At 39.2% G+C, this 144,179-nt stretch overlaps 1 protein-coding gene and 1 long non-coding RNA gene across 2 annotated transcripts; one reads left to right on the top strand and one right to left on the bottom strand.

Annotated features, from left to right (window-relative positions):
- Positions 1–69,682: 69,682 nt before the first annotated feature.
- LOC124278746 lies at positions 69,683–71,112 on the bottom strand. Its single transcript, XR_006899171.1, has 3 exons — positions 71,042–71,112; positions 70,117–70,118; positions 69,683–69,939 (listed from the first exon to the last, which is right to left on the bottom strand). It is a non-coding gene; the product is annotated as an uncharacterized LOC124278746 (long non-coding RNA).
- Positions 71,113–82,229: 11,117 nt separating this feature from the next.
- On the top strand, positions 82,230–143,167 carry LOC124278735 (cell death abnormality protein 1-like). The gene is made up of 8 exons (XM_046714505.1): positions 82,230–82,475; positions 86,965–87,021; positions 87,294–87,803; positions 96,564–97,001; positions 98,978–99,077; positions 131,924–131,962; positions 140,413–140,487; positions 142,375–143,167. Exons 2-8 carry the CDS (start codon positions 86,991–86,993, stop codon positions 142,391–142,393), a joined length of 1,212 nt encoding a protein of 403 aa, XP_046570461.1. The 5' UTR covers positions 82,230–82,475; positions 86,965–86,990; the 3' UTR covers positions 142,394–143,167.
- Positions 143,168–144,179: the final 1,012 nt, after the last annotated feature.

Here is a 144,179-nt window from a genome sequence, read left to right as displayed (position 1 = left end):
ACCTCTAAGCCTTACAATGCATTGACACAAGTCAATTATAAAATTTCTAAAAGAATCATTGTTTCAATTATTTGATTTACAGATAATGTATTGTGGATCCACTGACTTTGACAAGAGGCTTGGCTTCTGGTAATCATTTATAGTTACACCATACCATGCTCTAATTTCATTAAAGGAAATCTTAAAACAATATTTTTTATTCATAAGCATTTAGTCAAAATCAAGTAAACACTAAATAGATACATAGAATAATTTTCTTTATCTCTGTGAAAAATATAATCACTCAAAATGTAACAGTGCATGGATTCCAGTGTAATAATAAGTTTATATGTTTTCAGGTCCAAGAAAAAGCCCCAGTTTTCTGTCCGCGACTTTTACCAGTCGTTTGTTTCAAAAACAAGTAATCCGGGTCTGGAATGGACGGCAGTTTCTCATCAGGTTAGTCGTCAAAGATACTTCACTTTAAAGGCTTCACTTAACGACTTCAGTTTGTTCTCTCCCTTTGCTATCCATCAAATGTCAATAATGAATATATTTAATTATTGTATATCAGATATGTAACTGTAACTGAAAGGGAATAAGTTGTATTACACATTTACAGTTTTTAAAGTAAAGGTAATATTAAAAAATAATATTTTATGTTATTATATTGCTGTGAATGTTTCCTTGAGGGTTGATAAAACTAAGACATACCCACGATTTCTCATTCATGGGAAATGTTAGGTTTTGTATGCTTTTCTCAGTTGAGTTGGTCATTTCAATTTGAAATGAATAAGATCACATATATAATCAGGTGTTACATTCAGTGTTTAAACATTATCCTATCTATTTAAAATATGTATGTACCGTTTTACCTATGCTTAGATTTCAATTGGCGATTTCGTAGTAGATGTTACCTTGAATATGAGTACAGTAACAGTAATTATTATTACCACAATTTGCTTCAGAATACTGGGTTGGCTACTATTCGCTGGTACCAATCAATCAATAATTGACATGTCAAATGGAAGATACAACATACATGTATACTACAGATCTTTCCTTTGTGATTGAAAAAAATCTTTGGTTACATGTACAAATTAGTCGTTCTAATTTTATAATTTCATTGTGATCAGATGTACCACTGTGCATGTTTTTGAATATGTATACATGAGTTACTTTGGCTGTTTTTGTAGTTTTACTAAGCATTGTATGTATTGTATTTGCAGGATGATGTGGAGTCTGTGTCAGAGCGATGAGGATGGCAGCGATGTTGTGCAGACATCAACCAGGACTCTTCATATTCACCCACAGATCTTAAGTAGAGCATACACAATCTGTTTGCGGTTGTGGACTGGTTCAAACCTTGTTGTAATCAACTTGGTTACATTTCCCATTTCTCTGTGTGGCAAAACAAATGTCTCAACTCAGGCTCTGCTTCATATGTACCAGATCAGAGGATTGCTGTCAGCAAGTTGCCAAGTCTTTACTATGTGAGATTGTTAGTGTGTATATGTTAAGATACATTGAGGCAGCTTCAAATGTACACTTCATGTATATGGGCCCATACAACAAACATTTGAATTTGAAATCTGTTTAATAAATACCACAGCAAGTATGTTATGCCTGCACTAGTAGACCTCATTTCATCATATGCATAAAATGTTGTAGTGTTTTGACATTTTGATTATTTGCATATTCATACAGAAGTTGTGTTTTCAAATGCTGAAGATTCCCTGTTAATGTGGCTTCTCACATACATACATACATACATACATACATACATACATACATACATACACACACACACACACACACACACACACACACACACACACACACACACACACACACACACACACACACACACACACACACACACACACACACACACAACATACATTGTTGCGTTCTATTGAAATGTGAGCTATTCACAATAATGAAACAGATGAATCATAACAGTGACTGTTACTGTGTTTGTTGTTTTTTCGCGTAAAATGTAATAAATGGTACATTCACAAGTTATGCAGAATGGTAGTGAGTGAGCTACAAAGTCACATTGGCAGCCATATCGTGACTATGAAAGTCGTAGTAAATTTAAATTTGTAAATGTGTACATGAAATAAAAAACAAACTTACCTGTCTTCGAAGGACAGTAAAATAACTAGTCTATCACAAATGTACACTAAAAACTAGCACGTAACCATAAACACTTTAACGGTACAGTATACAAATGGGCTATAGATTGCCAACACCTGACGGTTGATCAACATACTAGGGACTACGGGAACGTACAGTACTTTTGCTTCCTGCATGGACCCTAGCTAAGTTCTGTATATAGAAATTATCTTGCAAATGAAACAGTAAGTAAATATGGTCCCCCAATGGAACAGCACAAAGCTAAGTTTGCCATTTCATCTGAACTGAAACCTAGCGGAAACCTACATTTCCCAGTATCCAATAGGTTTAAACTAAGTCATTTTGCTATGAATGTTTCAGCGAACCGAAACTAAATGGAAACGCATAATGGTAGTTTCAGTTGTAGAAACTTGACGGAAACCTAGATTTGTTAGTTTCAGTTTTGTAAACTATGCGGAAACTCGCATTGTCTGTTTCCAGATACTGAAACCTAGCGGAAACCTACATTACCCAGTATCCATTAGGTTTCCGCAAGAACGGAAACTAAGTTATTTTTGCTGTGATATTTTCGATTTAAATGCTAGTTTTAAATGGATATCTGTGATACACTAGTAGTTTTACTGTTCTTCGTCAACAGGTTTTTTAATGTCCTACTTTATTGTTCTATAATATAATTATAAACTGTTCTCGTCACGGTATGGCTGAAATATTGCCGATGTGACGATAAATATTAACTCACTCACTCACTCACTTATTGATACAAAATTGTAAACCATCAGCATTATGTCTTCAAGAGACTTATCTAAAAAATACTGATAACTTTAATCTGAGACAGTAAACTGATTACCACTCCTTCTCCCCTCCGGGAGATAGAGCAACTGGAGGTGCTTCTATTTTAGTACGGCATGTTATTATTCATAGCTCAGTATCTCTTAATACCAATCTTCAGACCGTAGCTGTTCGTTTAACCCTGCACATTGCACTGACTCTGTGCAGCTTGTATATCCCTCCTTCTTCTGACATTCAACAGTCAGATCTTCAAAATTTATATGATCAACTTCCGAAGCTATGTCTCAGCATGGGTGATCTTAATGGACACAACCCGCTTTGGGGAAGTGCCCATACTAATACTAAAAGCAAAATACTTGAGGAATTCATTTCTGACAATAATTTATGTATTTTAACTGACGATTCAGCCACTTATTTACATCCAGCTACGGGAACATATTCTTCCCTGGATCTGTCACTTGCCGATTCCAACTTATATAATGAATTTGAATGGATGGTTCATGATTACCTATGTGGGAGTGATCACTTCCCCAATATTCTCAAACATTTCCCAACTTTCTGGCGTAATGCCATTGTAGTCCCTATTCCAAAACCTAGCCGGGATCATACTGATCCGTCTAATTATAGACCAATCTCTTTAACAAATTGTGTCTGTAAAACCAATAAACGAATGGTAAACAATAGGTTAACATGGTATCTTGAAACCAATAACCTTAAAACAAATATCAGGAAAAATCGTAGTACCATTGATCATTTGGTACGTTTAGAATCCGTTGTCAAAAATGCAGTAGTAAATAAACAACATGCAGTTTGGTTTAAGGGGTCGTTTACGTCTTTTTATATCACAGTTTTTAACAGACAGGCAATTTCAAGTCCGAGTGGGTTCAACCCTGTCTGACCATTATTATCAGGATCAGGGTGTCCCACAAGGCAGTATTCTGTCTGTAACATTGTTTAGTATTAAGATCAACAGTTTATCCAAGGTTTTAAATGGTTCAATCGATGGATCGCTTTTTGTGGATGGTTTTAATATTTCTTGTCGCGGTAACTACGATTGTGTTTAAACAAAATATATAAATGGTGTCTTGAAAACGGCTTTAAATTTTCTAAATCAAAAAGTAAGTGGTTACATTTCTGTAGAAAATATAAGCCGCATAAAGACCCTGAACTATCTTTAAATGGCACTCCCATCAAAGTTGTAAAAGAGGCCAAGTTCTTGGGCCTAACTTTGACTCCCATTTAACATTTCTTCCGCATATTAAATCCCTTAAAACTAAATACCTGAAGGCACTTGACTTATTGAAAGTCGTTTCCAGTTCTAAGTGGGGGGGGATCAAGCTACCTTCCTTAAACTTTATCGATCATTAGTCCGTTCAAAACTTGATTATGGCTCCATCGTATATGGTGGAGCCTGCAAAAGCAACCTAAAACGTTTAGTTTCTGTCCACCACCAAGGTCTAAGACTTTGTCTTGGCTCTGTTTGAACTTCACCTTCTGACAGCCTCTGTGTTGAGGCTGAGGAGCCATTTCTTAACCAACGTCATATAAAATTAACTTTACAGTATATAACAAAACTATATATTCCAATGAGTCAAACCCAGCATATATAACTACGCCTTTAATCCCCTCTATGAGGATCTGTATAACAAGAAGTCTTCTCTTGTTCCGCCTCTTGGTATAAGAGTGGAACCTTTCCTTTCTGCTGCTGGCATTGAGCTAGACCATATAGCCCCTTCCCGTCTGCTTTCTTCTCCTCCTTGGCAATTGCTGAGACCACACGTTGATCTTACACTGACAACATTTAAGAAATCAGAAACTAATGAATTACAATATAGACAAGAATTTAATCAATTAAAAAATAAATATAACACATACAAATCCTTATTTACAGATGGGTCCAAGGGTTGTGGGGCAGTCGCTTGTGCAACTGTCATTGGATCCAGAACAATATCTTCCCGATTACCAAATAACAGCTCTATTTTCACAGCAGAAGCTACCACCATATCAACAGCGCTTAAATATATTAAACAACACCCTAAATATATACAATATATAATATTTTCAGATTCTCTTTCTTGCCTTCAGGCGATTAAAACTCTTTTATGTAAACATCCACTTTTAATAGAAATTATAGAATTATATAATGAGCTTGCAACTGGCCAATGCGACATCGTCCTCTGTTGGTTCCCCAGCCTCGTTGGCATTTCTGGGAATACAATGGCCGATCTTGCTGCCAAGGCAGCACTCAACAAATCTGTGACACCACTTATTATTCTATACTCTGATTATAAGGCTGTTGTCATCCGAACTTATGTCCGTGATCTAATGCAGAAGAAGTGGGACGGCCCAAGTTGGTATAAATAAATTACATGAAATTAAACCTTATATTGGTTACACCTACTTGGGTTGTCAGTCCAGATTTGAAGAGGTCATCATACGATGATGTCGTGTTGGCCACACAAGATATACTCATGAGTACCTATTAAAAGGTGAGGATCCTCCGTTTTGTATCCCTTGTGATGAAAGAATCACAGTCAAGCATGTCTTGCTTGACTGTGTTGAATATTCCATCACAAGGGATAACTATTTCAAATCACGAACCATGAAGGATCTTTTTACTAATATAAGTTCTCATTTAATTATTGCATTTTTTAAAAGAATTAGACTTGTTAACTGATTTGTAAATAGATATATATTTTATTATTGGTACTTTAGATTAGTAACTGAGATTGTTAGTGGCTGTACCCTCAAAGGGGGTTGAAGTAGCGTAAAATTATTGTCCTCCTGAGAGGGTACATAAGTCCCGAAACCTTCAAAGGAAATTTAAATTTACCAGCTGTTTTAAATGTAGTATTTTTGTCATTTTAATTTTGGCTAAATTTGACATCAATCGCCAGCGACTGAAGGGATGATATAAATCCAACTAGGGTCCATGCAGGTAGCAAAGGTACTGTAAGTCCCCATGGACCCTAGTATGGTGATCTACCTTCAGTTGTTGGCGATCTATAGCCAGTTTTTATATTGTTTTGTCCAAATAGTGCTATTAGTTTTAATTTTCCACACTAGTTTTAGTTGTATATGTGATATACTAGTTGTTTACTGTCCTTCGTCGACAGGGTTTTATAGTATACATCTATTCCATTTCGGTGTCACACGTGTTCTCGTCACGATATGGCTGAAATATTGCCGATGTGACGTTAAATAACAACTCACTCACTCGAAGGGCATTTAGAAGTGGAATGCATAACAAAAGCAAGATTCATGGATGTAAACTTCTGTATTGTGACATGATTTTCACCTGATGAAGGGGCAAGCATACGCTCCGAAACGTCGTGTTATTCACAATAAATAAGTTGACATCCATAAATCTTGCTTTTCTAATTAAAAAGGTAAGTTATTTAAATCCGCTGAGCTGTAGGTTTGTTAAACATGTCGCGATGTGATTATCGCTCTAACACACCTGAGAGATTCGTCAACAGCGTGGTATGCACAGGCAGTGAAAGTTGTATTGTATTGAAGTTGGTTGGTTGCATATTGTTTTTTGTTGAGCTGTCAGTTTGTATGAATGTGTGAATGAGGAACCTCGCATAATTATGACATTGAAATCAGACTGAAATTAACATTATTCCATGGTCAATGTCGCAGTGTTGGTGATTTTTTATAATCCTTTCTTTTATGCAGATAAAACTATTTTAAAAATTAACGAATAATGCCATGCTTCTCCCAGAGTGAGGGAAGATAATTTATGTAGTGTTTCTTATCAAATTAGATATTTCTTTTTCGTCCGAACAGAATTCACAAATTACGTATGTTTTGTGTGAATGTGTGTGTGAATGTGTGTGCATACACTCATATATAACATCTAACTTGATAGGTACTAAAATCAGGCCGTCTGTAACCATAATGACTATACTGGTTGGAACACTTGAAGAACGAAACTAATTTCACACCTCAAAATGAACTGGAACAGTAACATTTTTCATGTTATCATATGAGCTTCAAGACATTGAATGAAATAAATGCTGTATGATTAAATGGATCAAAGAACATTATAATGGCATAAATGACGCTTTAATGACACATGTAATGACAATACATATATATAATCATTGTTAGTTAACAGATGACCAGACACATCAAACTGGTACCGATAGATTTATATCTAATATGTAAAAATTCAGTATTTCTTAGTACCTGAAATAGGATTACTCGAATTTGGAATGAGATGTTTTAATCTGAGATCAATTTGTTTACTAAAGTAGAACTTAAATCATCTTCAACAGTTTGGTCATTCGCAAACTGAAGTAGATCTCAATTATACTGCAGTAAACAGTATGGGGATGCATAACGAAACATACCACTTAAGTGATAACAACTCCCTGTTTATTGAATAGAGCGGCATTTCGATGTACATCGTTCAGGATAAACAAGCTGATTGAATGTTGATTGTTGATTGATTCCATCACATGGACAGTGGAGTGGATTTCGACTTTGTCGTACTGAAATTGATTTACAGCCAGAATCTGTCAATCAGCTGTTCAATTAGCATCAAATCAGCCTGTTTACAATTTGTTGATCTTACTCTTCTGCTGCCCCCATCCGTTACGATGTGCTACTTGCTAAATTATCTGTTAATATACTGATTGCCAGTATGCATATATACTTCAAGTCACCTGGTTGTAGTTACATATATCTTGATAACGGTTTGGGAATAAATATGAAAACTCCCCTCTATGCATCAACAAGAAATTGGCATTTGTAAAGTCGTACTTTAAGTGAGTGAGTGAGTGAGTCAATAATTAACGTCACATCGGCAATATTTCAGCCATATTGTGACGAGAACATTTGATAGTGAAGTGAAATATATGTATATTATAAAAACCTGCCGACGAAGGGCAGTAACACAACTAGAATATCACATATACAGATAAAACTAGTAATAGAGTCTAAAACATTTTAACCATAGGGGACAACACAATATAAAACTAGGCTATAGATCACCAACAACTGAAAGTAGGTCACCATACTAGGGTCCATGGGGACTTACAGTACCTTTGCTACCTGCATGGACCCTAGTTGGATTTACACTATCCCTTCAGTCGCTGGTGATTGTAGGATAATTTAGCCGAAATATAAATGAACAAAAATACTACGATTAAAAACTTAGTATGTGAAAATTCTACTTTGAAAGTTTTGGGACTTACGTACCCTCTCAGGAGGACAATAATTTTACACTACTTCAACCCCCTTTGAGGGTACAGCCACTAACAATCTCAGTTACTAATCTAAACTACCAATCATTAAAATACATCTATCTACAGAACATGTTAATCAGATTTCATCAATGAAGTCAATTTCTTTTAAAAAACCAATAATTAAATGAGAATTAATAGTAGTAAAAAGATCCTTAAGTGTTTGCACACTGAATATTTATCCCTTATGATGGAGAATTTCAACACAGTCAAGCAGGATATGCTTGACCGTAACTCTCTCATCACAAGGGATACAAAATGGAGGATCTTCACCTTTTAGCAAGTATTTATGAGTATAACGCGTATGGCCAATGCGACATCGTCGCATAATGACCTCTTGAAATCTGGACTGGCAACCCAAGTAAGTGTAACCGATGGTTGGTTTAATTGCATGTAATTTATTGATACCTACTTGGGTGTCCCACTTCTTCTGCATCAGATAGCGGATGTATGTTCTAATGCTAGCTTTATAATCAGAGTATGGAATTAGAAGTGGTGTCACAGATTTGTTGAGTGCTGCCTTGGCAGCAAGATCAGCCATGGTATTCCCAGAAATGCCAACGTGGCTGGGTAACCAACAAAAGACGATGTCGCACTGGCCAGTAGCAAGCTCATTATACAATTCAATAATTTCTAATAAAAGTGGATGTTTACAAGAAATATTTTTAATAGCCTGAAGACATGAAAGGGAATCGGAAAAGATGTTTAGGATGTCGTTGAATATATTTAAGAGCCGTTGATATGGCGTATGCTTCTGCTGTAAAAATGGAACTGTTATCTGGTATTCTAGAAGATATTGTTCGGGATCCAATGACAGTGGCACATGCCACTGCGCCACCATCCTTGGATCCATCTGTATATAAGGACTTATAGGTATTATATTTATTTCTTAATTGACTAAATTTTTGTTTATACTGTAAATCATTAGTTTCTGATTTTTTAAATGTGGTTAATGTTAAGTCAACGTCTGGCCTCACCAATTGCCAAGGAGGAGAAGAAAGAAGACGAGAAGGAGAAATATTCTCCAGCTCAATGCCAGCAGCAGAAAGGAATGGTTTAATTCTGTGCCCAAGAGGCGGAACAAGAGAAGGCTTTTTGTTATACAAATCCTCATAAAGAGGAGTGAAGACACAGTTAAATGCAGGGTTAGACTCGTTAGAAAATAGTTTGGTAATATATTGTAAAGATAAGTTAATGCAGTTGGGAAGAGAAGGCTCATCTGCCTCAACATAGAGACTATCAACTGGAGAAGTTCTAAATGATCCAAGACAGAGTCTTAGACCTTGGTGGTGAACAGAATCAAGTAGTTTAAGGTTGCTGTTACAGGCTCCGCCATATCTGATCGAACCATAATCAAGTTTAGATCGTACCAATGATCGGTATAAGTGAAGGAGGGTAGTTTGATCCCTCCCCACTTTGAGTTGGAGACAACTTTCAACAAATCGAGTGCCTTCAGGCATTTGGCTTTAAGGGATTTAATATCGCGGCAAAAGGTTAAATGGGAGTCGAAAATTAGACCTAAGAATTTGGCCTCCTTAACAACTTTGATGGGAGTGCCATTTAATGATAGTTCTGGATCTTTATGCGGCTTATATTTTCTACAAAAAGTGTAGACAATTAGTTTTGGACTTGGAAAATTTAAAGCCGTTTTTCAAGACACCATTTATGTATTTTATTTAAACACAACTGCAAGTGCCGTTCAATAGTATGCATATTTTACCACGACAAAGAAATATTAAAATCATCCACAAAAGTGATCCATCAATTGAATCGTTTAAAACCTTGGATAAACTGTTTATCTTGATACTAAACAAGGTGACAGACAAAATACTGCCTTGGCGGGACACCCTGATCCTGATTGTAATGGTCAGACAGGGTTGAACCCACTCGGACTTGAAATTGCCGGTCATTTAAAAGTTGGATATAAATTGAGGCAAAAGCGGCCTCGTAATCCAAAATCATGTAAGTCTTTTAAAATCCCATGTTTCCATGTCGTTGTCGTATGCTTTTTCTAGGTGAAAAAGATCGTCCACTGCATGTTGTTTATTAATTATGGCATTTTTTACAAAGACTCTAAGCGTACTAAATGATTGATGGTACTACGGTTTTCTGGAAACCACATTGTATATTAGTTATAAGGTTATTGGTTTCCAAGTACCAAACAAGTCGATTGTTGATCATATCGTTCCATGGTTTTGCAAACGCAGCTTGTCAGTGAAATTGGTCTATAATTAGAGGGATCTGTATGATCATCGCGTCAGGTTTAGGGATGGAGGCACAATTATAGCATCACGCCACGACGAAGGAAATTTCCAGATGTCCAAATGTCATCAAAATATGTAACAGTGTCTCTAAACATGACTCTGGCAAGTGCTTCAGGAGTTGATAATGTATGTTATCAGCTTCAGAAGCAGTATCGTGAAGCCTGATCAAGAGCAGTATGAAGCTCATGTATCGAAAAGGTTTCATTGTAGTCTTCCCGTTATCTGAATTGAAAATTAATAGCTTTCTTTTCCTGCTGTTTTGATATTTTTTGGAATTCAGGTACATAATTTGCTGAGGAAGAATGTTTGGCCAACGTCTCACCAAGTTTATTTGCAATATCTGATTTACTAGTCAATAATGTGTTCCCCATCTTTTAGATGGTGGTGGACGCTAGATTTAGAGCCTTTACCCTTGATTTTTCTGGATCATATTCCACACCTTTGATATAGGTGTCGCGAATTAATTTTTGATATATAGTTTAAGCCAAGATTGGCGTTTGCTTTGCTTGAAAGTGCGATGGAGTGCTTTGGCGTTTAAAATTTAAAATTTGTCCAAATTGTGGACCATAGGATGGCGACGGAAATAGTGCTCGGCTTTCTTCCGTGCCTTCCTAGCCTGTTTGCAGTCATTGGTAAACCATGGTTTTCGTACGTGAGGAATTGCAGAGGACTTTGGGATACACACGTCAGCTATGTTATTTATTTCATCTGAAAAACATTTTATGGCATCAGGAATGTCATTAAAAAGTTCAGGTTTCAGATTGTCAGCACAGAGAGCTTCATATAAAGGCCAGTTAGCCTTTTTAAAATTCCATCTTGACGATGGAGGAACATCAGATGGATTCACAGGTGTCAGTATTGTTGGGAAATGGTCACTTCCGAATTCACTCAGTAGGTTAGAGTCAGTAATAGACAAGTCAAGAGCTGAATATGTTCCTGTGCCAGGATGTAAATATGTCTGTGAACCGTCATTATAAATGCATAAATCATTATTTGAAATAAAATCCTCCAGTAATTTACCTTTGGTGTTTGTATTAATACCACCCCAGAGTGGGTTGTGGCCATTTAAATCCCCCATGATTAAACAGGGTTTAGGTAGTTGATCATAAATAGCTTGCAGATCGGTTTGTTGAACAGTTGATGAAGGTGGAATGTACAAAGAGCATAAAGTAAAAGCAACCTGTAATGTGAGTCGGACTGCAACGACTTGAAGATTTGTTTTAAGTGGAACTGAGCTATGGATAATATTGTTCTTCACCAGGATGGATGATCCACCAAAGCTCTATCACCGGGAGGAGAAAACAGTGATATGCATTGAATTGACGGAGGTCAAAAGTATCTGTCTGTTTCAGATGGGTTTCTTGAATACAGAACGCTGACGGCTTAAAATCTTGGACAAGTAACTGTAAATCGGCTAAATTATTCCTCAGTCCTCTACAATTCCATTGTATTATGTGTGAGGACATTATGTGTGAGGAGGATGGACTGGGGATCTACCCCTCACCTTCCTTGAAGCCGACAAGCTATGTGTCCTACCATGGTCTTGTTCGGACACATCCATGTTGTCAAGGGATCCAAACTTATTAAAGATTTGGATCGGGTTTTTGGCCCCTTTTGGGGCTCTGCCACTTTGATTCCTTCTGGACTGTTCAGTGTTTGGTTTGGACTTGTTTTTCACGGTTGTCTCTGGTTTAGATGATTGTTTCTGAGATGCTGATGTATCCATCTCAGAAGATGCTTTGGACTGAATGATACTTTGGAGGAAGACATGGTTTGGGGAACAGGGCGTCACTTGAGAAGGTTTCACCTGGATTTTAGTAGACAGCAACGTAGGGAGCAGACGTCAAGTCCAGGTATAATCTGTCTGGCATCCGACTGAAGTACATTCAACTTGTTTTAGGTTCGAGGCTTTAGAAGAAGCAGAGACGGTGGTAGCATAAGTCGGACCAGACTGTTCTTGTGCAAGAACAGTCTTTTTAAGCTTCTAAGAATGAAATATTATTTCGTGTTTCACCCAGCGAAAATTTTAGATTGCAATTTCCATGTAGGGCACTCTTTGGATGAAGGCGGTGGCAACCAGAACAGTTGACACAAACAGGAGGTTTGTCACACAGACTGCTGTCCTGGCATGTTCCAGCGCATCGTTGGCAAGCAGCTGGACTGTGGCAGGATTTGGATCCATGACCGTACTTTTGACAGTTAAAGCATCTCAAGGGGTTAGGAATAAATGTATCCACCCTCAAGTTGCAATAACCTGCTTTCAGAGATGTGGGATGAACTGGAAGACAAAAAGTGAATAAATAGGTTTTGTTTTGATAATCTCGTTATTCTTTTTGACCGTGAACCGTTTAACATCAGTAACTCCTTGTGACTGCAATTCTACGACGATGTCAACTTCATTCATATCAGCAAGACAACGCCCAATATCACGGACGATGCCTTTGCTTGTATTCAATGTCCTGTGAGGGGACACCTCAACAGGAACATTTGCCAACGATTTTGTGTTGAGCAGAAGTTTAGATTGTATCTGTTTCTTACACTCGATGAGCAAAGAACCAGATCGTAGCTTTTTAATCTCCTTCAGATCGTAGCTTTTTAATCTCCTTAACATCACCGGCTAAACCTTCAATGCCCTTTGCCACAGCAAAAGGGTTCAACTTGAGAGGGCCACCATCAGGAGCACACATGACGAGGAAATGAGGCCAATTGTCAGGGCTGGTGAGAGATGTAGGAAGCTCATCCTCTGAGGAAATCGAATCATCGGATTCGTAGGAACGTTTTTTGTGTGGGGGTGCCATGATTGAAATATATATGTTTCGTCCTCCTAGATCCTCACCCACCACGGAGTGTCAACAAGGACGATGTCACATGTCTATGGATCTCCAACAGACGACACCAAGGATACTAGGAGGGTATACTCAAGCAGGATAACATCTCGAAAGATATGACCTACCAGATTGGCCCATGAGCCATCGCCTTCTGGCACCAGCATCTAGGCAAATTTTTCATGTTTGAAAATTCATTTATCATATTATATACAACAAATAACAAGTCAATAATGTTTCTAAAATCCAAGCCAAATAATGATAGAGCAATGAAAGTTTTAGTGCTCAGGGCTCGGCTTGACCAGCCGATTGGTTGAACCGGGCCCATCCAACCACCCGTCTAGGTGAAGTCAGGGCCGAAGTGGTGTGTTGGGCAAAGGAACACTGTTCCTGGAACCAGTGCCCTCAACCACCAGGCTACCGTCCTCCACCGACACAGGGGGCGCAACCCACGGCAAACGGGTTGGTGGACCTAATATCCCCCCGGGTCCACAACGGGGGGTTGAAGGGCGCTTAGCGTTACCCAGCACCCACCACGAGGAGGTGGCCCTTCATGGGTGCCTCGTACTTTAAGAATGCGGTGTCCTCCCACTTTGCCAGTTTCACTGTCAAGCAATTAATTAAAGTTAATAGTGAAATAAAGGGGATAAGTAGGGGATTAAAATTAACGTCAGTTCACCACTTTGCCAATGTATTTCATTTTACAAAATTCACAAAAATATATACGATTCATGTTATAAATAAAGTTACAGATATACAAAAAATAAACAAACTGTACATACATAACTTACAGTCACATAATGTTTCTTTAACATTTTTATCATTTTATTCAGATGATTAGTGTTACAAGTGCAGTTACAGATAAATAAATGATACATATATAACTTATAATCATGTAATGTCATTACAAACACAATACACATATTTACAATCCCAGTACTAAGTGGGAGACAGCATAAGAAATTGATAATTGAAGCTACAAATTGTGAACACTTATTGATTAAAATTGTTTTGCATGTGGTGAACACTGCTCACCACGCTCTTCAAGAGTCTTCCTAAAACGTTACAGGTATGAGAACATCTCATCAGTAAAGAAGACCCATGTTAATTAGGATTAAGATTAAGCTGAGCTGCGGAATTTGATGCAGCAGTTACCACGAAGTGACGGCGACGGAGTCCCAACTGCTGAACAGTACGTTGATGAAGATACTGTCGCGGAAACTGTCCATGAGCTAACTGATGAAATCATCAACAGAGTGCAGCCACCGACGGACGACAAGTCAGATGACGATGAACAACAAGCAGTTGTTACACCAAGACTCTGTTGACCTTCTACGAATGTACTGGCGACGAAAGTTCAGTGAATTTATTGATGGACTTGGTGAAGAGATTTGAAGAAATAAAACCAAGGAAGCAGACACCTATCACGGATGTTTTGAGGAAATAATGTGCTACATGTGATATCGAGTCAAGTAAGATGTGCAATGTAAAATTATAACGTGAATCAACGTGCTGAAAGAAAGTTTATTGGTATCCATTTATGTGTTATGATTATATGTGTTTGACTATTGACGAATTGAGATACATACATGACTAAATTTTCAATATACATTGTCAATGCGTTTTGCGTGTTTGATCCAGTTATCCGGACGACTTCCAAGTGTAACCAAAATGTCCGGATAAACGGGGCTCCGCTGTATATCCCAAAACTTCCTCATCCCAATACTACCGCACACTGTTTAAACAAGAACTCCTCATCACCCCTTTTCAGGTAATAGGATAGCCCGGGAAGTGCACTGAACTGAACTGAAGTTTTGGGAGGATACCTTCCTAGAAAGGTCTTGTTAAGACAACATTGCTCTATGGCTAGGTGAGAGATGCGCGTCAGGTAATTAGCATTAGCCACTGAAGCGCGAGCCTTTCTTCTAGGGCTATAGAACTAATACATATCACAACAGTCCTTCAAAGATTAGATAATACAGAATCCATGTTGCTGCATCCCAGTCTAATACGACAATGAAAATTTGGTTATTTCTCAATCCATAGTTCTGCACAATTTCGTGTCCACTGGACTGTCCCACCACCCAGTGTCACTAGAGAATTGGTCCATACAGCAATAAATATGTGAGTGGAATTTGCAAGTGTAACAGTGAAAATGCAATCTTGTCGTACTCGTGTTGAGTGGCATTGGCACTGTTTATCACTGTTATAAAGTGGATGCTAACATACATAAATAGGCTTGACTTAAGAACTGGTTCTTAACAAGTAGCAAAAAAAGACTTTGGAACCGATTACTGACTGTGAATAGGCTAGGATTTAGAAGTGGTTACTAGCACGCAATGATTAGACTGGTATTCAGAAGTGGATACTTGCACTTAATAAATGTGGTGTCCATGTGTGTGTAATATTACAGCCAAAGAAGCATCATTTGTTAACATTTTCAGCCACCATTTCTCATAATTTTCCTAATACACAACATCTTTTACATCAAGCATATTTTCTATTTACATTTTTCTGTAAAATGTAAAGATATTCAAATAATACCATATCAATGCATCTCACTTCCCACTCTGACTATGTGAGAGACCTGTTTTGACAGAATCAGAAGTGAGAGACCACCTCAGAAACAGGCAATAACCAGCCCGACATGACCTTGCTAATGAGGGTGTTAATTATAATCTGATATTCGTTAACTGTAGTCGGATTAACTACTGGCAAAGTGGGAGTAAATCCAGAATGATGATCAAACAAGCTTTGGATTACGAATGACGTTGTGTTCTCAATAGAGGTTTTAAAATTTTCTAAACAAATATACGTTCCTTCGTCGCGGGTGCCATTACAAAGTCATATTTTATATCAATACATCAAAATGTTATCAGGAATGTTACTTGTTCTGTATTTCTCTCAGTTGATTGCATTCACATAATTACCCTTAAATGGTACAGCTAGTTATCCCAGTTTTGACAGCGAAAGTTCACGCCTTAATGGATCAGTGACCAAGACACTGTCAAAAATGGGACACTATCGTCATATTACATAATATTACGAAATGTTACAAAATATTACAAAATTTTAAATATACGTACACATTTATACAAGTACATTATAAATTTATTAAAGATGTATAAGAAGAGACGCTGAATCAGGAAACTGTCTAACAGATAATATTCCACTTTGAAACTGGTGTCTCAGTTCTTGAAGACAACGTTCCAGGTATCGGTATTTCTTCTTCTTCGTGGGTTGTCTTTGGCCTCTGGCATATTGCACCAACGAGATGTAAGAATAAACTTACGTTCAAGTTGAGCATAAGCCATTTCGAAATCGAATGTACACTTTCATGCTTCTCATAATATATCCCCATGTAGTTAAATATGTTCATCATTATGATTGTTTTGATCATGTTTTGACACGTTCGGCTTCCGTGTGCAATGTGTTCACTTCCATCAACCCCCAGCCTTGCAATAACACGTCACATGAGATAAGCCATGTGCTAAAATAACACCCAAACTTCAAAGCGTACCGCTTGTCGACGTCCTGAGCCTTATAAAAATCGAAAGGTCTTCTTCTTGAGCTGACACCTTCTCAAACTATTGTCATATAAGTGGTAATAATTCATGAGCCTTAGAGATCAGATTGGTTTGCTTATTTTGGAATTTAACGTTTTCCAGAAACTAGAAACTATTTTTTTCTGGAATCATCTGTGATATGAACATGTGTACTGATTGATGTACTGAAAGAAAATGTATGTTTTGTTTGTTGATTTGAAGAAAGCCTTTGATTCAATACAGAGAGAAAAACTTTGGGGGGGGGTAATGCGAAAACATGGTATTAGCTCTAAGATGAATAGATTGCTACAGAAGATATATGATAATGTGAAAGATTGCATCAGAAATAATCATGAAATATCAGATACCTTCAATTGCGATGTTGGGCTTAGACAAGTCTGTATTTCGAGTCCAGTGTTCATTAATGACTTTGCTTCGATAATACAACAGAATGGTACTCATGGTATCCAATTACATCCCTATTTGACACAGTTGTTTTTATTGTTGTTTGCTGATGATATGATTTTGTTTGCGATTACTGTTGTTGGATTACAAAGGCATATACATGAGTTGGAACATTATTGCAATGAGGCAGGATTAACTGTTAATATTGAGAAAACTAGAATAGTTGTGTTAAAAAATGGGGGCAAACTATCTAAAACGGAAAAATAGTATTATAAAGGAGAGCCGCCCCAAGTCACACAATCATATAAACTCCTTAGAGTCTACTTCACTAATCGTCTTGGCTTTTCAGCACATGCTAAATATTGTTCCACACAGGCCAAAAAGGTACTTATTGGGGTTCTCAAAAGCATTCACAAACTCGTAGATATTGATAAGTGTTAATTGGCAAGTTTCCAATGGCCGAAAGCTATGAAATACACAATGCCATTATCAGAGGGGTACACAAAGCCCACAGTCTAGACTTCCAGTTGTCCGACTTCCATGTTTGTGGAAGCTGCAGTGGTTGAGCGGTCTAGGCGTCTGACTTTGTGTGCTGGCGATTAGGTGCCTGACTCTGAGGGTGTGAGTTCGAATCCTGAATGGGACTCAACCCCAAAATAGTACTAGAATCTGTACTTTACTAAGAAATTGTAATCCCAAATATAACATATGTTACATCCATGGACTTTGATCGAACTTTAGCACTCTGTGTATTTTTTTTAGCTCCATCCCCAACGACAGACAGAGCTGTAGATTTTGATAATGCATGACGTACTTGGTCTTATGCATCAAATAAGGTACGAGTTTTTCCACCTGAACTGGTTTAGTCGTCCCCAACAATTCGCGCTGATAGCCTGACATCCATTCTCGATCGACCGTTAACCATTCGGGGGCCTGCGGGTAACTGTTGTGGTCGGCGCGGATTTCTGCAGGATATTCAAAATCAACTTCGAATATGTATCCTCTCTTAAAATGTTCGGGGATAGCGATGATGTTATCCTGTTTAATTTTTTTGTTATTAACCCACTCGAATCCCCCGGTGGGTAGATATTGACTCATGGCCCAGCCATACAGGTTGTTGGCATCGAGATAGAAGAGATGTTTGGCAGGGTTACTCGAATCGTAGCCTATTACGTATTTATTATTGGCTTTGGCATAGGGTTTGGAGACCTTCGCGACTCCACCTCGTAGGCCTTTTTCTATAAGCATATGCATATTGTAAACTGTTAATAATTCCAACGTCACACCGTTTTTTTAACAAGGCGTCGCACGACAGACCAGGACTGGTGTAATACCAGGCTGGATCTAAACCGTACTGTTTTAGACAGGTTTTTCTGAAAACCTCGAACACGTCGGCGAGCAGGAGCACATCCGTTCTTAAATACAGGTTGTGATAATCGCCTTAATTCTGACAGCCTACGTTAAGGGCGTGGGCGTAATCGTCTTCGGTGATATCGGATTTGGTTAAGCCGCTGTAAAAGCAGTCAGTGGGTGGTAATTTCGTTTCTGCGAATCGAGACCAATCGTCCATGTACTCGTAGGGGTACACACCCTTCCTCAACAGCAAAGACCGAGTCGCCCCGTCGGTGTATCGATCGGTTATGGGGAAGGTATCGTTGGCGAGAGACGATAGGAGAAACTGGATGCTATTGATGGATTTCAGCCTGTTTAACGAGAAGGAGATGTATTTTTCCATGTTGTTGGGGATACACTTGCTATCGCCCTCTAATTTCGAGATGGCCTGCATGATCAGGTGGGCATCGTAACCTCTTAAATTGTGGAACACCACGGGGATGGGTGTCTTTTGGGGATCGATTTTGAGCTTTAGGTTGCACACGTTGTGAGCGGCACCTCGACACCGACACATGATTTGGCAATGATCTCTTACGGAATCCCCGTTCAGCGGTTGGTTGCAGACGTGGCAATGAGTCGACATTTTGTGCCTGATTTTGTCATCCTCCGTGATACGCATGGGTATAATGTTGGATAAAATGTCCTTTATATGTCTGCCGGCACGAATCGCATTTTTACCGGCTCGGTTTCTTCCGACAAGGGGAGCAGTTGAGCTTTCCTCATGCGAGAATAACCCTTCAACCCACGTTCTTTAGCTCGAACTTCTTTGAGCTCTTTGACGGTGGGAGGCTTGTCATATTTCATGTCGAGCGAGGTTAGCAGTTGGGCTTTCCTCATACGAGAATAACCAGTCAATCCACGGCTTTTCACGAGAGCTTTGAGTTCTCTGACGGTAGTCATGGTTGCTATATCCACATGCAAAGTGAAATGTCTAATTGATTTGCTATATCCACATGTAAAGTCAAATGTCTAATTGATTTGCTTTTTAAAAAAAAATATTAATAAGTAGTCGCTTACGTTCGTTGACTTAATCTTTTTTCTTCTCATAAATAAGTTGGTTTCGGACCACGTCTGCTCCGTGGGCTTTGCACAAACCATAATGACATTTCACCCCAATACCACATACAGAGCACGTGTAATTCAAGAAACCTTTTCTGATAGACATCATGTGTATGCTGCAGTACTCCTCGGTCCTGCATTTCTTACTGCAAGTCTCGGCTTTTCCTAGAAGCACATATTGACAATGATACGGAGCGGGTCTCATCTTCGCTATATGCACTTAGATATACGTTAGTCTAATTGATGAACGATCAACACGGTAGCGGCTAAACCAAGCGTTACAAAGATCAGCTTCTGGTCTTTCTGTTCCGGGGAAGGCGTGTAATACTGAGATAGGGTGGGTTCCTCGCCGAGAGGTTCGAGTCATTTGCCGGAGAAGAGATAATACATGTGCATGGCTTCATCCACGTCCTTAAACCTTCGACCTTCTCGCTGGTGTTGGTCGTAGATAAAATCGATTCTCTGCATGCGTTTTTTTGCGTAGTAGGCTTGTGAGGCTTGTAATTTCTTGATGGCTAAATCATGACGTTTCCATTCCGCTTTGATTTCAGCCAAGTTCGACGGTCAAAGATAAGAACAAAGGTAATTGCTCCCCAAAAAAGCCAGGGCGTGGACTAATGCCCTACCGACCATCAATGCTACCATAGCCATTTATATATATATTGTATACGTTCCGGAATGATCCCTTGTTTAACAAGCATTTCTTTGGTGGCCATTGCCAGTCCCAAGTCAAACACGAGCATACCCATGTCTTGCAGGTTAAAATCGAGTTTGGGTGCTGGTTGTTTGGTGATCATTTTACTCAATCAGGCGTAGTCTATGGCCAGTCCGCTGATCACGGTGGCGTGATACGCGTCATTGACGAATGTTTTTCCGTCAGTGGTAGACATGATTATAACATAACGTGTGGATTTACCTCTAATTGTTTTGGTAATGGTTGGACCTTCGCCGGTGGTGGTGGTGTCGTTTTTTTGTTTTGTTGATATAACCATACACCTGCAGTGATACGTGTTTTCTGTTTCATTTTGGCTAACAATGTTCTAATGCGTTCTCGCTCAGGTTTGGTGGTAATCACGTCGTTTTCCCTTAAACATTCCTTGAACGAATCCCTGTCCTTGCAGTGAAATAAGGCCGCCTATCGCATCTGTTCCCTGAGGTCTTTCAGGACCGGTTGAATTTTTGCGTTAGCACCAAAACACTGTGCTTCATATGACGTCCTGAAAACGCCAAATACGATAACATATCTTTCTTTTTAGTCATCTCTTTATTCGCGCTGCAATCGTCTAGGATAAACAGCGTCTATTCTCCCTCGAACTTCTCGTGAAAGGCTCGCAATCAGTCCTGTAAACGTACTCCCGGGTTGATTTTATATACCTCCACGTCGTTCATCACCCACGCTCTTTCCGTGTACATTTTATTGACTCGTATAGTAGGGCAAAGAATCACGATATGATCGAACACCTCCTGATAATACCCCCTTCTAGCATATCGAACAGCATATCCAATACAAAAACGGTCTTCCCACATCCCATCTGACTGAACACGATGGTGCAATGTGGTTCTAGGGGTAGCTCAATATGAAACTTAATAGAGGACTTGTACGAATCTTCCATTGTCTATATTAACCTGCACATCCATAATCACGTACAAATATTGGTTTAACTTATCCGCGGTTTTAGCTTTTTTTATGCTGATTTGGATTGTAATTCCCTCTCTACCGTTGTTGATGCATCGTCCGGTCCCGTGCAGCTGATTGTTGTCCGTGGATCACATGTCCAGCCACAGTGCGTACTTGGTCGTTAGGTATTGTCCTAGCGTCACGTCGGCGAGACTGAGATCCTTAACAATCTCGTTAATTTCAGGTGGGCGCTTGATCGCCAGTACTTTTTGGATCTCGTCCCACTGTCGGTAAGCTCGCATGCCTTGGCTAAAGAGTTGATTGTGTACGCCCTCGATGGTCACTTCTACTTTGATAATCTTGGGGTTCCAATATATTTCGCTAATTCTTCCAAATGGTGAAAATTCTTCCACCGGCAGGATCAAAATGCCCTTCATCGATCGAGCGGGTAAGTTCACATTGATATTCCACAAGGTATAGCTATTATTCGCGACGATCTTCAGATGCCGCAGCACGTGATCGTACAAGATGGACAGTTTTCCCGAATACTGGTTGCGAATTTGTCAAGCCAATTCCCGATTCGTGACCTTGTTGAACTCAAAATATTGTCAATGGTATAGCTGCCCTCACCGTTCTCTACAAAAACAACCTGACTATAATCGTTAAGCATCAGTTCTTATGTCCCTTTCTGTTGACAACACATTGATTACCAGAGAGATATTTTGGTAAAAACATGGATTATTAGAAGTGTTGCCTCAACTGTCGTTGGTAGTACAAGTTCATAGTGACACAGGGAACACGTTCGGAGGACAATATGGTGTCGATTGATGTATACCGAGCGAATCGGCAATTTCTCCCAGCCGAAGGGGACATGGCAAGTGACGCTACACAAAGAGAGTGAGTACTCGCCACTCCTATCAAGCTCAGATGTCCAGTTCAGGATACTTATTTGTACATTGCTCATGTCTATACATCTGACTTCATCATACGCCGTGATTGGTTGGCTAGAAAATACTAACCTTGAACATTTTTTGCCCAAAGAGAATATTTACATGTGTCAAACATGTGACATCACTGCTGACCCAGTCTTGTCTATGTACATGCACCGTGCTCCATTTGCACATAGGATGTGGTTTCTCGATGGCGACGTGCCACCCGTGGGTGTTGTTACTCATATTCTATTGTGTGCAAATGATATCGAAGCCAACCCAGGACCTGTTTCTTTTGAGCAAGTGAGAGATGATATTTTAGCGGAAGCTCGTGACGTCAAGGCGGATTTGTCTGCTCAAATTAGTGCCTTGAAGACTCAAGTGAGCACAATCGGTTCTAGATGTGATCTACTAGAAAATTCTGCGACTAATATTAAATCAGATATCGACAGAACAAATCAAAATTGTGATATCATACACGATGATGTTGAAGCCACTATGGAGAGAGTTGATGTTATCGATGAACGCCTGGTAATGGTGAATGATGAGTTGGACAAGCTTGAATCCTTCAGTCGTCGTGATAACGTTGTTATCCATGGAGTTCCGGAAGCAGAAGGGGAGAAATCTATCACATGCAAGGATACTATTCTCTCTCTATTCTCTGTCCATTTGACATTTAAAACTTGGCAACAATCTGACGTTGTCCGTGCCCACCGCCTTGGACGTAAGCGTCCAGACTCTGCCAAATCACACCCGATCATTGTAAAACTGCACGTGTCTGACGATAAGGTCCGAGCACTGAAAGCCAGGCCTATTCTGAAGGAAAACGGATACGGTATATTCAGTGATTTGACCACAGCTGCAAGCTCTTAAGGGAACTGGCCAGTTTGGCTATTTCAAGAATGGAAAACTTGCAACGATCTGCAGTGTGAACGTCCATACGCCGTTACATCCCCAGACTAGATTGACGCAACCCAGACCAAATTCCGCGACTCATGCTAACCAGGATATCTCAAAAGTGCCGTCAAACAACGCCATTTCATAGGAACCCGGGCAAGCCCGGAACATTTACCACAGGGTCACTGTTTGACTGACACCGGTAGTAAACATAATCGTCATGCACTATCATTGACAATGAGAAACTCACTTTTCTGAGCTGGAACATTATTGGTCTGAGAGATAAGGTTGATGATATCGATTTCTCAAAATACCTGCGCAGTTTTAACATAATATGTTTATTTGAAACATTTGTGGAAAGCATGAATTATAATTGGCTTGAAGGTTATGAGATATTTTATAGCCCTGCAATCAAACTATTCGACTATGGCAGACATTCCGGTGGTGTTTGTATATGTATCCATAATGGTCTTAGAAACTTATGCAAACAAATAACAACTGATCTCAATACCTTTCTATGTCTCAAACTTGCTAAGGAATTGTTTTCTCTCGATAAAGATGTCAACCTGATATGTACATACATCCCTCCGACAGGATCAACTTACTATAAACATAAGACTTATAACTGTAATATTGAACAATTAGAACAATATCGTCTAGATAATCTTCAAGGCATGACTGAGTGTCATACTCTTATTTGTGGCGACTTCAACGCACGTACAGGTAAAGAAAATAACTTTACTTTGTCTAAAGATGATGATGTGAATAATGTATTCCATGATGTTGATGATGATGACTACCCTATTGAAGATCGTAGTTCCCATGACAATGTTATTAACGGTTTTGGTAAAGTGTTGTTAGACTTATGTTATGCCTTCAAACTGTTCATAGTGAATAGTAGAGTACACGGAGACGAACAATGTGAATATACATACAATGGCAAGCAGGGGTCCAGTGTCAACGATTATTTTGTTTGCTCACCTGACTTTTCCCCATTTATACATATGTTAAATGTTGGTGAAAGGGTGGACTCTGATAATTTACCGTTGGAATTGACTTGACAATTACCTCCTGTCAAAACTTGATTGTGATCTGAACGTTGCTTTAGATGATTTTGTCCACGTTGTACTAGAATCAGCAGAATGTATGAAGAAAACATTTAAGTCGAACAAACAGAGCAGTAAGCCAACAGTAGATAAAGATTGCAAGACTGCTAGACAAGATGCTCGCAAAGCATTGAGAAGTTTTCGGTATAGACGCACTGAGAGTAACAGACAATATTTTTGCAAAATGAGAAATAGATACAAAACTTCATGTAGAATACATAAAGGTAGGTTGCGTAACCAAAACCTAAGAAGACTTAATGAGTGTGTCCATAATCCCTCTAAATTTTGGAAACAAATCCGTTCCTTTAGAAATTGAACTAATCCCAAAATAAATATTACAAATCTGAGTGGTTGATTCATTTTAAGAGAGTGTTCTCAAATGATTCTATTCTTCAGAACGATAACATTGTTTTTGATGATGATGTTCGTGATCTCAATTTTTATATGGAATTTGAAATTATCGAAAAAGTGATCTTAGAAACACACATTTCTGATGATGAAATTAAAAATGTGATTAATCATTTAAAGAGTGGTAAGGCAGCTGGACCTGACAACGTTGTATATAAAATGATAAAATGATCTCAGGTCGAGTTAATGCCCTTCCTACGGAAATGTTTCAATTCGATATTTGAAAGAGGTGTATTTCCAGATAACTGGTCTCGTTCAATTATTGTTCCATTACATAAAAAGGAGCCTTAGACAACCCGGATAACTGTTTAGGTATATCGTTAATGAGTATTTTAGGAAAGGTATTTACAATCATATTAAAAAAATAACAGAATTTCAAATTGGTCAAATATGAGAAACCTGATTCCTGAATGCCAAGCCAGTTTTAGGAAAGAATAATCAACTGCAGATCATATTTTCACATTATATGCATTGATCAAAGGATTAACCGATAACACGCTGATTGATTAATTACTTTTATCTTGCACAGCGGATTTGTCAAAAGGTAGTGTTTATGTATGTAGATTTACTAATCTATACTGATTACACCCTCTCGTAAAGTACCTGTGTAAAAACAACATCTTTCCATCAATGGATTAACCGCCAGTAAGTTGATGGGGGTGTTCCTCTTTTGCCAGTCGGGCAAGTTGTTTATTTAAGGCGTAAGAGGATCACCAGACCATGTTAATTAGCAAGACAATGGTAGGGGTGGGTGGGGGAGGAGATGACCAAGCCGAGAAAGACACAAGTGAATTGATTGCTCATTATTGGCTAATTAAGTTACTTTTTTAAAGAATGGCGGACATCATGCAATTAGTTGCCATGTGTGCGATCTTGGATGACCAATGAGTGAGTGAGTGAGTTAAAATTTAAAGTCACATCGGCAATATTTCAGCCATATCGTGACTAAAACTAGTTCTTAATTGATAATACATACAGATAATATATAAAACCCTGTCAACGAAGGACAGTAAAACAACTAGATTATCACAGATATATATGTAAAACTAGTAATTGAATCTAAAACATTTTAACCATAGGGGACAACACAATATAAAAATGGGCTATAGATCGCCAACAACTGAAGGTAGATCACCATACTAGGGACCATGGGGACTTACAGTACATTTGCTTCCTGCATGGGCCCTAGCTGGATTTACATCATCCCCTCAGCCGTTAGCAATTGAGATATATCTAGCCATACATTAAAATTACACATATTCTACAATTAAAAAACGGAAAGTTGAAATTTACTTTGAATGTTTTAGGGCTTCTCAGGAGGACAATAATTTTACAGTACTTTAACCCCCCTTGAGGATACAGCCACTAACAATCTATGTTACTAATTCAAACTTCCAATCATAAAATATTTAGCTATTTACAAATCAGTTAACAAATTTAATCCTTTTAAAAAAGCAATTATTAAATGAGGACTTATATTAGTAAAAATGATCCTTCATAGTTCGGGATTTGAAATAGATATCCCTTGTGATGGAGTACTCAACACACAGTCAAGCAAGACATGCTTGACCGTGATTAGATTCATCACAAAGGGATACAAAACAGGAGGATCCTCACCTTTTAATAGGTACTCATCCCGTATATCTTGTGGCCAATATCGACATCGTCGTATGATGACCTCTTCAAATCTGACTGACAACCCAAGTAAGTGTAACCGATATAGGGTTTTATTTCATGTAATTTATTGATACCTACTTGGGTGTCCCACTTCTTTTGCATCAGATCACGGATATAAGATCTTATAGCAGCTTTGTAATCAGAGTATGGGATCAGAAGTGGTGTCACAGATTTGTTGAGTGCTGCCTTAGCAGCAATATCAGCCATTGTGTTCCCAGAAATGCCAACGTGGCTGGGTAAATCCAACAAAAAGACGATGTCGCATTGGCCAGTAGCAAAGTTCATTTTACAAATTCAATAATTTCTAATAAAAGTGGATGTTTGCAAGAAAGATTTGTAATAGCCTGAAGACAATTCTAAAGAGAATCAGAAAAGATGATATATTGTTTATATTCACGGTTTTTATTAATATATTTAAGAGCTGTTAGTATTGGCGTTTGCTTCTGCTGTGAAAATTGAACTGTCATTGGGTAATCTGGAAGATATTGTTTGGGACCCAATGACAGTGGCTGCAAGCAACCGCACCACACCATCCTTGGACCCATCTGTAAATAATGATTTATATGTATTATATTTACTTTTAATTGATTATATTCTTGTTTATATTGTAATTCATTTGTTTCCGATTTTTAAATGTTGTAAGTGTTAAGTCAACTTCTTGTCTAACTAACTGCCAAGGAGGAGAAGAAAGAAGACGGAAGGAGACTATATTTTCCAGCTCAATGCCGGCAGCAGCAATAAATGGCTTAATTCTGAGCCCAAGAGGCGGAACAAGAGAAGATTTTTTGTTATACAAATCCTCATAAAGAGGATTAAAAACACAGTGAAATGCAGGATTAACCTCGCTAGAATACAATTTTGTAATATATTGTAAAGATAATTTTATAAGGCGTTGGTTAAGAGAAGGTTCATCTGCCTCGACGTAAAGACTGTCAACAGGAGAAGTTCTGAAGGACACAAGGTCTCAGACTTTGATGGTGGACTGAATCTAAGAGTTTTAGGTTGCTTTTACAGGCTCCACCATATACGATGGAGCCATAATCAAGCTTCGAGCGGACAAGTGATCTGTAAAGGTGTAGGAGCGTAGCTTGATCCCCTCCCCACCTTGAATTAGACACGACTTTCAATAAATCGAGTGCCTTCAGGCATTTAGTTTGATTTGATATGCGGAAGAAAAGTTAAATGGAGTCAAAATGAGACCTAAGAACTTGGCCTCTTTACAACCTTGATGGGAGTGCCATTTAAAAACAGTTCTGGGTCTCTATGTGGTTTATATTTTACGGCAGAAATGTATGCAATTAGTTTTGATTTAGAAAATTTAAAGCCGTTTTCAAGACACCATTTATGTATATTATTTAAACACAACTGTAGTTGCCGCTATAGTATGCATATTCTTACCGCTGACAAGAAATGTTAAAATCATTCACAAAAGTGATCCATCAATTGAATCGCTTTAAAACCTTTGATAAGCTGTTGATCTTAATGTGTAAATAAAGTGACAGACAAAATACTTCCTTGGGGACACCCTGATCCTGATTATAATGGTCGAACAGGGTTGAACCCACTCGGACTTGAAATTGCCTGTCTGATAAAAACTGTGATATAAAAAAGAGGTAAACGACCCTTAAAACCAAAAATCATGTAAATCCTTTAAAATGCCATGCTTCCAGGTTGTATCATTATGCTTTCTCAACGAGATCAAAGAATATCGATACTGCATGTTGTTTATTTATTATTGCATTTTTGACAAAGGATTCTAAACGTACCAAATGATCAATGGTACTACGATTTTTCCTGAAACCACATTGAATATTTGTTATGAGATTATTGGTTTCAAGATACCATGTTAATCGATTATTTACTATTCCTTCCATGGTTTTACAGACGCAACTTGTTAAAGAGATTGGTTTGTAATTAGACGGATCAGTATGATCCCGGCCAGGCTTTGGTAAAGGGACTACAATGGCATTATGCCACGAAGGTGGGAAATTCCCTGAAGTCCATAATGTGTCAAAAATATTTAGAAGAGTCTCCAAACATAATAGTGTATATTATCAGCTCCTGTTGCTGTGTCATGAGCTTGCTCAAGGGCAGTGTGGAGCTCATGTAATGAAAATAATTCATTATAGTCTTCGCCATTGTCCGAGTTAACATTTATTCTCTTCTCCTGTTGTTTCTGATATTGTTGAAATTCAGGGACGTAATTTGACGAAGAAGAGTGTTTGGCAAGTGTTTCACCAAGCTTATAGGCAATGTCAGACTTACCAGTTAATATATTGTCACCATCCTTCAGATGGTGAACAGTAGATTTGGAACCTTTGCCCTTAATTCTTTGGATCATGTTCCACACCTTTGAAATCGGTATGCGTGAATTTATTTTAGAAACATATTTCCTCCAAGACTGGCGCTTATTCTGTTTAAATGTGCGTCGAGCCTTGGCATTTAAAAAATTTTGCTTTATTCAAATTATGGACAGTAGGATGTGGCAAAGTATTTTTCAGCTTTCTTCCTGCTCTTAAGCTTTCTGGCCTGTTTACATTCATTATCAAACCATGGCTTACGAATATATGTGGAACTGCAGAGGACTTAGGTATAGTTTGGTCAGCAATGTCATTGAGTAAATCGGAAAACAACTCTATCGGATCTTAAGCTGTTCGCCAAATACATCATGTTTTTAGCGATCAGCACATAATGTCACATATAAGGACCAATCAGCCCTGGCAAAGTTCCTTCTCCATAAAGGTGGATCATCACCAGGGTTGATTGTCTTGAGAATGGCAGGGAAGTGATCACTCCCACATAGATCATCATGTACCATCCATTCGAATTCATTATACAAGATGGAGTCAGCAAGTGATAGATCCAGGGAAGAATATGTTCCCGTAGCTGGATGTAAATAAGTGGATGAGTCATCATTAAAAATACGTAAATTATTATCGGAAATGAATTCCTCAAGGATTTTACCTTTAGTGTTGGTATGGACACCTTCCCAAAGTGGGTTGTGTCCGTTAAGATCGCCCATGATAACACATGGCTTAGGGAGTTGATCGTACATATTTGGAGATCTGTCTGACGGATATTAGAAGAGGGAGAGATATACAAGCTGCACAATGTCAGGGCAACGTGCAGAGTCAGACGAACAGCAACAGTTTTAAGATCCGTATTTAGAGTGACAGGGCTATGAATAACGCTGTGATGTACCAAAATAGAAGCCTCCAGTTGCCCTCGATCCGGAGGAGAAAAGAATGATAAGCATTATACTGTCTCAGATTAAAAGTATCTGTATTTTTAAGATATGTCTCTTGGAGACAGAATGCTGACGGGTGATGATCTTGTATGAGTAATTGTATCTCGTTGAAGTAATGTTTAAGCCCTCTGCAGTTCCATTGAATTATATTGGCCAATTGAGTCATGGTGGCTCAATTGGCGATCTTTCACGAGAATGTGAGGGGGGTAAGCCCCTCTGCTTATCCTGTGAATACATGGTCACCTCCATGTCTAGAGGCCCAAAAGTGTTCTGTAAAGGAACCTCTAAAGGTAAAGGTACGACAGGTGTTTCTTTCCTATTTAATTTTTTTCCTTTCTTCTTTTTCACTAGATCAGTGGCTGGCTTTGATGACACTATTTGCGAAGCAGTCATCTGTGATGACTCAGACGTTGATGAGGCAGTAGGTTTTTTAGGTGGGGAAGAAGGTTTGTTAGAAGAAAACACAGGTTTGTCTGACTTGACCCAGGTCAAGTCAGTCTGACATGCAGCTGAGGACATTGCTACAGAGCGTTTAACTGCAGCGGAATATGTGATGTTTGATGGAGTTGAAGATTGACTGGTGAAAAGGTTTTTGGCTTCAAAATAGGAAAGGTTTTGTTCACATTTTATTTTCATTATCTTAGATTCCCTTTGATATACAGGGCATGACCTAGAAGAAGCAGGATGCGTCTCCTTACAGTGACACACTTGGGATCATTCTCGCAGCCTGTGCCGTCATGGTGATCTCCATAGCGATAACATACTGCAGGATTACGGCATGAGTAAGTCCCATGACCAAACTGTTGACATTTATAACACCAGAGTGGATTGGGGACATAGACATCCACCCGATATTGAAATAGCCTGCTTTTATAGATGCTGGAAGTGAAGAGCGAAAAGGTCAAGAGATAAGTATTGTTTTTTGTAATAATGCCCTCTTTCTTAAAGGTGAACCGTTTCACTGCTGAAACGCCCTGATCCTGTAATTCTAAAGCAATGTCCTCCTCAGACATATCAGCGAGGCAACGTGCCCTGTCGCGGATGATGCCACGGCAAGAGTTTAATGTCCTGTGTATGGAGACACCAACCTCTACATTTGCAAATGTTGTGATAGGTAATAGATTTTCAGATTGTTGTTTCCTTAAACATTCGACCAAAAGTGAGCCACTACGGGAGGCGAGTAACATTTTCACCTCTCATAAATACCAGAAATAGCCTTTGAAATGGCAAAAGGATTGAGTTTGAGAGGAAGAAAATCCGCAGCTTCTATCACAAGAAACCGAGCCCATGAGTCAACATTTCTCTGAATGTGTTCGAGGGAATGATCTATTTAGTCAAGACGTCTCTTCTTTTCATTGTGAGATGAACCAGCTTGTTGTTGTGCCATGATGAAAGGAAATTAATTCAGCATCCTTGCTCCCCACCCACCATGGAGTGTCAACGAGGACGATGTCAAATAGCACCGGATATCCAAGATGCTGAAACCAGGGATACAAGGATGTTATACTCCAGCGAGTATGACGCAAATAGCAATATTTGTATACCAAATTAAATGTCAGGGTGGTTCTGCCCATGACAAGAAATAGGATACATACTGAATTTGGAGGTCAACATCCCCAGATTGGCCCATGAGCCACCGCCTTCTGGCATAGGACTCTAGGCAATTAAACAGATAAACAATTTATAAATACAAATCAAAATGGCCTAAAACCCAAAAGAGTTAAATGTGCAAACATATTCACTATGCACAGGGCATGGCGTGACCAGCCGATTGGTAGAACCGGGCCAGTTCTACCACCCGTCTAGGTGAAGTAAGGGCCAAAGTGGTGTGTTGGGCAAAAGGAACACGGTTCCAGGATCCTATTGCCCTCAACCACCAGAATCCCCGTCCTCCACCGACACAGGGGCGCAACCCACGGCAAACAGGTTGGTGGACCAAATATTCCCCCGGGTCCACAACGGGGGGTTGAAGGGCGCTTAGCGTGACCCAGCACCCACCATGAGGAGGTGGCCCTTCATGGGTGCCTGGATGACCAATGAGATTATACACCACTGTGAATAAAACTGAAACGATGTATCCCTTTTTTCGCATATTAGACTGTATTAAGACACTTGACATGAACAGAATTCTTTGTCAGCTGCAGATCAATGGCATATTGTTCCTTTATGTGGAGGTAGTGTCCCATTTTTGACAGAGTCTTGGTCACTGATTCGCGAAGTTTCTCTCTCAAATCTGGGGTAACTAGCTGCACCAATCAAGGGTAGTTATGTAAATGCAATCACCTGAGAGAAGTACAGAACAAGTAACATTCTTGAACAGTAATACCACAATCAACTGAGAAAAAAAGCATGCGAGAAGCAGCATTATCCGTTGAGATGTGTGAATGCAATATTTAAAAAAAGGTTACGTCATGAGCAGGATGGGAGAAGTAGCTTTACCAATTACTTGCAAAATATATATGCCCACATATACATCACATTTTCTTATCGTATTTCATCATGGCTGAGAAAGGTACAAAGTTAGATGGTACCATTATATGGAGATGTCAGTACCTGAAAACCGCCTCAGTCACTACAACAGCAGATGGGACTGTTGTCAGAAGAGGGGACAAACAGCATACACATCCACCTGACCAAAGCTCTATTGGTTCCTATATCCTTACCAGTAATGTCAAAAAACGGGCACGAGAAGAGCTGACAAGTGTACCAAAGTTCACTGTCAAAATTGGGATAACTGGCTAGATCAATTACAGAAGTGAGAAATTTCACTGTCAAATTTGGGAATGTCAAAATCGGGACTAAACCTATGTGGATATTGATGGATACATTCCTCGAACAAGATAATAGCCTGACATTGTTGCAGACTGTAGTCTGTTTATTTCTAGTATTTGCATTTTGTTTTTATTCATCTGTGGTAGCATTCAACAGAATCATTTGTTTTCGCCGTGTAGCGTAATGAGACAGACAACATACACTAGGGCATATCTAGGGCGTGTGTGAAATATGATTCATGTTGACATTCTATAAAATGTCTAGATGTTACAGTCATGTTATAAATACACTATAAGTATAAGCAGATCGTATGCTTTTTATTAAGTTTCAAAATGCATACAAATATGAGAATATAATAATTAGGATTATAAGACAAAATATAAAGACATACACTGACTTCGTTATTTTTCAGTCCTGACGTTTATTACCACTGGCAGATGATTAAACTTCAAACTGTTTTCATTTGTTATAATAAAAATGAAGATGTAAATATTATCGAGTAAAAAAGATTTCATTTTCGTTGATCAATCTATACCTATACTATCAATTACGCATCCGGAGGGCGCAGCAAAGGTCACGAACCAGTCGAAAATACTGGGATATCATATGGGTACTCAGGGGAGAAAAACAATAACAAAAGCAACAACCAGTCCGCGGAAATTGCTCTGGATCAGTGCCCTTTTAAATGTGTTCATCATATGATTGTTTTAATTATGTTTTTACACGTCGGCTTCCGTGTGCGATGTGTGCACTTCCATCAACCACCAGCTTGTAATAACATGTCACGTGAGATTAGCCATGTGCTAAAATAGCACCCAAACTTCAAAGCGTACCCCTTGTCAACGTCCTGAGCCTTATAAAAATGGAAAGGTCGGCTTCCTGAGTCGACATCTCAAACTATTTTCATGTAAATGGTAATAATTCCTGAGCATTAGAGAACAGATTGGCTTGTGTGGAATTTAATGCTTTTCATAAACTAGAATCTCATAAACTATTTTTTTCTGATATCATCTGTGATATGAACTTGTGTAGTGATTTCTCTAGAACATTTTTGAAGTGATCTAAAATGAATAATTCATTAAACATTTAGTCACCTTTTATTGTACATGACCAAATTAATTAGTTCACTATGAAGTTTTTAAGAAGGAATTCATTTGGGTTCTTTTTGCCTCAGTCCGCCCGTGTGTGGACAACATAACCAATTATCTATTATCAAGTTCATGATATTTCGTGAATACACCAACTGCATAACACCGTCTCTGACCACAAACTCAAACGGGTTGTTCTCTATTTGTCTACATCCCAATTCGCCTACAGTCTTAAAACAACATTTCATGGTCTGTTGACTGTTGATTTCGCAATGATAAACCACCCAAACGGTCCATCCCTTGTGACAGGTGTTAATTAGAGGGTACCATTAGAGTATGTATTCTACTGCAATAAACCTATTGTTCGGGAGAGTTCACTCAAACGCATCTCGTTCAGTTAGTGTTTATGGAATTAAAAACATTCATGGAAACGCATAGACTCTGATTGCACGAGATTTGCCTACGTTAGAATTTGAATTCAATTTCGGCTTTCAACTTCGCTGACACCAGACGTACATTTAGAGTTAGGTTGGAAAGTCAGTCAGTTGTTAGATATTCATAAATTAGATTAGACAATCAGTGGGGTTTAGTTAGTAAAGAAAGTTAGAGGTTAGATATTCAGGTTTAGATTAGTTTAGTATCAGTCGGGTTTTGAACGTTAATAAAGTTAGATTTTAGATATTAGGGGTTAGTGAAATTAGTTAAATTCTTAGCAATTCTTAAACGCAAAAGTTTACACATTCAGCTAGTTCTTCACACATTCGTTTTTTACCCATACGTGTTATCATATTTAGTTCTTCAGTTCCTCATTAGAAATAATTGTTATCACGTTTAGTTCCTCAGTTTTACATTGAAGACAATAAGTGTTATCACGTTTAGTTCATTAGATTAAATTAGCAAATTTACGTTTCCACAAAAAGCGTCAGAACAAAAATGGTAGCAGAGCGTGGTTAGAATTAGTTCAGTTCAGTTTGGTTTGGTATTAGTCTGTCGTGTGTTGACAGATTGGTAATCATTATTTTGATTGTGAAGTTGTTATTTTGTATTGTGTTTGCTGATTGGTGGTAACGTTAACACATCTTGAGTGGGTTCAATATGTCGTTACCGCAAAGTAAACAGGAAGAAGCATCCCCCATGAATCCTACAGAAAGTGAGTTGAAACTTTTGAAATTAAAAAAGCAAAAAGCAGTTGCAAAAACGTCTCTTACAAAAAGTAAAAACAAATTGTTGAGGCTAATAGAAGAAGAGGTGCCCTCTCGACATGCAGTGAGGGACATGATAAATCAGGTAAGTGTTCTACAGAGTAAAGCTATTAATGTCACCTGTGAAGTGTCAATAGCTTATAGTGAGTCTGGTGAGGTTGATCTGTTCAAGAAAACAAAACAAGAATTAGAAACAGTTGAATGCAAAACTGACGCTGCTATTGAGCAGGCTAATTTGTTTTTAAAACATTCACTAGAGACAAGTTCTGTCAGATCTGTCAAGAGTGGCATTTCAAGGTTGTTTCGTTCGGAGGGCAATGCGCATTCACAGTCACAGCATGTTAGTCACAATTCAAATCCACAGAAACAAGAAAATGAAGTTAAAGTGGGTTCCAATAAAATTGGACAGAAAGATGAACAGATGAAACCGGTAGATAGTTCGAGTAGGAACAATGCCAGACATAATCATGAACACACTGCAGATTATCGAGAGTCAGCAAACTATGCTTCCTGACAGACCACATGTTAGAACAATCCGGCGAAATATCGGTGACGATTTATGGAGACAACTTAAGCGAGTGTCTATCCCTATTTGCTCAGGCAAAGTAGTGGAATATGAAGGGTGGAAAGCAGCCTTCATGGCCTGTGTCGATAGAGCACCTGCAAGCAATGAATATAAGCTGCTTCAATTGAAACAATACCTATCTGGAGAAGCAGCTCAGCTTATTGTAAAACTAGGGCATAGCGTTGCTGTTTATGACATTGCCTTAGAACGGCTTGAAAGAAAATATGGGGGCAAAAGAAGACAGATTGCCTTAAAGTTAGAGGAAATATCTAACTTCAAACCATTGAGTCCTGGAAATGCAAAGGATTTCGACAAATTTGCTGATCTGTTGGACATTGCAGTAGTTAGTTTTCGAGAGGCTGACAAAGTAGAGGAGTTAGGAGATGGATGTCTCTATGCTCTGTTGTTAACAAAGTTAACAGAAAGCATGAATACTCGTTACAAAAGGTGGATTTATGAACAACAGCGACAGGAGTCAGTTGAGACTCTACGAGAATGGACATTGTTAGAGTCCAATTTTCAGACAATAGCAGTTGAAGCAAAGCAGGGCTTTTCAGGAAAATCAACAGTTGGTAAATCCAAACCAGGCACTTTTCTTTGGCAATAAAAATCAGGATAAGACATCAAAATGTATTGTGTGTGAGGCTACAAATCACAAGATTTGGCAATGTAAACAGTTTAAGGAATTAGACTTAGGAAGTCGATGGGATAAAGCCAGAGAATTGAGTCTCTGCGTTCGATGCCTAGGTACAAATCACCGTGAAAGGTTTTGTAGTAGATATGTTGTATGCGGAATTGATGGTTGCAAAGCAGATAACAATCGATTGCTTCATGGCAAGCAGAGGACAAGTGGTGGTCCACCTGCAGAGACAACCTTTAGCAAACCATACACGCCTCCAGCTATAGGGTCAGAAGCTGGCACCCAAACAACAATGTCTACGTTAACAGACATCAAATTATTTGGCGTTGAGAACTATTCCTGTAATTTTGAAAAATGGAAACCGTTCTTTGACAGTTAATGCATTATTAGATGATGCTAGCACTCAAACGTACATCAACGAGGATGTTGCTTCAGAGCTTCAGCTAGTGGGTGAATGTTCAACTGTCACAGTAAATGTCCTGAATAATAAAAAGGAATCATTTAGCAGCATGTCGGTTGGATGTGACCTTGAGAGCTTAGATGGGTCTTTCAAGACAAAGGTCAGGTCAATGCTTTGACTACTTTCGAAAAGTGACAGGCAATATGAAAGTAGTCGATTGGAGGAAACATGCGCATAGATAGAAACATTTGAGAAATATTCAGTTTCCAAAACATTGTTTTCGTCCAGTTGTTGATATCCTCATAGGAATGGATTGTTTAGATTTGCATTGCTCACAGGGAGATGTGTGTGGTGGTCCTGGAGAACCTATTGCCAGATTAACACCTTTAGGTTGGACATGTGTAGGGAATGTATCAACGAATGAAAACAGAACACATTCATCAGAAACCTTCTTTGTCAGAAATGATACGTCTGGTACAGACAACCTTGATGTGATAGTCCAGCAATTTTGGGAAATGGAAGAAATTCCAAATCCAAAAACTGATATGAGTCACAATGAAAAGATCGCATTTGATATTGTCCAAGATTCACTAGAATATCAGAATGGGAGATACAGAGTTGCAATACCTTGGAAGGACAATAATGATTGTCTAGCAGATAACTATGATATGGCACTTAATCGCCTTGTGAATTTGGAGAAGAAATTGTCAAAAGATAAGGTTGTTTCTGATGCATATGCTGGAGTCATAAATCAGTATGTTGAGAAAGGCTATATTAGAAAAGTAGATCCAGAAGAAACTAGAAACAGTAAATGGATTATGCCTCACTTCCCAGTTGTGAAACTTGATCGGACAACCACAAAGGTTCGTGTAGTTTTTGATGCCTCTGCAAAGTGTAAGGGGATATCTTTGAATGACTGTATTCATCCAGGTCCAAAACTACAGAATGACCTATTTCGAGATTCTTTTGAGGTTTCAGACAGTTTCCTGTTGCTATCATCTGTGACATAGCAGAGATCAGTGAAAAGGATCGACCATACTTTAGATTTCTCTGGAGAGATATGAATCAGGACAAAACACCTGGTGTGTACGAGTTTTCTAGGGTCGTTTTCGGGATGAACTGTTCCCAATTTCTTGCTCAATACGTTTCACAAAATCATGCCGAATTGCAAGGAACAACATTTCCTTTAGCTGCGCAGACAGTTTTGAAATCAACATACATGCATTATCATATTGATTCCGTTCAAACAAAAGAAAAAGCAATAGAACTATATGAGCAATTGAATGCAATGTGGTCATCAGCAGGGATGCATGCAAGGAAATCGATATCAAATTCAGCAGATGTACCTGACAATATTCCAGTAGAGGAAAGGCTGAAAGAGATCCAAATATGCATAAGTGAATTACCTTCAGTGAAAGCTCTTGGACTAACATGGAATGCTGAAAAGAATGTTTTTCAGTTTTCATATCAGATCCAGAACAAGAAGTATACAATTACAAAGAGAAATTTCCTGAACGAAATGGCAACAATATTTTATCCTCTTGGTTTGTTGACACCATTTTGCATAAGAGCTAAGATCATACTACAAGAAATGTGGATCTCTGGTGTAGATTTGGACGACAATGTTAGTTGAACAGGCATTGCAATGGTGCAGTGAGATTGAAGGTCTTGCATCTCTTCAGATTACTAGATGTATGAATTTCCATCCTGACACCACACAGTTACATGTCTTTGTTGATGGCGTCTCAAAGTGCATTTGGTACTGTGATCTATGCAGTTACAAAAATTCATGATGGCACTACATCGAGTCATCTTGTTGCTTCAAAAACTCACGTGGCACCCATAAAGGCTGTTAGTATTCCTAGAATGGAGCTTATGGCTGCTGTTCTTGGCGTGAGGCTTCTTCTAGCTGTCTGTCAAGCAGTTGAAATGGCACAACACAGAGCGATTCTATGGACAGATAGTTCTAATGTGCTATGCTGGATCAGAAGTCAAAGTCGCTGTTTCAAAACATTCACTGCCAATCGGATAGGTTTGATACAAGAACACACAAATCCTTGTCAGTGGAAGTATGTTCCATCATTAGAAAATGCAGCAGACATACTACACGAGGTACACATGTTCAATCCTTAGGGTCTAAAGAATGGCTGCAGGGTCCTGATTCCCTTGTATTGGACAATTGGCCAGAGCAATCTGAAAAACTTGACTTACCTGAAAACCTGGAAAAGAAGAGGTCTCCTTCCAAAGTAGTAACTTCTTTGTTTGCAAACCTTTCCTGCGAAGGGAATTGGATAGTGGAACCATCAAGGTTTTCCAGCTGGAAACGATTATGCAGGATTTATGCATACGTTTATAGATTCTTGAGTAACATCAGATCATCAGGTCTGAACAGGAAACAGGGAGTGATAGATTGCGAAGACATTGAAGATGCTGAAATGAAAATTATAGCACAAACACAGAAAGCTTCTTTTCCTTCTGAATATGCAGCTTTGTTGAAAAGCAACATCTTACCTGTTAGTTGCCATATCTTAGCCTTGAATCCATTCCTGGATGAACATGGGGTTATCCGATCAGCAAGGAAGGCTGAAATATGCTGAAGTACTTTCCTATGATGCAAGATGTCCTGTAATACTTCCTAAAGGAGATCATGTTACCCAGCTGATCATCAAGAACTACCATGAGAAGAGTTTACATGGAGGTACCAATGCTACGTTAGCAGCAATCAGTACCAGGTTTTGGATAGTGTCAGCTAGAGAGGAAATTAGAAGATGGGAAAGAGAATGCTCTTGGTGTCGCAGAAGAAAGGCCAAGCCTACACATCAAATCATGGCCGAACTACCGCCTGTGAGTGCAAGCCTCATATCGGGCATTTGAAACAGTAGGGGTGGATTATGCAGGTCCATTTATTACTCTTCAGGGTCGTGGCAAGAGTAGACAAAAGAGATATCTTTGCCTGTTTACTTGTTAAGCAACCAGAGCTGTTCACCTTGAGATTGCCTTTGGGTTAGATTCAGATTCCTTTTTGAGAGCATTGTTTCGTATGGCCGACAGACGTGGAAAGCCCAAACTGATTATATCAGACAATGGCACAAACTTTGTTGGTGCAATCAAAGAACTGGAAGGGTTGATTTCTTGACTAAAATCAGACAGTATCAAATCCAAACTGGCCAACAAAGGTATCGCATGGCGATTCAATCCACCACATGCTTCACATTTAGGTGGAGTTTTTGAAACAATGATAAAAACTGCCAAACGTGCAATTTCCGCCATTTTGAGTTCCAGCAGTATTACTGATGAGGAATTTATGAGTGCCTTTACTGGTGCTGAAGCCTTTATCAATTCAAGGCCACTCACTTATCAAAGCGCTCATCCTGAAGACATTGTGCCTCTGACTCCCAATCATTTTATCCATGGACAGATGGGAGGGGAGTATTCACCGGAATTAGATGCCTTTGATCTCCATCCACGTAAACGTTGGAGAAAGGGTCCAGGAACTTCTCAGACACACTTGGCAACGATGGATGCAAGAATGGTTACCACCACTGAATGTTCGCAAAAAGTGGTTCACACCAACAAGGGATGTCCGAGTCGACGATGTAGTGATGGTGATCTCCCCAGAAAACCCAAGAAGTTCTTGGCCTTTAGGTCGGATTGTCAGGACTCACCCTGGGAAGGATGGTCATGTGAGGGTGGTCGACATTCAGGTTGGTAAGAGCAACATTACAAGACCAGTGACAAAAATCTGTCCCCTTCACTGGGAATAAATCGAAGTGGGTGACAAAATGTGTATATAATCAGTGTAAAGGTGTATATAGTTACCAAAATGATAGTTCAAACATATTTGGTTAATTTTAGATTGTTAGTTTATTTAGGTTGATAGATATGGATCTATCATAAAGGGGGGGTATGTTCGGGAGAGTTCACTCAAACGCATCTCGTTCAGTTAGTGTTTATGGAATTTAAAAACATTCATGGAAACGCATAGACACTGACTGCACGAGATTTGCCTGCGAGTGAACTAGACACGCTCCCAGATTTCATATGTTAGAATTTGAATTCAATTTCGGCTTTCAACTTCGCTGACACCAGACGTACATTTAGAGTTAGGTTGGAAAGTCAGTCAGTTGTTAGATATTCATAAATTAGATTAGACAATCAGTGGGGTTTAGTTAGTAAAGAAAGTTAGAGGTTAGATATTCAGGTTTAGATTAGTTTAGTATCAGTCGGGTTTTGAACATTAATAGAGTTAGAATTTAGATATTAGGGGTTAGTGAAATTAGTTAAATTCTTAGCAATTCTTAAACGCAAAAGTTTACACATTCAGTTAGTTCTTCACACATTCGTTTTTTACCCATAAGTGTTATCATATTTAGTTCTTCAGTTCCTCATTAGAAATAATTGTTATCACGTTTAGTTCCTCAGTTTTACATTGTAGACAATAAGTGTTATCACGTTTAGTTCATTAGATTAAATTAGCAAATTTACGTTTCCACAAAAAGCGTCAGAACACCTATTATTCCCTGGCAAGGGTTCACTTTTATGACATGTAATAAACCCTGTCCAGTCAGTCAGTGGGTCCGGTAAACTTTTATTTAATCCATGATGTAACGTAGGTCTATGTAATTTGTGTTTATGCAAACCGTGACAGGTCAAAAACTATTTGCGCTTCTGTGGATAATAAGTAAAACATACACTTAAAACGGTATTTTGGAAAATGCTAGCCATATCAAGGGCAAATATGACAGTCAATATCAACTTTTGACACCTAGAACAACAAGGATGCAGACGAGTGAAGTTATTCCAGGGATAATCAACAACGTCTTATAGTCTCCCTGGTTATACTAATATATAGAATTTGTTCCTAGTTGATCGCATAGGAGGACGAATACACTCCTAGGAGGACGAATACACAGTCTATACACTCATGGGGATCCTTGGGAAAAGGAGAAGCTGAAAGAAGTAGTGGCAAAATCCTTCCTAAATTTCCCAAAATGTCCAAGCCATGGAAATATCATGTTTCCAATGTTGGAATTTTTTTGAAATATGATATTTCCAAATTGTAAATTTTTGGAAATCACCGGGTTTTTTCTTGTGTCTCCAATAACACCATGTGACACAGTGGTGACTGCAATTAGGAAACATTTACCATCTGAACATGTCCCAGGATTCAAACAGACGAATACAATAGACCTTAAGACATCAGGCCCAACTGCATTCAGTTCACGCCCTAGACACATATACTTGATTTCATTTTATATCTGATGTCAGTGAATTCACCAGTTCCTGTTTACTAGTTATAAATGAAAGTGTCTGGCAGAATATCCTTGAAAGATAGGCCTGTTGTGTCCTGCAAGTCTGTAGGAAGGAAACATGTTTCTTCTCTCGAGAATGGCCTTGAGAGTAGGAATTCCACATACTCTGTGAATAAATTTTAAATTGAATTAGAGACATTTTGTAACACAATTTCAGTATATTTTGTTTTGGCAACCATAATGATAATTTTCTTTGAAATCTGCTCTAAAAAGTAGGTGCTTTTATCTTAACAAATGCTGAGAGGGAAAATAGATATGAGGATTAAAAACCAGTGTCTTTGCAAACAAGACTTAGTGTTGACTCATCAGTTAGGGAAAAACAGGCAGTAATAGGAACAGTGGGGTTTTTATCAAACTCGAGTGCACCTGTTCAACAAAAAATTATTGATTGTCTGAATTATATTTACCACGTGTTGGTTTCTGTTCACTGGCTTGGCCTCTTTGTTTAGGCCTAGGGGTAGCTGATTGCCCTCTTGGGTTCTCCAGTCGTGGTCACTTCTAGGGTATTTAGGCTGTTTTCATTGATGTGAAATGCTGCCATGTACATCCTAAAAAATAGTATTGAAGTGTCATTTTTACATTTGCCAAAAACAAAACCCACAAAGAAATACATTATCTGAATGAACATATTTCCCTGGTTTCCCATTTTTGAAAGTGGGTTAAAAGTTACCTATATCCATATATACATCTGCCATGATGGTTTCACAAGGGTCCATATAAAATACCCAAGTTTTATGCCAGTGCATTTCCATTTTATGTATTGTACATTGCTTTAACGAGAGGAAGAGTGAGAATCAACATTTTAAAACACACACGCAAACGCACACACACACACACACAATAGCATACCATTTTAACATGATACGGGACCAGTCCCTGGTGGATAATTATCGGATATGACTCATTTTTAGTTATGTTTTAATAATTCTATGTGCTCTCTCTCACCGTTGCACCCATATGTTGCAAGTTCTCATTTGTCCATGCCCATCCCATCCCAGTCCCGCCACACACACTCACACCACAACACACCCGTCTCAGGAAATAGCTGACTTGGCCCTACTGAGTAACAGTGACAGTGGCTGTGACAATATAACTCTGATCGAAATAAAATTATGACGTACTTTTTCATCAACTATTGCTTTTTATAGCTAGCTACTGGAGTGTTTCTGTTGCTCCAAAACAACTACATCTTAAAACTCGCCTGCAGCCAACGTCGCGTCCGGAATGCAACTCTCTCGGTCTCAGTCCCAAGTTGACATTTCGGCCTCTGTGTTTGTTTGGAATGTCGAAAGGAATGCCCGATATATAACATCCTTATAAAGTTGAAGTTTTTTCTATTCGTATCCATATTTCGCCAGAGGTTAGGTCTCTTTCATGGCACCTCTTCGAAAAGTGTAACGAACAGATAGATGACCGTGCGTGGAGGGGTTCACAAAATCCGCACGACGACATTAAACAATCTATGCCCTTCCTCTTGTCAAACAGAATTTATCAGGAAATGTACACCCGTGTTGTTTACGCAGTTGGATAATCATCAAAACTTGAAGTGCAGTTGTCAGTTTCCAATACACAACAACGCTTCATTCAAAATATTGCGCTTCGTGTCACTTTCAACTCGATGGCGTATACACTACTGAAATGTCAACACACTGAGCGAACTCTCGGGTATAACGTCACACCCACAGACGGCAGACCGCTAAAAAAAATAATATGCATACGAGTGGGCGGGGCTAAAGTGGTTTTAGTTTTGGTGCATATTTATAATTTTTACGACTATTTTTCGTAAATTGATGGTGCATATGTGGTATATATTCATGTTTGAATGACATTATATAATAAAAATGCATAGTGTTTAACCTTTTCAAAAATCCTTTAAGACGATGTCATAACAGGAGGTCTCTTAAAAACACACAGTACAATCTCGTCCTCAACGACAATAACATATGGGTGATGGTCGTGGCATTCGATGGCAATCTAGGCGACTTAGACAATGTCGAGAGCCAAGGTCTCTTAAGAAACACGTTGTACCAGTTCATCCTTACTGATGATAACCAGTGGACGTTGATCTCCTCCCAAATCGACTGGCTAATCGATATCGCCCTCGTTTCACCTTACGTGTTTGCTGAGGTGAAGGATCATCATTAAACGAAAGTCCGCAATAAGGGGATTCTCATTGCGGCTTATGTCCCCGCGCAAAGAAGGAGTGTGCTCGTGAACCTCATCCGTAGAAAAGTGGGTCATTTGCTAGCGAATTGACTGGATAGCCAAAATACGAGTTTACAGTTGGTGGTTGAATTCGAAGACATGTCAAATGTCTTACAAGGGATTCCAACCAATTCGACGCTTTATATCAAAGTCTTTTTGGCCTCCCCCAACCAAGATGTTGACCTATTACCGGGAGTCAAACTCCGCTGGCCTCGAAAACATCAAAATCATGTTTGCGCGATTTATATACAGAAAGACGTCAATGCTTACGCGAGTCTCGATGGGGTGACGATTCATTTGTAGAAAAAATTGCGCTCACAAAAAAATCTTTACCTCCAAAAATCCATCTATCAGCTTAAAGTTTACGCACGGGAAATTGTCAGAAAAACGAATTGAAGGCTCTTCCATAATACGAGTATAACCATGGGCGACGTTTCAAACCTGAGTTCACAGGCCACCATCGCGTTCTCCGATGTCAGGGACACGCAAGGATTCAATCAACCCAGTGTGGAAAACGCCTTATACGTATTGTACTTACAAAACAATGTGTACCAACGACGAGAAGTGATCATTAAATCTCAATTGAACTGGATCATCAATATTATCCTAACCTACCCCTATCTAGTCCTAGAGAATGGTGGTAATATCATCGAACAAAACTACGGGGATACTACTGGGGAGGTATAAGCCCAATCAACATGCATCACCCATCAGCAGGAGAGTATTATTACAGTGTTATATTTGGTACAATATACTGATCTGCCAGACTCGTGGGTCAACGTGATACAAGGCTCCACCCTTATTATCGAAGTTTTTCTTAGAGATGCCCCTGGAGAAGATGTGGAACTTCTGGTTGGGTTAAAAATATACTGACATGATCGCCATCAAAATCAACGTTGTTGTGTTTATATACAACCAGGAGCAGTCCCCACCACAAACCTCGAGTGGGTCATGGTTTTTCAGTCTCCAATCATTGGACTCGATGTCATTTATTTACCTGAACGCTTTTACCTCATCAGCTTAAAGTATATTCATCAAATATAGTCTTAAGCTTATTTCCTAACTTATAATACTCAAGATGGGATTGTATCTGGCCATGGATGAAGTCGCCCAAACGCTCAAAACCGTGGATGGACAAATCAGCGAAATCAGACGTCAACTGGAACAAGAACGCGATGTGCTGATCAGATTACGTAAAAAATACCATAGGGCCTCGAATTCTCTGGATGGTGTAGACACTGCCCTGATGGCAATCAGCATGGGATTAGGCACGGCTGGCGTCGGCTTATTGTCAACCATTATAGCCACCCCCGTCCTCCTAGGGTTAGAAATAACAGCCGTGGTACCGGGGCTGGCTGGAGTAGCTCTTAACTTCATTTCACGTCAGCTTCAACGTAAAGCATTGAAGCATGACGAAATTAGAATTCTAGCTGAAGCGAAGTTAAACAAGATCGACGATCATGTGTCCAAAGCGCTTACGGACAGTAAAATCTCTGGGGAAGAGTTTCGTCTGGTGATGTCGGAAATAGCAAAATACCACAGAATGAAACAGGAGATTCGAACCAAGTCTAGGAAAACCGCTGACATCAGCGAAGAGGAGAAAAAACAAGTTCATAGAACAGGGCCGACAGCAGATCATTAAACCTTCCTTACCAAGAACAAAGATCTCATAAAAGATTAACGATAAACTGTTTTCTAGATATTAACATGCTTTAGCTCTGTTTCCTAAAGGTACAGCCTGTAAAAAATTCATAGTTCAACCCAACCCTAAACAGCCAGCCGACAGCTGTCGGTAATTTTCTCAATCCCAAGTCACGTGGTGTTTAGAACATGCCACAAGGCAGATAGACACCATTTTGGATATACTGTAGAGCGTTAAGACCGGGAGGTAGGTGTTTGACTACTTTTTTTCATAAATGTCATATATAAGTGAACCCATTTATTGGAATGAAGACCAACGAGAGGTTTTACATTGTCATCGATAATTTTACCGGAAAATGATTACATTAATTGACGAACTTGAAATGGGGGTCCCCGAGGGAAAAACTATGGCCAAAAAACCGAAGGGAGATATTGAATCACTCCTTGGAAATCGTAGTAACAGGGAAAAAAAATCCTAACGGGTGAGGATCTTCAAGAATATTTATCTGATAATATTACATCATTGAAATCAGTATCCAAGTGCCCCACTGTTTCTGAGGTGGGGATTTTTAGGAGCCTGGAGGAGATGAAGGAAAATCTCAAATCAGGTTATGATTTGTTGTCAAAACAAAATACACGTTCTTTATCGTCCTGTATTGATTATCGAGAATGGCTGAACGTGGCGTATGAAATGCACAAAACAGACACAATAAATTGCAAAGTCGACACTCCATGGAAAACTGGTTAAAAGAAGAAATCGGCATTGATCACAGGTATGCCCGTAAACTACGGGAAATTTTCCAGATTATTAGGCAAATATCCTCGTTTTAGGACACTGGGTCTTTCCTATTCGGAGATTTATCAACGCAGGAAAGAAATTTATAGTATGCTGGTAACAGATAGTAATACAGCCCGATTCTGGCAGCAGGCTAACTAATTAATATAGTCAGTTTGTTGTTTACTGTCATTACTACATATACGGATTGTTGAGTCTGGTAGCAGGCTAACTAATGTTGTTAGTTTGTTTAGTCTCATTTATCCTACATGAACGGTTCACTTATATCTGACATATTTATGAAAAAAAATAGTCAAACATCTACCTCCCGGTGTACACGCTCTCCAGTGTCCAAAGGCGTTGCTAGGTTGGGCAGCCATGTTGTTTAGCTTAGTACCGGCGGTCATGGTAGGCCCTAAGTTGCCAAGCTGGCAGCTATGTTGTTTAGCTTAGTAACGCCGGTCCTGGTAGGGCCTCCGTTGCTAAGCTGGCAGCCATGTTGTTTAGCTTAGCAACACATTCAAGTTCAAGTCTCATTCAAAACCAATAAACCACATCCAACAATTGTCGGCACCCATGAAGGGCCACCTCCTCGTGGTGGGTGCTGGGTAACGCTAAGCGCCCTTCAACCCCCCGTTGTGGACACGGGGGCATATTTGGTCCACCAACCCGTTTGCCGTGGGTTGCGCCCCTGTGTCGGTGGAGGACGGGAGGCTGGTGGTTGAGGGCACTGGGAGCCTGGAACCGTGTTCCTTTTGCCCAACACACCACTTCGCCCCTTACTTCACCTAGACGGGTGGTAGAACTGGCCCGGTTCTATCAATCGGCTGGTCACGCGAAGCCCTGTGCATGGTGATTATTTTATGCACATTTTTGTTACTGGGTCTTGGACATTTCGATTTTCAATGTAAAAATTACTCATATGTTACAATGCGTAGAGTCCTATGCCAGAAGGCGGTGGCTGATGGGCCAATCTGGCAATTTTGACCTCCGGGTTCTGTTTGTCTTCAGGGATCTGTCTAGGGCAGAACCAGCCTGACTTATACCTTGTTTGGCAAAAACAGCTATCTGTGTCCATTTTGCTGGAGTATAGCATTCCTGTAGCCTTGGGGTTTGTAGTTGGCTTCCACTACATCACTGTCCTTGTTGACACTCGATGGCGGGTGAGGAGCAGGGATGTTGAATAATCTTTCTTACATTATGGCTACCTCACAATTGACTGGTTCTCGCTCCAAAACGAAAAGACGGCATATTGATCCTGATGTTTCACTATCTTCCGATGAGGAATCTCATCCACCTACTGTTTCTTGGCCACGATTTCTGGTTGTAGAAGGAGCTGATGGTGGTCCACTAAAAATCAATCCTTTTGTAGTTTCCAAATCTATTGAAGGAATATGTGGCACAGTGAAAAATGTCACTGCCTCCTTCTGGTTCCCTGCTTGTGGAATGTTCAAGGAGATAACAGTCTGAAAATCTCCTGAAAGGACATCAGTTTCAAGCGAACACGGAGATTGTTGTGTCAGTGCATAAACTGCGTGTAGAGGCATTGTCCGAGATCGCTAAGTGCCTCTCAGACATGTCCGAAGAGGAAATTGCTGTTGAAATGACATCTCAAGGTGTAACGCCAGTTAAACGCTTTTACCAGGAAGGGTGGTGACAAGATTCTTAACACCAATACTTACCTGTTTACGCTTTGGCCTATCACAAATCCCTTCATCTATCAAGGCTGGATATTTCAACATCGGTGTGGATGTTTACATTCCTCATCAACTCCGCTGTTTTAATTGTCAACGCTTTGGACATGGAGTTTAAGTCTTGTCGCAACACGCAAGCTTTGTCCCGCCAGTAGTAAACAACATGATAGCACGGTCTGCACTGATGTAATCAAATGTGCAAACTGCAGTGGTAATCACATGTCCTCTTCTAAATCGTGTCCTTCTTTTTCTTACGCAAACAAAAATTCTGAAAGTAAAATATACCAATGATATTTCTTTCACAGACGAAAAGAAATTAGTGGCAACATACATCTAACAATCCTTCTTCTTTCCAGACATATTCTACTGTAGTCTCCTCTTCTCCTCCTCTGCCTCTTAAAGTTGACAGTTGTTGTCAGACAGCCATAAGCTGGGTATCAACCCATCAGAAAACATTGTTTCAAATCAATGCTAAAGACACTGACACTTCCATTTCATCAGCTTCAAAACTGAAACTGCACCAGAAACAGCAACTACTTCTGAACCAGTCACTGACCCTGACTGTCTTCCTGAACTGAAAATGAACAGAAAACGAGTGCAAAAGAAAGAAAACAGCGAAACAGGAGGCACGGTCCCTAAACATATTGAGGCATCTTCCCCAATACTGACCCCTGTGCAGGTTCATAATACCTTTGAACCTTCTCGATATGGAAGTCACCCATCGCAGACATTGCAGCCGAGAGGACATTCCCCACACTCTCGATCACCAGTTAAGCCTCCATGAGTGGCCATGACCATATAATACAATGGAATTGTAGAGGACTTCGAACAACTTTTAATGATCTCCAAATTTTTATTAAAAGATTTCAAACCATCAGCAATTTGTTTGCAGGAAACGTTTCTCAAAGCCAGTGATAATTTGACTTAAGGCAGTATGCTTCATACCATTGCTTTTCACCCCAGGGAATAAGGCTACCGGAGGATCTTCTGTTATGGTGAGGCAGGGTATTCTTCATAGCCTGTTCCTCTTAATACGCTTCTTCAGGCCACTGCAGTCGCATAACGTTAAGTGTAGCTTTTACATTATGTTCTTTATATATTCCACCAACATCTTCACTTCAACAGTCCGATCTTCAGGCACTTTATGACCAGCTCCCAACGCCCTGTGTCATCATGGGAGATTTGAATGGCCATAACCCACTTTGGGGTAGTAACGACATAAATTAAAAAGGAAAATTACTTGAGGAGTTTTTCTTAAATAATGATTTATGCATTTTCAATGATGGATCTACCACTTATTTACACCCTGCAACTGGTACTTATTCCTGTCTGGACGTATCAGTTGTAACTTCTAATTTACTGTTTAATTTGAGTGGTCTGTCCATGACTCCACCTCTCAGGTAGTGATCATTTTCCTACCGCTTTTGAAATCTGTTACACCATCTGATGTTCCTCCGCCAACAAGATGGAATTTCACTAAAGCTGACTGGGCTCACTATAAAACTCTTTGTTCTAAACATCTAACACCTGATGTTTTTGTTGATGCTCCTGACTCTATACAACGCCTCCGATGAGCTGCACAAAATTGCTGATGAATGCATTCAAGTCCTCCAAATCCTCACATACGAAGCATGGTTTACTGTTGATTGCAACAGGCTAGGAAGGCACGGACGAAGGCTGAACAATATTTCCGCCGCCATCCAATGGTCCATAACTTCAATAAATATAAAGTATTAACTGCTAAAGCCCGGCGTACCTTTAAACAAAATAAACGCCAGTCTTGGCAAAGGTATGTTTCAAAGATAAATTCCCATACGCCGTTGTCAAAGGTGTGGAACATGATCCACAAAATAAGGGTAAGGGTACCAAATCAAGCATACATCATCTCAAAACTGGAGATCAATTGTTAACAGATACATCTGATATCGCAAACAAACTGGGTGAAACACTTCAAAAACATTCTTCCTCGTCTAACTATGTTCCTAAATTTCAAAAATACCAACAACAGCAGGAAAAGAACAAAATCAATTTTCATTCGGATAATTGGGAAGATTATAATGAAATCTTTGCTATTCATGAGCTTCATACTGCTCTTGAACAAGCGCACGATACTGCAACAGGAGCTGATAACATTCATTATCAGCTCCTGAAACACTTACCGGAATCCTGTTTAGAGACACTACTGAATATTTTTGATGACATTTGGACATCTCGCAAATTTCCTTCCTCCTGGCGTGATGCCATTGTTGTACCCATACCCTAAACCTGGACGTGATCATACGGATCCCTCTAATTATAGGCCCATTTCTTTGACTAGCTGCGTTTGCAAAACCATGGAACGCATGGTCAATAACAGATTAACGTGGTACTTAGAATCAAATAATTTAATCACAAATATTCAATGTGGTTTTCGTGAAAAATCGCAGTACCATTGACCATTTAGTTCGATTGGAGTCATTCGTGAAAGAATGCCATTATTAACAAGCAACATGCAGTGTCAATATTTTTCGATTTAGAGAAAGCTTATGACACAACATGGAAGCACGGCATTTTAAAAGATTTACATGATTTTGGTTTATGAGGCCGTTTGCCTCAGTTTATATCCGAGTTTTTAACTGACAGGCAATTTCAAGTCCGCGTGGGTTCTACCCTGTCTGACCATTATGAGCAGGATCAGGGTGTCCCCCAAGGTAGTATTTTGTCTGTCACCTTGTTTAGTGTTAAGATCAACAGTTTATCAAAGGTCTTAAGTGATTCAATCGATGGGTCACTTTTTGTGGATGATTTTAATATTTCTTGTCGTGGTAAAAATATGCATACTATTGAACGGCAACTGCAGTTGTGTTTAAACAAAATACATAAATGGTGTCTTGAAAACGGCTTTACATTTTCTAAATCCAAAACTAATTGTATCCATTTTTGTAGAAAATATAAACCGCATAAAGACCCTGAACTGTCTCTAAATGGCTCTCCCATTAAAGTCGTTAAGGAAGCCAAGTTCTTGGGTTTAATTTTTGACTTGCATCTAACTTTTCTTCCCCATATCAAGTCCCTAAAAACTAAATGCTTGAAGGCACTTGACTTGTTGAAAGTCGTTTTCCACTCTAAGTGGGAGGGATCAAGCTACCCTCCTACAATTATATCGATCATTGGTAATGCTCCAAACTTGATTATGGCTCCATTGTGTATGGTGGAGCCTGCAACAGTAATCTAAAACTTTTTAGATTCTGTCCACCACCAAGGTCTACGACTATGTCTTGGTTCCATTAGAACTTCACCTGTTGACAGCCTCTACATCGAGGCTGATGAGCCATCTCTTACACACCGTATCAAATTAACTTTTACAGTATATTACAAAACTTTATTCAAATGAGTCAAACCCTGCATATAACTGTGTCTTTAATCCCTATATGCAGATCTGTATAACAAGAAGCCTTCTCTTGTTCCGCTCTTGGTATAAGAGTGAAACCTTCCTTTCTGCTGCCGGCATTGAGCTGGAAAATATAGCTCCTTCCCCGTCTTCTTCTTCTCCTCCTTGGCAATTGGTTAGGCCCGAAGTTGACCTAACTCTGACAAAGTTTAAGAAATCTGAAACTAATGAATTACAGTATAAATAAGAATATAATCAACTAAAAACTAAACATAATACACACAAATCCTTATTTACAGATGGGTCCAAGGACGGTGGCGCAGTGGCATGTGCCACTGTCATTGGATCCAGAACAATATCTTCTCGATTGCCCGATAACAGCTCTATATTTACAGCAGAAGCAAACGCCATCTTAACAGCTCTCAAATATAGTCAAAGACATCCTAAATATAAACAATATATAATCTTTTCTGACTCTCTATCTTGCCTTCAGGCTATTAAAAATCTATCTTGCAAACATCCACTTTTTAATTGAAATAATCGAATTATATAATGATCTTGCTACTGGCCAATGCGACATCGTCTTCTGTTGGTTACCCAGCCACGTTGGCATTTCTGGGAACACAATGGCCGATCTTGCTGCCAAGTCAGCACTCAACAAATCTGTGACACCACTTCTGATCCCGTACTCTGATTGCAAAGCTGCTATTAGATCTTATATCCGTGATCTGATGCAAAAGAAGTGGGACACCCAAGTAGGTATCAATAAGTTACACTTACTTGGGTTGTCAGTCCAGATTTGAAGAGGTCATCATACGACGATGTCGTATTGGCCACACAAGATATACGGATGAGTACCTATTAAAAGGTGAGGATCCTCCATTTTGTATCCCTTGTGATGAACGAATCACGGTCAAGCATGTCTTGCTTGACTGTGTTGAGTACTCCATCACAAGGGATATCTATTTCAAATCCCGAACTATGAAGGATCTTTTTTACTACTATAAGTCCTCATTTAATTATTGCTTTTTTAAAAGAATTAAATTTGTTAACTGATTTGTAAATAGCTAAATATTTTATGATTGGAAGTTTGAATTAGTAACATAGATTGTTAGTGGCTGTATCCTCGAGGGGGGTTAAAGTACTGTAAAATTATTGTCCTCCTGAGAGGGTACGTAAGTCCAAAAACATTTGAAGTAAATGTCAACTTTCCGTTTTTTAATCGTAGAATATGTGTAATTTTAATGTATGGCTAGATATATCTCAATTGCTAACAGCTGAGGGGATGATGTAAATCCAGCTAGGGCCCATGCAGGAAGCAAATGTACTGTAAGTCCCCATGGTCCCTAGTATGGTGATCTACCTTCAGTTGTTAGCGATCTATAGCCCATTTTTATATTGTGTTGTCCCCTATAGTTAAAATGTTTTCAATTCAATTACTAGTTTTACATATATATCTGTGATAATCTAGTTATTTTACTGTCCTTCGTCGACAGGTTTTTTAATATACAAATATTTCATTTCAATATCACATGTTCTCGTCACGATATGGCTGCAATATTGCCGATGTGACGTTAAATATTAACTCACTCACTCACTCCAACGATTGTCCCCACATCCAATGAAAGGTATTACTGCCTTATTAAAGATATATATATATATCAATATTACGGCTACATGTAAAAAATGACAAAAAACAACAACACTTCCACCATGAAAACACACATGTGCACCAACATTTAACACCATTTTTTTTATGGCTGCTGGAGAGGGAAACACATTTCAATTCAACCACCAGCCGAACTTGCGGCAGGAACCCCATTGAACTAATGGTCGAAGAAATGCAACCAAATACACACTTGAAATACTCGAGATCTGTAAGAACATGACATATGCAGGAATCGAACCACGCACCTTGCAGGCAATATGCAAGGCAGCCTGCCCGTCGGCCCATCGGAACCCTATCTGAAGCCCATCTGATCCAAATTTTGGCAGTCGAGTATAAAAGCGGGCTGCACCTCCTGACGGTACTAGTGATGGATCAACTTCTGCTCAACACTGCAGCCCTGGGCTTTGTTTTTATGCAACAAGATGCAATTACCCTTGAGGTCCTGAGAAGGAGGCTGTGAAGGCACAGAAGACCACTTCGTTGTTGGGTTCAACCATGGTTGCAAGCTGATAGAAGGCTGTTATATGGGCACTACACCAGACTCATGAATGAAATGAGAATGGAGGATACAATGGCATTCTTCAATTTCTTGACAGCTATGCCAGAATCTTTTGATGAACTACTCCAGAGACTCGCACCAAGTCTCACGAAGGGTGGCCATGAGAGCCCTTGAAGCTGGTCTCAAGTTAGCCTTCACCCAGGCACCTTGCAGCTGGCAGTCGGTATCCATCACTGTCATACAGCTTCGGGGTTGCTCGAGAAACCATTTGCAAGTTTATCGCCGCAGTCTGTGAAGCCATAGTGGATGAGTATGCTGATGAAGTGATCCAGCGTCCCACCACTGAACAAGAATGGCATACAATTGCTGAAGAATACGAGAGGCATTGGAACGTTCCACATGTAATTAGGGCACTTGATGGCAAGCATGTAGCAATCAGAAAACTGAAGAACTCAGGCAGTCTCTACCATACATTTCTTCTCAGTGGTCCTTATGGCACTTGATGCGAACTAACGGTTATTGTGGATAGACACCGTGGTCAAGGACACATGTCTGAAGCACAGATATACAATGCATCTGAGCTCAAAGAGACAGTGGAGAGTGGTCAAATAGGATTTCCCCAACCTGGGCCAATGACCAATGACAACAAGAACATGCCATATTTCATGATCAGGGATGACACCTTTGCTCTGCAAACCCACATGATGAAGCCCTACTGGAGAAAGAACTTGACTCTTACAGAGCGGATATATAACTATCGCATAAGTAGAGCCCGAAGAGTCGTGTAGAATGGCTTCGGAATACTGGCATCGGACAGACTAGACATTCACACTGACTCAATTTCTGACCTGAAGTAGCGTCCGATGGCGAACTAAGCTCTGATCTTAGTTCTTTCATTGGATGATTTCGCCTCATCGGATTACGCCCAACACATAGGACAGTGACCTGAGAGTCGACAAACACAAAACGGATTTCTCGGACTGTGATGCGATACTCTTCGGTGGGTAACCGGAAGGACAAAACCTTGCTTTCGATGAGTGACCGATGAGCCAGAAATCTCTCTGGAACGGGGGTGTTAGCCAGAGCATCAACGTTGATGTCTCCAGTGGAACAGACAACATGTGCTTGTGAGCAGTGTTCAGAAGTGTTCTTTTCACCGAAGAGACACGTTTCCTTCTTCACCGAGTTGCCGGCAGGACACGTGTCTACAGGCGCACAACTTTAACTAATATCAGGTCATGTGTTTTTGGAGATGTGACGATCTTGAATGGATAACAGCTGCAGTATGGACACCAATGGTTGTGATTGAAGGGAACTTGGAAGCTGTGAGGAACCGAGACGAGACTTTGTAAATTGCCACTTTACCGTTTTGGCAACAGAGCAGTCCTGGGGTGATGTTCCATCTCGATAATATAGGATCACACGTTGCTCGAATTGTACAACGGTATCGTATATACTAATCCAACAGTGCTGCAGGAATGCTGCCAAATACTTCTGCAGGTATGGAATGATCTTCTCCCAGAATTTCATTTAGTAGCCTCAGTGAGGCGAAGTTGTCATACCTCAATCAGTGTTGAAATACTCGCTACTGACAGTATGAACTTGCTGAGGAAGTGTTTTGGCCCATTTGCCAAGTGTGCTGTTCATGTGGAATGTTGATGGTTACTATACCCTGAAACACTTGTCGTTCCACACAGTATCATTTCATTCGCAGTAGTAAAAGTTTAACACTGATATCGTTTATTGTTTTTGTGTAACAATAAATGTTACTTTGAGTATAATGAGTATCACAAATTACTAATTTTCCTCGCCACGAAACAAGAGTTTGATTATGGATAAGGGTGCAGAATGACACAGAATATATATACTGAGTCAAAAAAGAAACTTCACAAAATGTAATTTGAAAAATAATGAAGAATTTTTCTCTGATGATACATCTATGTATCCGAAAAGGGATCCCTATCTTTCGACTCTAGAAAAACGTTATCAAAACCCACTCAAACTCATCCATTCCTCGTGCAAATGACGTTAGTGCCAAATCAGGTTTTGCACGTGCAGTCGATCACGTGATCTTCGCATCGAAGTTTTCTTCATATGCACGTGTTTGCATTGGCCTCAAGAATTGAAAAAAACACTTTTAAACCACGATTGTCAAATGTGCAACGTGAACGTGCCGTTGGCATGTTGCAAGCGGGAAGATCAGTTATTGACGTTGCAAGAGCAATGGGATGCAACGTCACCTCCGATGGACCCAGAGAGACTGGAATCGAGTCGTCTTTAGCGATGAATCCAGGTTTACCCTCAGATTCGCGGACGGCAGGCATAGAGTCTGAAGACGACATTGTGAACGGTATGCCCAATGTTGTGTACAGGAAGTCGACAGATTCGGGGAAGTTGCATGGTGGCGGGGCTGCCGTGGGAACAACCGCTCGACTTCTGGTCATCCGTGGAAACCTCACAGCTGCTGCTTACATCACGACCAGATGCTCACCCTGAACTCGCTCCTTTCATGGCGCTCATGGCCCAGGTCTACAGTTCCAGCATGATAATGCTTTCGACGCGATACCGCTGACATGTTGACACCTAAATTTCCTTCAAAACGCTGGAATCAAAGTCATGGACTGGCCATCGAGGTCCCCTGACCTTAATCCAATAGAGCACGCTTTGGGATGCACTTTGGGAGAAGGCTTCGCGGGTCTTAGGAACCAACCTCAAACTTTGCAGGAACTTGGCGCTGCCTTGCAAGAGCAATGGCGCAGAATCCCCAACCACGTGTTCACAAGCATCACGGTGTTTGGCAGTGGTGAATGCGCGGGGCGGCCATACACGATATTGAACTGAGAAATTTCGCATTTTTATTCTTGTGACTTGACATTCTGTATACCCATGTTTTGGAACGGCGGTGTAGCCTAATGGAACTGATTATGGCACTGTCAGTGTATCGAGTACATCACACAGATCTCAGCAATGAAATAATAACAATTTAACCATCTTACGATCTCTTGTTCTTTTATAGTGCCCTGATGAAAGAATGTGAAGTTTCTTTTTTGACTCAGTATATTCATGAACCATTAATATACAGATGCATTTCTTTTGTTTTCAGCAATTATGGCAACCAACGCCCGTTTAACTGTTGGCAATTTCCAATCAATTGAAATGTACAGTATAATGTATGTTCTAACTCATCCCTAACTGTGTTCATCATTTTTAGTTTCTGCTGAAACAAGCGTATACCTCCAGTGTATCCAATAATACGAGGCGCGTTCAATAAGTTTTGCAACTTGGGCATTTGTGTTTACACAAATAATGTCAATTTGTGGCAGGTGTGACATTAGCCATAACATCAGGTTGACACGTGTCATAACAAGTTCCAGACACAACAATAAGCTAGATATGATTTCTTCATTCACCTAAGGGTGGTCACAATCATGGATTATCCAAAACATGAACAACGCGCTGTAATTAGGTTGGTAAGAAGGGATGCAAAGCAAAAGAAATCCATGATCGCATGTGTAAAGTTATGGTTAAGTACGCTCCTGACCATTCCACGGTTTGCCGTTGGTCTCTACAGTTTTACAAGGGTAGGGAAACCATAAACGATGACCCAAGACAAGGCAGGTCCACAGATGCCACCCAACCGGACACCATAGCCGCCATAGAAAGAAGAATTTTGTCTGACCGACGAATAAAAGAACTTTCTAAAGAACTCCAAATGTCACTTGGAACTTTTGAAACCATTGTTCATGAAACTTGTCGAGAGCTCCTGGATCTCTATACTGGTGATGAAGTCGGATTTCTTTCTCGTCCAGTGACAGGTTATGAAACATGGATCCACCGCTGGGACCCAGAAACTAAACTGGAATTCCTGAATTGGAAGCACCCCTCTTCTCAGCCTCCGAAGATGTTTCGCACTCAACCATCAGCTGGCATGGTAATGGCCACCATATTATGGGATGCAAGAGGCATATTACTGATTGATTATATGCTACCAAAACTACAATCAATGGACAGTGTTGTGCTAATGTAAAGAAATATTTGATAAAAATCTATTCGCCAGAAACGCCATGGGATGTTAACATGTGGTGCTCTACTTTGCCATGACAAGGCTCCGATTCACAAGTCGAGGACTGCACAGGCCGCCATACGTGAATTCGGGATTCGTACAGCTGAATCACCCACCATACACCCCAGATCACCCAGTGACTGTTTCCTGTTCCGGCAAATGAATCTGCCCTACGTGGAAGACGCTTCCAGGATGCCGAGGACATAAATGCTGCCAGAGAGGCGTGATTAGAAGACCAATCTGCGGATTTCTGTTAAAGTTTTAATACTATTAAAAGCTTGACTGACAAATGGAATAAGTGTATTGAGGTGAATGGAGATTGTAGATGCAACACTTGTACAACGAATCATGCCAGATGAGAACGGTTTGATAACTGATGCGCATTTATGAGATCGGATGAGCTCTGATGGGATTAAAAAAACTACAATATAAGCCAAAACAATTCCATAATCTTTGCTGAAACGCACCTCCCTCGAAAACATTTCGCGATTTTGCAAGATAATGAGGTAGACGGTCACGTGATCGTGTGACATCATCCCGGACAGTCGCTACATCAACACACGGAAAAAGCAGCGGAGGTCTGCTTTAGTTTAGCAAACAAATCAACTCACAAAGTCAAACCTGGATTTTGATGATATCCAAGATACAGATAATATCACATACATACTACCTTTTCAATTTGAAAGTAGTTCTAGCGGCAAGACTGACAGGAATATGACGACGATTCCACCAGTTCACAACATACATCCCTGGTACGATCCGATCCCGACTATGTTTTGAATAGACCTACTGCAGACTGGTATGTAAGTCACTTACCTATCACATATTCATGGAAAACTGATTAGATACTGAATTCATTTTTCAGCAGTCACGGTAAAATTTGCAGTCATGATAACGGCAATGTTCGGATCAATGTGTTGAGCCTGTCTTCAAGTGTACACACCTAAGGTCACAACACCCGTCGGTATGGGAAGGTAAAAACTGAAATAGTTACGTTTCAGGTTCATGATTTTATGAAAATTAAAACTTTCAGCTTCGTCATAAAAAGCGTCTTCTGATGAAATTTATCCGTAAAAATATTAGTATGGTGATACTCGTTTCGATAAAATAACGTTACGCGTGAACGTAGATTAGCCTACTTAACAGATGATAATAGATATAATTAAGAAATATATAGATAAAAAATAGAACTGACAAATCCTTATCATTCTTTCTAACTGTCAGCTAGCGAAAAAGAAAAGTCGTCATTGTGTTATAGTAGTAGGGTGTAAAGAGAAAGTCAAGCGATCAAATTCAGAAATAACTAGCACAAAAAACATTAGGGCAAATAATTTATTTGCATACAAACTGTTTATAACAAAATAATGAATACAGTGTGTACACCAACATCATGAAGGCAAGGACTTGCGTGTATATTAACTGGATGGACTCATAGTAGGCTAAGAAAACAGATTGCTCTCCAGTATATATAATCTTTTATTCCTCCATAGTGAAGAGTACAGAAAGAGACAATATTTATGCTCTTATTTCAGGATTTTCATGCGCATTTGAGCCAATACCACGTTTTCTTAATCAGTCCAATGCAAGAGTCACAATGAGTCACTGGAACACAGCTTTGTACATCATGGTGATGTATTTTATGCACAGAGTGGAAAACTCAATCAAGTCCTCTTTGATCAGAGGAAAGTCGGTTGTACACGACAACAAGCACTCTGAAAATTCATTTGGGTTCATGTTGTGAAGTTTCACGCTGAATTCGATTGGCCCAACATTGATTAGGCCTGTCCACAGTTCGTCCCGAGTTGCATCTGTGTATTCACACACAACTACGGCATGCGTGAGGGGGTCATCGTACATCATCCCACACCGATGACACAGCCCTGCTTCACATAGGTCTCTCACTGTAGCACAGGCTTTGATGACAAAGTTAGCTTGCCGCCTGAGTGATGCATCAAGCAATGACACCTTCCATGCAGGATGGACTTCAAGCTGGCGATGTATCCGCTGGAACTTGTGAAGATCAGAGTCATCTGCCAACCGACTGTTCCATTGTGCTACATGATACTCTCTGAGTGAAGTCTTCACTATTCTCCTCCACTTCGAACGCCCTAGGAAGGACCCTGATTCTAGGAATTTTTCCAAGTGACAATAGAGTAGGTACTTCTTAAGCACCCTGACTACATCAGGCACATATCCAAACGATGACGATGAGACGTTGTGCAAGTAGCCCATCAACCGGGATATGAACAGCTTGTGAGGTAGATATCTGTGGTCCATATTCAAGAGACCACCTAGGAAACACAACTTCCGCTGGTCTATAACTGCCTCTAGAGGCAACACTCCAAGGAGTCCAAGACAACTATCAGTTCGAGTGGTACGAGGCAGGTCCTGGATTGATTTAATGACGTGTTTTTAAGATCTCTCCAGAATTATGATCTCATCTTTGGAAAGGTTAGTCCACAGTTCCGACCCGTACAGGGCTTTGGGAAGAAACACACGGTTAACAACTGTCAGGCTGATGATTGGGTTTGTAAGCTGTCAGTGATCTCACACCGGACCGCAAGGAAATGGCAGCTAGCGTCACATGCTCTATGCTTGACATGTTTCGTGACAAGACTATTCCAACATGGCGGATTGATTCCTTCCACGGGAGAGGTTGGTCATACAACCTGACTTCAACCTGCTCTAGCTGCTGAGATCTCGGCCGGTATGGAAAAGTGACAATTTCACTCTTGGAGGAGGACAGTACGTATCTCCAGTCGTTGCTGTATTCCTCCGAAATCCTCACCATCGCTCTAAGGGCAGAGAGCCTTGATGAAATGAGTGCTACATCATCTGCTTGAGTGGGAGAACACACGCTTAAGTCCATCACGACAGCGCCAAGATTCGACTCAGAGAGTTTCTGGAGTAGGGAGTTTATGTACAGCAGGTACAACTTCCTGACAGCACACCACCTGTCTGATACCCTGCGCCATGGGGATAGGCCTAGAGCACATTGAGTCAAGGAAAACTCGACACATCATTCCCGTGTACATGTCGCCAAGAACAGTCCCCAAGGAGCCTTTAACTCCACACTCGAATAACTTGTATTTGAGACCACTGTGCCATACTGTATCAAAGGCCTTTGATGTATCCAGGAACACAACATGGGTATCCTCCTTCCGCTGCGTGGTAATGGCGTGCATCGTCTCTTGCAAGTTGAAGGATGTGTGAAGGGCTGATAACTGAGATTGGTATGCCATTTGTTGTGGGTGAGGGAAGGTATCAGATTGATTTAGTCCGTCCCAGTCGAGACAGGAGCACCATCTCAAACACTTTGGACAACACAGCGAGAGTGATATGCCACGGTAAGAGTTCGGTCTTTCTTTGATTTATTCCCACCTTTGTACAGAGGCACTAGGATGCTCTCGCGCCAAGCCGCCGGGATATGTCCGGATTCAAGAATGACGTTGTAGAGGGTTGCCAAGTGAAACATCAAGGTTCTGCCACCATACTCTAGGTGCTCGTACACGATCTTGTCAGCACCACCAGCTTTATTGTTCTTCAGCTTGGCACAGCACTCAGTGACTTCCAACTCCGTGAATTTCATTGGCTGTGGATCACGTTCTTCCTTGCATCTAACACGGATCTCCTCAACTAGGGATTCTATCTGCTCACAAAAGGAACAGTTGAAATTGTCTCGGTCTTTGGCAGCATATACATCCTGAAAATGGTTAGCCCACATAGCCTCTGGATCACTGTGCACAGCTCCTTGATACAATATCGGGGAAAGTGTTGACTTGTGTCCCCCTCTGATTGACCGCACACAATTCCAGAAGGTCCGGATATCAAGGTCATGGGATTGTTCGAGTTCTTGAAAAGTCTGTGAGATATGGTTATCACTTGCTTGCCTCATGTGCTTCCTGAAGTCAAATTTTGCTGCCTTGTATTCTCTGTAGGACGTGTGTGCAGGCCCACGAGGTTTGCCATCAGCAAGCCAAACACGACGCTTAGCAGTCATGTGATTATGATAATCATTCACAACTTTGTTCCAGTATGGTTTGAGGAATGACCTGAATGATTTCATTGGTAGTGTCTCCCTGCTGGCATGCACAATAGTACATGTTATTGCTGAATAATATTCATCAATATCAGTCAATTCACAATCCTCTGTAGGAGGTTTAATACTCCACAGCAAATGGGAAACAGCAAAGGTATAATCCTTCAACATGTCCTGACTTCGCGCTTTTTCCCATGAGACAATCCCTCGTCCCTCTCGCGTGAGTGTTGGTAGAGGTGATGGCAGGGTCAAGGTGCAGATGACCGGGTTGTGGTCAGACACATTGAAAGGGGCATCGTCTAAGATACGGGCACATAAAACATCACTCAGGGTCGTCTCAGGCAACAAGATATGGTCAATCATAGTGCGTGGTCCATGCTGATAAGAGCAGAAGGTCCAAGTTGGACCTGAACAGAGATCTAGAGTGTTCACTGAAGTAAGGCCTGACCTTTGAATTGTCTGGTTCATTCTTCTTGATCGGACATCTTCTGTGAATCTGTAATGAGCACATTTGACTTTTGTATTTAGATCCCCCCATGATAATTACTTCACCAAGTTCTGAGTAGGCAGCATATATGTCATCGACAATGTCAAGGCAAGTAAAGAACAACTCATTTGGTCTAGTCACAGCCGGTAGGTACACATTAAATATGTACAAAGGTCTGCATCCAGGAACGTGAATCTCAACACCAACTAAGAAGTCATAGTCGCTAGGTACCTCTTGACAATAGCAGTGGAATCGCTTAGATATAAGCAAAGCGACACCACCTCTAGATGCAAAGAACCCATCAGGCAGTAGTTGACCATCTCCAAAACATCTAGCAATCACTGAATATGGATCGGCAATTTGTGTTAGTAATTGGAGGTTATGTTTACCGAGCTGATGTTCACTCAGTCCACAAATGTCCACTTCACACTGAACAATCTCAACAAGGCGCAAGATACAAACAGACAATACTATAGACACAATACTATCAGGCACAACAGATTTCAGTTCACACCCAAGACACCTATACATGTATATGATTTCAATTTATATCTTGATGTCAGTGAATTCACCAGTTCCTGTTTACTAGGTTTAATGAAAATGTCTGGCAGAATATCCTGGAAAATTAGCCAGTTGTGTCCTGCAAGTCTGTAGGAAAGAAACCTGTTTCCTCTCTCCAGAATGGCCCCGAGTAAGAATTCCACATACTCTGTGAATAAAGTTTACATTGAATTAGAGACAGTTTGTAACACGATTTCAGTATATTTTGTTTAGGCTACCATAATAATTTTCTTTGAAATCTGCATTAATAAAGAAAGTACTTTTGTCTTAACAAATGCCGAAAGGGAAAATAGATATGAGGATTAAAAACCAGTGTCCTTGCAAACAAGTGTTGACTCATTAGTTAGAGAAAAACATGCAGTAGTATTCTCTCTCTCTCTCTCTCTCTCTCTCTCTCTCTCTCTCTCTCTCTCTCTCTCTCTCTCTCTCTCTCTCTCTCTCTCTCTCTCTCTCTCTCTCTCTCTCTCTCTCTCTCTCTCTCTCTCTCTCTCTCTCTCTCTCTCTCTCTCTCTCTCTCTCTCTCTCTCTCTCTCTCTCTCTCTCTCTCTCTCTCTCTCTCTCTCTCTCTCTCTCTAATAGATTGTCTGTTTTATATTTACCAACTGTTGGTCTCTCTCCAAGTGTTGGCCATGGATGATGTCCCCTTCTTGGTTTTGGGGTAGCTGATTGCCCACTTGGGTTCTCCAGTCGTGGTCACTGCTTGGCCATTTAGGCTGTTTTCATTGTTGTGAAATGCTGCGATGTACATTCTAAAAACATATCATTAAAGTATCATTTTTATATTTGCCCCCCACAAGACTGAGTGAGTGAGTTAATATTTAACGTCACATCGGCAATATTTCAGCCATATAGTGACGAGAAATGTGTTATATAAACAATAAATTAAAGTTGCTAAATAATCAGTCATCGAAGGACTGTAAAAGAACTAGAGTAACACAGATGGAGTCTAAAACTAGCATGAACATGTAAAACTATTTTATTTACGAAGACAATACAATATAAAAACGGGCTATAGATTGCCAACAACTGAAGGTAGATCACCATACTAGGAACCATGGGGACTTACATTACTTTTGCTACCTGCATGGATCCTAGTTGGATTTACACCATCCCTTCAGCCACTGGCAACAGAAGAGAAATCTAGCCATAAATTAAAAGCACACATATTCTACGATTAAAAACGTGGTAAGCCTAAACTTACTCTAAATGTGTTGGGACTTACGTACCCCCTCAGGAGGACCATAATTTTACAATACGCCCCGCACAAGAGACATTATGAGAATGAACATATTTCCCTGATTTCCCACTTTTGAAAGTGAGTTGAAAAGTACTTTAAATCATAAACTAGCTGCCATTTGGTACAAGTGGTTCATAAATACTTCAGTTTTATGCCAGTCTTGAGCATTATTTTCATTTTTTATTGTACATTGCTTATAAGAGAGACAGAGAGGGAGAGTCAACATTAAATTACATTTAAATCAAGCCCTAACCCATCCCACCCTCAAATTCACATACCGTTTTAATATGGTAGGGAACCAGTCCCTGGAACATTATCTGTTATTACTATTTTTTAAATTATGCTTTAATAATTATGTGCTCACTCTCACCACCTCAACCATATGTTGCAAGTTCTCATTTGTCCATCCCTATCCCCTTCCAATCCATCCACACACACACACGTCTGGGGAAACCGATGACGTGGCCCTAACAGTAATAGTGGCTGGGAAAATATTACTCTGATCGAAAAAAGGACATGAGCGCAAATTATGACATACTTTTACATGAACAATTGCTATTTATAGCTAGCTACTGAATGTGTTTATGTTGCTCCAAAACAACTACATCTTAAAACTCACGTGCAACCAACGTCGCGTTAGAAATGTAACTCTCAGTCCCATGTTGACATTTCGGCCTCTGTGTTTGTTTGGAATGTCGAAAGGAATGCCCGATAAATAGCACGCTTATTAAGTTTAAGTTTTTTTCCTCTTCGTAACCATATTTCGCCAGAGGTTCAAGAGCTCTTTCATAGCACATCTTCGAATCACAAATGACCGTGCGTGGAGGGGTTCACAAAGTCCGCACGAGAACAGTAAACAATTCATGCCTTTCTTCTTGTCAAATAGGAGTTATCAGTGTTGTTTACGCAATTGGATAATCATTAAAACTCGAAGTGCAGTTGTCAGTGTCCAATACGCAATCACAACAACAAAAGCTTCATTCGAAATATTGCGCTTCGTATCACTTTCAACTCGATGGCGTACACACTATAGAAATGTCAACACACTGAGCGGACTCTCCGGTATGACGTCACACTCACATACAGCCAACAGTATCCATACGAATGAGCGGGGCTAAAGCGGTTTTAGTTTTGGTGTATATCTAAAATTTCAACGATTTTTTTTCATAAATGGATGGGGCAGATGTGGTATATATTCATGTTTGAATGGCATTATGTAACAAAAATTGCATTATGTTAAACCATTTTATCAAAACACATTCTCCGTTGGACAGGCGGCGTCAACCCAATGTGCGTTGACGTCACGCATACAAAACCAATAATAAACATTGTTGTGGGTTAATGGTCATGAGCGTGGCGGTTCTTGGAGGGGCCCTAACTTGTCTTGTGAGAGGGGAGTGGTCAAAGTGGATATAGGCTTGCTGTGGACCACTTAGGTGAATGTTAAGGTAGAGAATGGACAGCTGTCACGGGAACGAAGGGTTGGAGGGGATGGAGGAAATGGCAACGAGCACGCCTTTGTTTAGCCTGTCAGTCTTGGAGCATCTCAAGTACATTGTACTCGCCCGGCAGATGTGTCCAGGTTCACGTCATTGACGGCAAGGCCTGGCTAGTCAACCGAGGTCTGTACGTGCTCCCCCACCCTGAAAAATCCAAAGAATGCGGCACAGGAAACAGCTTTGAAAAGACATTGCTCATATACATTGCTGCACACAGCTGGAAGATTACGGATAATTAACTTTAACAAATCAACAGTAATTGGTTTACGTGTGTCACGTCGCGACTGGTCACGTGACATGCCAGCGAGTAACTTAATAACCAAGAAGTGATCGGTGCAATCCTGCCCCCCATTTAACTTATGAAAGGATGATAGTGCGGAGATGTTTGTTTTAACTGTACTGCTGGAGTAATGGTTAATCGACATACAAAATGAAATGCACAACCTGATCAATCGGGGCCGGCCAAAGTGGTGACAGCTCATAGGCTCGTCTGAAGGTGTGGAACGTCTGCAAGCTCGTGTGGCATGTTGACCAGGTGTTCACCGACATGGACTTGTGTAGCAATCGCTGGACCACCCGATCTAGAAGTCCCAGATCCCGTCCGGGGGGGCTGTTGGTGTCAGGTCCGCTGCTGGCGGACATTTGCGGAACTGGTCCAACTGCAATCTCGACAGAGAATCAGCTATAACATTGTCATGGGTACTAATGTATACAGCTTTGAAAGTGATATTGTACTGCAAGCAATATAGAACGAAGCGTCTCACAAGGGACATAGTACGAGGGACACGGCAAGACTGCATATTGATGATATGAACGACCGCTTGATTGTCGCAATTAAACAGTATTCTTCTGTTGGACAACGACTCGCCCCAAATTTGGACAGGCAATACAATAGGGAACAATTCCTACAGCGTCATATCCCTCGTCCTCCCGCACCCATTGCTGTAGCCAACGCCCACATGTCCATTTGCCTTGGTTGTAAGCACCAAAACCTGCACCGCCTGCTGCGTCAGTAAAAAGCTGCATGACCGTGTTTGGCATACACGCAGGACTCTGAAAAACTGATATGCCATTAACAAATGTAACCACAATACCAAGTCATCCTTTATGCCTTTTGTGAGCCGCCATCTGTGACAGGGAGACTTTAACTTGCACATCTCGTCGATGAGACGTGAACAAAATGCCCGTCCCATGGGAATGGTACGACACATGAAATTGAGTTTACCCATAAGAGACTGGAGTTCACGTTTGGTTACCTTCTTACGATCCGCACTCAGCCACCCTCTGATCTGCGCGCTCGTCTCAACATTTTTGTCTTGTGGGATTCGAACGTGCCTGGCAACTGTGTCTAGCTCCAGGCCCAGGAAAGTCAGTTTTGTTGTAAATAGTCACGAGTGAAGAGACTCAAACATGTTACGCTGACCGGAGTTGGTGCTCGAGACATTTCGTCTATACTGCTGGGGTGTACGGGGCTGGAAATTTGCACCGGTGGCAGCTTACGTTCCAACGGACGCATGGGGACGAAAACAGCTCTTGACGTTGTGACCAGACTCTCCACAGTTCCGGCACTTGTGTGGGTATTTACAGGATTGACGTTGACAGTTCCCTTTGTTGAAGTCCTAACAAATATTGCATGGTAAATCACGAGGATTATTTTTTGAGAAACTTACCCCAGAATTTGTACGTGGCTTGATCTGTTGAGGTGTCAGCATCTCTGATGCAACCAGAGCTCACCGCCGACACGTCCCTACAGACGTGTGGGATCCCTTGCCATTCTGTGACGGAATTGTTGATCATACACCCTCCATCCATCTCCGCCGAAGCACCAGGCAGCATTACGTATGGATTCAGAGTATGACAACATTGCCTATAACACACTAGATGAAATATGTTTTGACATGTAAATCGACATAAAGATATGGAATGCTGATGTCCATGCACCAAGAGTGAATGGCTTACCCTGCGATTGCTGTCGGGTGACGAGAGAGACACTACCGTCTCTATCAGCGATCAGTTCCATTTTCGCTTGGTTATCGATACCCGAATTCACATTAGGAAGTAAGGCTGAAAGATCAACGTATTCACCGTTGTAGATTTTGTCACGGGTGGCCTGCTTCACGTGAGCACTGATTTCCTGGGCGTCATACGTTATTGGCGAAGGGGCGGAAGAGGGGACTGAAATGTCAGACACGACGGGGAGGGAGACAACCGGGTTCTGAAGATTACCTTGGTTTGAAAGCAATTTAAGAATTGCTTCAAGCTGTCCCGAAATACTGGGAATTGCACTTGGCGCCGGGGATGTGAAATCGGAAATTTCAACCGGTGCAGATGCGGGCGATGGATTAAGATAATTATTGCAAGACTCACCGTCCTCAGAAATGTTACCGCCTGTAACGACTGCAACACCCGGCGTCTTCTTTGGCTGCTTAGGGCCCTTCCCCGTCCTCACGAGCCGGTGGTTGATAGCTTCCTTTCTTTTTCCAGGCATGACAAATGAAGAACAGATTGATTTTACAGAATGATGTTGACGGCACGATGAGATCGGCGGGAATGACATTCAGAAAGTGACGTACTCGGCACGCGTGTATAATACTTGACGTCATTGGTAACTAAGTGACGTAACTATGGCGGCAGGTAACAGAATGCGGAAGTAAACACGAGAACGCGGAAGCAAATGCGAAGGATGCAATAGAATGGTTTTGATAACCGCATTTTGCGTCAATCACTAAATGTAATTATAAATCCTTTAATGCACTTTAAATCTATTTACTTTTTGGCATTAATAAACTTTACAATGCGTATTGAAATTATACAAAGAAATTCGGATGATTGAACATTTGAACAACATTTCGTTAAACCGTTATAAAAATTGTTGACCAATAATTCGTTATTAATACAAATGATAATGAAGCAATAAAGTTAGAAATGGTATGAGTTGAAAGTAACTTACATTTGTTCCTTAACATGCAGTGATTCGCAGACAGTGAGGTGAAGCAACTTTCCAGCATGATGGTCAGGTACAGTCTGATGTGCATGCTTTTTTAGACCACGTGCTTCTTTAGAGACGTCATGTGATAAACAAGTGCTAGAAAAGAGGCTAATTTAAATACATTATATATATTTTTTTAAATTTAGGAAAGTTTAGTTGATGTAAGTGGGGTTTTAACCTGCAACCTTTGGATTACAAATCCACAGCGATAACCATTACACCAATGACTTTTGAATGTGACATTTAAAAAAAAAAAAATTTCTTTCATGTTTTTATTCCCAGAATTATGTTTACAGACTTTACCTCAGTAGTACAGTACAGGTAGCTTCATAGTATGCAAGTACAGTGTTTCTTTGATCTCATTGTCAAATAACATGCTGTTCACATATATGTAAAAAAACGGTCAAAAACTAAGCATGTATATGAAGTCTTACATGTTTACATATTTTACCTCGGTAGTACACAGTACAGTACAAATAGTTTCATTGTACACAAGTACAGTGTTTCCTTTGTCACTCACTGTAATATCATGCTGTTCACAAATATGCAAAATGGTCTAACTAAGTATGTACGTGAAGTATTACATGTTTACAGACTTTATCTCAGTAGTACAGTACAGTACAATACAGGTAACCTCATAGTACATAAATATGTAAAATGGTCAAAATAAGCATATATATGAGTGTTACATGTTTACAGATTTTACCTCAGTAGTGCAGTACAGTAAAAGTGGCTTCATAGTACACAAGTACAGTGTTTCCTTGATCATATTGTCCCATAACATGCTATTCCCAAATATGTAAAATGGTCAAACTAAGCATGTATATGAGTGTTAATGTTTACAGATTTTAACTCAGTAGTACAGTACAGTAAAAGTGGCCTCATAGTACACAAGTACAGTGTTTCCTTGATCATATTGTCCCATAACATGCTATTCCCAAATATGTAAAATGGTCACACTAAGCATGTATATGAGTGTTAATGTTTACAGATTTTAACTCAGTAGTACAGTACAGTAAAAGTGGCCTCATAGTACACAAGTACAGTGTTTCCTTGATCATATTGTCCCATAACATGCTATTCCCAAATATGTAAAATGGTCAAACTAAGCATGTATATGAGTGTTACATGTTTACAGATTTTACTTCAGTAGTACAGTACAGTACAGAACAAGTGGGCTCACAGTACACAAGTACAGTGTTTCCTTGATCATATTGTCCCATATCATGCTATTCCCAAATATGTAAAATGGTCAAAACTAAGCATGTATATGAGTGTTACATGTTTACAGATTTTACCTCGGTAGTACAGTTCAGTACAGTACAGTACAGGTAGCTTCATAGTACACAAGTACAGTGTTTCCTTGATCGCATTGTCAAATATCATGCTATTCCCAAATATAAAAAATGGTCAACCTAAGCATGTATATGAAGTGTTACATGTTTACGGACTTTACCTCAGTAGTACAGTACAGTACAAGTGGCCTCATAGTACACATGTAGTGTTTCTTTAATCACATTGTCGAATATCATGCTGTTCGCAAATATGTAAATGGTCAAACTAAGCATGTATATAAAGTGTTTACATGTTACACAAATCTGTTGATAAAAGTTTTATTATTGGCAAATAATGTATGGAAGGAGGACCAGAAGCTAAAAAAATTGGCATAATTACAATTTGAAAAAGCTATCATTTTTGTTGCTTCATAATATTTGAGCACACATCCACTTTTATTAGAAATTATTGAATTATATAATGAACTTGCTACTGGCCAATGCGACATCGTCTTTTGTTGGTTACCCAGCCACGTTGGCATTTCTGGGAACACAATGGCTGATATTGCTGCTAAGGCAGCACTCAACAAGTCTGTGACACCACTTCTGATCCCATATTCTGATTACAAAGCTAGCATTAGAACCTACATCCGTGATCTGATGCAGAAGAAGTGGGACAAGTAGGTATTAATAAATTACATGCAATAAAACCCCACATTGGTTACACCTACTTGGGTTGTCAGTCCAGATTTGAAGAGTTCATCATACGACGATGTCGTATTGGCCACACAAGATATACTCACGAGTACCTATTAAAAGGTGAGGATCCTCCGTTTTGTATCCCTTGTGATGAACGAATCACGGTCCTGCTTGACTGCATTGAATATTCCATCATAAGGGATATCTATTTCAAAGTCAAAACTATGAAGTTCTCATTTAATTATTGCATTTTTTAAAACATTAGACTTGTTAACTGATTTTTAAATACATAAATATTTTAACATTGGAAGTTTGAATTAGTAACTAAGATTGTTAGTGGCTGTATCCTCGAGGGGGGTTAAAGTACTGTAAAATTATTGTCCTCCTGAGAGGGTATGTAAGTCCCCAAGCATTCAAAGTAAATTAAAACGTTCCACTTTTTTAATCGTAAAATACCTGTTTTTATTTAATGTATGGCTAGATTTGTAAAATTGCTAACGGCTGAAGGGATGGTGTAAATCCAGCTAGGGTCCATGCAGGAAGCAAATGTACTGTAAGTCCCCATGGTCCCTAGTATGGTGATCTACCTTCAGTTGTTGGCAATCTATAGCCTGTTTTTATATTGTATTGTCATTTATAAGTTACATATTTTAGATTTAATTACTAGTCTTTAATTTATCACTGTGATATTCTAGTTGTTTTACTGTCCTTCGTAGGCAGGTTGTATAATCTACATCTATTCCATTTCAATGTATAATGTTCACGTCACGATATGGCTGCAATATTGCCGATGTGACGTTAAATATTAACTCACTCACTCACTCACTCACTCATAATATTTGATGACTTCTGCTTTAATATGTCTAATATTCAGAGTTTGCTTTTTTCTGCTTGTTCTATAGATAGCTTCTTTATCCACAAAGATTACAGCATTCAATGGATTATTGTGTTTGCCCTTAAATCCAAATATAATATTCTCTAGAGAAAAGTTCATTTCACCCTCTGAAACAGTTCTAAGCCATTTTTCTACTTCCTTCCATATCTTTTTCACATGAAAGCATTCGAACAGCAGGTGTACCATGGTTTCTGAATCTTGTCCACAGAATGTACATAAGTGTTATTCAGATATTCCTATCTTGTACAAGAAGCTATTTGTTGCTAAAATATTCACTATTTTAAATTGGAACCATCTCATATTCACACTCTCAGTACATCTATAAGACATCAGATTAATATTTTCTTGTTCTGATCTATCAATTATTCTATTAAAACACTTTTGACATTTTTCCAGTGCATCTGTACTGAAGTCTGGAGCACATAAAATCTGATAAAACATTTTACTACCCTCTTGTGTTTTGATTATGCTGTATACATTAAATGGGAGAGTAGGATCATATATCCTGTCTTTGTAATCATTAATCAAACATCTTTTAATGTATCTCGATACTGTTGACTTGAGCCCTTGATATAGGATAAAATTTGTTTTTAAATTATATGTTTCTACAAGTTTGTTAAAGGAATAGATTTCTCCCCTTTTCATTGAACATATCCTTAATAAAACACATACCCTTTCCTATCCAGTGCCTATATTCAACCCATTTGCTACCAATAGAGATATTAGAGTTGTACCATAATGATTGAGTCTTTATGTCTGACATATTTGTAATCTTATCATAGCATTTGGATAGATACAACATCCCTCCAAAAATTATTTGTAATGTATGGTAATAAAGTAGTGTTCATATATAAACAATCCGCCAACCATAGGGTATCTATTCCTGGGATAAAAATTCCAGCACGTTTGACCCAATATGACTCATTAAAAAGTCTTTTAATCCATGATAGTTTTTGTGATGATATAGTTGATTTAACATCAGGTACCTTAATTCCTCCATATTTAGGTGGTTGTGTCATGACACTTCTCTTGACCCTATCTATCTTACCCCGCCATATGAAGTTAAAACATTTCTTCTGAAAACTATTTAGCTGTTCGTCTTGAGGGTTAGGTAAAGAGGCAAACAAGTGATTCATTTTAGGTAGTAGTAAAGATTTCAAAATAGTATTTCTACCCATGGGTGTTAAATGTCTAATTGACCATTGTTTCATTTCTTTTTCAATATTTTTAAATTTCTCTTTATAATTTAAGTTTACTATTTCTTCTAAATCTACACTGAAATTAATCCCCCGTAATTTAAAATGTGTCTGACTTGAATCCTAATTCCACTCTTCACAGAGCTTATACCTAGATCTCTCTTTTGACCCAATCCAAATTAATTTAGTCTTCTAAACATTAACCTTAAGTCCAGAAAATCTTTCAAAAAAGTGAAGAATATTCATAACAGCATACAGACTTTTCTCCGACCCATCCAAAGACATAGAAGTATCATCTGCAAATTGTTCTAAAATATGTTCTATATTGCCCATTCTAATACCTTTAAATTTTTTTTCATTTCTTATCAATATAGCCAATATTTCAACACACTATATAAATATATGGCGATATCGGATCTCCCTGGCGACAATCCCTTGTAACTGGCAAAAAGGTGCTCGCGAAACCATTCACTATCACACTCGATTCAATATCTGTAAAAAAAGTGGAAATCCACTTTTGGATACTCTCTCCAAAATTGAAGAATCTTAATACGTTTATCATAAATTTTCTATCTACTGAATCAAACGCTTTTTCAAAGTCTATAAGTAATAATAATCCTGGAATCTGAAATGTATCAGTATAATCCATTAAATCATATATACTTCTAGTGACTCCCCCTATATATCTGCCTGACACGAATCCCTTTTGGTGCATTTATTAACAACTCTAAGACTTTTATAATTCTATTAGCTATGGCTGCCGATGCCAATTTATATGAAGTGTTCAACAGTGATATTGGTCGCCAATTCTTGAGGTATATTCTTGGTTTGTTATCCTTAGGCAAGCATGTAATTAAACCCTGTATTTGAGTTACTGATAGGGATCCTACTTTATAAGCATAGTTAAGAGAACTTAAAAGGTACTTATTCAAGTCATTCCAGAAAACATTTAAGAATTCAGATGTAATACCATCTGGTCCTGGGCTTTTTCCCGGGATCCCTGAGATTCATTATATCTACAATTTCTAATACTTCTTTCCGAGCCCCAGGATTATTGATGTGTTTATAATTATATGGGTCCATATCGCTATCCATGACTAAATTCCAATCACCGCAAAAAAATTAATTTTTCAGTGTCATTCTTATTTGCTAGCTCTTCTGCCCTTTCCTTCACATGTTTGTAGAATTCAGGTTTGTCCTGGTTAGGGCCATATACATTGAACAGAGTATAAATAAATTCATTTATTTTTATATTTAACCCCACAAAGTTTCCTTCTTTAGTATCATATGTAGTATTTAAGACTTAAAATTCAAAGTTATTATTAAACAAGATAGCTGTCCCTCTTGCATTGCTTTTGTAAGTGCTAATATAACATTCTTTATAGCCCCATTGCTGTTTTTTCAATTTTTCCTGATCTCTGGTAAAGTGGACATCCTGTAAACAGAATATTTGGGCTTTCTTCTTCCTTAGAAACCGAAAAACCTTTTTTTTCTTAAGTGCATTGTTTAATCCCCTACAGTTAATAGATAAAATCTTGAACTTTTTATTACCTTCCATTTCAGTCATGTGCTATATTATATCTTATGTCTATATAGTAAGGATATGCAGATATTTTTCATATACACTGCATAATGCTTATTTTCTACCCTGTACATAATAATATTGCTGGGATTTTTATGTGTACCATTTAAGAACTACTGAGTAACAAAAGCATGAAGATGCAAAATATATCAAGCAGTACTAGGAAATGGACCTCTATGGGTAACAGTCAAGTAGAAGCTACATACTCTCCACTCTTTTTTCACTAAATACCAACTTCAGGCGAATTTCATAAATGAAATCGTATCTAACAAATGTACGTATATAATTCACATAACATAAAAAACATTTTAACACCGGTCAGTGAAATATGAGACATTTTAGTGAACTTCAGTTTAAGATTAAGTTTAAACTTAAACGATGTTAGCGCACAGAATTTTAACTGAAGGTAGATCATACTAGTTACTTCACGGTGAGAACAGATATACTGATTGAAGGTTGTTTACAGTGACAGTAGTTGACAGTCGGTCAGTCTTGACGATGTTGAGCAGCCTCGACAATGGCAAAAAAGATGTGTATCAGCTTGATGACAGCAGACAGATGTGTATAACTCCAGCCATGTGATAAATCCCGTCGCATAACGCAACAACCAGCCTTTATATAACTCTTACACTGTTCTCGGGCATTGTAGCAAAGCTAGGCTCCATCATTATCCACTCAGAATGTTATCGAATTCGGCGGTGGAAAACTCCACGGCATGACGAGTCAACAAGTTCACAAGGGACGCAACTCTGAGGCGCTAAAAAAAAGGCGTACCGCTAGAAATAATATTGTCATTTAACATCTATGATGCGAGATGCGAGCCAAACTCCACACTCAAAACTTTAAACATTGTGACCCATACTTCGCCTAATCAATGATAATACAAATTACAAAAAAAACACTCTCTCATAACACTTGGTCTTATGTTGAAGTTGCAAAATATATCGAACGCCCCTCGTTTCCACAGCAGCCAGCTAACTGCTCATAGTAACACCATCCTCCTTGCTGATTTACCAGACAGCTAGAAGCCTGTAACATATGTTATATTTGGGGTTACCATTTCCTAGTAAAGTACAGGTTCTAGTACTTTTTGGGGTTTATTCCATCCGGGAGTCTAACCTACACCCTCAGAGTCAGGCGCCTAACGCGCCCAGCCACAGCGACTTCCACAAAATGGAAGTCGGACAACTGGTAGTCTAGACTGCTGACTTTGTGTACCCCTGAGCGGGTAAGGCGGCGGACTTTGTGTGATGGCGATTAGGTGCCTGATTCTGAGAGTGTGAGTTCGAATCCCTGATGGGACTCAACCAGAAAAAGTGCTAGAATCTGTACTTTACTAAGAAAATGTGACCCGTGAAGATCCGGGGTAGAATAGGTCTTCAGCAACCCATGTGCTTGCCATAACAAGGCGACTATCTTGTCGTAAGAGGCGACTAACGGGATCGGGTGGTCAGTTTCGCTGACTTGGTTGACAAATGTCATCGGTTCCCAATTGCGCAGATTGATGCTCATGCTGTCGATCACTGGATTGTCTGGTCCAGACTCGATTATTTACAGACCGCCGCCATATAGCTGGAATATTGCTGAGTGCGGCGTCAAACTAAACTCACTCACTAAGAAAATGTAATCCCAAATATAACATATGTTAGATTTGACCACTTTCTAAATGGCATTGTGTTATCATTGCTTTCGGCCGTGCCAATTTACACTATCAGAGGGGTACACAAAGTCTGACTTTGTGTGCTGGTGATTAGGTACCTGACTCTGAGGGTTTGGGTTCAAATCCCGGATGGTACTCAACCCAAAAAAAGTACTAGAATCTGTACTAGAATCGTTTACATATGACCACTTTCTAGATGATATTGTGTAATCATAGGTAGTAGCTTGTTAATAAGTTCCATTAAGTGTCACTATCTCTTTTAGACACTGTTTAGTAACTTGAGCCCTGCACTCAATAACACATACTATTGGCAGCAGTATGAATATTTAATGCTGGTATTTTTTCTATTTGTAGAATATAATCACCAGGAAAGATCCTGTTGCATAGGACTGGGTATATTCTCGTCAGTACTTGTGATTGTGATTGCGGCTGCGATTGCGATGTTAATTCTTCCTTTGGTAAGTATGTCGCAAAAATTCTTGTCATAGTCGTGAGGACACTTTCGTAGTCACGTGAGAAGCGCCACGTGCTCAGATCTCCATTTAGCGACTTGACCGCGTGTACTGTTTGTCTGGTTGCGTATCATCACCATTCCGACGTTGTGGCAAGCTCGGCAGTGTTTCACGCTTTAAGCGGGTTTCAGTGGGTGGCTTTGTTTGATACTATGTAGGACGCGCACCACGTGGCTGCAAATTCTGTTGGCAATGACTCTACTGACTAGAGTGGAGAATGCATTATTGTCTGGCTGTCGGGATCGCGTGAAGGAGGAGTGTTTTGGAAAGAGAGCTTAGGCCATTCACTAGATGTTAAAAATGTCGTAGATTTACAGATTGAAGACTAATGACTACAGGTGGAAAAGGCATGGTTCATGCTTTCTATAACTGCCGCTTTCTCGAGTCATGCACAAGAAAAACACAAATAAACAGTAAAATAATACTCCAAAGTGTTGAACGTGGACTGAACTTAGAGGGGCATTTGGGGCACATTTACTGTGACATTTACCTGAGACATCGTAAAATACTGCGACCTTGCATTCAGGAACAGTTTCGACCATTATGTGTTAAAAATGTGGCAGTTACACAATTCGGTCACGATTGCCAGAAGTAAATTAAGGTCTTTTGGGAGATAAGCATAATCCTTTGTCAAGAGGTCAAGAGGAGGCCACATGTCGTATACTGCTGGTAACATATCACTCATATCCTCTTGGCACCCTCCCCATGAGTGTATCCAAACAGGAAATAGTCATCAATCTAAGACACTCATAAATGACTCCAGCCTCAAAGTTTTGCGAAAAAGACGGTTTTAAGAGTTAAGTTATATTTTGCCAGGCGCACGCACGGGTCATTGGCATAGAATGATATTGAATTATGTAATAACACCATGCAATCTGAAGTATTGTTTAGGATTTCAACGATGCATAAAGTTACAATTTTATGCATATCTTGATACGCTACACAAACGATACTTTGAAAGGACAGAACTTCAGCATGAAGGCCATGAACTGAAATACAGACTACATCACAAAAGCGTAACGTGTACCCAAAATTATTCCAGTCAACACATATGTAGGAGACACTGTTTTTCAAGATCATGCTTACTGCTAATTGGATATATAGGGTATTATTTTGTTTCTTAGGTAGTACGTATCGTCATGTATCGCGAAACAGCTCTTTCGTTAGTACAATATGTGTTTGCTAAACGATACACGCCTTACCTTGACATATGGCTATCAGACATACTGATGATTTTACTCTACCTTTAGAGTTAGGTACAAACCTTTGGGTTCATCTGAAAGATGAGTGAAAACTAACGTGGTTCTTTATCAAGAGTTGCTTGTCTACCAGGTGACCTTTTACTTCAGAGACAACTACTTAAAGAACCACTAAACCTTGTTTTTTGTTACTCTTTTAACCATAACATATGAAAGATTTGAGGTTAGTCTTATGCGGAACGCCAAATTTATTCTTTAAAAACTTGTGGTTAATTAATACCGAGCGATTAAAAGTGGCCAAAAGTCGCCTGCTTCCCTCTCGCCCACCAACGAAACCACAGACAGGTTAAGTAACTCTGTCGCCAGAGCACTGCAGTGACGTCATATGAGGAACGATTTTCAGTTAGTTGTATAGAAAGTGTGTAGCACGCTCATCATTTTGATGATTTCTCGACATCAACGACGACATGCCGAATCTTTGCTTTGTCGAGTCAATTGCTCCTAGGGTCGAGGCGATGGTGTCACCATGCACAGATTTCCCCAGGACCCGCAGTTCGTGCTAAATGGGTTATGTTTGTGAGTCGCGGCGGCGTTGTGGAAGCCTGAAACCATATCTTACTTGTGTTCAGATCGCTTCACGGAAGTTAAAGAATCAAAACTACTTACTAGTTGTAGTAAAATATGTATATGAATGATGACCATAAAGATTTTCCATGACACAACTTGTGACATACTTGATTTCTTCCTCGGAAGTGAGGTTGTGGTCAAGTAACAATAATATTGTAAATAGTATTATATTGACCACCCACCTGCGCTGCCAGGAGACATTGTTATGTTATAATGCTATATCATGCAAAATCCTATTGGCCATCAATAAAATACATATTTTACAACCAGTGAAGAAATTAGTTTTGATTTTTGTAACTTCAGTGAAAACAAACCTAAATAGCATTTATCCTCAGACTGGCGGATGTTTGCGACAGAAGCATGCATTTTGAAAATGCGTAAAGTCTGTTAGAATTTATGAGATTATAGTTTGCTTTCATCAAGTTAGAAAATCAAAACTACTTTCTACTGCGTGAGTTAAATATGTATTGGAATCATAACCAAAGCGGATTTTGCATGACACAACTTATAACATATAACGATTTCTTCCACGGGCGAGGTGGGGTCGAAGTCACAATACTCGCCGATAAATGTCTTGCTACATTCACATGGTTAATGTCCACTCACCAGTATGTAGATACTAGTCAGTAATGTAAGTCTTTATTTTTGGTCTTATAATCCTAATTAGTTTATTATCATACTTGTATGAATTTTGAAACTAAATAAAAAGCAGACGATCTGCTGATACTTATAGTGAATTTATAACAGAACTGTAATATCTAGACATTTTATAGTTTGCCAATGTGAATCATAATTCGCACACACACCCAAGCGTATGTTGTCTGTCTCATTACACTTCACGGCGAAAACAATGATTCTGTTGAATGCTACGACAAATGAATGAAAACAACATGCAAACATTAAAATTAAAACAGATTAAAGTTATAAGAACAATATCAGGCCATTACCTTGTTCGAGGAATGTATCCATCAATATCCACAAAACTGTTCCAAATGATGTGTCCTGAACAGTTTGATATACGAAAAAGTGATAAATCTTCTCAGGTATTGGTGTATAGTCTCATTGGTCACCCAAGATAGCACACCTGGCAACTAATTGCATAATGTCTGCCTTTCTTTAAAAACAGTAAATTAGTTAGCCAATAATGGACAATCAATCAATTTATCGCCGGTTAATCCTTTGAAAGAAGGGCGTTGTTTTTGACGCGAGACACCGACATCGACCGAGTGTATTCAGTGTAGATTAGTAAATCTACATACATAAACACTACCTTTTGACAATTCCGCTGTATAAGATAAAAGTAATTAATCAATCAGCGTGTTATCGGTTAATCCTTTGATCGATGTTTATAATGTTGAATATTTACTCCAGGCACAAGAAATGCCAAATGGGGACCTTTGTCGGGTAATCTAAGTGTGTTACCACTAATTATACCTGTTATAAATTCATTAACTGACCATCAAGTGAATGATGACAAATAACATGTGTAGGTTTATACCACCTAACACGGGTTACAACGGAGTATTAATTGCTGTATTGCATGTGAAAACTAATGGGCGGACACTGTTTTGAAAATACAAACAGATTTTTACATGACATGATTAAATATCGAGGTAAAAAAACACAGAAATGGGATCAATTTGGATCAGCCATTATACAAATAGGGCCCCTAACGACACCAATCGATTTTGACAGAATCGTCTATGAAAACAAGTTGTAACTTCGGAAACTAGGCAAAGCCGAGACAAACTTAAATGACAGTAGATTGTGAGAACATATAGCTTTCATTTTCCACAACAATTGTCACGATTTCAGGTTTATACAAGCCTGTAAACAAGATAATTTACCCCCTAAAATGTAGATGAATTCTGCATCGGCCCTCAAAGCTATTCCTCATATGACGTCACAGAGACGCGCCGCTCTGATTGGTTAAAATTTCGTTCGCGGGTGAGAATTGTGCACTGTTGTCAAAAAGGTCGATTTAAGTCAATTAAAGGTCGAAATGAGTAGTTTTAATGACGGGGTTTCAATCATAACGATGCCAGTAAGTGATTTATGTATTTGTACCCCCTAGGGTTTATGTGACCTTTAATGTTTGAAAATAGGCTGTTTCAGATTACGCGCTACAATGCATTAATATTTGACGAAGCATACGGAGATAGAGGACACTAACGTTATATTTATTTACGCTAACAGACAGAAATTGTACAGAGAAACAGTAGAGAGAAAATGAGTTTAAGAGAGCGTTCTCTTAAACAATGCAGTTCTCTGTTGGCCCTAAGTAAATCATGTCAGGCCTTCTATTGTCTAGATACAGATCACATGAAGGTTAATTAAAGCTAAATGTGTGCTTTATGTACATAACGTGTTGCAGCAGTCAAAGCTTGCATTCATTTAGAGCCTGTTGTCTAGCGAGCATATGCGTCCTGGTGTCGCGGTCAAAACTGTGTTACTAGTGGTATGGATTATGGATTGACAATTCAAATTGACGGGTATCACCTTACTGAGCGCTTTAGGGATTCTGTTTGGGACTTACTGTTGTAGGTTCTATGCTTGAACACCTAGCGGTGACATCTCTCATGACTATGCAATGACGTCACGACTATAACGAGGTAGAATTGAATAGTTAAGAAGTCTGCTTGTGGTTCCAACGAGTCCGGGAAGTATGTAGTGCTTCCGTTTTCACTTTTGGTATAGTATCCGCTATTAGTATGCTGCGTATGTGTTCAATCGCCATTTAAATCTGAAGACCCGTGCACGAAGTAGTTCTCACATGACCTGACTATCACTCGGTAAAACAACAATCAACCTTGTGTCTCGTTTATTTATCACATTATCAATGCAGTACGTTAAACTGGTTACAACTATACACCTGGAAAAAAGCTAAGCACCACCCGTTTTTGCAAGATGAGAGAATAAAAGGCCTTTGTATGAACACAATGGGGCCTCTTGCACTAAATTAATGTTACGAACCTGTAGATATGATAAATGTGTGCACAGAGAAACGCAAGCCCGGAATGTTGTAACAGTTACTCGTTGTATTTTGAACAAATGCATGTTTCTCACTCTTTCCATAAAGCTTTTAAGTTTGATTGTGGGACCATCATGTTTTAAACAGTAATAAGTGTCTGCTTTCTCAAAGTTGGGAAAAACAGTCCTGTGGCCATTTTAATAAAAGAGTCAGTATTTTGTGTTACCACCATGAACACGAATGACAGCTTCAACTCGCCTCCTCAATGCTTGGACCAGACGTCGTAGCTGCTGTTGCGGTAGCTGCCGCCATTCCTGATGAAGAGCTGTTTCAAGTTCATTAAGATTCTGCACCGGTGGTTGTCTTTTGCGAGTTGTCCGACCCAAAAAGTCCCACACATGTTCAACAGGGTTAAGATCGGGGGACCGTTGTGATGGCATTCTGCTGTAGCAGATGTACAGTAGCATGTGCACGATGAGGTCGAGCATTATCACACATAAACATGGGACTAGTGGTTTCAAAGTTAGGGATCACACCCTGTTCCAAGATGTCCCTTCGGTACTTTTCTCCATTCAAGTTGCCTTGTACAGTGATGAGGTCCAGTTTGCAGTCATGCGAAAAGCACCACCATACCAACACAGACCCCCCGCCATATGGAACTGTTTCCTTGATGTTCCTTGCAGCACATGCTGTATTTGGTGTTCTCCAGACTCTGGTCCTGCCAACCGTAACATGCAATAGAAAACGACTTTCATCAGACCAATAGATCCGTCTCCACGTTCTCAACTTGTGTCGTTATCTGAGTCTACACCATTCCAGTCTGACCCTCTTATGACCAATGGTCAGCAAAGGACTTCTTACAGGTCTTCTTGCCCGATAACCAGCAGATTTCAGACGATTTTTCATTGTTCTTGTGCACTCATGGAAGCCACTCATGGTGCAAACGTGTGATTGAGGCAAAGGGGTTCCGTCTTACTCCTGTGCTGAGGTTACTTGTGGTCGCCCTGACCTTGGTCTGTCCCTGACAGTCTGGGTTTATTGATGTTTTTGATGCAATCTGCTTATTATTGTATTGTGTAACCCAAGTTGACGACCGATAGCCCTACATGATAAACCAGCATTCACCATGCCAATAATACGCCATCTTTCTGCTTCAGTGAGTCTACGACTAGGCATAATTGTACTGAAAGCTTTATAACACGTAATGTTTCACTCTAGGATAGTCTCAAAGTTATGATCAACAAACTTGCATTTATCAGATTAGACAATTGTCTTATTGCACGTGCACGCCGAGTAAAACCGCTCTCCTCGCGCACGTACAAACACGTTCAAATCGTGCATGTCACATGTCACATCAACATGATTAATGTAATGTAATGGGTTTTCTACTTATACATACTTTTATCAGGTGGTGCTTAACTTTTTTCCAGGTGTATATATCAGGGATATAATATCTCAAAGTAAACAGATCAATATTAAGACATGTATCGAATCTTTAGTTCATAATCGTAGCACTATGGCAACAGATTCTAGTCAAAGATACTATGGATCAGTGGACCTGTGAATGTTTTTTTTGGTTTAACAGTTTTCGCATGAATTTGTTGCAGCTACAGGCTTGGTTGGTGAGTATTGTCACCTTTGTATTACTTAAATGAATTCTTTCAACTTTCTACAAAGCGCAAACTTTAAGTTCAGTTATGCACAACCTTTAACTTCGGATATTGTGTTCACAGCTTAGCTGATCAGCGTACCTGGGATGTGTTTCTATTATGTCTATTACATTTAAGTATAACAATTATACTTTTAAACAATTAGGTATAACAATTTCCATCAGGATCACATCAGTTGGTCTATTAACTCACATATAACCAATCACATATAGTATGACCAGAAATTATTGAGAATTTTAGGAATATGTTTAATTGGATTTCTAGTATAAACAACCTTGACCAGCTATCAAGTGCTTGGTTTCATTCAAGAGAGACAATTCCGTTAATCCTTTTTCATTAGTTTGTGAAGAGTTATCCCCCTTTGTTTACTTGCTAGCAGACGACATTTTCAGTAATCCTCAGTATGGATGATTTAGAGAAGAGGAAGTTGATTTGAGAGTATTATAACAAGGACATCAGATCAGCTAAAGTGATTTCAAGTAGAACAGGCATCCCTTTGTCCACTGTTTATCGTGTTTTGAAAAATATTGCAAATGGATATGGCATTGAGCACCAGGTAGGCGCAGGTAGGCCCAGAAAACTGACTGTCGGTGACAGGAGGCGGCTTGGTATTCTTGTTTCTAAAAACAAACAAAGGAGTTTAGAAAACTTAAGGCTGGATATGATTGATAGAGGAACTGTGGCTATCTGTAAGGAGACAATTAGAACTGAGCTGCATGCAATGGGTGGGCAGAAAAGTCGAGGAATTCCATCACCGATCACGAAACCTGAACAAAAGGAGCGAAGGTTGAACTGGTGCTTACAGCATAGAAATTTTAATTGGGACAATGTGATTTTCTCAGATGAAAGTTCTGTGTGGCTGTTTCCTAATACACTGAAATTCTGGACCAAACAAACTGAAAAACCTTTGTATCAGCGCCCAAAGTACAGTCCAAAATTTAACGTTTGGGGTTGCATATATGTGTTAGGGGCAACGCCCCTCTGTGTATTTGAAGGGAATATGAACAGTGAGCGGTACACAGATATTCTCGAGGGACATTTACTTCCATCTGCTCACGTGTTCTATGGAAATTTTTGGATTTTCCAGCAGGACAACGACCCGAAACATCGTTCAAAGCATTCACAGGCCTGGTTTCGGACCCAACATATGACATTATTAGATTGGCCAAGCTATAGCCCTGACCTAAATCCAATAGAAAATGTTTGGGGACTTATGAAGGAAAGTGTCAATAAGAAAAATCTGACAAATATTGCTGAAATGAAAGAAGAGGTGGTCCCATATTGGGACAGCATGGACCACGACTTTCTAACTTCTTTGATCAGTAGTATGCCCCGCCGCTTTGAAGCCTGCATTGCTGCCTATGGTGACTTGACAAAATACTAATTGTTCACCTGTCTTTGAATCTGGAGTTATGTTCTGCTAATATTCACATTTAATACGTGAGTATGAGTGAAATCTTTTTGAAAAATTACAATCTTTAAATTCTCAATAATTTCTGGTTGTACTGTATATACTAACGGTAAAAAATAACTGTGCATAAAATAAAATTGCATAAAATAAAGGTTATTTGAAAAGTTATAAAAACAACCCTAAATAAACATGTAGCAAAGAGCTTTGCATGAAATCTGAGGTCACATATCGCGCGTGGCACCTGTACTTTGTGCACAATGAACTTACTCACTTTTGCATGCATTTTGACAACTAAATATATTAACATTGATGAACGGTTGATTATTCTCCAGCCTCTGAATGTTGTGGAAAACACATTAATTTTAACCTAAACTGCACATACATCATGCCGCGGCTTACAGAAAATCAGCGTCTCTGCACCGTAGGTATGCTGGAGACTGGTATGGCCCAAAATGAAGTGGTCAGACATTTTGGTGTCCATCGAAACAAGATCTCATCTCTATGGTGACGTTTGAACTATTGGGAATTGCCTCGAACCGACCGTTAACGTGTGGCGTCACGTCAGCACGATAACAATCTCAGGAATCGACTCCAGACTGCCAGTTTGACTGCTCGGAACCAACTGATGGAGCACAACATCCGGCCCCGACGGCCTGCAATACGTCACGTTTTGCTCCTACGTCACCGACATTCACGCTTTGCCTGGTGCGGACAGCATGTACGGTACAGGAGACAAGATTAGGATGGTGTTTTGTTCAATGACAAGTCGAGATTTCATCTTGACAGCTCATATGGCTGGGCAAGGGTGTACAGACGTCGAGTTGAACGGTATGCTGATGCGTGCGTCGACAGTGTAGTGACGGGAGTGTTATGGTATGGGGAGACATCACATCTCAAGGTCGGACACAACTAGTCATTTTCGATGGCATTCCTACAGGCCTTCGATACAAGGATGACATTATTGGGCCTCAATTGCAGCCGTTCATTCAAGGACACAGACGTAACTTCACGCTTCAGCAAGATAATGCCCGCCCATATGTCGCTTGTGTTGTGACACATTTCCTGAGACAGCAGAAAATTCCGGTACTCCGCTGGCCAGCTGTTTCTCCGGACCTGCCCCTTATCGAGCACGCTTGGGATGAAATGGGGCAAAGTTTACGTTAAGTTCAGAAATAGCCATTGTCGTTAGCTGAATTGGGCCAAGCGCTGGTTCAGACATGGAACAACATTCCCCAAGCTTTCCTCAATCGCTTAGTGTTGTCAGTATGGTGGACACACATGATACTGAATGTGTGAACTGACTTTTGACACCAAATCCCCACAAGGGCGTGCCACGATGGGTAGTATCAAATCATACAGATTTCGGTATTATCCTGTCAGCAGTTAAACAATGCTTATGGAAAACATCACAAATCATGTTACTATCTATAACGTCAAATAATGCACAGTTACTTTATTCCAGTTGTATAGTATGGCTGATTATGATATTATATACTTATATTGAAATTACAAGGATGCACTGATCACAAAATGTGTGTAAAGAGAAACGGCAAAACCCTTTCCACATCCGAAAAATATCTCTGCTTAAAGCACAATCGATTTACAATTCTGACTGACCCTGCATCCAGCAGTATCACAGCTGTACGACACGGTCTCTATAAACAATTGGACAATCCAGTGATTGACACCATGATCTACGTCGACCAAGCATGTGTTTGTGAGTCACTTTTAATACCAGGTGAGCGTATCTTGCCCCACTGGTGGCACTCGTCGTAAACATATGTGTGTATATTTCGATAAAGGGGCCACCGGCCCATTATACATGTAAGTTAGTGCTACAATACGTTGACGAAACGCCATAACATTCTCATATACAGGTGTTGTGTTTAATGCAGTATTACATATAATGGACATTGATAGCATCAACACGATGCAAAATATTTGTTTCGTTTCTTCTCAGCTAAAAGAAATATATTTGGCAAGATTAGTTATGATAACATTGTTTTTTTATGTGAATAATGAGATAAGCTTAATGTACGATGGAAAAACAATAAAATTCTTGCAAGAGATCTGATTGCAGGTCGTGATAAGATGGACATCCAAGGCAGAAAAGTAATTCAGGTTCAATAGTAGGTCTAACACAGAAAGAGCAAAGACGATCTTTGCGGTCAAGTTTGAGACATCTTCCCTACTCAATCATTAGATAATGGTTGGAGCAGCGAAACTTACACAATGCAATGCAGTAAGCTTTTCCTATGACACACTAAAATAATATTCTTCAGAAAACTGTAACTTATTTTGTCTGTATAACTCAAGTTTGGAATATTTACGAAGGTCTGAAACCAAATTTTGAACGTCAATATCAATACAACTCTGTTTAAATTCAATTAGAAACTGCTGCATGTTGACAACGCGCTGGTGCATCCACACTTGTCCAAAACCATAAGTAAACAATAAAGTTTTGACTTTTAGTGCCCAGCAATCAAGGTTTTTTTCAGCTAAACTAAACTGATACTTATATACATTATACAAAATTACGTTATGCAAAGGGCTTGTCAACTATCCATCTGAAATAATTCGGGAACGTATGGTACAAGTCAAAATAGGGAATTCCATCGAACATCATTTTTGTCACTGGTGCATCAAAATTTGGAATGTACACTTTGAAGGCTTTACTGAGACCTTGAATGTTGTATCCTGGATTAAAAACTTCTCAGCAAGAGTGGTATGACGCTCTTTGAAATGTTTGTAAAAGGAGCATGCTCGATTGTAAACCCCAGAGGCTGGAGGTGTTGGAATACTGCTCGACTTGAAAGGAAAGTTGAAATCAAACCTTTTGTCATACAGCCTTGTGGAGAGCTTTTTATTCTTGTATTGGCTGCCTGATGCATCGCATGGAAATACGCTATGTTACCCGTTGAACGTGGATGCAAATGAAAAATCATACTGAACAACTATGCGTGTACTTGAGCCCATTGCCAATATTCCATTCATGTATTAGATTACACTAACTGATTTATTTTGTTTCAGAAACGGGACTTCTGGCGCACACAATAATGTTTCTGCTTATGCTTCTCATTCTACAGCGTAAGCCTGACTCTTCCATATTTGGTTTTATTTGAAAACGTAAAAGACTACGGGACTAGGTCCAAACATCAAACAAATAAGTTACCGTTTATCGAAAACATCAGATACAACATTCTTGAATTCTTGGTCTTTTATCAAAAGTACAATGATGCCCTCAAAGATTCTCGTCACATGGTCATAAACCTGCAATCAGTGATGAATGTTCCCTCTCCTGTTTCAAACTGTAGCTGAACCACGGTTTTACGGCCTTAACACCCATGTTTCTGTTCCAGTGTCTGTTCCTGCACATGCACAGGGCCCGTGTCCGAAGGACAAATACAGCAACTGTCTACACGGAAACTGCATCAGGAACGCAGCGGGAAGAACTGAGTGTGCCAAGGGTTGTGTAAGAGGTTTCTGGGGAACCGAATGTCGAATTCCATGTCCTGAACACTGTGAGGCGTGTAACCGATATGATGGAACATGCTTTATATGTTCAGGTGATGTGTATGGGCAATACTGTAACATTACATGTGACGCTATGTGCCATGGATTTCGTTGTAATAAACATGGAAGCTGCTTTAGCCCAACATGCCAGGACCGATGGTACGGGTCCAACTGTAGGAAACAATGCAACCAAACGTTCCTGAAATGTGGCAAAATCGATGGGGAGTGTATAACATGTAAAGATGGCTTCTATGGAATGAACTGTGAATTGGGATACAATAAATATGGTCTTGCAGAAGTTCAGCTGCAGGAAACGCGCGTACCTGGTTGTTCAAACGATAGTCCAACGGATCACGGTGAGTACATAAAAGCATTTCATCAATGTATATTGAAGGCCAACACATGTTTAAGGATTGAACATCTTGTTACCGTGCATAGCCCTCAGCATTAACCCTCTGGACTATGGTGTATATGCCCCTCCTTTTTAGACCTCACTTTGAAGTCGAATAAAATCCAAAACGTATCACGCACACTACACTGTTTTAAATTCTGCGGAAAATTTCCTTTTTCCTGTTTGTTGAATATGAGCTTTCAAAATTAATATCATTTTTTACATATTATAAAATCGCGATTATCGGCGCGTTATTTGGTATATATTGTGAAGTGTAAAAGTCGGATAATTACTCGGAGGACAGAATTTCTAAAACAGCATGGTCATGGTCACAGATATCCGTTTTTCGTCAAATCACCAAAGGTAATTCTGAAACGTTGCCGATAAATCTCGAATTGGCTAGAATGTTTTGGAAAATACAAGAACACAAACACCGAATTGGGCTTACCGCCATATCGAATAAAATTTACAACATCACGTTTCGCAAACGCCAGTGATGAGACGCCCTTTGCATCGCGTATAATTCATACTCAGTTTCGACAAGTACATCACTGAATTACTCATACATTTTAGAATCAAATAACAAATGGTAACCAAAATCAAGTGTCCAGATGAAATCAAACGAAATATATTGGATATGACAAAGTGATTCGTAGGAATATATAGGGAATGAAAAGTAGATACAGTACAATGATTTGATAAATACAAACGAAATTGTCAAAGTTTCCGTGCTGCGTGACGCCATGATTGACCCCCGAAAACAAATACCAATACGCAGATAGTCAGAATGTTTCTGATCAAGTACATCACAAAATTATATACAGTATACACAAAATGCATACGGGCTAACCACATAGTCATTGCCTTCGGCTGCACCCGAGCAACTGTCATCAGACTGATGCAACGACTAAGACAAACAGACAATACGTCAAACAGGCTTAGGAGTGGTTGACCACATGTGACAACGCCCAGTGATGGACGCCACATCCGGACAATCGTTTTGTAACGCCGCCAGGACACCGTGTCAGTCGACATACAGTGTACCGGCGACTAAGAGAACATGCTATTCGAGCAATTCGGCCCTGCTGCGGAGTGCATCCGAGGTCATCGATTGACATGGACCAGGCGAGTTCGACTTGGCAAATGCGTGATTGGCGACGTATGATGTTCAACGACGAGAGTAGTACTGTGATTACGTCCGGGCTCGTGTTTACAGACGAGCAAGTCCAACCATTTTGAGCCGATGGTGTGGGAACAGATCTGTGGCGATCTCGGAACGAATGCGAACCTGAATGCTCGAAGATACAGAGATGATGTTTTGCGACTAGTTATATTGCCATTTATCAAGCAACAATTGCATTTGCTACCAACACGATAACGCAAGGCCTCATACAGCAAGACTGAGAAACTGGATCAATAAATCACAACACTACAAGCGCCACCTGTCACTGCTCTGGAACAATGTCTCCTACAGGGATGGCAACAGATCACGCCGACGTCGAGGTTTTGGCCTGTATTGAAGCCAGTGGTCGTCAAACTCACTATTGATTCAACATTTGATGACATTTTGCAGAAAAAAACGCCTTGTTGATTTGTGTAAAAGTTCAGACTATGATTCCACGTATCTTTCAATGTCAGTCAAACGGTACTTTCGACTTTTTATGAAATGAAACTGTGTACATTTGCTGTAGAATTGAATACTCTGTTGAAATTAAAGACATTAAATATTTTTTCAAATATTTATAATGTCTGTTCTTACCTACAGCAAAGTTTCTCCATGTGACCAAGTGTTAAGCGTTGCGCAGTTATGCCACCTTATTTTGATACATTTTTATACCTCTGTCGTATGTGACGTCAGAGAGGAAAAATCACTTTTTGTCATTTATGGCAAGCCATTTGATACATTGAATATATATAGAGATTATTAACCGAGTGTGTTTCCGTATCATTAATATCATATATTATGAATAAAATTTGTATTATGCCAGCATTTGGAGAGCATAATACATATTTTTAATTGCTAATATATGATATTAATGATACGGAAACACACTCGGTTAATAATATCTTTATCATATAATGTCATTCTTAAACTTACTCTAAAAAAGAAGAAAATCGTACGTGAAATTATATATGAAGAGAATCGAGCATTCGCGTAAGAATACTTAGCGGTACACAAAGGAGGTGAAGGTCGTTCATGAGGGCGGCATATGGTTGAGACTAGTCGCTAATACAGTGCAAACATAACTCATGCCTAAAATAAGATCTTTCTGTGTAAAAAGAACAACAAAGTCAGGCAGGGTTTTCTTGGTAGTGTTTCTATTTTCATTGCGGGTAGTCACCTCATCAATGTCAGTTTCTGATACCTGACTTAATCGATTCGTCGTCTTCTTTGTTGTGATCGATAGATCGAAATCCTTGCAGTTGGTAGCTTTCTTAGACGATAGCCTGTCACTCGTGCCTAATAGTCCTTACCTACAATTTGAAGGAAGTTCTCCGTTTCGTGTTTTCCAAAGTCAATTACTGCAGTAACGAATCTAGAACCTCCGTCATCAATTCTTACAGAATCACCAATTTCGATAGTGGGGGGAGCCATGTTTGTTTACAAACTCGTCCACGCAATGTAAACTCGCGACGACGTCATCAATGAAATGTTACAGTTTAATATTCGCATTGCATATATGGTGTTTTAAGAAAGTAGTTCGTGGATTGACCTAATTTGCATAGTTATCAGATTTGGATACCAAGTTTATCATGTTGCTTTATTGCACCGATAACACCCTCCATTAGATGATAAGACGTTATACATAAGCACACAAATCCATTTCCTACACTGTCATGTCGTTCAGATATAAAGGCAGTATTTATTTGTTTTGTTGGTTTGTTGTTTAACGCCCCACTCAGCAATATACCGGTTACAATTATGACGGGGGTTTGTAAATAATCGAGTCTGGACCAGACAATCCAGAGATCAACAGCATGTGCAGCGATCTACGCAACAGACCAATCCAGTCCCGGCCGATAAGCCCCGCCCACTTCGTTTTTGACGTTAGGGGGGACAACCACTGACTAATCACAATGGCGTCACCGCAGGCGAAACGTACGTGATTGTGAACGTTGTTGATGAATTCTGCTTGTGGTACTTTGGTATCCGTCGTTTATGAATGATATTTAAAGAGGAAAGTTATACTTATTTTATATATAATATAGTTTAGTTGACGTATTGTAATTGGCGAGTGAAAATGAGTTACATGCCCGATGACAAATCGTCTCGGCCAGCTGCTGCCGTAGTGGGAAGCGTATTTTCTTTCGAACCAAATATTCTATCTGCCAATTCAAGTCTGACTAAGATATTAGCAGGGGAAGGGTAACTGAATTATGTTGTTTGTTTTCCCTCTCAAAACTTCCCATCGTGATTTTATATAAACCGTGAACATAACCACATGATCAAGTTGCAGATTGCTTCGGTATCTATAAATAGATTGTCAACACTGCGCGTGGCTCCTTTATTTATTCATCCGTTTTTCAAAATTAGTTAAATCAGTAATGTGAAAAGATGGGTTTCTACCTTTTAATGAACAAAGTAGAAAAATATTTCCCGTCTACTACTTCTTCCACCTTATATGTCTGTATATATTAATGTAAACAAATCAATCACAGCATAACCTATTTGATCTTATTTGGGAATCTGGAGAGGTGATTGGGCTTGAAAACAGTATGTTTCCATGGATGTATCTGGACATACTCAGAAGCAAATATTCAGCAGCTAATCTGCAGTAATTCTCAGTAATATTTCCCTCTTCAAAATATGTACACCATCCTAAAATGACACTGAATCCAAATTTTCATTCATCCTGTCCAATTTATTTTTCTATGTGTACTTTGTTGTCCTAATTTATTTATCCTCCAACAATTCTGGACTTCATGAACTGCCAGTATTTATGTACAGGTATGTCACACTACCATAACACAAAGAAGATCTAAGATACAGTCTGCACCTGTACACTGACCCATCTTCCAGAAATAGGAAACCTGTGATGCAAACTCTTTGAACAGAAGATCCAGAGTTATCCAAACAATTCACTAGGATTGAAATAGAATGTTAAATAAAATACAAATATACTTCTTTTTCTTCAGAGATATTTAACTGCTAACTACTATTGTAATAATTACATATTGACATTATTGCTTCTTAAACAATGGTAATCTTTGTTTTATTATCTCTGAGACCATATCCCTTAGGGGCATAACACTAATCCTGATCTGTTTCCTTTTCTGAGATACTTACTAGTGTCATCAAAAATATATTAAAGTTGTTTCAAACTTTGGTAAAAGTCAGGACAAATGTTTAGGCAAACACTCACGGAAATGTCCTGAAGCTTTACGCCCTGCAAACCAGTGGGCAATTTGATATGAAGCACATTTTCCAACTAACTATCAAGAAACCTTGAACAATTTGTCCAAAACCAACATCTTAATAAACACTACTTTAGCTTAGTCTTCAAATATTGGTAACCTCCTCAAAAGCTCATGATTTTAAGAAGTATTACATCAAATCTGGGTTGAATATATGTTTCAGTATTCATTCCAGTTACATGAATAGTCAACTGAGAAGTTTGTTAGTTATTATGTTCCAAGACTGAATAATGCCTGACCAGGGTGTGACCAAAACGTAGCCTTTGTTTTTTCAAATTCTCTGGTTGTAAATATATTATTTATAACACCAATGAGATCTTAAAGGAGGAGCCAACAAACTAAGTTAGTACCAAGTTATTGTTCTGTAATGATATGTATAGCGTGTTTGTTTGCCTATTTCTGCCTTGAAATCACATGATATGACAGTCAATTAAGTAATTATTTATGATTGATTAGATTACTATGTATTTTAATACCTTTGCACATTTACTAAAAGGATGCAAGATTCTTAAAACATACCTTGCTATCATTGACATTTGTGTTATTACTCCTAAAATGTACCGATGTAACTCCCATACATGTAAAAAAATTATGTTGTAACAAAATTTCAACACAAATGATGTTCTCATAGTTAAGAAATACACCTCTATTTCACTCCGTCCAATATTCCAGAAAGTCACGAATCTTCTCATATAGTTTTCGTCTCTCCGATCCACATGGAGTAAGGTAATTCAATTCAAGGTCCCATCTCTTTATAGAAATTCTGCAATATTTAAGGCATGGTTTTATAGACACGCATTTGATTAAATTTTGATATTTGGATATTGAGTGATAGGCAACTGCTAACAACTGCTATATTTCCGTTTGAATAGAAAACAAAATACTCCTCGAATATTTTGCACTATTAACAAATACAGGAAGCCTTCAGATTGTGCTTTTGAAACTTTAAAAATTCCTAAAATGTGTGACAAATTTAAGAATATCTAAGAGCGAAGGCAACAATATCCACCATATTGTTCTTTAATGTAACATGGTTTGCTATTTCGGTCGAGCCTGACCGAAATCTGATCGCTGTCAGATTTATTTACTTTGTGTAACGGTGTTCTCGCCTGTCTCATTTGGTACCAACTCAATGCCCAGTATAGACTTAAAAACGTTAAGCAAAAACAATTTTCCGTGTTTATAACACTTGCAAAGTCTAAAACTGCTACTTTTGATGTCATCTATTGGTAATAATTTTGACGACATTTAACTGATCGTGAGGCCTATCGCATTCCTTGATCCGCCTCAAATCTTTTGTCTTGACCGTAATGGTTTTGTTAAATGTAAACATCAAATCGCAGCAATATGTAATAGATACAGCGAGTGTGAATGTCATTATTCGATGCACATCGCCTCGGAGGCATCGTTAGACCCCGGAAATAAGTCTGACAAATCCACAAAGCGCGTCTGGCCTGTTGATTGGCCAAAATTGACGGTCTGTTGGGATAGTCAGTGAGCCTGACCTTTCGGTGTACGATAGAATTTTACTGGGTTTTTTTGGGGGCATAGCAAAATTGTGGACAATATTTCACAATGTCTACTTTTCAAACCGCCTGAGTATTTGTAATGGCATTTATATCATCGGATAGGCTAGTTAATATTCTACATATCCGTGTAAGTAAATAATCGTAGGTAGTTCCAGTGCTGCTCGAACAGAATTCTCGTACAACGTTCACTTTGCAGATCTTATGACACCCTTGGCATATAATAACATAAATAATAATTTTCCTGAGTAGTCCAGATTAGAATGTTCTTTCCTGCTTATATACGTTTTATACATCAATATCTATCTATTTACCAGTTCGAAAATGTCCCTGGTTACATTTTGATACCCTGAATAGTGTAGACATAATACATTAGTCGAATGTAACACGAGTTAATATCTGTTTTAAGATAAGATAGAGAAGATATAACTATATTATCCCAGAGGAAATTCTTTTTGTACCAAAATGGTCTCAAAATAAATATACCCATGCCAATAATGGTTGTCACCCCCTTCAAGTTTTTTAATAGGGGGGGGGGGGGACAACTATTATTGGCATGAGTATATAAACACAATTCACAAATTTATACACAATAATTCCTTGCACAAAATGAATGCTGGTTACACACATGTACAGTATTATACACAATACAATTAACCACATAGGTAAAGAGGCTGAATAATTCCAGTAGCTATCACATAATGATGATTCAAAACATTTGTTGGATTAACGAATACCGAATGGTATGAAAGACTGTCGAGCTCTGTTTTGAGGGAAGGGAATCGATAGCGGCGTCCAGAAGGAAGTAGTTCAAAATGGTGAGATAAAATATGGGAACTATCATTCTAATTTTAGTTGCTCTTTTGACAAACTCCCGCTCATAGAAAAAGTGAATAACTTGAAGACACTCCAGCAATTTTGCTGGCAGTATTTTAAGTTACCACACTGTCGTTTACATTTTATCATTGTTACTTTGGCCATAATTTGATTCATTTTAACATCAGCATTTAACATGGGAACAATTTGTCTAAGGTTTCGAAAATCTCCTGATTCTTTGGGTTATGTGTAGATACATAGGCCAGTTTAACAGTCTTAATTCTTGCTTATAATGCTGTTTTAATTATGTCTTTCTGCCTGTGGCTGTTTCTTTATATATTCAATCTTCTGCAAGTAGAATCGTGTATCCACGGGAGTGTAGATACGATTTCAAATCCATGTAGACATATTTGACACAATCATGTAAACACGTCTTCTAAATTATATGGAATGCTTATTTTTGTATGATTCGGTTAAAAAAAGAAAGAAATATGGATATTGCTTAGTATCTATTGGAATATAGTTTATATCTCTTTCAAGGTTACGTCCACTTTTTGACCATGGTCTCCAAACATGGAATTTCCGACTGACTAGAGGCAGTGGTAACATCCAGATGTTTGTTCAAATTGTGTAGAAAGCTATAAAACCGAGTTGATTTGTTGTTTTCAAAGGGCCACAGCATAAAGCAATCGTCAAGGAAACGTGGCAAAATTGTATTTTGAGACTTCAGGTCCTACATTTTAAACGTTTTCTTATACTTTATGTACATAAATCTTTGAAGATCCTGGTTAAAATTGTCCTTCAGCATCCATGCTTCTCGCATGAGGCGACTAACGGGATCGGGTGGTCAGACTCGCTGATTTAATTGTCACATGTCACATGTATCCCAAATGCGTAGATCGATGCTCAGGATGTTGATCACTGGATTGTTTGGTCCAGATTAATTACAGGCCACCGCCACAGCTGAGTTTGGCGTTAAAAAACAAACTATGTATGTAACTAACTGTGTCTAATTGTCATAGGGTGTCAGTTGGCTGAGACTCCTAAACAAGCGCACGCACACACGCACATAAACAAACAAACGTCGTCATATCGGTGCAGTACTCTTGAACGCGACGTTGATCCCCACTTCAAGCCACCTCTCTACACAACTATAACATTTTGAGAATCTTCCTACATGAATGTACTGGACTCAGAAGGCTACCGTAACTGTAATACTTATGGTGCTTGGTTGTACAAGTGGAGAGCTGGAACTTTTATCAACGTAAATGAATACATATTTAAAATACTAATAGTTGGGGTATTGTTAATATCCCTCCATAAACCGCAAAATATATCAAACATCATGAGTTCCACTTAACGACTTGACATCTTTAGTTAATCATGGTTTGATGTTGAGAAAGCAAGATTGACCTTTCCAAACATGGCTATATGCCTGCGACCACAAGCAAAAGAAAGTATGCATCGCGTAACCGCTGTCTCTGTGAAGTAATAATCAAAATAGAACGCTCTTGAATAAATGCTGTACAGCTGTTATGATAACCAGGTTTTCGGTTTTCATTTTCCAGTCAGGTGACGATAACTCATACTTTCCCGTGCTCGTCATACTACATCACTTCTGAGAAATACTGATACTTGACAGTGTTAAGTGTTACCATCACCTTGCTTTATGTCAGAAAATGTATTGTCACAGAAGTCTGACTTCCGCCATCATAACTAACAGGCCTTTGCAATTTATCTGAAAAAGAAAAGTCACTTATCTAAAGGTTTCATAACATTTAAAGATAACTCACTCTGGGCGTACCTCGCTTATGAGTTCATAATTGGCAAACAGGAATTTGAAAACAGAATCCTATTGATAATTATCTCACCTTTCTTGTACAGTGTATCCTTTTTAGGAACATGATGTTTCCTCTTTCCATTGTCATTTTCTGCTTCCACTAAACAGTATTTCTTTACAATTTCAGAAGTCGGAGGCTACCATATTTGCCCTGGTAAATCCCTAAACTGTCTCAATCACAACTGCACCAGAACACAGTCTGGTAAAACCATATGTGCAGCAGGTTGTGTTGAGGGATTTTGGGGTACGAGTTGTAGAATTCCATGTACAGAAAACTGCCAAACATGTGAATGCCATCAGGAAAAATGCACGAAGTGCAAGGATAATCAATATGGATTGTTCTGTAATCTCACATGTCAAGAACAGTGCCATGGATTCCAGTGTAACCAGGCAGGAACATGTTCCGATACAGCATGTACTGATGGAAGATATGGAGATGACTGTAGCCGAGAGTGTGGAAAAGGGTGCAAGGCTTGCAACAGAACCACAGGAGATTGTATCAAATGTAAGAGAAATTACTACGGAGAAACTTGCGATCATCATATAAATACAAATGACACGCCCGGTCAGTATGCCATTTACCACTTTCGATATTTAAAGGTAGAGATGACAAAACTTTATTGATGATCAACTTCTTTATTTTAACAATGGCGACGTTTCGGTATAGATTCTTATACCGTTTTCAAGCATATGGGGGAATAATGAGGTACACCAGTTTATATACAAGAACACATGATGTTGAGATAACAGTAACAAAGAAGGGAAGACAAAGCATCAAAGAAAGTTACAAGATGAGCTATAATAACATGATGATGAGCTAAGATAACATAAATGAGATGGATGGGATTACCAGGACAATTAGTGAATGTAAGTTACTTAAACGTCAGGGTAGAGTGATAACTCCGCCGTCACTTTCAGGTGTACTTAGTAACGCTGATCACTAATTACCATCTCAGTGTACATCAACTCATCTATTGTATAACCACATTCTACATATTGTGTTAATCTCTATCACTCTGTACATCAACCTACTCTGCTCAAATCACTAATTAGCAATCCAATGTATATCAACCTTGTCCATGGTATATACTCACTATGCAGCTATGTATATATTCTCCTTGTTACAAGTCTTTGTATCACTTGCTTGATAGCGGTGTTAGTACCTACACCGAAACGTCGCACTCATTGCAATAAAGAAGTTGACTATCCATAGAACTTTGCTTTCCTTAATTATCAATAAGCACTATAATGGCAACGCATGTGTTGGTTGAGCAAACAGGGGTGGATAGACTCGAAGAAACAAGCAAACAAAGGACACATTGACGACCATTATGTTAAGATTTCACCATGCTTTATCTCCCGATGTATGTATCCATTCACTGCAATAAAAGCCTACATATACAAGCTTGTGAACCTCTTGTAAAGATGAGGTTTTCAATATATTTACAATTTTGCAAAAATGAGATTTACCCCCCAAAAATTACAATTTTGTACATATGTATAAAGGCTGGTAAGTAGTGTGTAATGTTAAATGATTGTTCTTTGTATGTTCCAAGACATACTTTATATCAATACATCAAAAGATGATTGTAGGCAAAGTTCATCCCCTGTAAAGATTGTGGTGGACAAAGTTCCCGAGAGGAAAGTTGGGCAAAATTCCTGTGGGCAATGATCCGTACACCGTAATGAATCATGTTCAGTCAGTGGGTCGGGTAAACTTTAATTTAATCCTTGTAACGTAGGTGTATGTAGTTTGTAGTTATAGGAATAGTGACAGGGGAAAAAATATAACATATATAAAAAACATAGTAGCGCTTTTGTGGATAACAACTAAAGCATTAACACAACTTAAAACAGTATTTTGAAAAATGATAGTGATGCTAGCGGTTAATATATCATCATTCTTATCATTCAGTCAATGTCAATTTTTGACACATAGAACAAGAAGGATGCATATTGAGTGAAATTATACTAATATATAGAATTCGTTGTAGTTAATCACAGAGGACGGCGAATAGAAAAAAAAACCCAACTCACTTTAAACATTTTCCTAGCCTTTAAAAATGTATTAAAAGACAATATTTATACTATCTCTTCACGTGTAAGATGCTGTTGCATTAACATAAAGCATAAATGGATAACATTAAAATACGGCTTGTTCCTGCAGTTCTCATGTATAAACATGTGACATGTTAGAAGCATAACGTATATCAACACTATGAACTCAAATAGAACAAAAGATGCGTGAACTAGTTAAGTCATTGGAACAGGGGATCCTTGGGAGAAGGAGAAACTGAAAGAGGTAGTGGTAAAATCATTCCTACATTTACAAAAATTACAAGCTTAGTAAATATTACAAATTGTACATTTTTGTAAATCACCATTTTTTCTTGTGATTCTTCAGTCTGGATGCAGTCTAAATGATAAAGCAACAAAATTATTTCCATATCCGTAATCTAAAGAAGGAAACATGACAAAGAATGTCCACGTCTAATGAGTTTGTATGGCAAGGAAACAATTCCTAATCATTCTCTTTTTCAGCTACATTGGGGCCCTCAGTTTGGGTAGTTACCCTTGTATTCTCTGCAACGGTTTTCACTGCACTAGGTGTCGACAGAATAGCGTATCGCACAAGGAGAGGGTAAGTGGAAACAGTTCAGTGAATGTTCTATATATAGCAGTATCAGACATCGCATTGAGCCCAAACAAACTGTAAAGAATAAAAGTCGTCAGTGCTTGTGAGTCAATCCAAACCGCGACCACTGTTTTCTGCAGTGAAGGTGTTAATTAATATTCAAAGCACCGAGTGCAGTAAATGTGTATGCTTCTCGTCTATTTTCTTAAAAATGTTAAAGACTGTTTACAGGATTTGTTTACAAAAACACATAGTCATTATGATACAGAAACCATCACCAAGAACCAGATGTGTATTTGCTTAAAAAGCCTACGGACCCAATGCACTGAGATTAAAACCCCCCAATATTTCATTAATCGTTAATTCTATGATTATGTGCAATAATTACAATTGTCAGTGCAATAAATGGTTCGGTACATTGTCCGCTAAAATGATGTGTACTGGGTCCAGCTGAGAAGCCAAATGTTGAAATAAAGATACTAAAAATAATTTCCGAGTGACGAGGAATGACGAGTGAATTCATTATATTTTACGATCACTGACAAGTGACTCACAAATTGAATTCACAAAGGGTAGATAGTCCGCTATTCCTCGTTACAAGTAGTTTGTTATCGTGTTGCTCATCGTCAAATGTGAGCATCTGAATCGTTCTTACAGTCACCGTTAAAATGAGACGGGGCACATACTGTTCGTTGTTTTTTAAAACCACACCAAAACACAAACAAACTAGGTAACGATTCCGATACTCACACAGTTCAATTGAAACGTCTGTGTCATCTGTGACAACACTCTCGACCAGGATAGGCACCCGTGAGATTTCTATCGCCCCTTGTCTAGAATCGTGTGCTAATGACTTGTATTCAGATGTACGTACGGTAAGTTGACGTACATGTGTCAGTCTTACGTCTTGTTGTGAGAGGTATGGTATAGATTGTATGATCCACTATGGTGGTGACGGGAATGCGGTAAATTCCTTTCTTGAAATAAGCCCGCATGCCGATTCTCTAACAATTTTAATACTTATATTTTGGCCCCCATATAGTCATTTATATTCATACCACAACCAAGGTTCTTTGTATGACTATGTGGACCCTTCGGGTGCACTATACAATGTTTTTAGATATGCGCGTGCTGCGATCAAAGGCGAACATTACGTGCGATGCGTCTACCTTTCAGCAAATGTCATTTTTATAGTCATTGTCACTGCACATGAATTCTCAAAACTTGCATATGTTCCATATTTGTGCAATATAATGTACGATTGATGTAACTAAAGTTACATAAATTTGAAAGGTTGTACACAACACTTATTAACAAGCATGTGGCGTCAACCAGGACTGAAGAAAGAGATGGGGGAGCTCATGTTTCAGGGAATTCATGCAGGAATTATGCCAGTTGCTCTAGACACACTTATCACAGGACACATATCTGATGGGCATAATAATGATGTATATATACTGAACAGCAAAAGAAACGCAAGTTTGGAAAAAATGAAATCCCATGAAGGTAAGCGTTCATGTTTATGGAACGTTCATGGTAAAGTGACGTAATGATCCCAGATGAGATGATGTCATGCAATTTGACGTCCATACGAAACAATCGCAAAAACACACCAACAGTGCAGCAAAACCATAATTTTAGCATGTGCATCGACAGTTATGGATGAAAAGCATGCATTTCACTCTGAGGTATCCTTTATAAAAGTTTGTGTCAAAAAACAGTTCAGCATTGACGCCAGGAGGTGTACACGCCACACAAACGATGCCTAGACTAACGACTGAGCAGAGGGGAATGGCCATTGAAAAGTTACACGGAGGTAGCACTGCAACCGCTGTAGCTTGACAATTGGGCTGTCATCTTACCACCATTACACGACTAGCTCAACGTCATCAGCAAAGCGGGTAGCTGCTGATAGACCCAGTATCGGACGGCAACGAAGTGACAACTCATGCGCAAGATCGGTTCATCCGGGTCACTCATTTAAGGAACCGAACTAAAACAGCAACAGTAACAACAGCCTTAGTTCTTGGGTCAAGGGGAGCAGTGCCAAGCGATACGATTAGTCATTGTCTCCGGGCTGCTGGAATCCACTGCCGAAGGCCATATGTGGGGTCAATTTTGGCATGTCAACAACGCCAGTGACGTTTGCAGCCCTCACACAGCAAGGATTTCGATGGATTATCTGGCTCAGAACAACATTAACGTCTCTTTCACCGGATATGGCTCCCATTGAACATTCTGGGACGAAATTGGACGGAGGATTGCTGCAGGTAGACAGCCACTCACACTTGCGCATTTGGATTAGAGATTGGTGTTTGAGCGAAACCAGTTGCATCAGGCATTCTTTCAGAGTTTAGTGAACTCAATGAGGCCACGTTGTACGGCCTGTGTGCAAGCTCAAGGTGGCTATACGCGCTACTAAAGAGACTGTCACTTTTCGGGTTCAGGGGGTTTCTCCATTTGACGGACTGTGGTCAATTTGAACTTATTGCAATTCAATGTCAACAGCAACTTTTAGCTGTTACATTGACAGTGTTTTCTATAGAATAAATGATTAGAAAAAATTTTGGTTGTCTTCTATTCAAAAACTTGACAAAAAGCCAGACTTGCGTTTCTTTTGCTGTTCAGTATATTATGCTTGCACAGATGAATCTTCCAAACCAGCTTAAATAGTGTTGGAAAAGAAAGTGAAGAAGAATGGAAGCGGACATAACATTGGAACTCGGCCTGGGAAAGTACATGTTAAGATGTACAGTTCCATTGCCTAATCTTTAATGCAGTTACAGCTACATAGCTTGATATTACAACACACAAGATTTTTATTAGGTTAAAGACCAAAACAGTTTAGATTCATTGAATATTTGCCTGTGTGCATGGCGAGGTACGCATAGATAGACAACATTCATATTATTATTATTGCCCAAGAGTGAGGTTATGTGTAAACGATTCACAAAACTTAAACTTTGTTTCTTTCATTTAAAAAGAACAAATAAACTTTTGTATTTTTGTACTCTTTTAACCATTACCTATGAAACACGCGGAACACTAAATTGGTTCTTTAAAAACTTGTGCTTGATTAATACCGAGCGATTAAAAGTTGCCCAAAAGTCTTCACTCTCGCCCACCAAAAGCAACTACAGAGAGGTTAATTAACTCTGTGGCCAGAGCACTGCAACGAACTGGAAGTGACGTCATGCGAGGAAGGATTTTCAGTTAGTTGTATATAAAGTGTGTAACATGCTCGTCATTTTGCTGATTTCTTGACGTCAACGAAGACATGCCGAATCGTTGCGTTGCCGTCAAATGCTCCTGGAGGTCGGGTGATGGTGTCACCATGCACAGATTTCCACAGGTCCCCGCAGTTCGTGCTAAATGGGTTATGTTTGTGAGTGCGAAGCGAGCGTTGTCGAAGCCTGGAACGATATCTTACTTGTGTTCAGATCACTTCACGGAAGTTAAAGAATCAAAACTACTTACTAGTTGTAGTAAAATATGTATATGATTGATTTCCATGACACAACTTGTAACATAACGATTTCTTCCTCGGAAGCGAGGTTGTGGTCGAAGTGACAATAATATTGTAAGTAGTGTTATATTATGGTAAGGGTCTTGGGTCCAAGTGATGGTTCCGGTGAAACCCCTTTTCTAACTGACGTGCTGGTCTGCTTGGGGGAATTAACTCAGCAAAAGAGTCCGAAGTCACAAGAAGCTAATCACAAATTTTATTTACAAGAACGGAGAAACATGGGGTGGCCGCAGAGAGTCGGTACAACCCTCTGGGCTGAGGGCTAGAGCTGACCTGTGTTGGGAGTCTAAACCCTTCTGATGGACAAATGCAGTTAGAGACTTTTTATCTACAATTAAAACAATAAAGAGATTACGATTGGTTCACTGATACAAAAATGGGAGTAACCTACATTAGCCTATCAAATACAGAATATAGAAATGGGGTGTGTCCTTCAATGACCAGACAGGGCAATTACTCTTAATCCTGTTAATCCTATTTTAACAGGCACTAATCTCGATGGCACTTTTACTGGATGCTTGGATGCTTACCCTTGGCTAGATCTTAGCGAGCCTAATCTGATGTGTCAATTATAGGTGCTTGGATTACAATAGATGCATTTACTGTGGGCCATGTCTTTATAACCCTTCATTGGTGTTTGCTTAAAGTCTTGTAAAATAGATGATGACATGTTTACTTTATGAAAGTAGTTCATTTAATCGTCTGGTCATAACTCTGAATTACTGAAAGGGTTGCTTACAGCTTGAGTCCTCAATACCTTAGGCTAGGATTTTATCTTGAATATCTGTGAAATTGTGTAGCCGTAATTTATACCTATCCTATTGGCCATCCATTAAATACATATTTTACTACCAGTAGAAAGTAGTTTTGATTTTGTAACTCAGTGAAAACAAACCTAAATAGCATTCATTCTCAGACTGGCGGATGTTTGCAACAGGGCACCGCCATTTTTAAAAGTCGTGACGTCAGGGGCTAAAGTCTGTTAGAGAATTAATGAGATTATGGTTTGTTTTCAACAAGTTAGAAAATCAAAACTACTTTCTACTCGTAGTTAAATATGTATTTGAATCATGACCAAGAGGATTTTGCATGACACAACTTGTAACATAACGATTTCTTCCACGAAGCGAGGTGGGGGTCGAAGTGACAATACTGCGCGATAAATGTCTTGCTACATTCACGTGGTTATTGTCCACTCACCAGTATGTAGATACTAGTCAATGTACGTCTTTATATTTGGTCTTATAATCCTAATTAGTTTATTATCATACTTTTATGCATTTTGAAACTTAATAAAAAGCAGGCGATCTGCTGATACTTATAGTGAATTTATAACAGGACTGTAACATCTAGAAATTGTATAGTTTGCCAATGTGAATCATAATTCGTGTACGTTGTCTGTCTCATTACACTTCACTGCGAAAACAATGATTCTGTTGAATGCTACGACAAATGAAAATAAACAAAAAGCAAATGTGAAAATTAACACGATTAAAGTGATCGGAACAATGTCAGTCTATTACCTTGTTCGAGGAATGTATCCATCATCCATCAATATTCACAAAAACGAGTGATATGTCATTCATCTACAGCTGTTCCAAGTGATGTGTCTTTTAGCAGTCTAATATGCGAAAAGGTGATATAACGTTTCAGGTTTTTCACATTGGTGTATAGTCTCATTGGTCACCCAAGATAGCACACCTGGCAACTAATTGCATAATTTCCGCCATTCTTTTAAAAAAAAGTAATTTAGTTAGCCAGTAATGAGCAATCAATCAATGTATTGGCGGTTAATCCTTTGAAAGAAGGAAGTTGTTTCGTTGTTTTCGACAGAGTGTATTCGGTATAGATTAGTAAATCTACATACGTAAACACTAACTTTTGACAAATCCACTGTGCAAGATAAAAGTAATTAATCAATCAGCGCGTTATCGGTTAATCCTTTGATCGATGTTATAATGTTGAGTATTTACTCCAGACACAAGAAATGCCAAATGGGAATTTCTCGGGTAATCTAAGTGGTGTTACCACTAATTATACCTGTTATAAACTCATTAACTGACCATCAAGTGAATGATGACATGTGTAGGTTTATACCACCTACAAGGGAGTATTAATTGCTGTATTGCATGTGAAAACTTATGGGCCGACACTGTTTTGAGAATACGAACAGAACTTCATTGTTGAATAAGAAATACATATAAGCATTTGCTGTGTGCTAAAACTGTATGTATCTGTTTACCTAAGTAAATTTTCAGATTCTTCTAGCAATGGCAAAGTGGGGTTTGTAGTGTTATAGCTCTATTAGCGGTATTATTGTTTAGCAGTATGCAAAAACAACTAAGAGCAAGAGAGTTACCTCCCTGGAGGATGTAAAAAACGCTGGCTATTAAAAGCATGTGAATTCCAATGCCCGGTTTGATTTATTGAAATCAAGTGCCCTTCGGTCATCAAAAACAGTACATTGGCGACGAGGAAAATGGAGTTCATAACTATCCATCGATATTATGGCCGATCAAGCTCCTCAGCCTGACGTACAGCTGCGAGCAGTGGTAAACCTACCGCACTAACCCCCCCTTCGATTGCAATTCGGATGGAAAGCTCGTTCATTGGAACAAGTGGAGATCTCGCCTTGTGAATAATGTGTGCGTTGGATATAACATCACTGATGATCGACAGAAGAAAGCATAGCTGTTATCGTTTGGAGGTGATGATTTGAATGACATTGTGGATTCATTTCTGAAGCGGATTTGGTGAGACACACTTTGGCAAAATAGTGACTGCTATCACCAATCATTTCAATCCGGAGGTCAACCTTGAATTTCAAAGGTATGCTTTTAGCCAATGAAGGCAGAAAACGGACAATATTGATGAGTTCTATCATGAATTACGACAGCATGCAAGTACCTGTGGTTTTGATGATAGTATGCAAAGTGAAATCAAATCACAATTGATAACAGGCTGAAAATCCAACAAGGTCAGGGAGAAGGGACTCTCAACCCCAAATATGGCATTGGTTGACTTGCTCACTCATGGTAGGACATTGGAACTTACCAATAAGCATGCTAAAGAAATACAAGCAGCTACAAATTCCAGTACTAACAACGAACAAGCACATAGAATTTTATAGAGAGAAAAAGCACACCAAAATGTTTTCAAGGAAAGAAAGCTCAAAAACCTCAGCTAAATGTGCCAATTGTGGGCAAGATTGGCCCCATCAGGGTGGTCAAAGGAATTGTCCAGCGAGAGGTCAAGTGTGTGACAAGTGTGTTAAAATGAACCATTTCTCAAAAGTGTGTAAGAGCTATGGAACAGTGATGCAGAAGAAGATTATGTTTTCTTAGCAAAAGGGAATTCTACACAATTTCCAAAATTTGACTTGAACATTAATGGCAAGAGAGTTAGTATGTTAGCTGATTCTGGAGCAAGTGTAAACACTATATCTGAAAAGGACTCCAAAACCAACCCTAGAGAACTGTCAAGCCAAGATAATTCCATATGGGAAGAAAGATTCAGTTCCAGTAGTAGGACGATTCAAAGGAACAATCAAGTCAAAAACAGTGACAGTGACTACAAACATCTGCGTAGTTCCTGATGACGAAGAGTGTCTTCGAAGTTGGAAGATGTCACAAGAACTCAATCTTCTGCAAGTTCATGAATCCGTCAGAACTGTCAAATCTAGGGACGATGAGCTGATTGCCCGAATACTCTGACCTACCGTATTTAAAGGTTTAGGGAAACTGAAAGATGCTCAGGTTAAGCTTCACATTAACAAAGAAGTTCCCCCAGTGGCTCAACAATACAGACGTGTTCCATTCCATGTCAGAAAAGACATAGAAGAACAAATCAAGAAAGATCTTGCACGTGACGTCATAGAGAAATCTGTTGGACCAACACCCTGGGTTTCGCCAGTAGTAGTAGTTCCAAAGCCAAACAGTCCAGGTAAAGTGAGCGAATGTGTTGACATGAGGTGTCCAAACACTTCTATCAAACGAGAACGACACAATTCTCCAACACTTGATGAACTCACACCCATACTGACTGGATCTACTGTGTTTAGCAAAGTCGACCTTAACCAAGGTTACAACCAACTTGAACTCAGTGAAGAATCTCGGTACATCACAAACTTTGCTACTCATCTTGGACTCTTTTGCTACAAGCGTTTGAATTCCGGTATGAACAATGCAGCTGAAGTTTTTCAAGAAACCATTCGTCAAGCAGTGAGTGGTCTACCTGGTGTTATCAATATCAGTGACGACAATCTCATTCATGGTTGTGGACCTGAAGAACATGACAGCAACCTCAAAGGTTTGTTTCAACGCACGAGAGAAAATGGACTGACATTAAATCCAGAGAAATGTGTGTTTAATCAAGCATCAATTGAGTTCTTTGGACATGTGTTCAGTGGTCAAGGTATCACACCAAGTGAAGCAAAACTGTCTTCAATAATGGACATGTCATCACCAAAGAATGCTACTGAAGTAAGGAGTCTGCTGGGAATGGCAAACGTCTGTGGTTCAAGACACGTCCCCAACTATTCCACACTCACATATGAGCTGCGTCAACTCACGCACAAGGATACACCCTGGTCGTGGACAGCCACTCATGAAGCTGCTCTTTGTAAGTTGAAAGAAGAGCTCAAGAAAGCTACAACCCTGAGTTACTTCAATCCAAAAGCTCAGACAGAAATGTATGTGGATGCCAGTCCAGTTGGATTGTGTGCAGTTCTCTGTCAATCAGAAGAGCAAGGAAATCCGAGAGTAGTTCAGTTTGCCAGTAGATCTCTCACACCGACTGAACAACGGTACTCTCAAACCGAACGTGAAGCTCTTGCTATCACATGGTCATGTGAACATTTTCACATTTATGTGTTTGATTCTTCCTTCACAATATATACTGATCATAAACCATTGACAAGCCTGTTTGGAAACCCGAAAGCAAATCTGCCACCAAGAATTGAACTTTGGATGATGAGAATCCAGCAATATGACTTCAATGTCGTCTATCGACCAGGTGCAGACAATCCAGCAGATTATCTGAGTAGACACCCTTCTCAGATGTCCCAGAAGAGTGAACAGGAGGCCGTTGCTGAAGAATACACTCAGTATGTGGTATCTAAAACAGTACCCAAGTCAATGACTAGAGATCATGTTGTGAATGCCACTGACAATGATCCTACACTACAAGCAGTCATCCAGTCAGTGAAAACTGGAAATTGGAAATCGTCATCAAATGACGTCAACCTCAAAGTGTACGACACTTTGAAGAAGTGTCAAAATGAACTAACACTTGTGGTGAACGATAGCATTCTGCTAAAAGGGACAAAAATTGTCTCGCCTGAAAGCTTATGCAAGCAAGCCGTGGACCTAGTCCACACTGGGCACCAAGGTATAGCTAGGTAGCACACTATCTGTACTGCGAGAAAAGGTGTGGTTCCCAAACATGCATCACATGGTTGAAAGCACTGTTAAAAACTGTCTAACGTGTCAAATCGCAACTGAAACGCCATCAAGAGAACCGTTACAAATGTCAAAACTACCTGATGGAACGTGGCGTGAACTTAGTGCAGATTTTGGACAAATCGAAACTGGAGACTATTTGTTGGTTATCCAAGACTAATATTCGAGATACGTGGTTGTGGAAATCATGTCAAGTATCTCTGCTGGAAGTGTGATTCCAAGATTGGATAAGGTGTTCTCTGAATTTGGAATACCATATGTGCTCAAGACTGACAAGGCCCTCCATTTAATAGTCTTGACTTCAAAGTCTATGCAGAAAACACTGGATTCAACATCGGAAAATAACACCTTTGTGGCCTCGTGCAAACGCAGAAACGGAACGTTTCATGCGTACCAAGTAAACCATTAAAGGTTGTTTGGTACAAGGGCATTCCAATTGGAAGGATGTACAAGATGCAAGATGCAACTGCGTTGTTTCAACGGAACCTCAGAAACCGATTGCCGAGTATAGACAATCAGGTTAGTGAGACTGATGCGCACATGAGAGTGAAAGATGCCCAAGCAAAGCAAAAGATGATAACGTCTGCAGACAGAATAGTGTATGCAAAACCATCAAATTATCAGAAAGGAGATGCAGTGCTGCTGAAAGACACGTCAATTCATAAGTCTAAAACGCCTTATGAACCCATTCCTTACACTGTAACCTCAACTAAGAGTTCCATGATAAGTGCTAAATGTGGAGACTGACAAGTCACAAGAAACGGCAGGTTTTTGGTTTTTTCAAACCTGCTCCTTGCCAACTCACAGAATCTCAAATTCAGGAGACTAAGGACACACTTGACATTGACATGCCAAGTGATGAAACATCAAATGACACTGTTCCTGTACGAACAAATCCAAGAATGAAGATATCCAACCCGAGAAAGGAGACTTCCGTCCAGATTCAATGACTTGGTTATGTAAAACAAAATGCAGAGAGGATTTTTGCATAATAATGTGTTCAGACTAATTCTTCTTATATAGTGTTTTTATGAGAGACTTTAAATAATTATCTTTTGGACTGCAGAAAGTTTAGTATTGTTTAACACATTGACTCTAAAGTTAATTGAGGAATCTTTTCATAATTCATGTCAAGATTTCATTCTTATGTTTATTTTATTTTTAAAGCTAATCTTTCATGCAAGGAGAAGAGGGATGTAGTGTTATAACTCTATTAGAGGTATTATTGTTTAGGGGTATGCAAAAACAACTAAGAGCAAGAGAGGTACCTCCCTGGAGGATGTAAAAACGCTGGCTAATAAAAGCATGTGAATTCCAATGCATGGTTTGATTTATTGAAATCAAGTGCCCTGATAACCCATCGGTCATCAAAAACAGTACAGGGTTGTTTAGTTTACGGATTCAAATAAATCAAATGTCAATTTTTAGTATCATACGTAACAGACGTCATATTTTTACATGAAATGATTAAATATCGAGGTATAAAAACACACACAGAAATGGGATCAATTTGGATCAGTCATTATACCATCCAGGCATTAGAAAACTTGAAAAAGCCCACACTGCTTTGATACTTTATTACAATCAGACAAGAACTACCGGGGATATTTTCAAATAACGGCATCTGATTGGCAACCACCCTTCATAATGTCGCACTGTTTAGGTTGAAGAAATTAACCGTATCCGTGATGTGCGAGGCTGATCATCGTTTTCACCATCACTAGCGTCTGGTTTAAACAAAGGTCTAGCGACGCCAAGCGATTTTGACAGAATCGTCTATGAAAACAAGTTGTAACTCGGAAGCTAGGCAACGCAGGTGACAAAATTAAATGACACTAGATTGTGAGGACATATAGCTTTCATATTTAACAACAATTTTCACGATTTCAGGTTTGTACAAACCTGTAAACAAGATAATTTACCCCCTGAAATGTACATGAATTATACATCGGCCCTCATATCCATTCGTCACATTACGTCACGGAGACGCGCCCCTCTGATTGGTTGAAATTTTGTTCGCGGGTGAGAATTGTGCACTGTTGTCAAAAAGGTCGATTTGAGTTAATGAAAGATCGAAATGAGTACATGTATAGTAGTTTTTATGACGGGGTTTCATTTATGCCAATTAGTGATTTATGTATTTGTCACACACACACACACACACACACACACACACACACACACACACACACACACACACACACACACACACACACCTAGAGTAAATGCGATCTATAACATATATAATAAATACACTTCGTGGGTTTAAATACTTCAAAACTGTTTTCACATTTTAACAACATTTTTTTTTTATAGTTTTTTATTTTGTTGCATTTTCAACATTTTATACAAACAAATAACAGTGATATTCCAGTATACATGATGAACAATCAAATAGTTTTAGCAGAATAAATAGTGGCATGACGACCAGAACGTGTAGAAAGCATTGATATTACAACTAATTATTGACGAACACTTTGTTAACATATAATATTCAAACAGTTTATGTTGAAAAACTTGAAAAGATGGCATAATGTTGTTAAACTTATTTCGAAAACTGAGTTCCTTGAAGAGAATTAAGATGATATTTACTTGATCATTGTTTTTATTTGGGTAACCAAGCATTACATGTTTCTTTTTAATTTTGAGTTTTATTTGTGCTTTAGCATGTAGCCAGTTCTCAAGTTTTTTTCCATATATGGTTTACCTTGCTGCAAGACCAGAATAAGTGGATAGTTGTTTCTATATCTTGAGCAAAAACTACAATTACTAGTGTCTTTATATCCTATCTTTCTAAAAAAATGTTTGTTGGCAAGATATGGTGTAAAAGTTTGTATTGGAACCATTGTAATCTAGTATCTTTCGTTACATCTAAAGGGAATAGTATTGTAAAGTGGCCAATCATTAGATATAATGTCGCCGTTATAAAATGTTAAGTTCCCATTTCGATGCATGTTGGTGTTTTAAACCTAGACTTGAAATTAGAGTTTTGTACAAGTATTAAGGCCCCTTTTACATTCTTACAGAGATGTTGCATATATCGGGGTAGAACAGGGTTTGGTTTTATGTGTTATTGTTTTTAAATCTGTATTGATCTTTTGAAGATATTGTTTAACGGAGCAAATAAGACCATGATATTTCAGAAAATTTGTTTTTATGTCAAATTGTTTTCGAAACGTTTCAAATTGAAAGAAATTACCATTATTATCAATCAAGTCATTAATCCAGCGAACCCCGTGCTCATACCATTATTTGTAGTAAACCGTTTTACATTCTACCATAATATTTTTATTATACCATATACTTTCAGTATAAGGATTTCATTATCACTATCTTTAATTCAAGTTGAGATGTAAAGTTCCACCACGCTGAAACTACATATTTTTCCTTATCCTGACTCATGCTTATTTGCTTGTCTTCTTCCTCTTGCGAACATAGTGGAACACTTGTATCTTCTTATTGAAGTTCCCTTCAATAAAACGTACGTAAAATCACTACTCACCAGAGTTATCTCTGTTTCCGGTTTTGGTGGGAAAAGTGGCGCCACTGTTTTCCCACGCTTCACTCTCTCCTTCTTCGCCCTGTGAGCAGGTTGTGAGAGCGCCTGTGTCTCCTATACGGCACTATATCCTTTTATTACTTAGTTAGTCACCTCTATTATACTTTATAGAGGTTTAGCTAGTATCTTTCAATAATATGGTTTCATATTTAATCGTATTTAGCACTGTTTATTCCACGGGTTAGTCCGTGTTTGTTCAGTTGTTTACGCTCATGAAAAACTGTTCCAATTGTAGATTACGTTTCTCTGCTGCTGACCCTCATCAATTGTGCCCTAGCTGCACGGTACCATGTTCTTTTCAGCTCCGCTGCATTAATTGCAAGCATTTAACTACTTGTGCATTTAATAAATACCTTCTTTGCGTCCTTAGACGTGCTGCTGATAGGTCTAGACAGGTTGGTCCAGTCATGGATAAATCAGCGGAGTCCCTCACCAGTCAACTGCTGTCAGACGACCCCCTTCCGTCTGGTGTTCCGCTGGAGTTTCCCTCGGAGTAGAGGCGTGGGACGAAGTCCGCCACCTCCAAGAAGAGACCTGCTACTCCGGACATCCCGTCGTCTCAGCCTAAGACTCAGAAATCGTCAACCACCCAGCGCAGACTCCGCACCCCCAGGGCGTCGTCCACCACCACGGGGAAGTCAGCGCAGACAACACAGACTTTCTCAGCCGAGATTGTCCCGTTGACGGAACAGGGACTCTACAATGATCAACCGATCATCATCCCAGAGGTTCATCCCAAGAAAAGACCAGTTTCAGCTATGGTGACTTCAGCGCAGATCTCCACGCAACCCGAGGTATCTATGCTGACAACAGATGAGCATCCTGTGGGCCACGTCGCTATCAACGCAGAAAGGGCAGCGCTACTACCACCGCAGACCTTCAACCCGGGGGACTTTATGCAGCAGTTCTCCCACCAAATCATTGAGATGATGGAGCAGCGTTGCGGCCTGGAGAAGAAGTCACAGCCAGCCCACAAAGAGGTCCCGAGCCTTCGCTAAGGCTCCAGCGCAGACGTCGTCTTTGAGGGGCCCTCCATCAACGTGACATCTGGCAGCAGATCTACACTGCAGGACCAGTCTGCGCGAAGGTCGACTCAACCATCCCCTGCGGCGGACTCGGACGATCAGCATTCGCAAAGGCATTCGCCAAGGACGACTCGGTCATCACCTGCTACAGATTCGGACGATCAGCATTCGCGAAGGCGTTTGCGAAGGAGGAATCGCCCATCCCCGGATACAGGATCAGACGACCAGCGTTCGTGAAGGCGTTCGCGAAGGACCAGTCGCCATTCCCAAGATGCGGAATCAGATGATCAGTGTTCGCGAAGGCATTCGCGAAGGACTTCAGATACAGTATCCAAGACATCTTCCGCATCATGCAGATCGTCGAGGGATTCGCTGAGACATTCGCGAACCCACAGTCGCTCATCTCCGCGCAGGTCACCCTACAGAGGCAGTTCGCCGGGCAACTCGCCACGCCGATCTCCGTGCAGGTCTCCGCGCAGGTCTCCACACAGGTCACCGCAGTCGCGAAGGACTCCACCTCGATCACCATCGGAGGAGGATCAACGTCCCTTACTCAACACCCCTGTCATTGAGGATGACGGCAGGATCATCTTTTCGGGACGCTGAAATACACTACTGGATGGCCAACGGTCTAGACTTGGCATCACTATCTAAGGATGATAATCCGGCTCACACCTATCTCATGCAGGATGATGATGTCGACATGATCACTCTCCCTCCGATTGATCCCATCGCAGCGGTCCCAGAGAACCTGGACGCAGCCTTCAAGTCAGCCACTAAAGCCCAGGCGCCGCATCTACCACAGTTCAACGCCAAAAAGTTCTCCTTCCACAACATGGAACTTCAAAGTCATCAGTGATGCCAAGGCCAAGTCTTACAACATTGAAGACAAAAAGTTGGCACAATTTGAAACTATGACCAGGCGCATGTTCTTCGGCCTCGCCAGATCAAGGGCAGTTAACGAAACGCTCATCGCTAAATTCCAAGACTCTACTGCGGAAGAAGATAGGATGATATATTCGGCCCTCCTTATGCAGAAGAAGGACCAACAGTTTATGACAGACCATCTCTCATCCATCTCCGCAGCCCTGACACTGGCATGTCGACAAGGTCTCCTCGCCTCCTGCAGTTGGAGTGACCACTTTACCAAGTCACTCTACACAGCCCCGTGGTCAACTCCTTCCATCTTCGCTGGAGGAATCGACGAGGTTGCCAAGGAAGTTACCAAAGACTCAAGGGAGATCCTTATGATCAAGTCCATAGATACTCTGGCCAGCGTCATCAGGCAAACATCCCAGCTCTACTCGGGCAAGTCCAAGTTTCTTGGGATACAAAGAGCACGGGACAAGAAAGTGGGTAGCTCCAGAGGCGGAAAAAGTTCCTTTCATCGCCCTGCCGGCAACTACAGAGCAAGGTCCGGACGAGGCAGGGCACCCAGAGGCGCCAAGGATTATTGACGATGAAAGAAGGGTTCGGAACGACTGGAGTCTTCCACCCCCAGCCGTTCCTGTACAACCTTCATAAGTGGGTGGACGCCTTCAGCTACACTGGGAAAACTGGTGAATACTTCAAGTTCCGCTTGTATCCAACATCCTAAGAAACAGATATCGCATACAACTACAGGCCGCTCCATCACTTACAGTCGACCCTCACAAGTTCGACTTCAAGACTCATCAGATGGAGAAGTTATGAGAGGCGGTCTTATCTCTACTAGTAAAGCCAGCCATAGAGGTCGTAGATCAAAACATCACGCCAGGTTTCTACTCCCCAGTTTTCCTAGTACCCAAGAAAAACTCCAAAGGTTCCTGCCATTTGGAATATCATCGGCTCCTTGGTTGTTTACAAGGGTGATGAAACCCATAGTCATATATCTACATCATCGAGGTCTACGCAGTGCCTTTTACCTCAACGACAGGATTCAAGTACATCAAGATCCCAAGCATCTCAGACTACAGTTGAACTTTACCATCAAACTGCTTACACAGCTGGGGTGGTTAGTGAATCTACTCAAGTCGAACCTAGAACCTACGCAGGACCTGCAGTTCCTAGGCATCAGATTTCTCACGACGCAGAACCGCATCGTCGTACCAGAGGACCGATGGCTCAAGATACAACAGACAATCCCACAAGCCCTACTCTCTCCGTGGCCACTACGACATTGGCAGAGTCTGTTGGGTCTCCTCACGTCTGCACAAGACATGACAGCCAGAGGGAGATTACAGCTACGCCCGTTACAGGTCCTCATCAATGCTCATCTCGACGACCCAGACCCCTTCGGTCTCCCGGACTACCTCAGACCTCATCTACTATGGTGGACCCAGAGAGCGAATTTCTGCGAAGGCATCTATCTAGCAGAGCCGGAATGCAAGACTCATCTGTATGTGGACGCATCACTCCAAGGTTTGGGAGCACATCTCGACAACGATGTGGCAGCCGGGAAATGGACCAAGGAAGAGAAAAGTCTGCACATCAACATGCTGGAAATGAAAGCAGTCGTCAATGCCATACTCCATTGGAGCAACATTCTACAGAATGCGCATCTCATGGTACACACGGACAACTCCACAGTGGCGTTCTACATAAACAAGCAAGGATCAACACGATCATTGAACCTGCTGGACCTCTGCTTTCAACTGTTCAACCTAATCGACGATCTAAACATCCACATAAGAGCATGCCACATTCCAGGAGCCAGGAATGTCATAGCAGACGCACTCTCCCGTCCAACTCAACCATCTCTGACGGAATGGATGCTACATCCCGAGATCTTCAAACAGATCATCAAGGAGATAGGAGCCCCGCTGACAGACCTCTTCGCCACACGTTTCAACAATCAGCTGACAACATTCGTCTCTCCAGTACCAGATCCACGAGCGTGGGCAACGGACGCTCTCAGCATATGTTGGGAAGGACTAAACGTGTACGCGTTTCCACCGCCAGCGCTGCTACCGAGGGTGTTGCAGAAAATCAGCCAGACCAGGAACCTCCAACTGATTTTGGTCGCGCCCTACTGGCCAGCGAGAATGTGGTTCCCCATTCTCATACAAGAACTAGGACTACCACAGCTGCAACTACCAGAGTGGTCGAATCTACTCGTACATCCTCACACAAAGCAGGCACACGGCAACCCAGGGACATTCCAACTACACATGTGGACTGTATCAAGGCGTACTCCACCAGAGCAGCGAAAGCATTGACACTAGCTTTACGCAAGTCTACACGCAACTTGTACGACGACAAGTGGGGAAGCTTCGAGACATATGCTGCCAGAAACGGTTTTTCAGGTAGAAAAGCATCACACCCTCAAGTGGCGGACTACCTTTGTCACCTACGGCAAACAAAGCCGCTAAAAGGGTCTACGCTTTCAACATACCTAGCGGCATTGAGATCAGTCATCACTATGAGGACAGGTGGCAAGCAAACGAAAGTACCAGAGTTACTGGCCTTGTTACGCTCTTATAAAGTGGAGGACCAACAACAGAGATTCAAAGCTCTGGTGTGGGACCTCAATGTTATTCTACGACATCTCACCAGTGACGTCTACGAACCATTAGAGACGACATCCTTCGAATTCTTGACACAAAAGACGCTGTTCCTGCTATCCCTAGCAACAGCAGCCAGGATGTCGGAAATACATGCTCTAGACTACGAGAGAACACGGTTTGATGAAAATCAAAACATAGTGCATATGGGACTACGATGGGATTTCATCGCAAAGAATCAACTGCCAGGTTAACCGGACAGACAATTCCACGCCCCAGCATTATCCTCGCCCTCGACCACAAGATACGCGATGACTTATCTTTGTGCCCAGTGAGAGCATTAAAAATATATTTACAACGATCCAGAACTAGGAGACGCAAGTTCAAGCGACTTTTCGTCCCGATATCGACAGCGACACAGACGGAGGTCTCACGCATTACGATATCAATCTGGATAAGAACTGTCATACTACGGGCCTACAAGACAGCAGGACTTGATCCTCCAAGAGCCTCCAACCCACACGAAGTTAGGGCTCTGGCGTCAACACTCGCTCTACATGGGAATTGCTCGTTACAGACGATAATGGAGGGCTGCTTCTGGAAATCAGACATGGTGTTTGCAAACCACTACTTGAGAGATATCGCCACCAAGGACGTCTCAGGCATTCACCATTGCGGTCCACTAGTTGTCGCACAACAGTTGACAGTTCCTCAAAGACGTTGAGACGAAGTCTCGCTCTTTTATCACATGACTTACCAAGCCTACACTTACCAAGTCTAAATGCACGTCCACAAGATACGCATGACTTATCTTTGTGCCCAGTGAGAGCATTAAAAATATATTTACAACGATCCAGAACTAGGAGACGCAAGTTCAAGCGACTTTTCGTCCCGATATCGACAGCGACACAGACGGAGGTCTCACGCATTACGATATCAATCTGGATAAGAACTGTCATACTACGGGCCTACAAGACAGCAGGACTTGATCCTCCAAGAGCCTCCAACCCACACGAAGTTAGGGCTTTGGCGTCAACACTCGCTCTACATGGGAATTGCTCGTTACAGACGATAATGGAGGGCTGCTTCTGGAAATCAGACATGGTGTTTGCAAACCACTACTTGAGAGATATCGCCACCGAGGACGTCTCAGGCATTCACCATTGCGGTCCACTAGTTGTCGCACAACAGTTGACAGTTCCTCAAAGACGTTGAGACGAAGTCTCGCTCTTTTATCACATGACTTACCAAGCCTACACTTACCAAGTCTAAATGCACGTCTAACGACTAGCATAAGTGATATGACCCAGTACTTGTAAGAATACTCATACAGGAATGGGTCGCTTCTCCACTTGATGCTTGCATCAAGAATGGAGTCGCAAAATCCACATATAAATGTTAACAGAAGAAAGGACCAAAAGTTAACAATTATGGTCCCCCCCCATCAAAAGGCAGCTGAAAGGACAGGGTCACAAACAGCAGCAGAGATTAGCACAGTGCCAATACGAAGTTCCCATAGGGGGGTATATATTGACGTAAATCACTACACGAAATCCTAAAGTATTTTTCCCGCCTCCAAATCCGTCGGATTCTACAAGCAAATAAGCATGAGTCAGGATAAGGAAAAATATGTAATTTTCTGAATAAAATTGATATTTTATACTTATCCTGACTCATGAGGTAATCCCTCCCAACCTCCCCACTAGACACTTTGGATTTCCCTGCAAATTCATCAAGTGTCGGGCTCATTATCAGGAGAGAGTGAAACGTGGGAAAACGGTGGCGCCACTTTTCCCGCCAAAACCGGAAACAGAGAAAACTCTGGTGAGCAGTGATTTTACGTGCGTTTTTTGAAGGGAGGTTCAATAAGGAGATACAAGTGTTCCACTGTGTTCGCAAGAGGAAGAAGACATGCAAATAAGCATGAGTCAGGATAAGTATAAAATATCAATTTTATTAAGAAAATTACGTCTTTGTAGTAATTATTTCTTATAAAAGGAAGTATTTTATCTCTCAAATGTTGACAACTATACTCAAATATATTACCATAACCTATCTTTGGGAGATTCAAAATAAAAAGATTACACCATTTAGCAGAGTGTGAAAGAAAGAGTCTTAGCATGGACAATTTTTGCGATTGTATAATACCTTTTATGTTGGGCATATTAAATCCTCCATATTTTTTATCACTAATTATCTGTTTTCTTTTTATCTTATCAGCTTACTGTTCCAAATAAATCTGTAACATTTTCGTTGAAATGCGTTTATAACATCATCTTTTGGATTAGGAATAGAGCCAAAGAGGTGATTTAGTTTTGGAATGATTAGTGATTTTAGAACTACATTTCTACCGAGCGGAGTGAGGTTACGGGCGTACCAGATATACATTAGTGTTTCACATGCTCTAAGTTTTTCTTTGTAATTCTCTTCAACTATATCGTCAGTATCTAGCATAAATGTTATACCAAGTAGGTTAAAGGACGTTTGGTCCCAGTTTAGATTATTTTGAGGACAAAGTTTCATTCTCGAGCGCTTTTTTTATCCTATCCATATAAGCCTTGTTTTTTTCGATATTAATTTTTAGTCCTGAGAATCTTGCAAAGATATCAAATACATTTAAAACTGCAAAAAGGCAATGTTCAGAACCATCTAAGGTACAGGTTGTGTCATCAGCAAACTGATGAAGTAAATATTCTATATTACCAATATTTATACCTTTTATACTTTTATTATTTCTTATCAATATGGCAAGTATTTCCAAGACATAGAATAAATATATATATGGCGAGAGAGGTCGCTTTGGGATCGACATCCTCTAGATATATTAAACATAAGCGGAACCATATCCATTGACTAAAACATTTGATTCGATTCCTCCATACAAAGTTTTAAACCATTTTCTAATAGAAGTTCCAAAATTGAAAAATGACAACGTTTTATCTATAAATGCCCAATCCACAGTGTCAAATGCTTTTTCGAAATCTATAAGTAAAAGTAGACCAGGTAATTGATGCGTTTCTGTATATTCCATAAGGTCATATGTCATTCTAGTAATTTCCCCAATATACCTACCAGACATAAAACTTTTCTGGTCTTCATTGATCAGTATATTAAGAACTGTTTTTATCTGTCTGGAAATTACGAGAGACGCTCAACTTTATAGAAAATTGATAACAAAGAAATTGGTCGCCAATTCTTTAAATATATTTTTGATTTATTGCTTTTTGGAATGCATGTGATGAGTCCCCTTTTAAGAGATATAGAAAGTTCTCCCTTTTTATAAGATAAGTTCAATGATTTGATTAAATATTTGCCCAAATCAATCCAAAAGAATTTCAAGAACTCTGCAGTAAAACCATCTGGTCCTGGACTTTTATCATTTTTCAAACATTTTAAAGCCGAAAGTATTATTCTTTTCTTATATGATGAGTATTTAATTGTTTCTCCTCGTATCAATAGCAATAATGTTTCAAAGAACAACTGATCGTCAATAGTAAATTCATTTTCATTCGTATCTGTGTTTTCATATTGTGAACACGTTTCTGAGATTATTCGTTTAACCATTGTGACATATTTTTTATCTCTCAAAAGGGAGTTATTAAATTTCCTAAATCCTTTTCCACGGTCTATTTCATTTAGAGTAAAGGTAAGTGATATAGGAGAGTGATCCGATTTAAAACTAGCCTCTATTGAAGTATCTGTTATGGAGGGAATCATGTTGTGAGAAACCAAGAAATAGTCAAACCTAGCATGTTTCAGTGGAGTTTGTTGCCGCCATGTATATCTTTTTTTCATGAGGTAATCTTTCTCTCCATTGATCTACAAGATCAATTTCGTCTTTTAATTTTAGTATTCTCTCTCTCGACTTTGGATTATTATTATGTTTGTAGTTATATGTATCAATGGAATAATCTTGAACTACATTCCAGTCTCCACATACAATTACATGATCACTTTTCAGTGAATGTATCATAGTGTCAAGCTTATCGAAGAAGTTTGGACTGTCAACGTTTGGACCATATATATTGATTATAGTTAGTTTGTATTTATCTGTTGTAATCTCTATGGCAACCTTCATTGTCTTTCTTCACATTGTCAATTTTATAGTCTAGTCGTTTGAAAATAAAATAGCTACACCTCTAGAATTACCTTTATGAGAACTAAAATAACAATTCTGACACCCCCAATCTTCTGTGACCTGTTTTTCCATGTCTTCAGTGAAATGTACATCCTGCAAACAGTAGATTGGAGAACGTTCCTTTTTTAAAAATCTGAACATTTCCTTACGTTTAACTTTGTTATTTAAGCCTCTACAGTTTAACGATGTAACTTTTATCGGATCCATAATAATATGTTAAAATGGAACATAAAGTTGGCGATGCAGCAAAGTTTTACACTTTCCATAGAAACAATGTTATCTGACAGAACAAATTTCATTTTGTTACTGGTAACGTCGTGTTGAAATGTAATGAAGAGTAGAAAAATATGCAACAAGAAAATTTCAATAAAATAAAATGCCATATTCCTTTAGCGGAGTGGAAGTGTACTCGTGTCGGAGTACCCACGGGTGACAACTTTAAAGTCCATTGTATACTTAAAATGTGCTTAAATATGATACTTACATTTATATCGCACGAAGTCAATCCTTATTAATCCATATACGACAAGGCAACACAAAAAACAGTCACAAACAGAGTCATCCCAACTGAACAGAAGACAGACCACGTGTTCATACCAGGTCGGTGAAATCTGTACGAAGTCCACGTGTAGCAGATACCTGTAGTCCAACTGTGTATATTTATAAGAAATTGAAACGTTTGAAACTCAAAATCAAGAAATGTAACAATTCCTTAGGTCAAACAAAAAATAAAATATCTTATCAACGCAAAACGCTCCATTTGGGGCGTAAATATTTTAGGGAGAAATCGTATATGATTATATATTAGAGTGCAAGTGGTTCATATCGTCAATAGAAGTTGTAGAACATTTCCTTCAACTTTGTTTACATCATGACTTGGGAGTTCATATTAGATGACTGTCACTGTGCGATTTTCAAAGTTTAATCATATTTCTTCCAAGTTGACGTAGGTTTTGTTGGATCTCTCGTTTGCAAGATGACCTCTGTGCCTAACACCCTTACTCTGGTCCAGAGGTTTTGCGATTCCCGAATAGTAGTCGCTTGGCGTCCAAGGATTGCTCGTTGCTTCTTCATGAAAGCTGGTAGGTCGGTCTGAATACTAGAATTATTACCTTGCAACAGCTTTCTGGCTCCATATACAGCTTCTCTGTCGGACATATGAATGAAGGTCGCAATCATCGACGATGGGGCAGAAGGCTTATTCTGGCGTTGATATTCAGATTTTGGTAACCTATGCACGATCTTAAAATACATAGTGTCGGCACAATCTTAAAATACATAGTGCACAAGAAAAAAATGGTGATTTCCAAAAATTTCCAATTTGGAAATATCATATTTCCAAAAAATTCCAAAATTGGAAACATGATGTTTCCAAGGCTTGGAAATTTTTGGAAATTTAGGAAGGATTTTACCACTACTTCTTTTAGTTTCTCCTTTTCCCAAGGATTCCCGTGAGTGTATAGACTGTGTATTCGTCCTCCTAGGAGTGTATTCGTCCTCCTATGGGATCGACTAGGAACCAATTCTATATATTAGTATAACGAGGGAGACTATAAGACGTTGTAGATTATCCCTGGTATAACTTCACTCGTCTGCATCCTTGATGTTCTAGGTGTTAAAATTGATATTGACTGTCATATTTGCCCTGATATGGCTAGCATTTTCCAAAATACCGTTTTAAGTGTATGTTTTACTTATTATCCACAGAAGCGCCAAATAGTTTTGACCTGTCACGGTTTGCATAAACATAAATTACATAGACCTACGTTACATCATTGATTAAATAAAAGTTTACCGGACCCACCGACTAACTGGACAGGGTTTATTAAATGTCATAAAAGTGAACCCTTGCCAGGGAATAATAGGTTTATTGTAGTAGAATACATTCTTTAATGGTACCCTCTAATTAACACCTGTCACAAGGGATGGACCGTTTGGGTGGTTTATCATTAATTACGAAATCAACAGTCAAGACTGTTGTTTTAAGACTGTAGGCGAATAGAGAACAACCCATTTGGGTTTGTGGTCAGAGACGGTGTTATGCAGTTGGTGTATTCACGAAATATCATGAACTTGATAATAGATAATTGGTTATATTGTCCACACACGGGCGGACTGAGGCAAAAAGAACCCAAATGAATTACTTCTTGAAATCTTTATAGTGTAACTATTAATTTGGTAATATACAATGAAAGGTGACTAAATGTTTAATTTTAGATAACGTTAAATAATTTCTAGAGAAATCACTACATAAGTTCATATCACAGATGATTCCAGAGACAAATAGTTTATGAGATTCTAGTTTATGAAAAGCATTAAATTCCAAACAAGCCAATCTGTTCTCTAATGCTCAGGAATTATTACCACTTACATGAAAATAGTTTGAGATGTCGACTCAGGAAGCCGACCTTTCAATTTTTATAAGGCTCAGGACGTTGACAAGGGGTAGGCTTTGAAGTTTGTGTGTTATTTTAACACATGGCTAATCTCATGTGACGTGTTATTATAAACTGGTGGTTGATGGAGTGAGTGAGTGAGTGAGTTATTATTTAACGTCACATCGGCAATATTTCAGCCATATCGTGACGAGAACATTTGACATTGTAATAGAATATATATAGTTATTATAAAAACCTGCCGACGAAGGACAGTAAAAATACTAGAGAATCACAGATATCAATATAAAACTAGCAAACAAAGCTAAAATATTCCAATTGAAGAAGACAATACAATGTAAAAATGGGCTATAGATTGCCAACAACTGAAGGTAGATCACCATACTAGGAACCATGGGGACTTACATTACTTTTGCTACCTGCATGGACACTAGTTGGATTTACACCATCCCTTCAGCCATTGGCGACAGAAGAGAAATCTAGCCATAAATTAAAAGCACACATATTCTACGATTAAAAACATGGTACACTTAAATTGACTTTGAAAGTTTTGGGACTTACGTACCCGGTGGTTGATGGAAGTGAACACATCTCACACGGAAGCCGACCGTGTAGAAACATGATTAAAACAATCATATGATGAACACATTTAACAAGGCACTGATCCAGAGCAATTTCCGCGCACTGGTTGCTGCTTTTGTTATTGTTTTTCTCCCCTCAGCACCCGGATGATATCCCAGTATTTTCAATGGGTTCATGACCTTTGCTGTGCCACCCGCATGCGCAATTGATCGTATAGGTATAGATTGATCAACAAAATGAAATCTTTTTACTCGATAATATTTCCATCTTCATTTTTATTATAACAAATGAAAACAGTTTGAAGTTTAATCATCTGCCAGTGGTAAAACATCATGACTGAAAAATAAGGAAGTCAATGTATGTCTTTGTATTTTGTCTTATAATCCTAATTATTTTATTGCCATATTTGTATGCATTTGGAAACTTAATAAAAGTATACGATCTACTTATACTTATAGCGTATTTATAACATGACTGTAATATCTAGACATATTATAGAATGTCAACATGAATCATATTTCCCACACGCCCTAGGTATGACCTAGTGTATGTTGTCTGTCGCATTACGCTACACAGCGAAAACAAATTATTCTGTTGAATGCTACCACAAATGAATAAAAACAAAATGCAAATATTAGAAATAAAACAGACTAAAGTCTGCAACAAAGTCAGGTTATTACCTTGTTCGAGTAATGTATCCATCAATATCCACATAGGTTTAGTCCCGATTTTGACAGCCTCAAATTTGACAGTGAAATTTCTCACTTCTGTAATTTATCTAGCCAGTTATCCCAATTTTGACAATGAACTTTGGTACCCTTGTCAGCTCTTCTCGTGCCCGTTTTTTTACATTACTGGTAAGGATATAGGAACCAATAGAGCTTTGGTCTGGATGTGTATGCTGTTTGTCCCCTCTTCTGACAACAGTCCCATCTGCTGTTGTAGTGACTGAGGCTGTTTTCAGGCACTGACATCTCCATAAAATGGTACCATTCCTGTTGGCAGTTCGTTTCAGATACCTATATCCATCCAGCAACAATTCTCCACCTGGTCTCCTACCATCTAACTTTGTACCTTTCTTAGCCATGTTGAAATATGATAAGGAAATGTGATGTATATGTGGGCATATATACTTTGCAAATAATTAATTGGTAAAGCTACTTCTCCCATCCTGCTCATGACATAACCTTTTTTAAATGTTGCATTCATACATCTCAACGGATAATGCTGCTTCTCGCATCCTTTTCCCTCTGTTGATTGTGATATTAGTGTTCAAGAATGTTACCTGTTCTGTACTTCTCTCGGGTGATTGCATTTACTAGTACATAACTACCCTTAATTGGTGCAGCTAGTTATCCCAGGTTTGAGAGCGAAACTTCGCGAAACTTTCTTTAAAAAGGTAATTTAATTAGCCAATAATGAGCAATCAATCCACTTGTGTTTTTCTTGGTCATCTCCTCCCCCACAATCCCCACCCACCCGTACCATTGTCTTGCTAATTAACATGGTCTGGTGATCCTCTTGCGCCTTAAAGGTCATATGCAACCAAAAAATCAAACATAATTAAAACACAATTATCACTTATTCATGACATATAATATACATTGCTGATTATGAAAAAAGATATAAACAAAATTATAAGCGTACAATCGCAAATCAAAAGTGCAATATTTTGTACTTGGGTTTACTTCCCAAAGAAACGAAGCAGCCGGGATACCGAACCCAGTCAGAAGCGGGTGGGTGTGCACTCAAGTGTAATGGCTGGTTCATTTGCAGATGCTTACGTCTCGTGTGTATATATATATAGATGTTATGTTTTGTAAAAACATGCTCGTTTCTTGTGTATAACATTTTGCAATCAACAGACATCATAACATGTCATGTGTACAAGTATCACCTGCCTGTCTGTGTAATTACATAATGTGACAGAGACCGAACTCGGGCCATAAATCAATGCTTTTTGCTTATGGTGTGTAGCCTGATTGGTGTTAAGTTCAATTTGCATGTGGTCAGTGATCGAAGTTGTGTATTGAACATTATCATTAGCAGACAGGCAGGCAGACACATAGGTGTCAATAAAACAGACATTGAGTTTTGTCTGTGACAACGCCATATCTATATCACAGTTAGACATTTTTGCTAAATAATGACATTGCTTTTAAGTATCAAACTGAGAAAGTGACTCGGTAAGAAGAACGTGTGGTGAAACACAAATGAAATTATATAAACAGTTATATCGGTAATCTACTGTCATAACATATAAAATGCTCGCACCTGTGAAATATCAACAACACATTAGAAATATAGCTCACAGCAAAGCCTTCACCGAGTATTCACCGGACAACCCGCTTCCAAGCTGCGCTAACCTATTTCACAGCCCAACTGTTAAAACCACTTTTCCCCAAAGCTCTGGGGGGAAATTATGGAATCGTTTGAACTCCGATTTCGCGCGGGTTTTTTCATCGCGTTATTTTTCAACTTTATAAGTTGAATTTGCATTTTTGATGATTTGTTTCGGTAAGTCCATACCGAAAGGTATCAGAATCTGCAAAGTTGTGTTTTACGTTGCATGTGTCCTTTAAATAAACAACATGCCCGACTAGCAAAAGAGGAACTCCTCCATCAACTTACTGGCGGTTAATACATTAAAGGAAAGATGTTGTTTTTACACAGGTACTTTACGACAGGGTGTAATCAGTATAGATTAGAAAATCTACATACATAAACACTACCTTTTGACAAATCCGCTGTGCAAGATAAAAGTAATTAATCAACCAGCGTGTTATCGGTTAGTCCTTTGATCAATGTTTGTTTTGTATGTCAGCTGATAATTCGTCTTGCTGCACTTCCATGAGCATATTACAAAAAATGTAATACATTTGGCACATCAGACCTTAATTCATAATGCTGAGTATTTACACAAGAAATGCAAAATGGGAACCTCTGTCGGATAATCTGAGTGGTTTTACCATCATACCAGTCATAAATTCAAACTGGAAAAAAATTCCACAGTTACAAGCTTGGAAATGTCTTGGAAAGATGATGTTTCCAAGACATTTCCAATTTTGGAAAGATGAGATTTCCAATTTTCGAAATATCTGCAAGGGAGATAACTGGTGGGTGATGGTAAATGATTGTTCTGCATGGGCTAATATAGCGCGGCATGGGGCGGCATGAGTGTTTCATGGGGCGTTAAGGCGACTGGCGGTAGTCTTTGCTGTTTGGTGTTGTTTTAGTAATGATTGTTTAATGGATTAACGAAAGGATTATCGACTTGACTAGTCGAAATTGCAGTGGTGAACACATTTTAAATGTTCAATGTTTAACTGACCATCAAGTCAATTATGACATATAACATGTGTAGGTTTATACCACCAAATACTGGTTACAGCAAAGCGGGTAGTGATCGCTGAATTGCATGCAATGTTAATTGACCCCTGAAAAAATTTATGGGCCGACACTGTTTGGAGGATACGAACGGAACTTCATTGTTGCATAAGAAATACATATAAGCATTTGATGTGTACTGAAGTTAAATGCAGATACCTAAGTAAAATTTCATTCGTCATAAATATAATATGTAATAGACATCATATGTTTACGTGGCATGATTAAATATCGAGGTAAAAAAACACAGAAATAAGATCAAATTGGATCAGTCACTATGCCATCTATGCATTAGAAAATCCGAAAAGCATACACTGCTGGTATACTTTATTGCAATCAGACAGGAACTGCCGGGGGTATTCTCAAATAACAGCATCTGATGACCATCCACCCTTCCTAATGTCCCGCTGTTTGGGTTGAAGAAATTTTGTCAAGGTGGCCAGAAGCCCAGTCCCTGTGTCCGTCACGGTCGAGGGAGCAGATACCGACAAGCTTGCAGTTTGGTTTGGAAATTAGACTGTTGGCGAGAAACATTAATCGCTCTGGATCAGTTCCCCTCTAATTACATGGGGATATATAATGAGAAGAAGCATGAAAGTGTACATTCGACTTCGAAATGGCTAATGCTCAACTTGAACAGAAGTTCATTCCTACACCTCGTTGGTGCAATATGCCGAAGGCCAATGACAACCCACGAAGAACAAGTACCGATACCTGGAACGTCGTCTTCAAGAACTGAGACACCAGTTTCAAAATGGAATTTTATCTGTTAGACAGTTTGCTGATTCAGCGTCTCTTCTTTCTCATCTTTAATATATTTATAATGTACTTATAAATGTGTATGTATATTTAAATTTTTGTAATATTTTGAAACATTTCATAATATGATGCAATATAACTATTTATAATTCCTGTAAAATTTAGCATGTTGTAACATGATTAAATAAAATATGTCCATAAAGTCTCCCGTTACCACTCGTGGCTTACGCCTTCTATGTTTTTATGTGTTTTATATTTCAATGTATATATGCTAAGTGAAATGAGACTGAAATAAAACACTATCTTTATACATATTTTTGGCTCGTTTTCTCATTAGGTGTGCTCTCATTCGCATAATCCGGAATATCCTCTTCTATCAAGGTCGATAGAGGGGAGTTTCCATGTATATTCTCACGCCGTTATCAAGATAAAAGTTACTACAACCAGGTGAATAGAAGTATATATGCATAGTGACAAGCAGTAAATTAACAACTGGTAATTCAGCAAGTAGCACGTCGTTGGGGCCAACAGAGAGTAAGATCAACAAGTCGAAATCCACTCCATTGTCCAAGTGATGGAATCAATCAACATTCAATCAGCTTGTTTATCCTGAATGTTGTAGCTCTATGCAATAAACAGGGAGTTGTTATCACGTAAGTGGTATGTTTCGTTGTGTATCCCCATACTGTTTACTGCAGTATAAGTGAGATCTGCTTCACTTTGAATGATCAATCTTTTGAAGTTGATTTAAGTTCTACTTTAGTAAACTGCTACCTAACAGATTGATCTCAGATTAAAACATCTCATCCCAAATTCGTGTTTTTATATTTCAGGTACTAAGAAAATTTACTACTGAATTTTTACATTATTAGATATACATCTATCGGTACCAGTTTGACGTGTCTAACATAGTGATTATATATTTTGACCATTACATGTGTCATTCACACGTCATTTATGCCATGATAATGTTCTCTGATCCATTTCATCATACAGCATTTATTTCATTCAATGTTTTGAAGCTCATATGAAAACATGAGAAATGTTACTGTTCCAGTTCCTTTTGAAGAGTGAAATTATTTTTGTTCCTCAAGTGTTCCAACCAATATAGTCATTATGGTTACAAACGACCTGATTTTAATACCTATCAAGTTAGATGTTATACACGCGTGCATGCACACCCACCCACACAAAACATCCGTAATTTGTGAATTCTGTTCGGACGATAAAGAAATATTTAATTTGGTCAGAATCAGTATATAAATTATCTTCCCTTACTATGAGAGAAGCATGGCATTATTCATTCATTTTTTTAATAATTTTATCTGCATAAAAGAAGGTATTATCAGAAATGTGAAACAAACTTTCGTATACTACCATATCACTAACATTGCGATATTGACCATGGAATAATGTTAAGCTTAGTCTGTTTTCAATGTCATAATATGTGAGGTTCCTCATTCACACATATATACAAACTGACAGCATAACACAAAACATTATGCAACCAACCCAATGTAATACAATACTAGTTTCAACGCCTGTGCATACCACACTGTTGACGAATCTCTCAGGCGTGTTAGAGCGATAATCACATCGCGACATGATTAACAAGCCTACAGCTCAGCAGATTTTAATAACTTACCTTTATAATAAGAAAACCAAGATTAATGGATGTCAACTTCTTTATTGTGAATAACAGGAAGTCTCGGAGCATATGCTTGCTCCTTCATCAGGTGAAAATCAGGTCACAGTAATGCAATCCACTTCTTAATGCCCAGCAAAGATTTAACTCACTTCCAGGGGCTTCTTTAAGAGGCATAAAAACTTGTTAATTAACAAGGCAGTAGGCCTTGTTAATTGGTGACTATTAACTGCCTTGATTCACTCATCAATCGGGCCGGTGGGGTAGCCCAGTGGTTAAAGCGTTGGCTCGTCACGCCGAAGACCCGGGTTCGAATCCCCACATGGGTACAATTTGTGAAGCCCATTTCTGGTGTCCCCCGCCGTGATGTTGCTGGAATATTGCTGAAAGCGGTGTAAAACCAAACTCAGTCAGTCAGTCAGTCACTCATCAATCAACAAGGGATTAGGTCCCGGGGCGTGCAAATAACAATAATTTACCATCACCCACCAGTTATCTCCCCTTGTGGACATTTCCAAAATTGTAAATTTTTGGAAACATCATCTTTCCAAAATTGGAAATTTCTTGGAAACATCATCTTTCCAAGACATTTCCAGGCTTGTAAACATGGACTTTTTTCCAGTGGTGTCGGCTCGGTCCTCACTGAACTTAAGCGATTTTGTGATGAACTTTCTCAAAGTTTTCCTGGGGTTATTCCGGAATTCCATAAAACAATAGAGTACTTTTCCGGTCATGTATATCTTTTAGAGTCACTTGTTTCTCAAGAATCGACTTTTCTTTCTTGAGTTCAGCTATCTTGTTACGGAGACAGTTCAAATCGTCATCATGTTGTGAGACCGCGTGCTAAACCCCACTAACTGTTTGTTTAATGTCAGAAATTTCACTTTTAATGGTATCGATGGAAGCTTGAAGTTCTGGTTTGGAATTAGAAATTAGTGCAGCCAACCTTTTTTCTGAGTTTTGGACAATTTCTTCCATGTTCGCTGTAGCACGTGTTGCTCTCGCTGTGTCAGACATCCCCACGTAGCGTGTATGTGTATTTCAATTGTTTCATCGCACGGTTTTGAAACTGAAAAAAAGTTTACCTTCAATACTTTGCCTTCCAATTGTAAGGTTTAGTTCATATACATTATCCTGTTTTTCAGCAGTGAAGGCATAGTCATCCGTGGGTTGCGAGAGCTCCTCAAACACGAGACCGCCTAGATTTCATGCGCAACCGGAAGTTTTAACAACCTTATAAACTTGAACATACCTATATTTTCCAATAAAGTTGTTTAAGTATTTCGCAATATTTTGGTCAAATCAAGAGTACGTGGTACTCATCATATTTCGTTAGTACAAAAGAGGCATAATCTATAAGCAAATGGGATTTTAGGCACACTATATCTTTCATTTTCAATCATAAGCATTTGTGAACTGAGACGGAAACATGAAATGCAGTTCTGTACTTCTTAATATCAATGTTAGTTAAGTATTTCTCGATGCACAGAGTTTCCTTAATATACTAGCCACATAAAGAAACTGTGCACACAGAAAATTCCTTCAGAATTGGAATACAACACAGAAAAGACGAAATGATGTGGACACTTTATAAGCTGAAGTATCGGGCCACAACACCATGTCAAAAGAACATGAACAATATCCGTAACGATGACGTCAGAAGTTCAAAATTGAGTAGGGGGTCACACGTCGAAGTCACAAAGTCAATAACGGGTATGACCATCATGCGCGTGAAGCACAGCAGTGCATCGACGACGCATAGAGTCTACCAAATGAGCACTGAAGGTCTGGGGAATGTTTGGGACGGGGTCACCGCCGCCTGGAACCTGTGTCTGAGATGAGTCACCCGAATCCATCGGTCCTGTCTTGGCGCCAGTTACTCGGGACTTCAGAACGTCAGTGGTCGGCAAATCATTACTGTTTCCATAACGCCTTCGACCAATGCAGATATCGGCGTAACGATGACATTGGAAATGTGCTGCCACCTGTTGTTGGCTTATGCCTGCTCGAACCATTCCAATGGCTTCATGACGTTGAGCAGATGTTCATCTTGGCATGGTGTGCATGTGACTTCTCATGTGAATTTGTGAACGTTTGAATGACCAAAGATCAAGCTTTTGACAGTGACAGCAATTTCTGAGTTTCACATGTTGTGTGCAGCTGCACAGGCTGCACGTGCAGTAACACATTGCAAGTCCATAGGCCACCATCAATGACGTCACGTCGCCTGGCACCTGCATGATCGTTTGATTGTCTCCAATACTTGCTATGTTCACACCTTTATTTATGTATAAAGACACTGTCTGCCTATCTTTATATTTTCGGTGTGCACAGTTTCTTATGTGGCCAGTATACGTTTTATTTTTAACGCACTCACTCACTAAATACCTCACTCCCTTAAGCCAATATTTCATAGTCCTGACAAGACGAAAAACTTTCAAAGGAAATGTACCAAATTCTCCATATAGGAAAGCTGATGGAGTTGACATTTTGACATGTAATATAGGTTTCATAAAATTCAAGTGTACCCTTTCAATAGCATTAGCTACCATAAAGCCCCAAACTTCAGAACAATATGAGAGAATAGGAGAAACAACTCATTGGATTAACTGATACTGAATATCTGGAGTAATGTACACATTATCACATTGCATTATATATTACATTATCTCTTATTCAATATCAGTATATCACTTTGAAACAAAATGAATTATTTCTTATCAACACTGAATGCAATTAGAGTTAAATTATTATCAAAGACACAATAAACTGTGATAATTGTTTGTATTTTTTATATAAATTGTTGTTCCGTTGCCATGATTCCCTGAGTGTGTCATATTTTGTGTGATGTGTAGCAAATATATGCTATCTCTTTGTACATGTTTTCTTTCCAGGATGTTGTGGCTAGTTAGAAAGGGAGCAATTGGAAGCATGTGAGTTCTGTCTTACATTATATCAACTCTTCAAAAAAGAAACGCACAGGTCAAACATAAGGATGCATTAAACATATTAAGGTGTACATAAGTCAGTTAAGCTTGAGTATATTACTCACACGCATAAGAAACGCAAGTTATTTATCCAAATAGAAAACACTCAGAACTAAAGTAATATGATAAACTTTCAAACGGTCATTATTATGGAGACAAAGTAAATCATATACTTTTTGAATAGACAAAGGATGTGTTTTATCAAAACTGAATGCAGTTAGAGTTAAGTTACTAGTAATGACACATTAAACGGTGATGACTGATTCTAGGTATATTTATATTGTTGTTCCCTTGTTTCATGAGGGTGTCGTATTTTTGGATTCTGAGAACCGAATCTATGCTACGTATTCTATATATTCCATTCCAGGGCGGTACTTGATCCCGATATGAAAGCGATATGTGATCTTGCAGACAACATTACCAGCCTATGTCTTAGAATGACGTGAGTTCTGCCTTACATGTAAATACATAGTAATGTTTTTAAGCAGGTTTGAATTCACTTCAAATACCTACAGTAATATGATAAACTTTCAAACTGTAATTATTATGGAGACAAAGTAAATCATATACTTTTTGAATAGACAAAGGATGTGTTTGATCAAAACTGAATGCAGTTAGAGTTAAGTTACTAGTAATGACACATTAAACGTTTTGAAACAGGTTTGAATTCATTTGAAATACCTACAGTAATATGATGAACTTTCAAACTGTCATTATTATGGAAACAAAGGAGATTATATACTTTTTGAATAGACAAAGGATGTGTTTGATCAAAACTGAATGCAGTTAGAGTTAAATTACTAGTTATGACACACTAAACGGTGATGACTGATTCTAGGTATATTTATATTGTTGTTCCCTTGTTACATGAGGGTGTCGTATTTTTGGATTCTGAGAACCGAATCTTTGCTACGTATTCTATATATTCCATTCCAGGTTGCGACGTCAGTTCGATATGAAAACGATACATGATCTTGCAGACCACTGTACCAGCCCATGTTGTAGCATTACGTGAGTTCTGCCTTACATGTAAATACATAGTAATGTTTTTAAGCAGGTTTCAATTCACTTAAAGTACCTACAGTAGTGTGATAAACTTTCAAACTGTCATTATTATGGAAACAAAGTAAATCATATACTTTTTGAATAGACAAAGGATGTGTTTGATCAAAACTGAATGCAGTTAGAGTTAAGGTACTAGTAATGACACACTAAACATTTTGAAACAGGTTTGAATTCATTTGAAATACCTACAGTAATATGATGAACTTTCAAACTGTCATTATTATGGAAACAAAGGAGATTATATACTTTTTGAATAGACAAAGGATGTGTTTGATCAAAACTGAATGCAGTTAGAGTTAAATTACTAGTTATGACACACTAAACGGTGATGACTGATTCTAGGTATATTTATATTGTTGTTCCCTTGTTTCATGAGGGTGTTGTATTTTTGGATTCTGAGAACCGAATCTTTGCTACGTATTCTATATATTCCATTCCAGGTTGCGACGTCAGCTCGATATGAAAACGATACATGATCTTGCAGACAACATTACCAGCCTATGTTATAGCATGACGTGAGTTCTGCCTTACATGTAAATACATAGTAATGTTTTTAAGCAGGTTTGAATTCACTTCAAATACCTACAGTAATATGATAAACTTTCAAACTGTCATTATTATGGAAAATAAGTAAATGATATACTTTTTGAATAGACAAAGGATGTGTTTGATCAAAACTGAATGCAGTTAGAGTTAAGTTACTAGTAATGACACACTAAACGTTTTGAAACAGGTTTGAATTCACTTCAAATACCTACAGTAATATGATAAACTTTCAAACTGTCATTATTATGGAAAATAAGTAAATGATACACTTTTTGAATAGACAAAGGATGTGTTTGATCAAAACTGAATGCAGTTAGAGTTAAGTTACTAGTAATGACACACTAAACGTTTTGAAACAGGTTTGAATTCACTTGAAATACCTACAGTAATATGATGAACTTTCAAACTGTCATTATTATGGAAACAAAGTAAATCATATACTTTTTGAGGTAGTGAGTTAATATTTAACGTCACATAGGCAATATTTCAGCCATATAGTGACGAGAAATGTGTTATATAAACAATAAATTAAAGTTGCTAAAGAATCAGTCAGCGAAGGACTGTAAAATAACTAGAGTATCACAGATGGAGTCTAAAACTAGCATGAACATGTAAAACTATTTTATTTACGAAGACAATACAATATACAAACGGGCTATAGATCGCCAACAACTGAAGGTAGATCACCATACTAGGAACCATGGGGACTTACATTACTTTTGCTACCTGCATGGACCCTAGTTGGATTTACACCATCCCTTCAGCCATTGGCGACAGAGAAATCTAGCCATAAATTAAAAACACACTTATTCTACGATTATAAAGCAGGTACACTTAGATTGACTAACTGTTTTGGGACTAACGTACCCTCTCAGGAGGACAATTTTACAATACTTCAACCCCCTTTGAGGATACAGCCACTAACAATCTCAGTTGCTACCAATAACAAAATATATATCTATTTACAAATCACTCATCAAATCTAATTTTAAAAAAAATGCAATAATTAAATGAGAACTGACATTATTAAAAAGATCTTCAGAGTTTTGGATTTGAAATAGATATCCCTTGTGATGGAATATTCAATGCAGTCAAGCAAGACATGCTTGACTGTGATCCTTTCATCACAAGGGATACAACACGGAGGATCTTCGCCTTTCAATAAATATTCATGAGTATATCTGGTATGGCCAATGCGACATCGTCGCATAATGACCTTTTCAAATCTGGACTGACAACCCAAGCAGGTGTAACCAATGTAGGGTTTTATTGCATGTAATTTATTAATACCTACTTGGGTGTCCCACTTCTTTTGCATTAGATCGCGGATGTATGTTCTAATGCTGGCTTTATAATTAGAGTATGGGATAAGAAGTGGTGTCACAGATTTGTTGAGGGCTGCCTTAGCAGCAATATCAGCCATGGTGTTCCCAGAAATGCCAACGTGGCTGGGTAACCAACAAAAGACGATGTCGCATTGGCCAGTAGCAAGTTCATTGTACAATTCAATAATTTCTAATAAAAGTGGATGTTTGCAAGAAAGATTTTTAATAGCCTGAAGACATGAAAGAGAATCTGAATAGATGATATATTGTTTATATTTACGGTGTTTTTTGATATATTTAAGAGCTGTTAAGATGGCGTTTGTTTCTGCTGTAAATATAGAGCTGTTATCCGCTATTCTAGAAGATATTGTTCTGGATCCAATGACAGTGGCACATGCCACTGCGCCACTGTCCTTGGACCCATCTGTAAATAAAGATTTATATGTATTATATTTTTTTCTTAATTGACTAAATTCTTGTTTATACTGTAATTCATTTGTTTCTGATTTTTTAAATGTAGTTAATGTTAGGTCAACTTGTGGCCTAACCAACTGCCAAGGCGGAGAAGAAAACAGACGGGAAGGGGTTATATGGTCTAGCTCAATCCCAGCAGCAGAAAGGAAAGGTTTCACTCTTATACAAAGAGGCGGAACAAGAGAAGGCTTTTTGTTATACAGATCTTCATATAGTGGATTAAAGACACAGTTATATGCAGGGTTTGACTCATTGGAATAAAGTTTTGTAATATACTGTAATGTTAATTTTATACGGCGTTGTGTAAGAGATGGCTCATCAGCCTCGACGTAGAGGCTGTCAACAGGTGAAGTTCTAAAGGAACCAAGACATAGTCTTAGACCTTGGTGGTGGACAGAATCTAATAGTTTTAGATTACTGTTGCACTGACTGACTGACTGAGTTTAGTTTTATGCCGCTTTTAGCAATATTCCAGCAATATCACGGCGGAAATGGGCTAAACACTACTGTTGCAGGCTCCACCATACACGATGGAGCCATAATCAAGTTTGGAGCGTACCAATGATCAATATAATTGTAGGAGGGTAGCTTGATCCCTTCCCCACTTAGAATTGGAAACGACTTTCAACAAGTCAAGTGCCTTAAGGCATTTAGTTTTTAGGGACTTGATAGGGGGAAGAAAAGTTAGATGCGAGTCAAAAATTAAACCCAAGAACTTGGCCTCCTTTACAACTTTGATGGGAGTGCCATTGAGGAACAGTTCCGGGTCTTTATGCGGGTTTATATTTTCTACAAAAATGTATACAATTAGTTTTGGATTTAGAAAATTTAAAGCCATTTTCAAGACACCATTTATGTATTTTATTTAAACACAGCGTCATTTGCCGTTCAATAGTATGCATATTCTTACCGCGACAAGAAATATTATAATCATCCTCAAAAAGTGACCCATCTATTGAATCATTTAAAACCTTTGATAAACTGTTAATCTTGATACTAAACAATGTTACAGACAAAATACTGCCTTTATGGGACTCCCCTGATCCTGATTGTAATGGTCAGACAGGGTTGAACCTACTGGACTTGAAATTGCCTGTCATTTAAAAAGTTGATATAAAAGTGAGGCAAACGCCTCAGAATCCAAAAGTCAGGTAAATCTTTTAAAATCCCATGTTTCCATGTTGTGTCGTATGCTTTTTTCTAAATCGAAAAAGATTGACACTGCATGCTGTTTATTAATTATGGCATTTTTCACAAAAGATTCTAAGCGCACTAAATGATCGATGGTACTACGTTTTTTCGAAAACCACAATGTATATTAGTTAGAAGGTTATTGGTTTCCAAGTACCAAACAAGTCGATTATTTATCATGCGTTCCATGGTCTTGCAAATACAGCTAGTTAGTGAAATTGGCCTATAATTGGAAGGATCAGTATGATCACGTCCAGCTTTAGGGATGGGCACAATTATAGCATCACGTCACGAGGAAGGAAATTGTCCAGATGTCCAAATGTCACCAAAAATAGATAAGAGCGTCTCTAAACATGATTCAGGTAAGTGTTTCAGGAGTTGATAATGTATACCATCAGCTCCTGAAGCAGTATCGTGAGCTTGGTCAAGAGCAGTATCAAGCTCATGTATCGAAAAGGTTTCATTGTAGTCTTCCCCATTGTCTGAATTGAAATTAATAGGTTTCTTTTCCTGCTGTTTTTGATATTTCTGGAATTCAGGTACATACTAGTAGTTAGAATAGAGTAGGAAGAATGTTTGGCCAAAGTTTCTCCAAGTTTATTTGCTATGTCAGATTTATCAGTTAATAATTCATCTCCATTTTTGAGATGCTTAACGCTAGATTTAGAGCCCTTACCTTTTATTTTCTGGAACATGTTCCACTCCTTTGATATCGGCGTGCGCGAATTGATGTTTGAGACATAGTTTCGCCAAGATTGGCTTTTACTTTGTTTAAAAGTACGCCGTGCATTAGCATTTAAAATTCTAAATTTGTTTAAATTGTGGACCGTAGGATGGCAACGGAAATAATGTTCAGCTTTCTTCCTTGCCTTGAGAGCTTGTTTGCAGTCAGCTGTTAAACCATGGTTTTACGTACATGAGGAACTGCAGAGGATTTGGGGATACACTTGTCAGCTATGTGTCTGGAGCTCATCTGAAAAACATTTGATAGCATCAGGAAGATCATGAAAAGTTCAGGTTTGAGTTTGTCAGCACAGAAAGTTTCATATAAAGGCCAGTTAGCCTTCTTTAAGTTCCATCTTGATGATGGAGGAACATCAGATGGATTCACGGGTTTGAGAATTGTTGGGAAATGGTCACTTCCACACAGGTCGTCGTGGACTGACCACTCAAATTCATTCAATAAGTCTGAGTCAGTAATTGATAAATCAAGAGTTGAATAAGTTCCTGTGCCAGGATGTAAATATGTGCTAGAACCATCATTATATATGCATAAATCATTGTCTGAACAAAACTCTTCTAAAAGTTTACCTTTAGCATTAGTTGTTGTACCACCCCAGAGCGGGTTGTGGCCATTTACATCTCCCATAATGATACAAGGTTTTGGGAGTTGGTCATATAAATTTTGAAGGTCAGTCTTCTGAAGAGTTGAAGACGGTGAGATGTACAAAGAGCATAATGTGAACGCAACATGTAACGTCAGTCGTACGGCAAACGCCCGGAGACCGGTATTAAGTATAACAGGGATATGGATAACATTTTGTTTGATAAGGATCAAAGATCCTCCAGTGGCCGGATCACCTGGAGGTGAAAAGGAATGGTATGCATTGAAATGACGTAAATCAAATGTATCCGTCTGTTTTAAATATGTCTCCTGGAGACAAATGGCTGATGGTGTGAAGTCCTGGACTAATAGCTGCAAATCTTTGAAATTATTCCTTAGCCCTCTGCAGTTCCACTGTACAAGATTAATAGAAGACATTATCTTTTGGGGGGATTTATTGGGGATCTACCCTGCACTTGTTTTGAGGGCGACAAGCTATGTGCCCTAGAATGGACGTTTTCAGATACGTCCATGTCCTCAAGAGATCCATATTTGTTGAACAACTGAATTTTATTTTGCGACCCCTTTGGAGCTCTGCCACTTTGTTTCTTGTTAGCATCAGGCTTAGGCTTACCTTTACTTTGAACAATTTGTTGATTGTCAGATGACGATTGAGTGAGTGAGCATGATTGAGAGGATGATTTATGATCAGAAGAAGATTTTGACGTACCAGGAAGTGATTCCTCAGTCTGAGATGATATGGCAGGGTACAAATTCAGTGGAGAGTCCCCTTTGACCCAAGTCAAGGTTGTTTGGCAGCTAGTGGATGATTTTGTTATTTTAAAGCTAGACTCAGATGGTGTTTTGGCTACTGCAGCATAACTCTCTGGAAGGTCGGATCTCTTTACCAGTTTTTTTGCCTCAGAAAAAGTGATATTTTGGGTAAATTTGATTTTGTTAATTGCCATTTGCTCTTTCCAAATGGGACACTCTTTAGAAAAAGCTGAATGGTTGGTTCATTTTTTAAAAGTACTGTTAAAATCTTCTGTTGTGTGTGTCTTCTCACCACAGTGAGTATTTACACCGTGTTCATATTTCTGGCATTTAAAACACCTGAGTGGGTTAGGGATGTAGGTGTCAACGGGAATGTTACAGTAACCTGCCTTCAGCGTTTGGGAGCATTTGGAGATGAAAAGGAAAACAGATAGGTATTCGTTCTGAAAGTTTCATTGTTTTTTCGGGTTGTAAAGCGCTTAACGTAAAGGACACCTTGATCTTTCATCTCTGATACTATGTCAAGTTCTGACATATCATCAAACAATCGATCCCGGTCTCTGACGATTCCTTTACTTGTGTTCAAAGTTTTGTGAGCAGAGACCGAGACCTGAATGCCAACGAACAATTCTGTATTCATCAAGTTGGTTTATTGCGTTTTTTCTTGCGCATTCAACTAGCAGCGCACCTGAATGGAGATGTTTATTGTTCTTTACATCCCGAGCAATACCTTGAATACCCTTAGATACTGCAAAAGGGTTCAACTTTAATGGACTCTTGTCTAGAGTCTCCATTACAAGGAAACGTGGCCAATACTCAATCGATTTAGGCAGTCTGTGGTCATCATCAACAGGGTCATTGTCAAGAGGACGTTTGTTTTTTTTGTTGGTGTTTCATAAGCCATGGTTATTTTGTTAGATTTCATCATCCGAGCTCCCCACCCACCACGGAGTATCACAAGGACAATGCTAAAAACAAGTGGATCTCCGACTTGCAGCGCCAAGGATACCCGGATGACATACTCCAGCAGAAAAATTAAAAGATTAATGAATCCACCAGATTGGCCCATGAGCCACCGCCTTCTGGGCATACGACTCTAGGCTAAAACATACATGAAATTGTGCAGTTGAAATTCATAAATTCAAAGTTTAAAAATTGCCAAGACTTAAAAATATTATATAATAATTCTCAAATTTTGTGCAACATTTTACAGTTGTAGCACAGGGCTTGTCGTGACCAGCCGATTGATTGAACCGGGCCAGTTCAACCACCCGTCTAGGTGAAGTAAGGGGCGAAGTGGTGTGTTGGGCAAAGGAACACTGTTCCTGGAACCAGTGCCCTCAACCACCAGCCTCTCGTCCTCCACCGACACAGGGGCGCAACCCACGGCAAACGGGTTGGTGGACCAAATATCCCCCAGGGTCCACAACGGGGGGTCGAAGAGCGCTTAGCGTTACCAAGCACCCACCACGAGGAGGTGGCTCTTCACGGGTGCCCATATACTTTTTGAATAGACAAAGGATGTGTTTGATCAAAACTGAATGCAGTTAGAGTTAAGTTACTAGTAATGACACACTAAACGTTGATGACTGATTCTAGGTATATTTATATTGTTGTTACCTTGTTTCATGAGGGTGTCGTATTTTTGGATTCTGAGAACCGAATCTTTGCTACGTATTCTATATATTCCATTCCAGGTGGGTACTTGAGCCCGATATGAAAGCGATACGTGATCTTGCAGACAACATTACCAGCCTATGTTATAGCATGACGTGAGTTCTGCCTTACATGTAAATACATAGTAATGTTTTTCAGCAGGTTTGAATTCACTACCTACAGTAATATGATAAACTTTCAAACTGTCATTATTATGGAGACAAAGTAAATCATATACTTTTTGAATAGACAAAGGATGTGTTTTATCAAAACTGAATGCAGTTAGAGTTAAGTTACTAGTAATGACACACTAAACGGTGATGACTGATTCTAGGTATATTTATATTGTTGTTCCCTTGTTTCATGAGGGTGTTGTATTTTTGGATTCTGAGAACCGAATCTTTGCTACGTATTCTATATATTCCATTCCAGGTTGCGACGTCAGCTCGATATGAAAATGATACTTGATCATGCAGACCACTGTACCAGCCCATGTTGTAGCATGACGTGAGTTCTGCCTTACATGTAAATACATAGTAATGTCTTTAAGCAGGTTTGAATTCACTTCAAATACCTACAGTAATATGATGAACTTTCAAACTGTCATTATTATGGAGACAAAGTAAATCATATACTTTTTGAATAGACAAAGGATGTGTTTGATCAAAACTGAATGCAGTTAGAGTTAAGTTACTAGTAATGACACACTAAACGGTGATGACTGATTCTAGGTATATTTATATTGTTGTTCCCTTGTTTCATGAGGGTGTTGTATTTTTGGATTCTGAGAACCGAATCTTTGCTACGTATTCTATATATTCCATTCCAGGTCGGTACTTGATCCCGATATGAAAGCGATACGTGGTCTTGCAGACAACATTACCAGCCTATGTAATAGCATGACGTGAGTTCTGCCATACATGTAAATACACAGTAATGTTTTTAAGCAGGTTTGAATTCACTTCAAATACCTACAGTAAATTGATAAACTTTCAAACTGTCATTATTATGGAGAATAAGTAAATGATGTACTTTTTGAATAGACAAAAGATGTGTTTGATCAAAACTGAATGCAGTTAGAGTTAAGTTACTAGTAATGACACACTAAACGTTTTGAAACAGGTTTGAATTCATTTGAAATACCTACAGTAATATGATGAACTTTCAAACTGTCATTATTATGGAAACAAAGTAAATCATATACTTTTTGAATAGACAAAGGATGTGTTTGATCAAAACTGAATGCAGTTAGAGTTAAGTTACTAGTAATGACACACTAAACGTTTTGAAACAGGTTTGAATTAATTTGAAATACCTACAGTAATATGATGATCTTTGTTTATTATGTAGACAAAGTTAATCAATCACTTTTTGAACAGACAATGGATGTGTGTCCTCGATACTGAATGGGTTTAGAGTGAGGGTATAAGTAATGACACGCTAAACAGTGGTGAATGATTGTAGGTGCATTTATATTGTTGTTCCGTTGTTGCATGAGAGGGTCGCATTTTGGATGGTGCGTAGCGAATCCATGCTACCTCTCTAATTACTTCATTCCAGGGTGTTACGTCGCAAATAAACGGATGTATTAGACGAAATTACCAGCAGATCTACTGAAAATACACTGTTTTGAAGCACTATGTATACATGAAAATTCCTACAGTAAAGATGATAAACTCTCAACATGTCATTATTTTATAATCACAACTGGTATTGTTAATAATTCGTTGTTCCGGGTTGCGTCCCCTGGGCACGCCAAACCTGTGATTATTGGTTCTAATCCCCACTATGTACACTCGTACAACTGCATCACTTGATTTCTAACCATATTAGGAGACACGTCCTGATATAACTCGAAAAATGTTAAAGGCGGCGGTAAACCCATCTCGCACACTCACACTATTCATTCCAATGAGGCCATAATATGATCAGTGATTCAGAGCCATAAACACCATCCACAACACTGTATGAAAATATCAGTGGCTTCTTCTTTCCAATTCCAGGGCGGACACAGGCTTTTGATGTCTACATTTACGTTCAGGTACATCTTAGGATACTGCTTCTGAAAAGATTTGAAAGACCGTCTTCTGACAATTGCGTGGGAGTTGTCTGATGAGAGTAACAACATTCAAGGCCTTCCTAGATATTTTCGAATTTCTTAATAAAGATATGTGAAGAACTTCTAAAAACACTCAACATGGACAAAACAGGTACCAGAAGCAGTTCCCTATTTGGAGGAATATACACCCGTTGTTTTTCAGGTAAACACCTAACGTTCTTCTTCAGGTTTTTGTGATCGCCGTCACGGTTTACGTCAGTGGTAAGGATACCCCGGTATGATGACATACTGATCTTTCATAAGCACAAGTATATGATCTTGCTAAAAACGTAGATCGTTCGTAGGTGAAATTTCTCGAAGACAATGCCTTTATGAGAGCTGTCTGGAAGATAATGATATGATTCGTCAAAATTGTACAATATTGCAATAACTGCAATAACTATATTTCGGTCTTGATAGGTAGCTTTGGATTTTGCTATTAGTTTTTACGCTTCTGCTTTATCAGTGATTATATTTTTCAAGCAGACACTGCATAAACCAGACATTATTATTTTTGAGTTGATTACTTTTTTATACTAGTTGGAAGAAGTAATGGAAATTTATCTTTTCGTTTGGATTCATGTAATGCTCTTGTTTATCAGTTTTCTTGTTTATCACTCGTTATCGCAGGGGTGGAAATAACCCATTGCCCGACGCCCGAGTCCAGTGTTTTTTTCTGTCGGGAAAGCAAATTTGTATATCACACTGTACCGGTGTCCAGTTGATATTCCAATGTTAATTATGTTGTTTATTTAAAAAATCAACAAGAAAATGGCCGGTATAGTGGAAAAATTATCAGGGCAAGTGATTTTACATGTGCCACTGTATCGGAGTACACTAGCAATTTTAAAGTTATTTCCACCCCTGTATCGAATGTACCTGTCTGGTAAACCCCATACAAACCGTATACGGTGTGTATGGATATCATGACCTTTACAATGTTTAATGCGACGCCAGTTGATGTCACGTCACAAATGTCCTTGTACGGACATCGTGTCACCCTGCTGAACATCTGATGGTATCAAGGTATTATGTTTCAAAATAATATCGGGGTGAAAATAGGCCTCATAAATTGTAAAGTCGTAAATAGATATACCTTTTATATGTTAATATCGGAGTGAACACCATATAGAATCCTGAAACGTGTTACTGAAAACATGGCGCTAGTAATACAAGACAAATCTTATGGATAACAACTTCTTGATTTATTTTTCACAACGTATTTTTCATCAGACATCTACATGGAAATGAAGCAATCAACGCACTTCTAAATTCCTTTAAAGAATTTCATGGCGCTAGTATACTACCTTCTTCATAGCTTCTTTCCTTTTTTCAAATGATATTCAAATTTTATTTGGAAGTGTTAAATAGGTCTGGTCTTCCAAGACACGGTTAGATATTTTACTGAGAGTCTTCAGTGAAATTAACACTTATTAATTTACTTTGTTATTTGATTAAACCAGTGTAGTTTCCTTTTGGAAAAGTTATTTTCTTGAGTTTCAGTACTGCCTATGTTTTGTTGCTATTCATTTCTAAACCTGAGAAGGAAGCATAAAAATATGAATATTCAAGAATGCTTTTTTGCAGTGTTCGGTTCTGTCTGAAATTACACTATACACACAGGTAATTATCCTTCCACAAATGTACAACAATTGAAAAACAGTCCTTAAATGTGTGCTGTAGCCTCAGCCTAATTCAGCTGTATTCAGT

The sequence above is a fragment of the Haliotis rubra genome, unplaced genomic scaffold (genome assembly GCF_003918875.1).
Source record: "Haliotis rubra isolate DU_JTF1 unplaced genomic scaffold, ASM391887v1 Scf1063, whole genome shotgun sequence".
NCBI classification, from domain to species: Eukaryota; Metazoa; Mollusca; class Gastropoda; order Lepetellida; family Haliotidae; genus Haliotis; species Haliotis rubra.
Note: the sequence above shows the minus strand (reverse complement) of the source record. Positions and strands in the feature narration are given on the sequence as shown.

What these genes read in the sequence shown, in the direction of transcription:
- LOC124278735 (XM_046714505.1), top strand. Translation starts at nt 86,991, where the DNA reads ATGTTTCTGCTTATGCTTCTCATTCTACAGC. An exon ending in AAATACAAATGACACGCCCG is followed by an intron (nt 97,002 to 98,977) that starts GTCAGTATGCCA and finishes TCTCTTTTTCAG; the next exon opens with CTACATTGGGGCCCTCAGTT. An exon ending in AAGGGAGCAATTGGAAGCAT is followed by an intron (nt 131,963 to 140,412) that starts GTGAGTTCTGTC and finishes ATTCCATTCCAG; the next exon opens with GTGGGTACTTGAGCCCGATA.